Below are 144,179 nucleotides of genomic sequence, written 5' to 3' on the forward strand. Positions count from 1 at the left end.
TCTCAATTTATCCTGTGCGCAGGAAGCTTATACAAAAGGTCTTATGATAGGATTCACTTGTCGTGTGTTGATGAAGATCAAGCTGAACAGATAATAATTGAACTACATTCAGGAGAATGTGGCCCTCACATGAGTGGGAAAATGTTAGCTAAGAAAATTATGAGACAATGATACTACTGGCCCACGATGGAAACAGATTGTCATCATATGGTCAAAACCTGTCATAAGTGCCAAATACATGCGAACCTTATACATGTGCCACCATCTCAATTAGTGGGTCTGACTTCACCATGGCCATTCTCAGTCTGGGGAATTGACAATATTGGTAAAATATCGTCTAAGGCGTCAAACGGGCACGAATACATTCTAGTTGCCATCGATTATTTTACCAAATGGGTCGAAGCTGCCTCTTATGCTGTCCTCACTACGTCTCGAGTTGCAAAGTTTATTCAAACGAACATCATCAGTCGATACGGAGTACCTTCGAAGTTGATCTCTGATAACGGGTCGCACTTCAAAGCTGAGGTTATCAAATTGTGTTCAAAGTTCAAAATCTCACACCATAAATCATCTCCTTACCGACCTCAGACTAACGGAGCAGTCGAAGCAGCTAATAAGAACATTAAGACTATCCTCTGAAAAATGTGTCAATCACATCAAGATTGGTCAGAAAAATTTCCATTTGCATTATAGGCATATCGAACCTCAATTCGATCCTCTACTGGAGCTACTCCCTACTCCTTAGTGTATGGCATGGAAGCAGTCTTGCCAGTTGAAATGGAGATTCCATCTCTCAGGGTTTTGTTAGAAAGTCAGTTGTCAGAAGCAGATTGGGTTCGCTAACGGTATGAAGAATTGAATTTGATCGAAGAAAAACGACTAAGAGCATTGTACCACGTGCAAGCTTATCAAAGAAGAGTCGCCCGTGCGTTTGACAAGAAAATCAAGGCCCATCACTTACAAGTCGGGGATTTAGTACTTAAAGAGAACAGGGCACCTATTTTTGATCCCAGGGGGAAGTTCAAACCAAATTGGGAAGGTCCGTTCATCGTCAAAGAAATATTACCAGGAAAAGCTATCAGACTTCAAGATCATGATGGAATCGAATTACCAGAACCAACCAACCTTGACCAAATCAAACGGGTACTACATTTAAGGAGGCCATCTTTGGCCGAATCAATTTCCCTGCTACCCAGTTCATTATCTCCTTTCTCAGCCCTTTGCAGCCTTTTCAAAAAAAAAATATTGTGCCTTTTATTTCTTAGCCTGATCACCTAACCTAGGGGAGGGAAGTTCGAACTACGTTTTGGTCTGATCCCAAAATTCTGGGGAACGTAGGCAACCTGAGAAGTTACTTCAGGCCCGACCACATCAAAATAAAAAAATATATATATAGATTCCCCGACAAAGAAAAAATCTAAAAAGAAATAATTCAAAAGAAAAAAAATTGTCAAAGTGGGAAAGAAAATTCAAGAAAAAAGAAAATAATTTAAAAGGAAATGTCACAGAAGGGGCATTTGGGTTTTTGAGCCTCAAAATTCCTTTCTTTTTATACCCAGTCCTAAGCTTACCTATGAAAGTCCTCCTAAGTACCGTGCGAGAAGTCAAGGAAGATAGCAAAGCATGATCAGACAGCAACTCCAGAAGTTCAGAGGAGAAGAAAAAGATAAAAAATGATGAAGCCTGCTAAGTTGAAAACCTGAAAAGGGCGACTTAGGCAAAAATTAAGGCAAGCTCGCAAGGTTGAAAAATCTGAAAGGACAACTTTGACAACAATCAGAGCAAAAAAAAAAAGAGAAGAGCTCGCTAGATCGAAAACCTGAAAAGGCGATCTAGGCAAAAGCTAGAGCAAGCTCGCTAGATTGAAAATCTGAAAAGGCGATCTAGGCAAAAGTTAGAGCAACAAAGAAAAACAAAAGAAAATCCCAAGCTGAGAGCGGTCTGAGCTGAAACATCAGAAGTCCGAATAATCAAGTTCAATACTTAGTTTAAACCAGGCATAGACTCAGAAGCCACAAGTATCTTGTCTACGATCGATTTGAAAATGTTTACTTCCCCGAGTGAACCAATGGAGAAAAGGGTGAATTCTATGATGAGTCCCAAAAGGAAATATTTTGTTCTATTGAGCCTGACTCAAAATCTTTAATAAAATTAATCAAAATTAAAAGTTGAATCTTTATTGCGCTTGTGGTAATCAATTATTTCAAACCTTCATACAAGGGGCATTTTCTTTCTTTTTTTTCTCTTGTAACTTTTCCCCCTTATAATAGGGGCATTTTTTTTAATTTTTGCATGATGTGTTCAATTATCTTCAATGCCACGTACATTGTCAAACTAGGGGCATTTTGTCTTCGAGCAATGTTAATCCTAAAAAATAATAGGAACCCCAAACTTAAGGTTACCCTCTTGATAACAGTTTTTTCGAAAAACTTTTGAAGTTCAAAAGAAATAAAAACTCAGGTTTTAAATTCATAAAACTTTTTGATAAATCCTTGAGGGTCAAACAAAAGCATTTTGGATCTCACATAGGAAATATGGCAATCTTTCGTTCTCCAGATTCTTTTCCAGATCCAATCATTCTTGGAATCGATCATTTCTCTTCCAGATTCATTATCTTCCAGATTTATTCGTTCTAATCAGTTTTCTCCAAATTCGTTCATTCTTTCCCAAAATTCATTCATTCCTCTGCCAGTTTTGCTCAGTTACCGCCGAGGGTTTTCTCGGAACTATGCTCAGATGCCGCCGAGGGTTTTTTCGGAACTATGCTCAGTTACCGCCGAGGGTTTTTTCGAAACTATGCTCAGATGCCGTCGAGGGTTTTCTCGGAACTATGCTCAGATGCCGCCGAGGGTTTTCTCGGAACTATGCTCAGTTACCGCCGAGGGTTTTCTCGGAACTATGCTTAGATGTCGCCGAGGGTTTTCTCGGAACTATGCTCAGTTACCACCGAGGGTTTTCTCGGAACTATGCTCAGTTACCGCCGAGGGTTTTCTCGGAAATATGCTCAGATGCCGTCGAGGGTTTTCTCGGAATTATGCTCAGATGCCGCCGAGGGTTTTCTCGAAATTATGCTCAGTTACCGCCGAGGGTTTTCTCGGTTTTCTCGGAACTATGCTCAGATGCCGCTGAGGGTTTTCTCGGAACTATGCTCAGTTACCGTCGAGGGTTTTCTCGGAACTATGCTCAGATGTTGCCGAGGGTTTTCTCGGAATTATGCTCAGATGTCGTCGAGGGTTTTCTCGGAACTATGCTCAGTTACCGCCGAGGATTTTCTCAGAACTATGCTCAGGTGCCGCCAAGGGTTTTCTTGGAATTATGCTCAGATGCCGCCGAGGGCTTTCTCGGAACTATGCTCAGATGCCGCTAAGGGTGTTCTTGGAATTATGCTCAGATGCCGCCGAAGGTTTTCTCGGAACTATGCTCAGATGCCGCCGAGGGTTTTCTCGGAACTATGCTCAGTTACCGCCGAGGGTTTTTTTCGGAACTATGGTCAGATGCCGCCGAGGGTTTTCTCGGAACTAATGCTCAAATGCCGCCGAGGGTTTTCTCGGAATTATGCTCAGATGCCGCCGAGGGTTTTCTCGGAACTATGCTCAGTTACCGCCGAGGGTTTTCTTGGAATTATACTCAGGTGCCGCCGAGGGTTTTCTTGGAATTATGCTCAGATGCCGCCGAGGGCTTTCTCGGAACTATGCTCAGATGCCGCCAAGGGTGTTCTTGGAATTATTCTCAGATGCCGCCGAGGGTTTTCTCGGAACTATGCCTAGATGCCGCCAAGGGTTTTCTTGGAACTATGCTCAGTTACCACCGAGGGTATTCTCGGAATTATGCTCAGTTACCGCCGAGTGTTTTCTTGGAATTTTACTCAGTTTATGCTCAGTTTATATTCAAATCATGCTCAGTTTATACTCAGATTATGCTCAAATTATGCTAAGATTTTAAATCACACACTTGCACAGTTGTCACATTAGTCAAGGAGAATTTTCTAAAATTCAAGGATCTGACACCGTCAGTGAGAGTTTGCACTCAAGGACCTGACATTTTTCTAATTCGGGGAGAGTTTTACCCTCAAGGATCCGAAAACCTCGACGAATTGCTAAATCAGGCTGCAAAATGAACTGTCACTAACTTTGGCATTCAGATATCGCACTATCTACCAAAATAAATTTGCTATCTAGTTTGCTTCAACCCTCTGCCAAAGAGGGGCATCTGTAGACACCCCATTTTTGCACTCGCCTGATTAATCAACTCGTCAACCCGATCGCAATGATTCCCAAGGATGGATGTGTATTCCATTGCTTTATTTTATTACCAGATATGCTTCAAAAATTCGGATGAGGTATCTTGAATTGACAAAACCTTAGAAACCACGCTACGCTAGGAAAATACGACCCCAGAAACATAGAAATCATCATCTTGCAAATCAAAAGGAAGCTTCACGATAAAAATCACTAAAACTTGACCAAATTACCAAAATACCCCTAACCTCAAAACAACCCTAGAGCCTACGTTACGCTTAGGAAAACTCTCTCAAACACATAAAATAACAAATTGAAACCAAATAAATCATTTCACCAATTTTAACAAAATTCGACAAAATTACGAAAATGCCCCTCATAAAGTTCATGATCATTTCACACAAAAAATTTCATAAATGACACAAACTAATATTTCCATTGAATTTCTTACGAAAAATCGATTCTAAAACATCCTAGAACATTAAAAACCGACTTAAAACGTGAAAAGTCCTCTCCGGGGGCAAAACGGTAATTTCACAATTTTCATAATTAAAATTTTCGAAATTAATAAATAAAACATTAAATAATTAAAGTGAAACATTGATGAAATTAATTTAAAATTTTGAATTAAAAAAATTGATCAATCGGGCTTTCAAGTAAAATTGTTGAGGGTTCGTGGGATATTTATTTAAGGACCCCTCCATTTGGGGGTCCAAAGAATTAAAGAAATAATGGAGGGGGGTTCTCCAAAAATTAAAAGTAAATCAAGCAAGACTGAAGTCAAGGTATTAAAGTCAATCAAGTGAAACTGAACTCAAAATTAAAGTCAATTAAGACTAAAGTCAAAACATTAAAAGTCAATCAAATAAGACTAAAATTCATAATAGAGTTCTAATTAAATAATAACTCAATCTAATAGAGTTCTAACTAAAAAATAATTCTACATAAAACAATTCTAATTAAAACACAATTCTACCTAAAACAAGTCTAACTAAAACACAACTCTAATTAAAAGAACTCTAATTAAATACTAACTCTATCAAAATCAACCCCTAAAAAAATCTATAAATAGAGGTGCTCACACCCTATTTTCGTATCAAATCATAAACCCTAAGAGAAGTAGGTCTAAAAGCCCCCCTAACATCCCTCCTTCGATTTTAGCCTAAAGAACACCCAAAAGCCTTTCAAAAACATCCCAAAACCCACAACAAACTTGAAGAATTCAGATCCAAAAATAAAGAGATACCTTGATCTCGGAGATCCGAAATCAAATCCAGAGACAGAACGAAGCAAGGGAGTATGGTACAAGGAGCTATTTTTGTCAGATCTGAGGGAGCAAAATCCTTACTATCGGAAAGGTATAAAATTTTTTATTTTTATTTTTATCTAGGTTTTTAGCAATGTGATTTATTTGGGAAGTTAGTAGAGACCGGCTTTAACCGGGCGGGGTTGGTGCCTGACACCGTCCAACCCCGTAACGTGATCCCCGGACTTTTTTTCTCTTTCGTAGATTAGTTTGCCTTTTTTAGAGTCAGTTTGGTTCCTAGACCTTAACAACTAGGTGGCGACTCCAAAACCTCAAGGGTCAAAAGCGGATCCGCGCACCCCGCGGATCGAGGGCACTTTCAATACCCAAGGTCCTTAATCTCAAATTAATGGCCTAAGTAAATTTTTACAATGGTAATGCCATCATCATCATCTTCAGTAAGAACGATATCATCCACATAAACAATCAGAGCAACACTCTTACCCTAGGAGTGACGCAAAAAAAAAATGTGATCAGTAAAACTTTGATGGAATCCAAACTGATGCATGGCCATAGTAAAGCACTCAGACCATCCATGAGAAGATTGCTTTAGTCCCTAAAAAGAACGACGAAGACGACAGACATGGGTAAGAGAAGCAAATGTAAGAAACCCAAGAAATTTGACCATATAAACTTCTTCCTGAAGATCACCATTGAGAAATGCATTCTTGACATATAACTGATAGAGAGGCTAGCCTCTAATAGCGGCAATAGAAAGGAGAACATGAATGGTGGTCATCTTGACAACTAGAGCAAATGTCTCATAATAATCAATCCCATAAGTCTGAACATAACCATTGACCACCAAACGGGCCTTATAACGAGCAATAAAACCATCTGTATTATGCTTAAGGGTGAAAATCTAGCAACATCCTACAACTTTCCTTCCAGCTGAGAGGAACAAGTTCCCAAGTCTGAGTCTTTTCAAGAGCATTCAACTCATCAATCATAGTTGCTCGTCACTCAGGATAGATAATAACATCTGCAACAGTAGTAAGAAGAGAAATAGCGGAAATAGAAGCAAAAAAATTCCGATAGGAGGGTGAGAGTGTAGAATCAGATACATAATTAGAAATGAAATAAGTACAAATGCGCTTACCCTAACGAGTGGTAAGAGGACGATCATCATAAGAAACAGAAAGAGGCGAAACTGGAGGTGAAGAAGCGAGCTAGTCTAGCATAAGAGTGAAGGTAATATCACATGGACGTCGAGAGAAAACCTACAGGAGAAGAGGTGACAAACTAACAGGGGGTGGAGAGGGAGGAATAGGTAAGGAAAGAAGAAAAGGGACAGAGAGGGGATCATCAGGGGAGTCTAGGGGAAATTACTCAGATTGAATGCCAACAGACCCATTGTAATATGGGGAATGCTCAAAAAATGAAACATCCCAAGAAATGAAACGCCGTCGAGAAGGAGGATGGTAACAACGATAACCTTTATGGGTAGAGGAATAACCCAAAAAAATACATTTTACAGCCTTATGGTCCAGTTTAGTACGAGTTTGGTCAAGAATTTGAATAAAACAGATGCACTCAAACACACGCAGAGACAGGAGAAACACAGGATGATTCAGATAGAGCTAAGAGAGGGGCATGACAAACTGAAGAACTCGGAAGGGGGTTCGATTAATAAGTTATACAATAGTAAGAACTGCATCGGTCCAATAAGATTGTGGCACGTTCATAACAATAGAGATGGCACGAGCTAACTTTAGAATATGACGATTTTTTCGTTCTGAACGACCATTCTGTTGAGGGGTCTTAACTTTAGATATTTGATGCTCAATGCCAGATTTTAAACAAAGTTTTAAAAGCTCACTATAGGTGTACTCAGAACTATGATCAGAACGAAAGGTCTTGACTGTACGACCAAACTGAATATGAACTATAGCAACAAATTGCTTGAAGATCGCATTCGTGTTTTATAAGAAAGACCCAAATAGTACGACTGTGGTCATCGATGAATAAGACAAAATAACAAAAATCAAGAGTGGATGTGACGAGGGAAGGACCCCACACATCAGAATGAATTAGGCCAAATATAGTAAGTGTAGTAGTATTCATACTAACATGATAAGAAGAACGCACATGTTTAGCTAATTGGCAAGTTTCACAAGAAAAATCAAGCAACTTATTATTAAATAAAGCAGAGAACATGTTTTTCAAATAACCAAAGGAAATAGGGTCTAAGCGTAAGTGCCAACGCATTACAAGAGCTTTATTAAACTGACTAGTACTACTAAGTTGAAAAATAGAATGAGTGTTAGGTGAATCGGGTACGTCCAAGAAATATAATCCATTCACTTCACGTCTAGTGCCAATCGTCCTCTTTGACTCCAGATCTTGAAAGACAGAATGAGAGGGATAAAAAGTTACACTACAGTTCAAATTTTTGGTAAGACTACTAACATATATAAGGTTAGTAGTAAGTTGAGGAACATGTAGTGTGTTAGTTAGGGATAAAAAAGATGTAACAGGAAAAATGACAGTGACCAAATATAAAAGACAAAGAACCATCGGCCAGGCGAACCTTGTGATGACCAGAATAAACATTATAAGCTTTAAAAAGGGATGACGTATCGATCATGTTAACTGATGCACCAGAATCAATGATCCATGGTGAGGAAGTGGTGAAAACACTGTGTGCAAATGCAAAGGTACCTGAGTGAGTGAATGTAGAAATCGACTAAGATAAGGTCTCCATCTGATTGAAGAATTTCCTAAACATGTTAAGCTCGACTTGGGATAAAGATATCGAATCCGATAAGGAGTTAATAACTGGAGAAGGTGCTAAATTAGTCGTTTGCTGAGAGATTACATGAGTTGAAGATCACTGAGACTGTTGACGGTGTTGATTAGGACGACCATGAAGTGCATAATAACGAGCTTTTACATGATCCAACTTTCTACAATGATCACACTTATGTCGCTGACGAGTAGGCAGAGACCCACTGGGGGGCTGTGGAGAAGGTAGGCGAGCAAGCATAATAGAGTGATCTCTGAAGAAAGAGGTAGGATAGTTGTGCGACGACTCTCATAAGCCAAGACATAAGACTACGCAGTCTGTAGGGACGGAAAAAGATCTATACCCAATAAATGAACTCTCGCATACTCAAACTCATCTCGGAGATCAGCTAGAAAGTGAAATACCCGAATCTTATCCATAATTGACGCATACAATGTCTTATCAAGAGGGTCCTTCCAGGCGTAGGACGAGAAATAGAATGTCAACTCTTCCCACTGAGCAAGTAGCTGTGATATATAAGTAGTAATAGAAAAGTCCCCTTGCGAAAGTCGAGAAATCTTACACTCTAAGTAAAAATCCGGACTTTGTTTTGACGTTGCGAGTAAACGCTCTTTGCGAAATCCCATATATGTTTTGCTGTCGAAAAAAACATAAAACCGACCGCAATGTGTGGTTGCATAGATGTAACCAACAAAGAATAGACCATAAAATCATTAGCAAACCAATGAAAGTAAAAACTGTTGGTCTGTGCAGGTTGTTTGTCTGCCCTTGTGAGATAACCGATCTTTCCTTTTCCATCAATGAACATTTCAATCGATTGTACCCAAAAGAGATAATTAGGACCATCTAATTTCACAGTAGTGATTTGAATGCTTGGAAAGTCGGTTGAATGAGAAGAAAGACCACTCGATCCATTACTAGTACTAGTGATCGAGGAAGAGGATGACTTAGAGGCCATCAAAGAATCCGAGTACTTTAGTTTGAAGAGAGTTCAAGTAAGATGACGATACGACTCCCCGGGATAAAATTATTGCAGCACCCTAAAGGTGATAATGCAAGATCGTAAGTGTCGTAAAGGCTGATTAAACACTGTTGTGGGTGACCCAAGTAATCATTACCACAAGTGCAGGGAATCAAGGAGCAAGACTAATGTGAGAATAGCCCCAAACAGCACCCTGTTGTGATCGAAAAATTCTGTAGGTGTTCAAAACCACTATTGGCACCCTCATATAATCACTACGGTGATCGAAAAATAAAAAAAACAGTCACCTGCTGTGTCGCACAAGGCAAAGCAGCCACCTACTGGTGTTGTCTGCTCAAAAACAATAAAAAAAAAATAGCCACCTGCTGTGTTGCACAAGGCAGAGCAGCCACCTACTGGTGTCGCCTACTCAAAATTCAACCACCTGTTGTTATTGTAGGGCTCAGACAGCCACCTGCTGTGTCAAAAAATTTAAAAACAAATCACCTGCTGTGATCGCAGATGTTGAGACTGCTACCTTGGGTGTCACAAGGCTCAACTACAGTCACCTTGAATGTCGCAAGGCTGAGATACAACCATCTTTGGTGTCGCAGGCCCTAAACAACATCGTTGCTACGAGTATAGCCTGATTGCAGGCTTTGAACAGATTTTAACTCCTTATCACATGATGTGATTAGGGTGTGCAGCGACAGAGAACACTCGTAGGGGTGATATGAGCTGAAGACGAGAGGTGTAGTGTTGTTTTAAGGAAGAATGGGTCAATGGAGTTTGTAGCAGAAGAAGAAGTAGGAGTTTGATGGAGGTAGAGAGAGATGCTCTGATACTAAGTTAAAATTAAGAGAAGAAATTAGTATTTGATTAATTAGCCCTAATTGGGTTTTAAAGCTATTACATAATCTAAGTAGAGGAAAAGATTAAAAAGGACATATAGACTTATTTAACAGATATATCTAACAAGTATTTTTTAGAAAATCACAACAATGTAAAAGACATCAGTTTTTCATTTCTCATACATGTTCATGATAGTTCTATTGTGATGCCTACACATCTACATCTTCAATTTACCATAACTAAAGCTGCTCCATCTTTCTTTCTTGCTATGAAGTCTCTCACATATAATGGCTAGAATTCATCCAAACATAATGAACTTTAGTTTGTGGCCATTCCAAGGGAGTGTATCACATCTTAATACAGTAGGAATAATAAACTTAGACTGGACTGTCTTTGGTGTATCCAGGGCTCTAATTAAATTACTGTAATAACGAAAAAGAAAAAAAAAAAAAAAACAGAAGAAAGAAACAAATTTTTTACAACAAATATATATCTCTCTATTTCTATATATCTCACGGATAAGAGATAATAAAGGACGATGCAGTATTACATTATCTTGCATGGATCATATCGAGATGGTGAGGCATTATTCTATAAATAATTATTATGCAAACAGAACAATTGATGCCAAGACTGTAATTTATCTGGCTGGAACCATGGACATAGATTATTCCATATTAAATTAGAGTTTTAATGAGTAAGAATGACTATACATTTGCCAAATTGGAGCTTTCATTCTTCATTTTCCTTTGATGGAGGAGACTCGTGAGGGTGAATCCTTGATCCTATCTCATTAGGTTATAAAAACTTGGCAACAAGGCTGCATCTCTAACTCTGTAGAAATTATATCCATGCAATGCTACGAACCATCAGAAAATGTGGTAGAAAATAGAGTCAACAGTCAAAAATCAAGCCATACTAGATTCACTGTGTTGAGCTTGAGCTTTTCGTGTCTCAAGTACTTTCTGCATAGCATAGTGACATCTGGAAATATCAATGTGGCCAAAAGAACTGAGTAAGTAGTTTGAATTCACTTTCGATCCATGTTCCTAACTTCCTACACAGTCGACATAAGTAATCTGATATTGACCATAAAACAAATGAAAAACAGGATTTTGTTTTTCTGGGGGAAGGCTTTTGAGGAATTCGAGGGGACCTTTTTTGAGGATTTTGTTGTAAGGTGGGTCTTTATCTGTAATTTGGAGGCGGGGAAAGGGTTTTTTTTTCCCTTTTTGATAAGTGTCTTGTACACTTAGGAATCACCTCGACCCCATTTTTATTTCAATAAAATTTCAACTTATCACAAAAGAAAAAAAAGAAAAAACAAAAATGGGACCAAGTGAGGTTCAGTTACCTCCAAGGTAGATGATCGAGGAACATGTAGGGTGATACAATGATGTCCTTAAAGCTTTCCCTATTTGCAATATAAGCTCTATAACTATGCTCCCTCTCCTGAATCCCCCACACTTTCCACAAAGGCAGAAGGCTTCTATGCTGCAGTACCAAGTGAATGACAAGGCCAGGAAGGAACATCTCAGGTGGATCTCGTATCGATGCTTCATTGGATGATGGAACTCCATCCATAAACTCAGACACAGGATCTTCAGAAGGAAGTACATTGATAGAAGTCTCGAAATATTGATGAGAAGTATTTGGTGGATCACAAGAGGTAATTTCATCAAAACTATCTTCTAGAATTGCGGCATCTGGATTCTCAGTCAAGTCTGTCACTTCATGAGAAGGAAACTCTTGATTCGGTTCACTATTGCCTGCGGTGAATTCATAACCCTTTTTATCAGAAACACCTTGCATTTCTAAAGTTACATCAGATGACGAAAGATTGCAACCCTTAACCCTTATGAGACAGCAACGTTGATGTTCAGGCATTTTAAGGATGCAAGAAATCGCATGAGTACATAGGAAAACCCCACCTTTGATAACATATTTATAGTGTCTCCTCCTGTATGTATGTTGGTTACCCTCCTCAATTGTTAAGGCTCCAGACTGAATTGATGGAGCAGATACCGCTTCTTCCCCCTTGTTGTTCCAGTATGGGTTGCTGATCTGCAAAACACGTCGGGCAAGTTTGCAAATCATGGCTGAATCAGCAGAGGAATCTTGTGATAAGGCAGTGATGGCCGCTGCACGAAGCCTCAGGATCGAATTAACTGAAAGGCGTGCAGAAAATTCGTCATTGTATACAATGCTGCAAAAATCATAGGGCTCACTATGTCAGGTGTTCCGAATAACAAAGAAAGGATAAAAGTTAGTAACCTGAGAATAACTTGCCTCACTGAGAGTGAATGTCATTCATAATCACCTTGTAACGAAGTCGGAACATGCTTCCGCAATCGTTGAATCCACACATGGAAGGGTTCCATATGCATACACATGTAAGTTCGGGACTCGGTGATATAACTGAAATAAACAAAGCAATATGATGTGATTGGTTGATTCATTCCATTTGAAACTAACCAGCACAAAGAAGCAACATAATAAGATTCAAAGTTATAATTTTTCACTGTTTCATGAAAGAAAAGGAAAAAATATGAAGCAACTTGTTGATTCAACCCAAAAAAAAGGTGAAAAATTATAATGAAATAAAACAGGAATTGTTTCAAATAGAGTCGTGCTGGAGTAACATTAAAATTGACATTGATTCTCACATTGCTGATGTGAAGGTGCATACATAACCATAGATGCTTTTCACTTGTGTCCCAATGAAAAGCATCTATGGTTCCGTACATACATCCACGTCAGCAATGTGAGAATCGATGTCAATTTTACTGTTACTTCAGCCTTTTCCTTTGAAATATCACACTGTTTTTTATTCATTTTCGAACTACTACAGCATCTCAAGCTCCAGGAAAAAATACAAACTTTTAGATGCAGATTGAATATGTCCAACACAACTTATGGTATATCTTATGTCCTTCTCCAGTTCAGAAACATAGAGCAGAACTACAGATACAAATTGCTTAGAGATATCTCACTAAGGGCTTCTCTAAACCAATTAACCGATCAAAATTAATTGGTTCTGAATTGCAAGTGACGTGAGATATTATTTTGCAATTGAATTTTTAGAGCTAAACAATTAACCAAAACGGTCCTTTTTTTTTTGGATCAGAAAAAGCAAGTTGTAATAAAAGTGGTCGAGGTTACCAGCAAATAGTACAAGAGAAAGACACTTTAACCAAAAACGTAAAACCCAGCCCTTACTATTATAATTTACAAACCCAGTCCCATCTCCCCATAAAATCATCAAAGAAAACTCCTTTGAACTCCTCAAAGAATTGACACCAAAAAAACAAAATACCTTTAATAGACACAATGATGTTCTCAAGTGATGCCGACTATCCTTTGAAAACCTGATGATTCTTTTCTTTCCAAAGATCCCAACACACAGCAAAGGAAAGAAGAGACCAAAGAATCCTCTTTACCAACATGAAGGACGAACCCAAACATATCCAAGAGCCAAAGAGATCTTTGACCATCCTAAGAATGCAAGCAACAATGCCGAAGTATATGACTTATTTTGGTCATGAAACCCGGTTCTTTCCACAAATGAGTGATCAAATAATTCCTTCCAAAGCACAATATCCCATGTACAGGTCCTCAGAGTAAAATTCTACTATCTAATTCATAGCCTATATGTATGTTATGGGGCCCTAGGATAATCTGTTAATTTGAGAAACCCATTCTCATGATAAAATGTTTTACAAACATACATATTACATACTAAAAAAAAATCAATATATAGTATAATCTTTTGAAAATCATTTCTTGTGAACCCAGCTACATAATTTGGATATTTAAACCCCAGTCTAAGATATTCTCCCATTTGCATAGATATGGATTCCATGTTGGAAACTTTCCGTTAATCAAATAATTTATCACCCAATATACATTGTTTCATGGACCAACCTTCCGAGACCCAAATAGCTACTTAGCAACTGGCAAGTTCCTTAGGTCTAAGGATCTACTAATTTGTGTTTGTTGGCAAGAAACTCTTTAACTGATAGTAGGTTTCATCAAAAGGCTTCTCAATCGCAATAGGTCAATGTACACTTACGCTGCACACACGTGTTTTATGTGTAGTCCCTACTACATTACCTGAGAATCAATGATTTCTCTAATGAAAAGATATTTACACTATGGAAATCGTCTAAATGAACCACCCAACTTCATTGATAGCTGTGACCATTTCAAGTACGAGGAATTGGTCAACTAAATCTCTGATGTCAGTCCAAAGCAATTCACTTAGCCAAACTATAATATGACCTGGGGATCTTAGTGTTATCTCATATGTCATTAACCATCTCATGATTAATGGAATTAGGTCATGTACCTGCATGATATGAAAAAGGTATAAATCACATAATAATAAAGAATCTTATACTGATTTTCCCTAAAAATAATTTAGGCAAAGATTTGACACATATAGCACCTAAATGCAAAAGGGTCAACTTTTCTGACAAACTCTTAAGCAGAGGGTTAGCCAGATTCTTTTAAGACCTAACTTTAGTGACTTCTATTTCTCCTTGACCCTTTATATAAAAAATGAAATGATACATCTGTTTCACATGCTTCATCTTGCAATGATTTTTTTTGTTATTCTTAGCTACTACACCACTATTATCACAAAGGAGAGAATGGGGCTTTTGTGCTGAGGGAACACTTCCTAGTTCTAGTAAGAAGCCCCTTATCTAGACAGTCTCTTTTGCAACTATTGAAACTAGACATATTCCACCTCAATGGTGGAATCACAACACTTTCTACTTCGCATTGCGCCAACTCACTATTGTACCTCCTAAAGTGAAAACATAGCTTGACATTGATGCTCAATTGTCTAGACCAGCTTGAAAATCAAAGTTAGTATATCCTAAAGCAACAAGATCTTCACTATGAAAAGAAAACATAGTTTTTAGTTCTTTTTCAGGAATTTCATAATATGCTTCGTTGCAGTCCAATGTGCAACTAGTTTCAAGTCCTTTTCCACCAAATTTCATAATATGCTTCACCACAGTCCAATGTGCAACTCCTTGAGAACTCTAAAATCGGCTCACTAATCTCATAGCACGATAGATGTAATAGGTGATTTCTACAAGATGGTCAATGCAAGCTCAACCAAGGTTACTAGGGCTTAAATCCTACTAGCTAAAACCATATTTGAATCATTTTGCTTTCACTAAACCCATATCTAAATCCGACCCGACTGAATTAATTGATTCGGGTCGGTTGGGTAAAATAATTTCAAACCATTCAAGGTAATTTCAAGGAAAATTGCTAGATGTGACCAAAAGGTGACTTGAACTCTTGCTTTTGGAGGGAGGCCTTAGCCACTATGCCCAACACTTGTTAGTTGAAGAAAAATACCTTGAAAAATATAAAAATGTAACTTATAAAGTAATATATCATTCGGATCTAGGTGGATATAGGGATGGATCCGTATCCGACCCATATCCGACTCGGGTCAAATGACATCAACCCATATCCGATCTATTTTTTAATTCAGATATAGTGAAAGGAACCAAACCCGCTAAATTCGGATTCAGATCACTCGAATTTCGGATAAAATCCGACCCATTGTAAGCCCTAAAGGTTACCCAATTTGTTATTGACGTAGCGAATTACAAACTGGTTGGAATCGAACCAATTCGAGGCACAATTCGTTTTGGAATCCTAAAACACAACAAACCCAACAAATTGCTTCAATTTACTGTAACTTTTTATATACCCTCCCCATGTTGACAATATTTAAGATAGCCCCTTAAACTTCCAAACAGATGAAATGCCCCTTTGACCTTTGTCTTTATTAAGAGATTAATGGAAAATGACCAAGTGCCCTCGTCTTCAACTAACCCCATCACCTTTCTCTTAAAAAGCTACCCACATCTCAACCTACACCCATGTCGTAACCTACCCTCATCATTCTCTCCAAATCCCTCATCACAAACCACCCCCACACCCCTTCTCCCTAATCAACTCACCTAACGCACACAGCCCCACACATCTTTGACACATGTCACCATCTCCTCCACCCTCCTAAAAAAATCAACAACCACTCTCTTATACCACTGTTCTTCACCAAAACCCACTCCATTCAATTCACCTAACACTCAACCCAAATGGGTTGAAAGATCCAATTCATTTGGATCAAAAGAGATCCACTTACACCCACTTCCGCATATACTCACCCCCTAACCTCAAATTTCATATGCCCCACTTATAAATCCCATGCCATTCTACATCTTCCCACACTTCCACCCCATTTTACCCCTAAAAGTCCCCTACGAAGTCCTGTAAAACCCCCTACTCTCAACACAATCTCCCCCCAAGACTTGACCTCTCTAACAAGCCAAACTCTTTCTCAATTCACTCTCAACTCTTAACCCCCTCTCTCATAACATCTACACCCCCAACTCTCAACCATCAAAAGTCTTACACCTCCTTATACCAAGATTAAGTCAAGTAAGCAAATCACTTGAAGATCAAGAGGAAAACAAACAGGAAGAAGAACCAGGTAGGAAGGACTAAAATAAAAAGTAAAAATAAAGTTATTCCCCCATCTCTCTCCCCTCTGATATTCCCTTCTTCTACTTCTCCCCTTCCACTTTTTTTATTTTTTATTTTCCTTTTTCTAGAACAACCCTAAGATGTGATACAAACCGTCTTCTACTTCTGGTAGATTGGGCTCCAACTCATTCGAAAGGGTAGGGGTTGAAAAACCCTTTCCAAAAAAATGTCTTCTAAAAATCCCTACACTAATGCACCCACCACAAAACATTTTTCAGGACTAAGGCATCGGGCCCCTTTCTTATGAAAGTGGGTCCTTGATCGAAGAGTCCAAATTTTCAAATGTATTCAAAGATATGGATCATGATAAGGCCACTTTCTCAATAAGAAAGCCCTCTTTGGTTCAAATTGAAATTAAAGTTCCTCACATTCGAGGACACAAACCGGTCTTTCTCGACTTTTACTTTCCAAAACGAGCGAATCCGAGGTCACCACTAATGGTGGAGGGAGTACGGTGCCTAACACCTTCCCTATTCCCTAATATGGACCACCTTACTTAGATCTTAGGTGGACCAATGGCCCTTATTCGTACGAGAGTCACTACAAACAAAACGATTTTTCAAAACTACTTTCCTGGTACCGATTCACACCTTTTACTAAAAAAAAAGGTGGCGACTCCAAATCCAAGTAGTAGAGATCTTCGGACTCGAAAATCTCATTTCTACAGCTTGGCAACTCTATTGGGGAGAGAGTAGGTCCAACCCTTTTTCAAATCGGTCCTTTTTCAAAACAAAAAAATGCGTGTTTTCATTTCTTTATTTTTTCTCATCTTCTAATGTTCTTTTGTTTCTTGTTCACCTTACTTTACTTTGTGGGAATGGTTGTAATATTTATTTTCTTTTTTGCTTTCTTCTTTTGGACAACGCAATGTATAAGGATGGATATGCTTTTCAAAATATACATGCACATGCGTTTCACAACCCACTACACAACCACCCCTCCCTTGTTCAAAAGTTAACCTCGGATGCTGGTACTCTCAAGCCCCCTAGATCGTTATTTTGGGTGGCGGGGAGGAAAACATCCACTGCATTCACCAACCTAAGACGTGGACACTTCGGTGTACATTAAGGTTTGAAGAATGGATATCCGGAAATCACCTATGAACCCGCATGCATCGAAACACGATTAATAGACCCAGGACACTAAGGTCTTCAAAATCAAATGCGTATCCATCCCATGTTCATGTTGTTGTAATTTCGAGCCCACAAAGGCAATTTGCATAACCCTAAATGCAGTTTTCCTTTACTTGTCCCTTAGGTAAAAGGGGAAATATGTTTTTCTTTAATTGTGCATATCATCAAAAAGAAAAATAAAAAAAAATGTGTTTTTTTTCTTGGCGCAAGCCAAAAACCAAAGGCAATGTGCCTTAAATTTGGACCAACAAACTTGGCCAAAAATGAACCTACTGGTCCGTATTTCAAGTACGGACCAGTATAAAATACTCAGGTCCCTCCTTACAATATAGACTTCAAAAAAAACAAAAAAATTGCTTTTTTCTCTTGTTGTTTTAACCTATGCTCACAGTTATTGTTTTTTTTCTCGTTTATCTATCGGATTTAAGCTTAATAAGTCAAAATGTGTCAAATGTCCAATCCTGAAGCCCATCAATTTGTGATGCTCCGATTAAATGATGAAACCCTTGTTTTCATTCGATGTTTCAAAATGAACTTCAAAATAGAGAGAAGTTTCAAAATTTTCAAGTACGTACGTCTTATGGAACCCAAACTCGAAAAGTTATCAACAATTTTTCACTAATGAGCCTCAATCAGACTCGTTCATCATTCTCCGCCGATTCGGATCCACCACCTCTCTTTAAGGGCGGGACACATTTTTTCCTACTATCAATGATGATTCTTCAAATAGGATTTTATCAATCAATGCTAACATGAAAGAATAACCAATTTGACCTCGACATTGTATATCATCGATTACTCGATCTTAATCGGGCTTATTCACTCTTTATTTGTCATTCACTTTGGATCCGCATTAGGTTCACATTTTCAACAAGTGTATACTAATCTAATGTCTACTTGTTATCTCTAACTCATTGTGAGGCCTAGGTTGGCCCATCCTCACGCTCAACTCTAATCGGGTCCAATATCATCCAATCAATCTTCATCAATCAAAGTCACCACCCTTCAATTAGACCCCAACAAGATCTACTACCCATACACAATCATAATTGGGTCCATTATCCACAATTGACCCAAATCAAGTCCACAATCCAAACTCGACCAAATCGGGTCCACAACCCGAATCAGATCCATAATCCAAATCTGACCCGAACAGGGTCCATGATCCAAACGCAACCCAAACTGGGTCCATGATCCATATTCGATCCAAATCAAGTCAACGATCCAAACTCGACCCAAACGGGGTCCACGATCCATATTCGACCCAAATTGGGTCTACGATCCAAATTCAACCCAAACTGGATCCACGATCCAAATTCAACCCAAACTGGATCCACGATCCAAACTCAACCGAAACGAGTCCACTATCCACAATTGACCCAATTGGGTCCACAATTATCCAATCGATTCTAATCAAGTCCACTATCCACGATCTATACTCGACCTGAACTGGGTCCACGATCCAAATTCGACCTGAACCAGGTCCACGGTCCAAATTCGATTCAAACCAGGTCCACGATTCACAATCGATCCAAATCGGGTCTACCATCAATGATTGACCCCAATCATCAGCCTATCAACCCAATTGAGGCTCTATCAACGATTGACCCAATTGGGTCCACAATCCAATCGACTCTAATTGAGTCTACTATCCACGATCGACTCCAATCGGGTCCACAACCATCCAATCGAGTCCACCATCCGCAATCAACCCAAACGGGTCCACAACCATCTAATCAACTCTAATCAATTCCACTATCCACGATTGACTCCAATCGGGTTCACTATCATTTGATCAACCATAATCGGGTTCAACATTATGCGATCAACCATAACGAATTCAACTATTTTCCAATGGACACTAATGAGGTCGACTATCTTTAATCGAGTGAACTAATCACAATGAGTCCGTCAACATCCGATCAATCTTAATCAAGTCCAGTATCATTCATTAACCCAATTAGTTCCATCATTCTTAATAACATTTTTCTTTTAAAAAAAATCTGAAGTTTGAAAATTCAAGGAACTACTTATAAGGGTCACAAGAACCAAAACACCTCATCTTTTCTCGCCCTGCGCTTATTAACTTTTTTACAAAAACTTTTTTCTTTTAAAAAGTTTTTCCCAGCTCTGTGTTGATGAAGTCTCTTACCATACCTCTAAGAGAACGTTTTCGGCTCAGTGCCGATGCCAGCTTCGTACTGATTAAATATTTCAAACTTAAAACAAAATTATAAATAAATAAAAAAACACCTTAGTCTCGTGCTGATGTTGGTCTCATGTCGATGAAACATCTCGTAGGACAATATCTAACTCCGTGTTGATGAACTTATCTCTTTTTCAAACATTCCAGCTCCGTGTTGATGCCAGTTCTATGATGATGAACCTCTTACAAAACTATCTCTTCAAAAAAAATCCAACTCCATGTTGATGAATACTCTTACCAAAAGAACTTTTCCAACCCTACATGGATCCTATCTCGCAAGCCAATCAAGAAATGCCCAGCCCCGTGTTGATGTCAGCTCCATTGCTAATGTAACCCCATTTCAGAAAACACGCAATCCAGTTTCGTGCTGATGTAAACCCATTTCAAAAAACACGCAACCCAACTCGGCGCTAACAAACCACACTTTCATTTAATTCATCTATAAAAATAAAAATTGGGTGCCAACCCTAAATAATTGAATCAAACCTAATAAAACATCATGCAATATACCAACACTTGGCTTTTATACCTACAGATGGCCAAACAAAAGAAATATAAACATCCTGAGAAACCTCCGTATTTCAACTATGAGCACCTCAGAAGACCCACAATCCATGGCAATAGAGCTGGCAAAGGCAAATGCAAGAATAACAATGCTATTAAAAACAAAGAGACGAGAAAATATTGTCTGCCATGTTGGCAAGCACCACGTTTATATAAGCCCAAGTTGTTCAACACCAAGCATCCAGATCAAGCCCTGAACTCCCCGAGCAGCAACAGTCGGGATAACAAACTACCCTGCCTCCTATAGTGCTCGGATACCAAGGACCTCCACTCTACATTCCACAGAACCGCCAACCTCCTCTAATCATCCCTGATGATGAATGGGACTTTAGGGCAGTCGAAGCCAAAAGTACAATGGATGAAAAAGTCACTCAACAGATCGAGTCGCTACAAGATGAGATATGGAGGTTTAAGGAAACAAAAACACTACAAGGAATGAGGTTCCAAGATCTGTGCTTTTATTCTACTGTGCAACTACCGACCAAGTTTAAGTGTCCAGAATTCGAGAAATACAACGATGGGGGATGCCCTTTATCCCATCTGAAATTGTATTACAGGTCGATTGGTGCAATTATTTCAAGGGATGGCAGGTTATTGGTGCAATTATTTCAAGGAGTCTGACGGGGCTAGCTTTCAAGAAGTTCTTGGGATTGGACCATTCGCTTATCAAAGGATGGCAGGATTTAGCCGAAGTGTTTTGGCACAACTATAGGTTCAACATGCATGTCGTATTGGACAGAAGTGATGTGGCAAGGATGACACGCAAGCCTAGAAAGACAATAAAGGAATATGCCCAGAGGTGGCAAGAGTCGGCTTCCCAAGTAAAACCGTCCATGATCGAGGAAGAGATGAACACCATGTTTATCTTAACACTAAGGCACTCATTCTATACCTATCTTGTGGGTCACACAACTACCAATTTCTCAACCTTAGTTCAAGTGGCAGACCGAGTAAAAGACGGGATCCGAACCGGTTTGATCTTTGATTTTGCAAACTTTCAAACATGAAGATGATGGTCTACTAAGACAAAGTCGAAAGGGAAAAAAACAAAAATATATGCATTCCCTTCCTTGGAATATTTATCAGACATTTGTCCTCAGGAAGGGTATTAATTTAGAATGTCCATCTATAAAAAAAATAATAACAAATTTCAAAAGAAAAAAAACTATATGCATCTTTTCTGGGGAATATTTATCGGACCTTCGTCCTCAGGAAGGGCATTAATTTGGAAAGTCCATTTAAAAAAAAACAAAATAATTATTACTCTTCATCTCAAAAAACAAAAAAAAATAAAACAAAAATTTAAACAAAAAAAACTAAATTATTTCAAAAACATCTTTCAATTATGAGCTTCATAATTACAAAGAATTTGGAATTAAAGAACGACATGAGTGTCCTATCAAAATTTGAAAAGTTAGTCTCGGTTCAATAAAAGGAATGAAGATGACTCAAGAAACCTAAAGATTATCGTCATACTCTCTTCAACCCCTTTTAATTACTCCTAGCCTGCATAAGTATAAATTGCGAATGGCAAAACAATATAAAAAAAAAATTGTCTAAACTGGGGCATTTCCCCTATTACTTAGTCCCAAGACAATCATAAATCTCATTCATCCACCAAAAGCCTTCATTTTCAACCAACCACTTCTACTTCAATGACCAATTCTCAAATGGAACTCCCAACTTAGAAAGAAGTTCATGTTAACGATATACTGATTTGTTCTTCCTTGAAGTTTTTCCTCACAAGACTTGTCGAAAAAGAGAATGAAAAATATATGTACCGATTCAGAGGCAAGCCTAAATGAACAATCCTATGGATTCTTAAAAAGCATATCGAAAAGAATAAACAATGAAGAAGAGCGTCGAAAGAATATAAAAAAGAAGAGCAGATCAACGAAAGTTCGACAAAATGTTTTGACCCTTGTGCAAGGAGATCTTATGAGAAGATTCTAGGACCAGTCACCGACAAAGATCCAAAACTACAAAAGTTCTATCTCTTGAGCTGACAAGCATTAAATGACATCAAAAGATGTTCTTGAGAAATCAAATCTTGAACGGAAGAGAGGCCTTCCTTCTACTACTCTAATATATCTACCGCTAGTCAACCCATTCAAGCCTTCATCATCCTTCAATTACCTAGAACCGGGGTATGCCACCCCACACTAAGACGATTTCGAAAAAAATGAAAGAAAAAAAAAAGAATATCATTTCAAAAAAAAAAAGATCCCATTCAAAGTGACTCGGATAAAAAATATAATGGTTAAAAGCATCAATCATCCCAAATCCAAGATTTCAAACAAGTTCTCTACCACGAAATCGAGGAACTAATAAGGCAAACTTTGTCAGACCCCGTGCTTGGGTAGTCATTTTCCATCAATCCCCCAATTTCATCAACTCCATGATTTCAAACGAGCTCCATGACACGAAATCAAGGAATTCAAGGAGGCTAACCCTATCAGACCCCGTGCTTGGGCAGTCGTCTTCTAAATCCACCATCCCACTTGATGTTCTCAAACATGCATAAACGAGTTCTTTCTGACTCATGCAAAATGAGATGTAGTTTCTTCCTCACAAAAAATTAAATTAAATAAAAAGCAAACCCCCGGTTCAACCTACCAATTATATCAAATTCCTTGTTCGAGATTATACCATTTCTTTGCAAACCTCAATCCTATCCACGTTATGTCCTAAAATTAAGTCCTCTCTAATCGAGAAATGATTTGAAAAGAATACTTCTACCATGAATGTTTGTTGGCGATGAAGGAATAGCTATCTGTGAGAAGTTTACAAGAAGTGTATTATGATTTGAAATAGCACAGTGAAAACCTTTAAAGGCGTTATGAGTAAAAGAATCAAATCATGACAAGATCAAATACCATAGGCACGACGAAAACCTGAAAGGAATCAATGCTCAAAAACTTAAGAAGCTGGACTTGATGAAAACTGTAATTGGCACCAGGGGCATGAATGGCAAAAAAAAAAAAAAAAAAAAGGAGAAGAAATATCATCTCTATCCACTAATCACTTTCTATCTTGGCAAGGTTTGAAGTCTGAATAATCATCGATCTATCAATATCTCAGATCGATTCTAAAGTCTACCACTAATCACCAACCATCACACAACCCTTTATTTTATCATCAGACACCATCCAATCTTCTCCTATCATTTCGTCGATATCCGATGGTGGGGATAACTCTAAAGGACCTTAAAGAGAATTAAGAAAGACTACTCTCTATTTGACAAGCACACCTTACTCAGTATTCAACAATGTCAATTTTTAATCTAATCATTTTGCTCATACTAAAAGGATGATTTAAAAACAATAAAAAAACAAAGAATTTTTCGCATGCATCATGCAAACTAGCATTTTGGGCCTATGACGAAATGTTCAATTCCTTAAAAACAAATATCGAATTAGCCCAGGCCAATAATTATCAAAATTATTTTGCATAAGTACTTTCTTAGCATTGTCGCTCCTCAGTAAGAGCTTAAACTACATATTGTTATTCAACAAGAGCCTAAACTGTATGACGCGCCTCAGTAAGAGCCTAAAATTGTATGTTGCTCCACATTGAGAACCTAAAATTACTTGTTGCTCCACAGTAAGAGCCTAAACTACATCTTGCTCCTCAGTACGAGCCTAAACTACATCTTATTTCATGGTAAAAGTCTAAACTACATGTTGTTCCTTGTCGCATTAGTATAAACTGCATGATATTCTTAGCTTATAAAAATAAAAAATAAAAGGAAACTTTTTTTTGATCTCCTTTAGATTTCACAGGTTCACCGTTTAAAGCAAAAGAAGTCAAATCATTCTCGTCGAAACGCACTTAGTTTGAAAATCTCATCTCCATTTTTCACAATCAGTTCAATCCCTATAAGAATCCTAGCCTGAGAGGCCGTCTGATTTATAATAGATTCCATCCCTGTCAGATTCAAAGCTTCGGAGGATCACGTTTTATTTTATTTTTCCAACAATTGCAATCAAAAAGTGTTACGATGAGTTTGAAAGACTCTTCCGTGTAGACCTATTAAAGAATCGTCACAAACCCTTAGTTCCTCCAAAAAGTTTTTATTAGTTGAATGTATCTCGTTTAAAAAAATTTCAAAAATAAAAAATTTCAAAAAATCTTTTTTGAGTTACATTCAATCCCAATTTGTCGAAACATGACCAAAATCACCAGAATTTCAAAATTCATCAAATCCGAGATCTCAAACAAGTTAAGTGCCAAGGGATTAAGAAATTCAAAGGCCAACCCTGCTAGACCTCGTGCTTAGGTAGCCATTTTTAAAAAAATCATCAATTCATTCAGTGTTTTAAAATCGTGTTTTCAACAAAATTTTCAGGCCTATACAAACAAGGGTTTAATCTATTCTTTGTAGTTCTTTGCACGCAACTTTTGCAAATGGGAAACTGTAGACACCCCAATTTGAATGAGCCAAACTCGAAAAGGGCCCAAAAATACGTATTTTTGTAATAAAAACCATCAACAGGCTTAGGGGCCCAAATCTTTAAAAAGCTGCTTATTTTATTTCAAATAATGGCCTAGGGCCTCTTTGCTTGGCCAATGGGCTAAAAATGAACCACCTCCCATCATAAACCTACACTCTCACCACCACATTTCTCATCCCAACCCAACTTAGTCCTCCTATACATACCCTAACCCAATCAATCTCAACCCAACACGTAAGCCCATTAGATCTAAAGCCCAACCTAAAACCATTATCCTAAGTCTCAACCCCAGCCCAATAATCACTACCAATCACTACAATGATCCAATGATCATCACAATGGGAACAAATGTCATCACCTCAACTCACCTCCCTAATTCATCTACCAATCCTATCACCTTTCTCTAAAAAATCAACCTACCCACATCACAACCCACACCCATGTCATAACCTACCCCCATCATTCTCTCCAAATCCCTCATCACAAGCCACCACCACTCCCCTTTTTCCTAATTAACTCACCTAACACTCACAATCCCCACACCTCTTTGACACATGTCACCATCTCCTCCACCCTCCCAAAAAAATCAACCACTCTCTTACACCACTATTTTTCTAACCAAAACCCACTCCATTCAACTCACCTAACACTCAACCCAAATGTGTTGAAAGATCCAACTCATTTGGATCAAAAGAAATCCACTTACACCCACTTCCGCATATACCCGCCCCCTAACCTCAAATTTCATATGCCCCACCCATAAACCCCATGCCATTTTACACCCTCCCACACTTTCACCCCATTTTACACCTAAAAGTCCCCTCCAAAGTCCTATAAAACCCCCCTACTCCCAACACAATCTCCCCCCAAGACTTGAACTCTGTATCAACCCTCACTCTCTCTCAACTCTCTCTTTCTTAACTCTCAATTCACTCTCAACTATAAACCCCCTCTCTCATAACATCTACACCCACTACTCTCAACCATCAAAAATCCTACACCTCCTCATACCAAGATTAAGTCTAGGAAGCACATCACTTGAAGGTCAAGAGGAAAGCAAAGAGCAAGAAGAATAAGGTAGGAAAGACTAAAATAAAAAATAAAAATAAAGTTATCCTCCCCTCTCTCTCCCCTCTGACATTCCCCTCTGTTAATTCTCCCCTTCCACTTTTCTTTTTTAATTTTTTTTCCCTTTTATAGAACAACCCTAAGATATGATGCAAACCCTCCTCTACTTTTAGTAGATTGGGCTCCGGCTCGGTTGGAAGGATAGGAGTTGAAAAACCCTTTCCAAAAAAATGTCCTCTAAAAATCCTTACACTAATGCACCCACAACAAAACATTTTCAAAACTAAGCATTGGGCCCGTTTCTTATGAAAGTGGGCCTTTGATTGAAGAGTCTACATTTTTCAAATGTATTTAAAGATATGGATCATGACAGGGCCCCTTTCTCAATAAGAAAGCCCTCTTTGGTTCAAATCGAAATTAAGGTCCCTCACATTCGAGGGCACAAACTGGTCTTTCTCGACTTTTACTTTCTAAAACAACCAAATCCGAGGTCACCACTAATGTTGAAGGGAGTAGGGTGCCTAACACATTCCCTATTCTCTAATATGAATCCCCATACCTAGATCTTAGGTGGACCAATGGTTGTTATCCGCACGAGAGTCACTACAAACAAAATGATTTTTCAAAACTACTTTCCAGGAGCCCATTCACACCCTTTTCTAAAAAAGAATGATGACGACTCCAAATAAAAAATCTCATGTCTACACCTAGCATCCTCAATTGGCACAGCCACCTCATTTGGAAGATTTGCTATGGTGTTCTATCAATATGTCACATAACATCACCTCCTAAATTAACATGTACATACTTGCGTGCACATAAATGCGTGTTAACAAAGTTACAATGCATACTTGACTTTGTGATAAAAAGCAAGCATAGTTAATTGAAACAAATGCCAAACAATTAATCCAACAAGTTGAGAGACTCATACAGTGCATGTAATAGCATTAATTGCATTAAGCAAAGCGTTACCCTTAATCCTAGTAATGCACCAATAGCACCTCCAAGAGAATGGCCCACAATGCGAACACTGTACCCATGACACTCGCATCCAGCTCCCAGCAATGAGGAAAGAAACCCAGTGGTGTCGTATAGGTTATCTATTAGTCAATTTATGCAAATAGTCGTCAAAGGAGAAAATAAAAACCCCAAAATAAAAACAGAAACATTAACTTAAACATAGCAAGAGAACAAATGCAATTTAAGGTAGTGATCCCAGACATGTTGCAATCAGAGAATGGAGTCTACATTGTAGATATCTGTCTCTATATGTCTTTGGTACATTCATATCAGGTTTGGATTAGGTATTTCTCCTTATAAATGTTCAATTTTGTTCTTACTTTACTTGCATGAATCAGGACCATAAGAAAGAGGAGGGATGCTACTGTTGCAAAAAAAAAAATTGACTTGCTTCATTTTAGGAAACATGAAAAGTATACAGTTTAACACTGAAAAAGGAACCTAGGGAAGAAGGGTTTCACAACTAAATTGTGTTTATGTTCTTATCATAAACTTGGCTATAATCATCATTACTAGGATCCTATTAGTGAGAGAGTTCATTGGGAAAAGGGGAGAACATGTTTTTAAAAAAAAGAAACCAGAAACATATTACAAGGTAGAAGACGGAATAATATGGTTGTTTCAAACTCCTAACCTTCATCTCCAGGTTGTCCATCAATTTGCATGTACAGCTCCCGTGCAGCTTCAACAATCCCTGAATGTCCATAGTGGGGAAAAGATGAGATAATGCTTTGCTTCACATTAGGGTCGATATGATTGCTACTGTAAACAAGAAAAGAAAGTAACAATCAGAGAGAGAAAAGGACAAGTTCTTAACAGAGTGCAAATTGATTCAGAAGAGAGTGGATAGAAACTACTCAAGATGTGAAAAGGAATATGCATATTAGTTGCATAATTAACCCTCTTGGATGATGAATTCCATTTTTACAACTTAAATAGTAAATGCATGTGTGTTCTTCAGCTCATTGTATCTTTATCTTCAATAACTCGACAGGAGTACTTTGTAACTAGGGCATCCAAGACTAGTATTTCTATAACCTATGTAGTCTTCAACATTAGGACATCTTTCGTCTCCTATTCCCACTGTCTAATGTTTCTCTCTCAGTAAATCTATAAGCCATCACCACCACCCACAAAATCACAGTATGTACATCAGCTCAATCACATTTATTCCTTTCTAAGCTTCCTGCTCATGTCTATTACATACCATATATCCCACAAAATCCACAATGTTAAAGAGTACACATCGAGAAACTTCATCGCCCCACAGCTCTGTTCATTTCATGTTGAAAATTTTCCTCTCATCTTCACCAACTTCCTAGATTCACTATTATTCTAATTTCCATGTAGAATATAATAATTATTTTTTTTTTTTGCTTTTCAGCTCTCAAGAATTGTTCCGAGATGTAGTGAAACATTATTGATCTTCATTTCCACACTCAATATGGCTGTAGTAGTTTGATTATTTATGCATATGTTTTCATGATTATTTCATTATTTTCCTACAGTTTCAATGAAATTTTTCACAATATTTCTATCATTTCAACAACATTTCCAATAAAATTATATTAATTTCCACATAGACCGAAATATTTTTAAGAACAAGATTGACCAAAATAGATACGGAAACCAAAATTTAATGCCTTGCACCCTAGAAAGAAACATTTAGATATAGGGAAAACCAATAATTGTACCTTAGATTCACTTATCAAAACAGATTACTATATCTTAGTTCCAAATAGACCAGAAGCATCATACTAAGAATTAAAACTCAAAAAGCCAGAATAACTAAATTAGTTTTTGCAATAAGCCTTCAAACATGATGCAAGTTTAACAATAGATTTGTGTTTCTTTTGGAAAACACGACTTTCGAGATAACTATTTAATAAAAAATATATAAAAACACACACACACACACACACACTAGAGAGTGAGTGAAAGAGAGAAAGAGACTTTAACAGCCCATCCAAATCTTCTATTTCAAGGGTGCATTCCCGGCATAAACCATCAGTTATCAGGTCTTCAGGAGTCTCAGTTCCACGTACAGCAATGACAATAGATCTTAGATGATGTAGAACCACAATAAAGTATGCAGCTTCACACTTGGCCTGAAATAAAAAGAAAGAAATGACAAACTAAACCTTGGGAAACTAATTAATCAATGATTCATATGCTAATGAACTGCAGAAGGGGAAGAGCCTCTCAATTTTTTAACTTGAGACCAAGTTATCACCTTCCACAAGTGTATAAAGATTGACGGGGAGCGATAAAAGGGGTTGATTCCCATGGAGGAGTTGGAAATGAGAGTTCTTAAATAGGTCGGAAGCCTTAAGTGAAACAGCGTTAAAGAATTAAAAATACAAGGGCTAATGAAATATAGTGAAATAAATATTGAGTTGGGCAGAGTTCCATTTTCCTTTCTTTTTTTTTTCTTTTAACAGTAGGGAAATAGTTGGGCAGAATTCTAGGACAAAGAATATAGAATACATTGATATCCTGTACAGTATAGAGAAGATTAGTAGCATTTCCACCTTATTATCATACTCCAGTTTTCAAAAGATGGATTGAGAAAACAAAGGAAGGCATTGCAACATTTAATACTAACCTTGATCAACCATGACAGTTCAGTTACATGTGGCAGCAAGAGGTCTCAAAGTCATTAATTTGTTGAACAGTGCAAGATTTTGATGTGGATCAGAAATCTTGAATAGCAGATTTTTCTCTAACATCTCTATGACTTCTGCGAAGCTAGTTTTCTTAGTAACTAACGTGATACTCATTTTTATCTCAGTGAGTATAACATGAATGAGAACTAACCAAGGTATATCTAGGACTACTTTCTCAATTAACCTTGTAATTTTTTGTTTCTGAAAGATTTACTCAAAGATTAAAAACAAAAAAGAAGGATAAAAGGAGGTCGAGGAGACGATCTAGCTTTAATCAGTTCCTCTTCTCAGCTTTTATTGCACCAACTCACTGTTGCACCTCCTACAGTAAAGAAATAGCCTGATTTCAATGCTCCATTGTTTGGATCAGTTTGAAATTAGAAGATAATATACCTTTATGAAACAAGGTCTTCATTGGGGAAGTAAGTGCATAATCCATAGTCTTTTCAGGTAGTTCATAATGTATTTCACTGCAATCTAATGTACTAATTTGATAGTCAGATATTGTTTCGTAGGCACCATGCCAGTGTCTCATACAGAAAAGATAAAGAGCAGACAAAAACAACTAGAAAAATGAACGAAAAAAGTCAAATATTTATCAGAGTTAGTTGAAGATTGACCGGAGAATAAGTGGATATTATCATTACTTGATAACAGGCATCTCGAGGGGTGTCTAATTGAAATATCACTCGAATGTACAGATTGAAGTATAGGGATTAAAGCTTAGAAGAGGACTATAAGATTTGAAATGGGGTGGTGAAGTTTATGCCAAGTTATATACGGAATGGACTTTGGATGGTGTCTTGTATTGATAAACTTAAGCCTAAGAGTAAGTGTTGGTTAGAAAGATCGATGGATGAGGATTCTGGAATTCAATCAAAGAGTTGCAGGAAGATAAGGCGGTGACTTCATTTCAAAGCTCTCATAGTACTTTCAAATCAACTAATAATCCTAAAACAATTGGCAATAGGATAGATAAATTTTGGATGGAATCTATATCGCTAACAAATGAATCGACTCTAGAACCAAACAGTGCATCCCTAGCATTGTGTGCAAAAGCGATATGGCAAAGTTGACCACATTGATAGGGATTTCTTTAGATTATGTTTAAGGCAAGATGGGCTTTGATGAAACAGATGAAGTGGATCCATAAAGGAATCTCTTCTACCTAATTTTTCTTGATGGTGTACAAGTCTCCCTCTAAGTTCTTTTAAGAGCAACTGAAGGTAGAGACAAGAGGATATGCTATCTACTTTCCCATTTGATATTTTTACTGAGTCTTTGGGTAGGAAGGTATCTAGATGGTGGCCATGTGGAAAGCTTCTCGATAGAGAGTGATGGGTCGATTCTTTTTCATCTTACGGTTTGCATACATTAACATTTTATTTGTTGGTCGCATACCCTTGACTAGATAAGATTTTTGAAGGTGCTTTGAGGAGGTTTAAGGGATTTGTAATCTTAAAAGAGAAAGATTCATAGGCTAGGGAATATGGGTGTATCTGCCTAAAACAAAAAATTTAGGGTGTCGCATCAATTTTCCCCTCCAATTATCTTGGTCCTCCACTCGGAGCTACCTACAAGTCAAAAAATCCTTATGGGATCCTGTGATCCATGGGTCAAAGTGGAAGTTGGCTTCTTTGAAATCAAAGCATGGTTTTTAGTCTCTCCATTTATTGTGTGTTCTTTTATTGATCCTTATGAATTTTACCAAGAGATTGGAGAAGATCATTATGGATTTCTTATTGTATGACCAGAATAATGCCTTTAGATATCATTTAGTGAATTGGATAAGTAAATTTCTACTTAGGATTAAAAATCATACAATTATGACTTCCGCTCTTTTTGCAAAATGACTAGAGAGATTTGGAGGTGGATTAGTTCATCGAATATAAGAATTTTGGAATTCAAACCTTCTTTTATCCTATAAGGGTGTAGCGTGTGAAAAGGTATTTTTGAGTTCCAGGGTTAATTTTCTAAAAGGATCGAAATTCAGATTTTGAGGGTGATAAGGTTTACTTGTGGGAAGACAATTGAGAAGGCAAGGATCCTCTCAAAGATCATTTTTTTCCAACACTGTATTATGATTCCTAGTTTCAATGTTAAGGAGTGCCATGCACAAGATTTTGCAATCTAAGAGCGTGAAAATCACTCTTGGAATCTCAGATTTAGGAGAAACTTGAATGATTAGGAGATGATTTTGTTGCTGCTTTATTGACCATAACATCTTTGGATCCATCATTTAATCCTCATTCATAGATAAAAGAGTGTGGATATGGTGTCAAGATGGTACTTTTTCGGTAAAGTTATTTCTATATGGCCTTGATTGTCCTGTTTCATCTTATCTTTAATCCATGATATTAATTTGACAGATTTTCTAAAAATAAATTGAAATACTTCCATTTCCACAAGGTTCCACAAAATTTAACCGACAGTTTCATTTTCTATTGCAGTGGAAATCACCATACACTTGGTGAATAGTAATTTTGATTTAAATAATCAAATTTCATAAATAAAAGTGGAAGTTTCTGGTGCAAAAATTTTGATAAACAGTAAAATTCGATCAAAATATTCTTTAAAAAAAGATTACAAATTTATTGATAATATTTATAAACATAACAAAAGGATATATAAATTACTTGTATTAAGGACTAATAAATTATTCAAAATATTTATTTATTGGAAGAAGCACATTATAAATAATTAGTTATCTACATATCATCTTATTTTTAATTATTTTAAGCATATAAAAACATTCATAATCGTATATACATACAATTTTCCATCGTATAATTATTTATTTATTTAACTGATAATTTGTTCATAAATATTTAAGAAAACAAAATATAATAATGTGCTAATTGATAAGTTTGGGAGTCCAACTCAAAACCAATAGACAATAGAAGAAATAGAGCAGACCTACCTAGGGGCAAAGAAGAGAAAACAACCATGAAAAAACTGCTAAGGGGAACCCAAAGTGCAACTCGATCAGGCTGGTTATAGACAAGCTCCCACCGACACAAATGGTGCAATCAGATGTGGAAATTTAGACTAATATGTGTGAAATCTTCAAAAGAAGTCGAAAAGTTATGTTGGAAGAGAAAACTCTCTCTAGAATCTATTTCATTCCACTAAAACTTGTTTACAACTACATTTGATGGTCTATTTATAGGCAAAACAGAAACATAATAGCCCAAGTGAAATGACAACATTACATTGAGGGGAGATAAGAAAAATGAAATTTGATTTAGGCAAAATAAGGGATTTAGGGAAATCTGGTTGGGGATTGGGTTAAGAATTTGGACCAAATCTGATGCAAGACGGTGAGAGGAGATGAGAAATTGATTTAGGCAAAATAAGAGATTTAGGGATATTTGGTTGGGGATTGGATTAAGGATTTAGGCAACAATAAGAGAGATAAGAAAATGGAATTTGATTTTGGAAAAATAGGGTATCTAGGGTATTTGGGTATAGGGTAGATTTGGTTTAGGAGATAAATAAAGCAAAGGTTAAAGAAAGTGGGAAAAGATTAAGGGTAAAATAAAATGGGGTTTGTAGGTTTCAAGAATTAAGAATCAAGAAAGGGATTTCAAGAATCAAGACTTCAAGAAATCAAGAATTCAAGATTTCTTGAAAAAAAAATCAAGAAAACAAGATGTAGGGGTTGGGTTCTTGAAAGGATTAAAAGGTTCTCGATAGTTTCTTGATTTCTCACAAATAAAAAAAGAAGATAGATGATAAGAAGAAGATTAAAGAAAAGAAAAAAAAATGATATTTACCTTGGAATCACCCCAATAATTTCCATGGCATCAACCATGTTGAATGCACCAACATTCAAAAGAAAACATAAACTTCATGTTTATTCCATTCATTCTCTATGAATAAACCCTAATATAATCTATAACTAAAGAAAATCAACCAAGAGTCCTAATAAAATTAAAATATCCTAAAGAAAATCAACCAAGAGTCCTAATAAAATTAAAATATTCTCACTCCTAATTTTCAAACCCTAATAAACTTAAATAAAAAACAAAATAAAGTCAATAAACTGCCCCTAAATATTATACTAAGACCATGGGCCAATAAAACATGAAAATAAGCCTCAAAAACATAAAATTAAAGCTTTAAAACAAAAATATAAATAAAAACTAAAATCTACTCTTCAAGATTTGATGTCTCCATCAGTTCTTTTTGATTGGGAAGATTTTACCACTAGTAAAATAAAATTGTAGTAATTCTCATCATCGGTTGCGTTCCGCATTAATTACCCTTACATGGACACTTAAAGTTACAAAATAAAACTAAAGAGAAACTAACAACTAACTATTTCAAATTGTTAGTAACCTAAACAACAAACAATTAACTAACTTGGACTGCATCATTCTCCCATCCATGGTTTAAAATCTCGTTCGATGGAATGTTTTTGTTTGTCAAAAATCGAAATGATATCGAAACTTTCAAAAGATTTCTTTTGAATTTTAAAATAAGCCTTTTACAAAAGACTGTGGTCAAAGGGCATGTAATCAATTTAAAAAAATATTGGGTGTTTGAAATAGTTATTAAAATGAAAGGGTTTTATTCAAGTAACCCACTCTAGAGGGTTGTTTTATTTAAATAGCCTAATCTTCAAGAAAAGACCAAGGTCAAGGGCAGAAGTTAGATAAAAAACCCTAGCTTTTTCAAAAAATGATGGGGAAAAAGGTGAAGATGCAGCAAACCGCCATTGCCTCCTCCGACTCAAACTTCAATACAAACCGGCGTAGATCTAGAGATCTCACCGATAAGTTTCTCTCTCTTTCTCTCTCTTCCTTCTTCCTTCCTTTTTCTTCCCTCTCCCTTCTACTTCTTTGTTTTTTTCTGAAAAAACACCGAAACAATCTATATTTCGTATTTCAATGTGTTCCGTCTCAGATTGCTGAAATATCGAAACTTTTGTATGAAACATTACAAAATTTTGAACCATGCTCCCATCCTTAAAAGAACTCAACCACAAGTTAGGCAACATAATAGGACAACAAATGTTGTACATTAAATGCATTAGATGTATTTAAATGTGGAAGAAGTTTCACCCTTTAACATTATCATTGATGCACTCCAATATCATGTAAGGTCACACTTTGCAAGTTTTAAGTTTGGTGTATAAGCCACCCAGCTGCTTATCTTTGGTTAAAACCACCCAAATCAAGTTGCCTACATTGTACACAACTCTCCTCTTATGAAGATCAACAGCTTCCTTATATTTGTTGTTCGAACTCTCAATTTGGAATTTGATTTGTACACGAAGATCCTTCATAAATGTTGCTATATCTTCAGTAGGTAAAGGAAGCAAATTAACAACACTAGAGGACTTCAAATCATACACCACTTCAAAAGGAGAAGTATTAGTAATTCAATTCCTTGAAGAGTTGTAAGAAAGTTCAACCAAAGGAAGAACATTATCCCATCTCTTGCTATATGCTCCCCAACTAGACAAGGGAAAAATTCCCTAGGCTTTAATTGATAACTTCCATTTGCCCATTGGTTTGAGGGTGAAAGGAAGTGTTAAAATTCAATTCGGTTCCCATGAACTTCCATAAAGTACACCAAAATAACTTAGGAACTTGGCATCTCTATCGGAAACAGTAAAAGTAGGCACACCATGCAACTTGTAAACCTCTTTGAAGAAGAGTTGGGCAACATGCGAAGCATCCATAGTTTTCCAGCATGGAACCAAATGCGCCATTTTTGAGAACCGATTCACAATCACCTTGATAGTCATTCTTTATTTGAATGCGTGAAAGACCCAACACAAAGTCCATACTGATGCACAACCAAAGTTTGTTAGGTACCGGAAGTGATAAATATGTAGAATTCTTATAAGGGTTTCTGGGTTATTTACAATCTTCCAAGGGTTCTTTTGTTATTAGTAACACTCTTATGATATTAATATATATGTTAATGAGAGAAAATAATATGAACTCTCTCTTTATCTCTTTTTCTTCTTTTCCACAAAAACCCTAACCCTAAAACTCTCAAATCTACTTGGTATCTAAGCTCAAGATCAAAAAGGACCTTAGAGACAAATTTAAAGAAAAATGAGAGATACAAGAAGACTCACTTACTTGCTGCGTCTGATGACATCAGCAACTGACGTGCTGACATCATTTGATGTTGTTTTCATCTAATATTTTGATATTTTCTGATTGTTTCTAAGAGAAGGTGATTTTTGAGAATTTTTTAAACAAGTTTCATGCGAGTTGGAGTTGTTTTGAGCAAGTTATGATGTTCTTAGAGAAAAATCAACAAAAATGACGAAAATTCAGGATCTGTCATTTTTTTCAATCTTTGTTTTACAAGTATTATATGACACATTGGAATCTGGAAATAAGGTGTATTTTGATACAACAAACGATGTTTTAAGAATTTTGATAATATGATTTTTTTTTTTGGCACACGCCCAAATCTGATCTCTTGTGCTATTTTCTGATCTTAATTGGCTTGTTCTCTATATTCTAATCCTTGCCATGTGTTATTAAAGAGGATAATAAGTGTGTTTCTCCATCGGGTGAAGTGTACATCAATTTCGGGTATCCAGTAGAGTGTATTTCGTACTCACAAAGTGTTTGTTATTTTTGTTCAAAAGGTTTTTTTATAATGTCTGAGGTCAATCAATTTTCAAATGTGCCTGTGAACGGTGAAGGGAATATGAGTATGGCTCAAAGTATTGCTCCTAATCTTAAGATCACAACAGTGAAGCTAGAGGGCCATAATTTCCTTGCTTGGTCTAAATCGGCCATACTATACATTAAAGGAAAAGACAAAATGGGATATTACCAGTAATTTACCAATTCCTAATTCTAAAGATCCAACCTTTGACAAATAGGATGTAGAGAATGCTATTGTTATGTCTTGGCTTCTCCATTCTATGCAACTCTACATTAGCAGTAATTACATATTTTTGCAAACCGCCAAGGAGATATGGGATGCAATTACAGAGACATATTCAGAAGTAGGCAACACAGCTCGTGTGTATGAGTTGCACCATAGTATTTGGCAGATGAGGCAAGGTGATTAGCCCTTGTCTACATATTACTCCACTCTCCGACGTCTATGGAAAGAGTTAGATCATTATCAGACATTTCAGACCCATTGTTCTATCAATGCTATTGCATATAAGAAGTTGGTTGCTGAAAATTGTGTATTTGAGTTACTTACCGATTTAAACTCTGAATACGAACAAGTCAAGGTTCAAATTCTAGGAAATGAGCCTCTTCCATCATTAACTGTAGTATATTCCTACTTGCATCGTGAGGAGCATCGTCATAATGCTATGCTCCAACTTACCATTCATGAGAGATCAGCCTTAGCCTAGATGTCCCAAAAAGTAGGTCACAATGGTGGTCGTGTTCAAGAAGGTGGTCATTCAAGGACAACTGTTGATGATAAAGATAAGTTGAAATGTGACAATTGTGGTCATACTCGCCATACTAGGGATACTTGTTGGGATCTTCATGGCCATCCATCACATAAAGGTTCATTCGTCGTTGGTCGAGGAGGTAGTCATTACAATAGTGGAAGGCGTTCAAACGCTCTTTGTATTTCTTCCATAGAGACATTAGAGCCTACTCTAACTTTAACACCTGCATCTGATAGTACTAACCTCTCTCAAGGTGAGATTGAGGCTTTTCGACGTTTTGTGGCTAAATTAGAGCCTCCTAATACGGCTTCTACATCTGCAGTCACTTACTCAGGTACTTCGGCTTCAGCCTTCAGTGCATTTGTTTCTACTCCTAATAGCTCTCGGGTTGTTAATTCAGGGGCATCAGATCATATCACTGGTATGTCTTCATTTTTTTCATCTTATCATATTTGTTCTGGTGGGGACGAAGTAAAAGTTGCCAATGGTTCTTATTCTTCTATACCTGGCAAGGGTAGTGTTATCACTCATCCATCTATGACCTTATCATCTGTTCTTCATGTCCCTAATTTTGCTTTAAACCTCATTTTTGTGAGTCATCACGAAATCATTAAATTTTAGTGCCACTTTTTTTCCTTCTCATTGTGTTTTCCAGAACTTGAATAGGAGGAGGATGATTGGTACAGGGCATGAGTAAGGACTTTATTTTTTGGAACCCCCATCACGGGTTGCTACATCAGTCCAAAAGCTTCCATCTACTGTGCAGAGTGGCCATTGTTTTGAGGAGTTATTACAGTGGCATAGGCACCTTGGCCATCCCTCTTTTTTGTTGCTTAAATGTTTGTTTCCTCAATTATTCTATTATACTTCTGTGTCAAATCTTCAGTGTGAAACATTGTCGGACCTCTTATTCTGCCAGTGATAACAAAAGTAGTTCACATTTTTCTCTTGTTCATTTTGATGTGTGAGGACCTTCCCTAATTACCTCATTACGTGGTTTTCATTATTTCGTTACATTTGTGGATGATTTTTCTCACGTTACTTGGGTTCACTTACTCAAAGCTAAAAGTGATGTTTATTATGTGTTTAAACTCTTTCACAAAATGATTGAAGCACAATTTTGTGTAAATATTAAAGTCCTTAGATCTGATAATGGTAGAGAATACATGTCAGATGGTCTTGCTTCATTTTTTAGTGGGCATGGTATAATTCTCCAAACCACTTGTGTAAGTACTTCTCAACAAAATGGTGTGGCTGAGAGAAAAAAATCGTCATTTATTGGAAGTTACTAGAGTTTTCTTATTTATTATGAACTTACCGAAAGTGGTTTGGTCGGATGCTCTCTTAACTGCTACGTTTTTTATTAATCGCATACCTTCGCGTGTCTCGGGATTTAAAATTCCCATTGAGATTTTGTCTTCTCCTGATAAGGTGTTTCTCATTCCTCCCAAAGTCTTTGGGTGTGTGTTTTGTTCATGTCTCTCAAGCCAACCACACCAAACTTGACCCTAAAGCCATCAAATGTGTCTTTCTTGGGTATCCTTCTAATCAAAATGGTTATAAATGTTATCATCTCCCTTCTCGTAAATATTTTGTATCTATGGATTTAACATTTTTTGACTCTTACCTCATTTTATTCCTCTTGGAACACATCTCTCCAAAGGTAGACAAATAAAAGTAGAGACATGTTTTCTCCCCAAGAGTTGTTGTCTTGTCCTCTTCCCCTTCCCTCTGACAATGTTGATAGTGGTCATAACCACGGTGATGATGGCCAGGGGGAGGTTCTTATTATACAAGAAACAATTACAAGTGAACAATAATAATAGCCAGGGTGAAATTCCTATTATGCAAGAAGAGAAAGAATTACTTGTGTATTCTAGACGTGACAAAGGCACTAAAGAGAGTCCTTATGAGCCCAACTCCAAATCCATTTGTCAAAGGTAATATCCCTACTCCTAAAATTGATAATTCTAATCTTCCCATTGCAATTAGAAAATGAGTCCGGTCAACATCCTATCTCCAATTTTATTTCATATGATGTTTTGTCTTCTCCTATCGCGTTTTTGCTATTGCTTTGTCCTCAGTATCTGTTCCTCATAGTGTTGTTGATGCCTTGTCTCAACCGAGTTGCAAAGGCAATGGAGGAGGAAATGCAGGCCCTTGAAAAGAATAATATTTGGGATATGGTTGTTCTTTCTAGAAGAAAGAAACCAATGGGATGTAAATGGATCTTTACTGTGAAGCATCGCCCAGATGGATCAGTAGACAGGTATAAAGCTAGACCTGTCGCCAAGGGTTACACTCAAACTTATGGCATTGACTACTGTGAAACATTTGCTCCGGTAGCAAAAATGAACTCTATTAGAGTCTTGTTATCCCCTACAACCAATCAAGATTGGCCATTGCTACAATTTGATGTGAAGAATATTTTTTTGCATGGTGACTTGGAAGAAGTGTATATGATACCTCCCCCTGGTTTTAGATGTCCAGCTGTTGAAGGAAAAGTATGCAGACTGAAAAAGGCAATATATGGATTGAAACAGTCTCCTAGAGCATGGTTTGAAAAATTTCACTCTGTCATAGTGGGATATGGTTACAAGTAGAGTCAAGCTGACCACACATTATTCATTAAACATTCCAATGAGAAAATTAGTGTTCTCATAGTCTATGTTGACGACATTGTAGTCACTGGTAATAATCATGAGGAAATGAAAAAATTAAAATGCCAATTAGCAAAGGAGTTTGAGATTAAGGACTTAGGTCAATTGAAGTACTTTCTTGGGATTGAAGTTGCTAGATCAAAGAAGGGTATTTTCATCTCGCAACGGAAGTATGTTATGGATCTCCTTCATGAGACAGGTATGATGGGTTGCAAGCCTTGTGATAATTCCATTCAGTCAAACCCTAAGCTTCATGAGTCCAATGGTGAGCCTTGCATTGGTGCTGAGAGATATCAGAGACTTGTGGGTCGACTTATCTACCTTACCTTAACCCGTCCAGATATTGCTTATGCAGTTAGTATAGTAAGCCAGTTTATGCATACACCAAATGCAACTCATTTAGATTCTGCTTATAGAATCTTAACGTACTTAAAATCCATTTCCAGACAAGGTTTAATATATGCTTGTCATGGTAATTTGCGTGTTGAAGCCTACGCAGATGCTGATTGGGTAGGATTAATGTCAGATCATCGTTCCACCTCTGGGTATTGCGCATTTGTTGGGGGTAATCTTATTTCTTGGAGAAGTAAGAAACAAACAATGGTTGCAAGATCTAATGCAGAAGCCAAGTTTAGGTCTATGGCTCATGGGGTGTGCGAGCTTTTATGGCTTGAAATCCTCTTAATCGAATTGAACCTTCCTATTCATGGGCTAATGAGTTTGTATTGTGACAATAAGGCAGCCATTAGTATTGCTCATAACCCAATTCAACAAGATAGAACCAAACACAGAGATAAATAGGCACTTCATCAAAGAAAAGTTACAATCTGGACACATTTGTACTCCATTCGTGCAAACTGAAGATCAGTTGGCTGACATCCTTACTAAATGGCTGGGTAGTTTACCTTTTCATAGCATTGTTAACAAGTTGTGAAAAATATATATGCACCAACTTGAGGGGGAGTGTAGAAATTCTTATAAGGGTTTCTTGGTTATTTATAATCTTCCAAGGGTTCTTTTGTTATTAGTAACACTCTTATGATATTAATATATATGAGTGAGAGAGAGAATAATATGAACTTTATCTTCATCTCTTTTTCTTCTTCTCCACAAACACCCTAACCCTAAAACTCTCAAATCTATTAAGTACAGCCCCACATTAGTAGCTACACCCTTACCCTTTTGGCACACATGGCACCTTTGAGCATTCCTTGTAACATCCCTTGTCATTCTCAACCAAGGGAACAATTTGACACACAACCTCATCCCTTGAAAAGAAAGTCATTTTTTAGTAAAAAATCAGCATTTTTACCTTGCTGAATTGTAATGTAGAATGGGAGAGAAATAATGATCCTTGAAACTATCAAAACCAACCACTACATTCCTCATCTCTATCAATAAAGTAACTCTTTGACTTAACTCATCAGCTACCTTATTAAGAATACCCGACTTGTGCTTCAAAGCGAAAGTGAATTGTTGTATGAAATTCACCCACTTCATGTCGTTTGTTTAGATGAGATTGGCTATTGATGTACTTAAGAGCTTCATGGTCGATACAAAGAGCCAAATGGCACCCCCAATGCTTGATAGTTTGTACCATGGCATAGAACTCCAAATCATAAATTGAATACTTAAGCTTGGCACCATTCAACTTTTCACTAAAGAAGGCAATTGGCTGTCCTTGTTGACTAAGAATACCTCCAATTCCAACACTCAATGCATCACAATCTAGTTCAAAAGTCTTATCAAAGTCGGGTAAAGTTAGAATGGGAGCCTCGATAAGTACCTTTAAGAGCACAAAACTATCTTGGGCTTCTTGTGTCCACTCAAATACCTTCTTGTTAAGGCAATTCGTGAGAGGGGCTGCTAAGGTGCTGAAATTCTATAATAAAAAGTGGCAAGACCGTGAAAACTTCTCACTTCTAGAATGCTAGAAGGTGTAGGCCAATCCACAATCGCTTTGACCTTGTTTTCATCCATGAGTACTCCATTGGAGGACACCACATATCCCAAGAAAACTATGCTAGTAACAACAAAGCTACATTTCTTCAAATTATCATAAAACTTCTCTTTCCTCAATAAATCAAACACTTGTTGAGGATGGAATAGAAACTCCTTCAATCCATGACTATAAATCGATATATCATCAAAGTAGACCACCACACACACTCCCAAAAAAGGTTGCAACATTTGAGTCATCACTCTCATGAGAGTGCTAAGAGCATTAGTGAGTCCAAATGGCATAACAAGCCATTCAAAGAGCCCACTGTGTGTCTTGAAAGCGATTTTTCATTCATCCCCTGGCTGGATTCTAATTTGAGATACCCACTTCAGAGATCAATCTTGTAAAATACTTACACCCGTTATGCAATCCAACATATCCAACCTAAGAATCAGAAAACGATACTTGATAGTTATCTTGTTTATAACCCGACTATCCACACACATTCTCCAAGAACCATCCTTTTTGGGAGTTCATAGTGTTGGGACTGCACATGGGGTAAGACTAAGCTGTATGTACCCTCACTTCAAGAGCTCTCCCACTTGCTTTTGAAGCTCTTCCTTCTCTTGAGGTGTCATTCTATAGGCTGCCTTGTTTGGAAGGGTTGAATCGGGTACTAGATCAATGCAATGTTGGATATCTCGCATAGGAGGCAATTCAAGAGGAAAAACATCAGTATAGTGTTCTACAAGTTCTTCCACAACTACTGGTTTATGAAAATCAGCAACTTTTTTCTTTTGGAATTAAAGCAACAATGTAACCAGAAGTAAAACTTTCCTAAATAAAACTTTTGGCAACAAGTAAAGTAGGTGTAGAAGGTTTAGAACATACATTTTTTTTTTTTTTTTTGATAAGTTTTAGAACATACATTTTTCTTCATCGGAAGTAGAGTATATTGTTGATTTCCTTTGTGAAGTGTTTAGGTAATCTTCTTGCCATCCTGAATTGTTTGCCAGTCATATTGCCATGGTCTTCCAAGTAAGAGATGGCGTTCATCCATAGGAACCTCATTAAAATACGTCTTTCGGATGGAAAAAGTAATCAAGCACCTTTTGGTAACTCTAACTCCCCCCCCCCCCCCCCCTGCGGCCTTCTTAAACCATGATAGTTTGTATGGATGGGAATGTTCTTCGGTCTTGAGGTTCAATTTATCAATCACCCCTTATGACAGCACATTTTCACAACTCCCTATATCAATGATCAAGTATCAAGTAACACACTCTTCCACCAATATTGCAAGTGGTTGAAAAGATATTGGTTCTCAACCAATTTTCTTCATTTTCATGCTTAGGAATAAGAAGAGTCTTCTTCATCACGAGTGTTAGTCCCTCTTCTTCATCAAGATCTCCACCAATGTCCTCATTGGCAGGTTGATCATAAATGAGTCTTCTTCATCGCGAGTGATAGTCCCTCTTCTTATAAAAATGCCTTATTGCAATGACCATTTGCCTTCCTACAGTCCAAAGACTTGTGCCTGGGCTCACCACATTTGCAGCACTTGAAGTTGCCATCTTGGAACTGCTTTCCAGTCCCAAATCAATTTGTATGGGACTGATTAGGTACATTAGAAATAGACTTTGCTTGCTGTCCAACCCCGGCAGCATCACTCTTACTCATACTTGACGATTTGCCAACCTTGGTATCAACTCGAAATGGTTGTCCAGCCCTAGAGTTACCTCGGGACTGTTGTCCATACCTTGGTATACTCCTACTTTGTTATTTTTCCACCAACAAAGCTCGATTATAGGCCTCCGAAACAGTCCACAAATTTTGTAGATTAAGGATATCTTGAGTAGACGGCTTCAAGCCATTATGATACCTCGAAACCATTTGTTCTTCGATTTCGTTAAAATCAACTCTTGCTACGAATTGATAAAATGCCTCAGTGTATTCAATCACACACACATGTTGCCGAAGATTGTGCAAGGTTTTGTACATGGTTGGCATGTAATTGAAAGGAAGAAATTGCTCCTTGAGCTTCTTCTTCATCTTCCACCAATCTTTGATCATCCATTTACCTCTTCGAACTCAACTCACCAATTATTCCCACCATGCGGAGGCTCTTCCCCTGATGGCAATTAATTTCACCTTCCACTCCTCGGAAACCTCATAATACCCAAAAACTCATTCAACAAAATTAAGCCAATCAACAAATTCTTATGGATTGAGGCTACCTTGAAATTCCGATAAATCTACCTTGATACTATTTTCCAATCGAAAATTACTATTCTGATTCATCCATAAAAGATTTTCGAAGCCGGAAGTGCTCAAGTTAGAAGTATCATCGTCTCCAGACATTGAATGAGGAGTTTGAGGCCTTCAAGGTTGCTCCATTGGAGGTTGAAGGCATTAAACTATTTCAGTTAAAGTCACAACTTGACTTCGAAGGTATTTTATCTCCTCTTGCGGATTAGGACTTTGTGTTGCCTCATTTCCTTATGGAATAATAGCGGCATTGGCGCGTCCCCTAACACGTTGATTTCGTCCTCGTGGTTGCCGATTCATTTCAAATACTTGATGGCACAACTTCAATAGTTGAACACCAAAAAATTTAGGTCTTAAATTGGAAAACATATCTAAAAATCTGCAACTTCAATAGATTTGAAATTTAAAACAGATCTAAAATCATATTAACTTCTCTCCAAATTAGATCACATTTATTTATTTTGCTTTGATACCAAATGATGCAATCAGATCTAGAAATTTAGACTAATTTGTGTGAAAACTTCAAAAGAAGTTGAGAAGTTGAGAAGTTAAGTTGGAAGAGAAAACCCACTCTTTAGAATCTATTTCTTTCCACTAACACTTGTTTACAATTACATTTGATGTCCTATTATAGTCAAAATAGAAACATAACTCAAGTGAAATGACAACATTACCCTTACTTGAACACTTAAAGTAACAAAATAAAACTAAAGAAAAACTAACAACTAACTAACGAACTCTAACAAATAATTATTTTAGGTTGTTACTAACCGAAATAACAAACAATTAATTAACTAACAAACTCCAACCACTAACTAACTTAGACTGCATCAACAAAATTCATCAAGAAGACCCTCGAACTCTTTAAAATCTTAACAACAACAAAAAAATATTCAAACCCGAAACATAAATGATAACTTCTAGAACAAAGGCTCCTTTCCCTAAAAAACTTAGCTAATTTATTTCTTCCAGATTCTCCAACACTCGACAAAAGGAGTCAAGCTCCAAAACATTATTTATCTAAATCTACAAGCCATGGTCTGCTAGCCATAAAGCAATGTGGCCAACAAACCAGGGAAGCATCATCAGTGGCTAAAGAGGAGAATAAAATGAACCATATAATAGGAGCAAAGGAGCAATAGATTAAAAAATTGTTAATTGATTCACAGCTGCCATTAGACATACACCAAAAGTCCACAAAGATAATTTTGTCCATTCGAGGTCCAGATTTGTCTATTTTATATTTTGTTATTTATTGAATATACTAATATGAATTACAAAATTAAAACACAAATGTACTTAATAACATGCTAAGATTCTAGGCATATCGATTTTTCTTTCCTTAATTTTTATTATTTTCAAATATTTTTTATTACAATGATCAGAATGGATTAAGGTATTTCAATTAGAAGTTTGCAATTTTATAAATAGATTGCAATACTTATATTTTTTATAAAAAAAAATCTACTTATGCCAAATTATCAAAATATATAACTTATTTTTGGCTAGTCAATCGGTTAGTGGTCGCCAGAGGTGAAGGCAGGTTCAACAGGTTTTGAAGCTAGGCTGTGGTATCAATACCCCACTAACCTTACCAACCTAGCTAAGTTGGTACCTTCTCAAAATATATTAAAATGAATATGCCAAAATTTGTAAAATGGACAGCCCCCATTTTCCTGTTGGTAAAAATTGATACTGGCATATTTCTGTCATTTTGTCTGAAACAAATAGAAATTTCTCCTATGTTAACCAAGAAATCAATTAATATTTCAAAGTAATAATTTTAGTATTATAAAAGGTTCATGCAAACAAAAGTTTCCGATAAGTAGTTCATTTCACTCTGGTTCTCACTATTTCAAAAAAATCATAGCATTGTATATATAAACTTGTCAACATAATCAATAGAAAAATGAGTTGATCTTAAATAGTCTGACCTGACTAACACGCCCTCGCCGAAGTGCTTCAGGGGATAGATTAACGTATTTCAGAAAGGCTGCTGCATGGCCTCGCCACCAGTTATCACCATCAAGAATTGGCCGCCTAGAATAATAGAACACCTAACTTATCAAGTGCAGAGAAAGAAAAGATGGAAGAGTTTACTCTGACAACATCACATAATAACAATCATCATAAAATCAAAACCAAATCAATGTTTCTTTCTCAAGAATAAGGTCACAAGTGCAAACATCAAACTTAGATTTTCTAAGCAATCATGAATTGCAGAATAATTTTATTATATTTATATATTGAGTTTCCTTGACATATAACCTAAAGTATACTATCCAGTGAAATAAAAAACCTGTTACGTGTCCAGGGAGTCAAAAACCCTTGTCTATACAGCCAGGCACAAGGAAATAAAATAGGATTTCTTCCAAAATCAAGCAATGGACCCTGCACCAGAAAATTTTCATGTAAGACACTGTTATGGAAACAAGACAGAATGGCTAACTAAGAAATGATTGATGGCAGAACCGTGTAGGCAGCCTCAGCAAATTGATGGAGAGCAACGGCCTCTCGAATTTGTTCTTCGGGTGCCTCCATAAATTCTTCATATGAATTTTTCGATTGGCGACGTCTCTGCAACAATGCAAGTCCTGAAACGAAAACATAAATAAATAAATCCTACAATGTTGAACGCAAATTAATGCATCCAGAATGCAGTGCAGAATGTGTAATTTGATGAGCTATATATCATTACTAGAGTTCTCCCCTTCTGTAAAAACAGAATGGAGTAAAAGTTGAAAAACAATAAAGTGGGTTAAAGGGGTAAATGAGAAAATATAATAATTAGAGGGGAAAAGATTAAAGGCAATAAAATGGCATTGTAGCTGGATGGGATATTTGTCTCACACAAAACTATAGGGGATGGGATGCTTGTACACCACACAACTGTAGCAAGGTGGACCTTACAGTTATGTTTTATTATATAGATTGATTCAAGGCACGTAAGATTCGAGGATTAGCTATGCAATTGGTTGGAGTACGAATGAGGGAAATTGTTCAAAATTGTCTTAGTTTTTCATGAGGGGTGTTAGATTTGGTCTTTGATTGAGATGTAGGTATCAGCATCCCAATAAAGCATGGTAAGCACCTCAATTTCTTGCAGAAAATTTGATGATGACCTTCCTTCAAAATGGAACCTAATTGAGAAATCTACAAAAATTAGGTTATAAATGAAAAGCAATACAACACCACAAATTTCTAACCTCCCTTGGAATGTTCACTTCATGGTATGTCCCATTTCGATTTGTAATATCACCATGGTTCAAATAAACGTCTCAGATTTTTTATGTTCCGAGATGAAACAAGAGGGAAACTGAAACAGTGGAAGTTTTCAGTGGTTGTGCCATAGATCCAGAGCAGAAAAAAGAGAAGGAGAGAGAAAGAGATTGGTGGTTCTCAATCGCCGGAGTCATGTCAAAAGCTTCAGCTTAGTCTTCTTTTTCTTTTTCTTTTTCTTTTTCTTTTTATTTTTTCTTCTCCTCCTCCTTTCTTTCTTTGTTTCCTTCTTATTCTTTGTTTCTATGTCTGCAAACTCAATCAATGCCCTTAACCTTGGTCTTTTATGGAAGACTAGGTCTTTTAGATAAGGCCTTGACGTTTTCCTAAATATTTTAGGAACTACCCCTTGACCATGGTCTTCCATGAAAGACTCATGTAAATGTAAATTGAATGTATCGAGTGTTTCGGAAATTTTTTCAAAATGTTTTGGGAATGCTTCAGTATCATTTCAATTTTTCGAAATAACCGAAACATCGAATTGAAATGAGATTTCAAATCTCATCTGTAACCCAGGTTTAAAATCTCGCATTGTCTATTGTTTAGGGTTTTTTTCGTTAAGTTAAAATTTTATTAAAAAAGGGGGACAAGATGGCCCCGAAAAAACAGACTTATTAAAAAGACATGAGGGCAGTTAGGCCTCCTCTAAATTACAAACCATATCCCACCTAGCAACGAAATCCTCAAAGAAGATTCCTTTGAAAACTCTATATAATATACCGCAAAAGAACAAAAGACCCAAAATTAGGGCTGCAACTTGGGTAGGCTAACCCAAACTCAACCCAGTTGATGGGCGAGCTTGGGTTGGTTTATATGGAAAATGAGTTGAGCCTAGGTTATGAAATCTCAACCAGAAATGAATTCAGATTGAGCTCAGGTTAAGGCTCAAGGCAACCAGACTCAACCCGAACCCGATACTATATATTTAGTCATTGATGGATTTGATTTAATATGGGTTGTCTAAATATTATTTAAATGATGGATTTGAAGGTTGTGTGCAAATTTATTTACTAGTGATTTTTTTTATATTGTATTTCTTTTTTAAGATCTGAAATAAAATTTATGTGTTGATAAAAATGAAATTAAGCTTTCTAAATGAGTCCAACCCACCCAAAATTACTTAACTTGGGTTAACCCGAGCTCAACCCGATTTTTGAAGCTCGATCTCGGGTTGAGCTTGGGTTAATGAGCTCTAACCCGATGGTCAGGTTGAAGGTTCTACAACTTTGGTTGAGCTTGGGTTGACCCTCCAACCCGCCCAAGGGTCAACCCAAGCTCAACCCGCCTAGGTTGCATCCCTACCCAAAATGGACTATAAAAGGTCATGAATTGCGAGCTCTTTCGCCTCAAAAATGCATAAATTTCTCTCCTTCCAAATTCCCTAACAAATGGCGAACGGGGTGAGACTCCAAAAGATCCGTTTCAAACCTCTGAAAGAGCTACCCCACGATCCCCAACTCTCAAAAAGCTCATTGAACGACCTCGGAAAACAGCCCTTCAAACCGAAGAGGCCAAGAAAATGAACTCAAACCTCGTGAGTAAAATCACAGTGGATGAGCAAATGATTCGCCATCTCCCCCTCCCTTACGCATAAGAAGCAACCATTCGAAGTTTGAAGACCTCTCTTGATTAACTAACCCAATGTGTTGACTCTCTCCAACAAGGCTTGCCACACAAAAATTGAAACCTTAGAGGGAACTTTTACACCCCAAACAAAAGAGGTTGGGAATGTGAAGTTGGAAGAGGGACGCTCCATAACGTACATATACCTCACTAAGTACAAGAGAACGGAATCAAAATTTCACAATATATAGTTTACACTACTAAATTTTAGCTTTTATTCATCAATAAATATAGAAAACTACTTTAACTACTTAAATTGGAAGTTAGAACTGAAGCCAGACTTTTTCTTCCTAGTGATGCTTTTTAAAAAGGTTTCGATTCTGAAAGAAACATAGGCACCTCGAAACATTACATGTGATGCATATATAATGTTGTTAAAACTGATTTTATTTAATTAAATGAATCTAAGAAGCTACCAAAAAAAATTTAATGGTTAATTTAGTGTCATAACCTTGCATTTGATATGTTCCACAAACTTTCCGAAACTATCTAAAAAACAAATTGAATTTCAATAAAAGATTATTTTTATACGTACTGGTATGTTTCAGTATGTTCATTAAACATACCAAAGCATATCAAAACATTGCAAAACATTCGAATATTTGATCCTCAAATTCACCATACAATGCCCCTGAAGAACTTACTAAAGCCCATTATCTTTCCACAATCCATTCATAAACATGTCCAGTCTCTCATTTGCACCAATTTAACCAATTGAAACTACAACATCGTTCACCTTTTTCTGCTCCAATTTTCTCACGTTATCTATATTCTACTCATATCCGAGTAACTAGAGCTTGGGATCTTTCTTTAATTTTTGTGATAATTAAATGTATTAGTAAAGGAATGAATCACAATAGATACAACCTAAATGTACAAGAAGTCCCACAAAAGGTCATGCTCCTTTGCAACAAAAAACCAACAAAAGGGCAATGATTTATTCTAAGTCATAACGAATTCCTCCCCTTTTCCCAACAAAGATCATGTTATTCATCTCTTTCCAAATAACCTAACAAATAACAAAAGGATGAACAGAAGAAATAATCCAACACAAAAGAGAAAAGGCAGATGTCTTCAACTTAAGAAGGCTTTTGTCAGACTTTTCTAAATATGAACTTCTACTCACATCCCATTACTCCTACAACACATCCTTGTACAATGCCCAAGACTCTACGTTAGGTAGCATGGCAACTTGGAATTTCATTTTTTGAACAATTACATCAGCGAAAAAGGTTAAAGTGCCAAAAAATGTAAACTCTATTACTCCTGATCATACGCTTTGTATCTCGTTCATAGAGAACACGTGCATAATGACAATGGCATAGAGAGAGGAACTAAAAAGAAACCGCGAAAGCCAAAAAATGTGGGTGATTTGGAATGCAAAGCCTTTAATTGCACTCACATTAGAAGATGAGTCACTTCATTCATCTCCATCTCTCTGGTGGCATTAATTTATGAGATTAACTTTTACAATGCACACAAATCAACATTACGCTGTTCTATCATTCACATCATTGAATCGACAGAATACTCTGAATATATTGAAAATGCTTTATGTTATAAACTTTGAACGTGTGGCTCACCCTTGTGCATGTAGATTCATATATAATGGAATTAGATTGGGAACGTATTAAATGAATTGCTTTCAAACCCTTTAAATTTCTCCCTACTTTTTCCCCCGATGATGATGGTAATGCTTTTCTTATGATCTAATCGAATATCAACTATCCAACCTCTCTACTTGAAACCATTCCCTTGTATTTAGAATCGACTCCTATTTCTACATGTATACCGAATGCAGCTTTTTCTCTCTGTATTTCGCTCCAAAGCTTGAGAACTCTTGTCATGCTGTGCGAATCCTAGCCTTCCAAAATGGGTCCACAATCCCCACTCCCCAAAAGAATATGTGAATAAACTCCAAATCATTCTCTCTTGAGGCTATGTTTATTATTGGTCGGTTATATTCACCATTTCATTATTTAGTGCGCCTTTTAATCACACTGCTGGAAACTCTCATTACCACAATCTTTATACCATAAATATACTAGAACTATTGGGTTATCTATCACCACAAGCTATCATAGACAAAACATCTCATCAATATAATTAGTCTTCTGTTAAATTGATAAAAGAACCTCCACACCTCTATCAGAATAAAGAAATACTTGCCACTACTCCTTATCCTGAAATGGGAACGCCAAATTCATATATGCACCCCAAAGAGAATAATGACAAGAGGCAACCCATTAGCCAATGGAAGTGGAAACAGGAGAGAGAACATGTAGAATGTAGCCTAGGAAGGTAGGTAGGTAGGCAAGCAAATAAGAAAACCTGTCATTTTCACGAACTTAGTTGCACTTTATCTAAAAATTTATAGAGAACTTCACTTTTTCTTATTATGACTGTTTATATAAGTTAATAGTTGCCTCAACCTACCATTTATCAAGGCAAATAAATGGATTTCTCATAATTCTACAAATCAACAAACATGAACCGATTTCATCAAAAAAGTTTGATTCGTAATCAGTCTACTTATCAAATAAAAAATGTTATAAGCAGTATGGATGATTTGGAAGGATAAAAAAAGATCAACACATTAACCTTTACAGTCAAATAAGAGCATGAATGACATAGATAACATAAACAAAGAAACATTTCATGGATGAGAATTAACCTGCCAAAAGTTCCAAATGCCCAGTGCCTGATGCACGATATGCAACAAGATCGCCCAATAGTCGTGCCACTGAATAAACCTCATCTTCCTCCAAGACACTCCTAGAAATTTTAAAATAATAATAATAATCCGAAGGTAACAAAAGTTGGAAGACATCATGATGAGGACATCGTGAAGCCATACAAAGTTCACCAAAGGAGACCATTAGAACTTTGGATGGTTAATTTTTTGTTGCATTGGTGTCCAGTCTAGTTAGTTTGGTGTTTAGTTTTGTTAGTATTGGGATTTTTTATATTTGGTGGGCCTTATTGATCTTTTTTATATTATTAGTGGGTGGACCATCACTTCAATTAAATGAGTCACTTCTTTTTATTATTTAAACACGTTTTACGCCCAATAGGGTATTTTGGTCCTTTTATGTTATTCTAATTAGAATATGATTTGAGTTATTATAAGATTAAGCTTTTAATTAGTTTCTCTATCTACCTCTTGCTACATAGGTAAGGGTGTTTCCTTTTATTTTCTTATTTTCTGTTTTCATTGATTTAAACCCATCAAATCTACCCCTATATCCTTAGTTGATCCTTTTTTTGGGTCCCACAAAACAATTTAACTTTGTGAAACCGAAATTCTAACCCTGGATCAGCCCTAATCGTACTTTTTTTTACCATGTTCAAAGTGATTTCAGGAATAAAAATCATTACCAAAGCCCTTGTCTAACCCTCCTAAACAAGAGCGGATTTACAGTGGGGGCTGTGGAGCACTTGCCCTCACAAGAATTTTCTAAGTCTATGGACTAGTGAGCTATTGCGACAGATTTTAGCGGCGGATAAAACAATCTGCCAATATTTCCCCCAAAAAAAGAAAAAATTCCATTCTTAACTGCCCCCACAAATAAAAAATATATATTCACTCTTAGTTGCCCCACAAAAAAATTTCTACTCTTGGTTGCCCCCATATGGGCAAAATCCTAGCTCCGCCCCTGCTCCTAAACCTTTCAAAACCTACCCCAACATCATCCCATAAACCTAAACCCGTCGTACATCAATCCTATGTCTTGTTCCTTTTATTTTAATTGCAAATATTGCTAGAATTTTTTTTTAAAAACATCAAAATGACGTTTTGCTCTTGTGCAAAAGAAACATTGACGGCACCAGTAGAGAGACATTTGGTGCTCAATGTCTCTAAAAATATAGTAGTTAACAGAAGATATGGCCTTGAATAAATTGGAATGGTAAAATGCTAAGTCACGGATTGAGCCTCTTTCACACTACCTATTATTCGTGACCAACCTAAACTTGAACCTTTCTCGACTTTCAGCCAGGTCCTCCAGCTTCTTCGGATGGCCGGACTCAGCCTATTGTTCAAAAAATTGGTGGTCGTGGGTGTGCCTGGCTGTGAAGAGATCCATTTTTCAGCATAGAGTGGTGAGAATAGGCTCTAAGGAATTCGAACTTAGACAGAAGGTGTTTTTCAATATTGTTGGGCTCATTTTCGAGCATTCGCTATCTTGGACAGGTACAATGGACTTTTTCCTAGAAGGGAGTAGATAGCTCTTAAAGATGTTGTCAGAGGTTATTAACGCTCTTGCGGGAAAAACACTAAAGACTAAATTTACCTATTGAAACCATATCAAGGTAGTTAAGCTTGGGACAAACAAAACGGGTGTTTTCCTGAAAATCCTTGACTATGCGGAAAGGAATCAGAGTAGCCCTATTATTTTCTCGGAAGAAGCCAAAAGGTCAAGGTAGAAATCCCTTTTGAAAGGCCTGGAAGATGTCCTAGGTTAGGCGCCAAAGATTCCTTTGTGCAAACCAGTACCCCCTCTAGTTGCTTAGGTTGTTGACCCTCCAATCAAGGATCCCCCTTTAGAGGTTGCACCTGAAGTTAGTGCAAGTTTTGTTGTGTCTATCCCTTTAAGAGATTTTGGTACCTGACCAAATAGTATCCTTTGTGAAGGGACAACTTTTTTCAATTGGCTTTCTTTACAACAAGAAATTTTTGAGAAAATCAAGCTTAGGTTCGATCTAGTTCCTTTGGGGGACGGACATAGGATGTTGTCAGCAAAATCAAAATAAAACTTCAATCGGTTTTTGTCCACTTGTTCGGTCAAGCTAGGAGAGAGCAAGGTAAGCTTTTATTTGTGGTGCACCCTCTCAAATAGCTTATCGGGTCAATGGGAAAGAGGAAACACTTGGATCCAGTGTTGTCAAATGCAATCACATATGCATGGCATATGCGATTTTGGATTTTTGGTTCATTATGCCATGGCACACAAAAGTATGCGGTGGCATATGCGATGGCAAATTGTAATATGCAATGGCATATGCGATCATATATTGTAATATGCGAACGCGTGTTATACTATGCAGTGGCATATACAATATGCGATGGCATGTTACTCCATTAAGCAATGATCTGACTATTGGAACATTAAATCAAGTTCTTTTTAATCTATCTTCTCCTACAACTATCCTTTTTTCACCCCTTATTCATGCATTATTCTAAGCTATTTCTTTTATTCTTTCACTAGCATATATTCTCTTTAAATCTTATTAATTTATTATTTTTAAATATTGAGTTTATGCATTCAAACATAAGATCATAGTATCCAATGATTAAACTATTAAAGCAGAATCCACTTTAATTATCTAGAGCTAGAACTTGATAATTAAAGTAGGTCACCTTCGTATCATGAATAGTTTATACATTATAGACAATTTAGCTTCTTGAATTCTTTTATTCTTGTTACTAAATGACAAAATGTAATCAATTTTATTCAATTAGAAAAATGAGTGTTATCCAAAAACCAAATATATCGTTATAGGTTTGGTTTTATTTTCTTATATTTTTCTGATTTTTTAAACATTTTTCTTTTTTTTTTTTCTTTTTTTTACTATTTTATTATTTATTTTTAAAAAAAAAAAAATTTGTGCAATATGCAAACGCATATGCCATATGCGATTTCACATATGCTATTTGATAACATTGCTTGGATCGACATCTTTGGACTCCCACTACATATTTGGACCTTGGGACATCTTAAGATTTTGTGTAAGCCTCAAGGAGGTTGGCAACAAGAGTGTTCAACGACAATCCAAGGGCAAAAATTGCCAGCTGGGCGAAAGTAGCCTACGGCCACCTTAGCTATTTTGTCACCTTCATCATGGTGGCCTTGGGCTTTGAGCCGAGCTACAAACGGTTGGATAAAGGGAAGGAGGCGGCGCCAGATTTGGGAGTTGTAAATGTGGAGAAGCTTGGGGGGTCAAGAAGGGTTTCAATGCTGGTTTGAAGGGGAGTCTTCGGAGAAGATGGTTGAGCCGATGAAGTTGGCGGAGCAAGTTCCATAACCACTCATCTTTTTTGACCCACAAAATTAAAAAGCCCATGAATCAACGTTTAAGGATAATCTAGCCAATCTCTTAGAAGAGAATCCGACCCAGCTCTAGATTGTCGGTTGTTTGATGTTGCAGATCTTCAAGTAAAAAACTTAGAGCCTTTTTCTCATTCTTGTCAACTCGAGGAGGCCATGTTGTACGACTCTTGTCAAGAAAAGGGTTAGTGTGAAAGGGCTCTTGAGCCTGTGAAAAGGTTTGATGATCAAGATTCGATCTCCTCTAATTTCAAAGAAGATCAGCGTTGGATTCGAATGAGTCCTTTGTGGAAGATTCTCTTGGAGGTCACTCTCTTAGGTTGGCGGTAGAGATCTCTGTTGGTGATAACGTGTTGATCGAAAAGTTTGGAAAAAGTTATGTTAGAAAGGATAGCTTTATGACACGTGTTGGGCATAACAAGAGAGTTAAAAAAGGATGAGTTGGCTCAGTCAAGAAGGGTTGCTCATTGGTTTTCTTTACGCAAGCTCTGAGCAACAAACACATGTCAAAAAATTTTGGAGTTGGGCCAAGCAAGGATTCTTAAGAAGCAGATCAGTTTCAACAAATGTGGGTCGTCTGTTGTCATGGGCCCTGTTAATAATATAGATCTGGACCTATGCCCGTCAAATTGGTCCCTAAGTCACACAACAACCTAGTTGAAGCCCATGAGCCCTTTGTCAAAGGTCTGATATGTTCACCTGGGCTAGGAGATTTGCAAGTTGGGTAGTCCAATTCTTCGCCCATTCAATTAGAGACCTGTGAGGCCTTTTATGAAGGGTTGGACTTGACGAACGGACTGGGAGGGCTGCTTGTTGGAAGACTCTCTTCCATGCCAACTTGCAATCCAATTGAGACTTCAAATTCTTTTGTTGAGCTTGCTGGTGAGGGGTCAAGAGGTTCTAGTAGCTTACTTTCGTTGGTCGATCAGTCAAAAGGGGAAAGGTGGATCATAGAAAATTCAGTGGTCGTTAGTCCTAGTTTTTGGGCAGTTGGAAGCCGAGGACCAATCTTCGAGCAAGGAGGTTGCAACCTTTGTCTCAAGTCATAGGGTGTCGGATTCGTTGTAGTTAGAGGAAGAACCTATTCCAACGGAACTTGGGTCATTTAGTTTTCGAAGCAACTTCAAGGGGACTCTTCTGTGAGCTCTTTCTACAAGCTCTAATTCTCATAAGGGTTTGATCTTTCTCTTGAATCCTCTTTTGGGTGCTAAAAAAAGTTGGTGGTCTTCCTCTTTCGAATTCTCTTCGATTATTACTAAATTTCTTTATATCCCTCTATTTTGGTCCTTTGAAAGTCTTTGTTCTTCCTTAGATTTTATTCATAAGTTTGTAGGGGTAAGGGTCAATGGCCTTCGTGTGTTCTTGCTACTTTTATTTTGCTTTCCAAATCAAAAAGCAATAATCAAGGAACTCCTTGGAAAGTCAAAAGGTATTCAAGAGAGGGTACTAAGTTGGGAGAGCGGCTGGGTTCCTCGAGGCTTCTGTCAACAGTTAATTCTGGGCTCAGTCTTTGGCCCCTAATTGTTTCTAACCCGAAAGGCAGAGTTAAGGAGGGCAGTTTCGATGAAACTAAGGGATTTGCATTAGTCTGGTTCAGATCAGGGATACAAAAGGATGTGGGGGAATCGTCAAAAGGGGGGAGTTTATTTTAGATGAGGTAATAAATGCAAGGAAAAAAGTGTTGGTAATGGAGATGGCCAATTGGCTTTTGAACTATTTGCTGCATATTAAGGTGGTAGTGGGAGTTTCTAGATCTGACAAATTCAGTAAAGAAAAAATTTTGGTGAATTCCGTGTTATGACGGGAGTTCGGTATGTTTTTGCGAAGAGAGGATAAGGTTAGGATCAGTGGTGCCTATAAGGCAAATAGAATTTGCGTGGGTGGTATCCAACAGGATGTGTCGGTTGAACATGACAGCACTCTTAAGTTTGTTTAAGTATCGAAGAGTGTTAGAAAATTCGAATTTTAATCAGTTGAAAAAGGGGGGAGCTAAGGAAGATTTAAAGCGGAAAAAGGGGAAAGGTAAGCACTCTAAGGAAGTGGAAATTTTGGAAAAAGGTGTGAATTGAGTTTCCCTTGAAGACAAGAAGAAGTAGGAGAACTAGGGGCCAATCAGTTTACAATGTTAGTTAAGCTTCTTTCATGGAATGTTATGGGGTTGGATAATCATCATAAGAAGGCCTCAATGAAACAAATTGTAAGGTACCAAAATCCCATATCGTGATCCTTCAAGAGTCAAAGTTAGAGACAGTTTGTGATGCGGTCATCTCCGATGTGGGGGGAGCACGATAAGTTGGCTTGTTCCTCCAACAATTAGTTTTTCTGGAGGAATTATCTTGTTGGGGGATACTAGATTCGTGTCAATGAGAGAGCACTTGATTGGGGCCTTTTCAGTTTCCATCTTATCTAATTGTGAGGGGTCTGATGAGATTCAGGTTTTAATAGGCCTTTATGGCCCAACTAAATCGTGGGAGCATGACCATTTTTGGGAAGAATTAGAGGATGTGACAGCCTATTGGGATAGTCCTTGGTGTGTGGGAGGAGATTTCAATGCCATTAGGTTTGCTTTTGAAAACAAGGAGGGCGTACTTGTGTCTCAAGTTTAAGAAAGTTTGTTGAATTTGTGAATAGGAAAATTTTGATTGACTTACCTATGCAATGCGACCATTTTACTTGGTCTAACAACCACGCTATTCCAACTTTGTCCAGATTAGATAGGGTTCTTGTGAGCCCCAACTAGGAGGATTTTTTTGCTCCATCATTCAATCGGCTATCCCAAGGCCAGTTTCAGATCATTCTCTTATCTTATTGGAAGTAGGAGTTGACTTGAGGCGTCAAATCCCTTTCACTTCGAAAATGTGCTAAAGCATTAAGGTTTTATCAAGTTGGCAAGTTCTTGGTGGAATTGTTTAGAAGTTACAGGAAGACCTGGGACAATTTTTAGGAAAAAGTTGAAGGAGTTAAAGGAAAAGTTGAAAGTGTAGAATGTGGATTGTTTCGAGAAAATTGAGGTTAAGAAAAAAACTTTGTTCGAGGAAATCGATGCATTCGATAAAGGAGGAGAGGAGGTGGGAGAGATCTCTTAGGACAAAAGAACAAATCATCTTAATTTGAAAATTTAAAATTCAAAATGTAGTTCTACTGGAAGAAATTTGCTAGAAACAAAGGGCAAAAATGAGATGGCTGAAGGAAGGGGATAATAACACTAAGTTTTTTCATCGTGTGGCTACCTCCCATAATAGGGGAAATTTCATTGGGAAAATTAAGGTCGGGAACAAATTGTTAGAGGATGAAGAAAGAGTAAGGGACACTATCTTGGAATTTTATCAGAATCTGTATTTGGAGAATTGTGAGGAGAGACCCCTTTTGAATAATTTGGGTTTCAATTCAATCTTGTTGAGCAATAAAGAGTGGTTGAAAATACCCTTTTGTGAAGATGGGGTCATCAAAGCAATTGGTAGCATGTGCAGTGACAAGGCTCCTGGCCCAGATGGTTTTTCAATGGCGTTCGACAAGTTTTGTTGGGACGTGGTAAAAGGGATTTGATGTTGGCCATTAAAGACTTTTATGAGTGTGTTTTGGATCACGAGTCTAATACAACTTTCATAACTTTGATCCCGAAAAAAGAGGGCGGAGGAGTAGGGGGACTTTAGGCCGATTAGCTTGGTAACTTATGTTTATAAGATCCTTGCTTTGAGGTTAAATTGGTGATTCACAAGATAATCGATAAGGACCAAGGGGCTTTCACCAAAGGGAGAAAAATCTTAGATGGTGTTTTGATTGCAAATGAATGCATTGACTTTATGAAGAGATCAGGAAGGCTAGGCCTAGTTTGCACAGTGCACATTAAAAAAACTTTTGACCACGTCAATTGGAACTTTCTTTGCTACCTTTTACAATGTATAGGATTTGATGGGAAATGGATCTCTTGGATGAGCAAATGTGTGTCTATGGCATCCTTTTCTATTTTGGTTAATGGGGAGTCTGGCTGGCTTTTTCAGGAGCTTTAGAGGTTTGAGACAAGGTGATCCGTTTTTCCTTTTTGTCTTCAATATTGTGATAGAAACGCTAGGTAGGATGTTTATTCATGCTTCTTTGGTGGGGGCATTGTCTGGGTTCGGAGTCTCCATGGATGAGCCGAAAGTAACTCATCTCCAATCCATAGATGATACTCTAGTCTTCCTTGACGACGACCCGAGCCGAATGTGTTTTCTTAAGGGGCTTTTATGCTGGTTTGAGGTGGTGTCAAGTCTTTCCATCAACTTGATGAAGACCAAGATTTATCCCATTGGAAAGGTACCTAATATTTAGGCGTTGGCAGAATTTTTGGGGTGCCAAGTCAGTTCTCTGCACAGCTCTTACATAGGTCTTCTCCTAGTAACGTCGTATAGATCTGCCTTAGTGTGGGAGTTCTTGGTGGAGAAAGTGGGGATGAGGTTTGGCTTGTAGAAAAAAAAATACCTTTCAAAGGGTGGGAAGTTGACCTTGATTAGGAGTACTTTGTCCAACATGCCGACACACTTTTTATCGCTGCTCTCAATGCCTAAAAAGATTGAATCTCAATTTAAAAAGCTGATCAGAGACTTTCTTTGGAATGATAAAGTTGGCAATCGTGGTATTCGGAGGCTAAGGTCCGTGAACAGAGCGTTGTTGGGAAAGTGGTGTTGACATTTCAAAGTTGGAAAAGAGGAGCTTTGGAGGAAGATTGTCGCCACAAAGTTTGGAGAGGATCCGTTGGGTTGGGAGTGTAAGCCAAGTAGTCTTCCCTATGGTTGTGGAGTTACAGAAGTATTTCTAGCCTAGGTGTAGCATTGGGGGAGCACATCCATTACAAGCTAGGGAGGGGAGACTGCACTCGCTTTTGGGAGGATTGTTGATGTAATAAGATTCCCTTACAAGTTTTGTTCCCTGGTTTGTATTCGTTGTCCATGAGGAAATGAATGCATGTCTTTGCCTTCTTGGTTCCTAACAAGAGGGGCGAGTCTTGGGACCTTGGTCTTAGAAGAAGACTGAACGATTAGGAGATCGGGGACGTAGTCTTTATCTTGGATTTACTAGCCTCCTTGGATCCTTCATTGGACATGCCAAATCGCAAGATTTGGAGAAGAAGTGGGGATGGCCGTTTTTCTGTTAATTACTTGGTTCTCGAAGGATATCAAGATTTTTGTTTCCCCTCCTCTATGTGGGGATCCAAAGTGCCTACAAAAGTGTCCTTCATGTGATCACCGGCTTTGAATAAACTTCCAACTGTCGATCTTCTTAAGCATAAGGTTCTTGTCTTGGTTAATTATTGTTGCATGTGTAAAATGAGTGGGGAGTTAGTGGAGCATATTCTTATCCATTGTGCGGTGACCTTTAGTGTTTGGGCCTATTTCTTCTCGTTGTTTAAGGTGTCTTGGTGTTACCATTGCTTGGTCATTTCGCTCCTTTTCGGTTGGAAGTCCCCTTCTTTTTCTGGCAGATTGAAGATCCTGTGGAAGTGAACTCCCTTCACAATTTGTTGGGGCTTGTGGAAAGAGGAAACATGAGTACATTTGATGGGAATGAAAGCACTTCACAAGAGTTAGTTTTCAGCATTTTTGGCTTGTTGGTTTGTTGTTCTAAGCAGTTTAAGGAGTTTAAGGGTTTGTTATTTGAAGATTACTGTTTAAATGGGAAAATGTACTTAGGGAGTGATCGCTTTCTTCGTTTTCTTTGAGGACTCCTTGTCCTCTTATCAATAAAATTTTCACTTATGAAATAAAAACACCAAAATGTACATTGTTGTCCAATATAATCAAAATTGATACGTATTGATTACATCTTTGGACCTTGACAATCCTTGAATCCCTTGATTTTTTTTTTTCTTTATTTTTTCTGTTTTGGTAACACTAAACTGAGCAGATTCATCTTCTCCCCTTGTTCTTATTTTTTTTTTATCAATCCCTATTAAACAACCACTTGATCAAACCCTAATCCCTTGTTATTACCTCATCTACAACCCTTAACATCATACCAAACCTCTACACCACCTTTAGTACCCAGTTGAACCTCACCTGCAGGCCTTCTACTATTGTTGAATCAAATTTTAAAACAACTTTATTAGCAGTCGAGCCCTGACCAGTCATCTAAACATCAACTGAATCTACCCCGGCACTTCTTCCCAGTCAACCTAACATATTTCAGCCTAGTATTTACCCATATTCAGCCCTAATCACTCCAGTCAAACCCCATTCTGCCCAAAATCTCTGAACAGCACCCTCTTTACCACTAAACCTGTGCACTACATCTTCCCCCAGCCCCTAATCATCAGTCTAAACAACCTTAAACCCAAATCTCCAAACCACATCCCTCCATAGTTCCTATATCCTTAAACTAAATCTGACCTTTAGCCCATGCACCTGCCTGAAACCCTTTTTAGACCCAATTTCATTCTTTCTATTAACTAACCAATTGAAAATAATAGTTACTGGAAATTGTATGCAGTTTTGAGATACATTCAAATTATTTTATTGCATTTACAACTTCTCAACAAAACCTTTGAGCCTAACCTTCCCTCAAATCCTCAATTAGACTAAGAGAGTTCCAAATTGAGTGATGGTTGGAACTTGAGCAAGCAGAAGGCCAATATTCCATTAGTATTCCTCCCTTTAAACACATTAAAGGCTTATTATATTGCGGGATTATGATTGCCTTTGAATTTGATTTAATTGCTTACTAGGTTTTCTAAAATTTGTGGTTAAATGAGTATTAGTTAATGCTCTTAATTACTTCCAATAATTTATCCTTGATCTCAGACCCATCATTCTAGGTTAGGCATCACCGTCGTGCATCAAAAGAATAATCGAGTTTTTGAAGGGAATGAGAATTCAATCAATGATGTCATCATTAACGTTATGGTTTACTTATTCCTTTGGTGTAAAGCATTTGAAGAATTCAGAGGAGTCTTTTTTGAGGACTTGTTTAGGTGGGATCAGGGAGTTTCCATAAGTTTATAGGTTCTGATTCTTTTGGTTTTCTATATTGTGTGTATTGCTTGTGTTTTTCCTGATAGTTTTCTCTTTGAATTTTGTAGCTTGTATTGTAGGTAGGTAGATTGACCTCTTGTTTCAATAAATTGTCAACTTAACAACCAAAAAAAGAAAAAAGAAAAAAAAAAAGGACTGCTAAGGTTAAAAGAGAGAATGTAGATCAAACAAATGACGGTAGAAACTTACAAGTATTTTACGCGTCCAAGGCAACATAAGGCTTCCCGAATTCCATGATCAAATACCTCTCGGTAATGAGCCTTCCACGCACTGTCATGAGTTGCATAAAAAGACCTCCACCTTAACACATCAGATCCGGTAATGCATTGCATGACAACCAGAAACCAAACCATGACGATAAAAAGGATCAGTAAACGTTGCTCCCATCCATTACCATTTGGGTCCAGCCCTGAATCAGAGAACATGGTTAGAGAAATTTTTAAGTTCATAGAACTGGCAATAGAAAAAGAGAGCTTCTAGTGCCATACCAACTTTTACTAACGACACCACAAGATGTGTGCTAATTCTTGGTGATTTACATATGAATTGGGGTGGCATTAGCAAAAGTTAGTGTGGCAATAGAATCTCTATAGAAAAAACAAGATCGATCAACTGTGAACAGTAAAGAGAACATTTTCTCATGCTAATGCACAGAAATGCCAACACCAACCAGAAAAAGATAATTTTCAAGGGTAAGACCTTGGGGTCTGTGATGGGAACAGAAGTTTCACATCTTGCATCAAATACCACATCTTGACCAACCAGCAAATCAATCAGGACCAATCAAGTAGTGGACCAACTCTTTTATGGGTAATAAGCCTGTAGCCCAAAAGAATATCAAGTTGGATAATCTTGACTATCCTATAAAAAGTTAGAATTTGGACGACAAAAACATGGCTATGGTCTGTAGAAAATCCCATCCTCGAGATGGTTAAGTCTTCTGATTGTCTGATTTTTGGGCGAGGCCAGAGGTTGACAGCCATAAAAGAGGTGGTCCACCAACTGAGTAATCTGAACAGATAATCCAGGTCACTCAATAAGTTTTGTCTGTCACAAACAATGTCTCAACTCATGTGTCTGCAACTTTTGTTGTCCCATTTTATTTCTTTTGATCGATAAAGATGATTTTATTAAGAGAAAGAAAACAAGGAGATCGAGAAGACCCACCCAATACAAAGAAAGAAAGAGAAACTATCAAAATTTTAGGAAGTAGTTAGGATGTTTATTTTTTGAAATTAGTATTTCAAATTTTAAATCTTAGTTAAGCAGTTTGCTCATTTTTTACATAATTAGTTGTTCCTTTTTTATAGCAAAATTAGTTCCAGAACTGGTACTACTGATTTGCTATAAATCTATGTATTAGTTCATTATTTTTTTAAGTAGAATAATTATTTCTTCTTCGTAAAAGTTACATGGTATCAAAGCCTTGTGCTCTAAATCTGATTTTCCATGGCGAAGACGGTGATGACCGGCGCAGCGAAAAACCCTACTGCCTCGACAGATTCCTCCGTAATCACCCAATCGACGACATCAACATCATTTGGCGAATCTCTCTCCTAGATTTCTAACCTGCAACTCATATTTCACAAACTCGATGGGAAAAATTATCTCAAATGGGTGCAATCTATGAAATTGGCGATCGATGGAAGGGGTAAATTGGGACATCTAACAGGCGAAGTAACACAACCTGCAGCGACTAACCCATACCTAAAAAAATGGTGATCTGAAAATTCTCTTGTCATTGCATGTCTCATCTATTCGATGGAGCCAGCAATTGGGAGGTCCTACTTGTTCTTACCGACAGCCAAAGAAGTTTGGGAGGCCGTGCGAGATTGTTATTCTGATTTGGAGAATTCATCACAGATTTTCGATTTGAAGACACAACTCTTGCAATCAAAGCAAGGTGATCGTGAAGTTACCATTTATTACAACAAAATGATCACTTTATGGTAGGAATTGGATCGATGTTACGATGATGATTGGGAAAAACCCAATGATTGTGCTCGTTACAAAAAGAGGGAAGAAAATGATCGTGTGTATATGTTACTTTCTGGTCTAAATCGCAGTTTGGATGAGGTTAGAGGGAGAATTCTTGGCCGGAAACCTTTGCCCTCAATCCGTGAGGTGTTTTCTAAAGTTCGCCGTGAGGAATCCCAACGAAGGCTAATGCTACAAAACCCAAAGCCAAGTCCAAACAATGAGCTAGAGGGTTCGGCTCTCGTGTCTAGAGGATTGGATTCCGAAGGTGACAAAAGGAAGAAGTCGTAGTGCGAACACTGTAGAAAGCCATGGCACACGAAGGATACCTGCTGGAAACGTCACGATAAATCACCAAACTGGAAGAAGAAGAATAGTGGAGAAGGACGTGCATTCCAGGCTACAACTAAGTATTCTCAAGAGCATCAAGTCGATTCGGAAATGGTCCCGTTCACAAATGAGCAATTAGAGCAACTACACAAACTATTTCAATCTCCAAAATCATCTGTAACTTCTTCTTGCTTTTTAGCTCAAAAAGGTAACTCTTTTATTTCAACCTTCCTTAGTATCTTCCCAAATTTTGTAAATCCTTAGATCATCAATTCTGGAGCTACTGATCGTAAGACCGGTTGCTCAAAACTTTTTTCCTCTTATAGTCCTTGTGTAGCCAATAGAAAGGTCAAAATTGCAGATGGTTCCCTTTCTGCTATAGCTGGAACCGGATCTGTTCAACTCTCTTCTTCCTTAATTCTTCATAATGTTCTTCATGTTCCGAACCTTTCTTGTAATTTATTGTCTATTAGTAAAATCACCCTTGATCACAAATGTCGTGTTAATTTTTTTCTATCATTTTGTGAGTTTCAGGATTTGAGTTCGGGGATGACGATTGGCAGTGCTAGGGAGTGTGCTAGACTCTACGAGCCTGTTTGGATTGACTTCTCTAAGTGCTTCTAACTCTTGTGAGAAGTCAGAAGCACTTACTCTATTGTTTGGACATCTGATGCTTTGAAAGAGCAACTTTTTAAAAGAGTTAAAATAATACTTTTATGAGAAGTATCGAAATTGATACTTCTCAATTTCGTTTTTGCGGAGAACAGTTTTTCCGTCAAAATTTTATGTACGATTCCAATTTTACCCTCTTTTTTATCATTTTTTTTTTCTTCTCAACCTAACGAAGCGTAAAACTGACGACTCCACACGAAGCGTAAATAAGATGGACTCCGCAGTCCACACTTCTTTGCGAAGCAGATTCAGAGGAGACTCCACAATCCACACTTCTTCGCGAAGCAGATTGAGAGGGGACTCGTTCGACAGAACCCTCATAGAGTTGAGTGATCTCTCTCACTCCGACTGTCTTCTCCCTTGGGCGACTACGGTGGGTATTCTCCATCAACGGAAACCTCAACAGAACCCTCAACGGTGGCGATATCTAACTGATTTTTGAAACCCTCGACTGAACCTCAATGGAGAGAGGTAACCCTCATCTGAACTTTCTTTTTCTAAGAGTTCTTTTTATGCTCTTTTTGATTTTTTTTTTCCACTTTGAAATTCTCGACTAAACCTCGACAGAGAGAGGTAACCCTCATCTGTTCTTCAATGAATTGAGTCCAAATTTCTTCTGTAACTGATTTGTCCACTGAACCTCGACAAAGGGAGGTAACCATCATTTGAACTTATTTGAAATTCTCGACTGAACCTCAACAGAGAGGGTTAACTTTCTGTTTTGTAAAAAGTTGAAACATCTTGAAATCTATCTATTCTTCAATGAATTGAGTCCAATTTTGTATCTATCAATTGGGTATTTCTTCTATAACTTATTCTCTAACCATTCTTGAACAGTTTTAAGGATTGTGTTTTGTAGTTTTTGGTTTGGGGTTTAGCTTGGAATCAGATTCATTGGTTTGGTTTCTTTGATTTCCAATCCCCTTTTGTTGATGGAAATCTTCCTATTTTTGTAATTTTGAAAACTAATCAACGAGGAATTGCAATTTTATTGTTTTTTTTTTGTCTAAAATGACCCTGATTATATTAATTTTAAATGGAAAAAAGGAGGCATTTGTGGGATCCAAAATTTGGTGTTAGACCACTTCTACTCCACCTTCTCTCATTATAATAGTAAAGATGTTCATCATGTGTGGGTACATTCTCTCAAAGTATCTATCCTAAATTGTGGATGAAATGTTGATTGGAGGGTAAAACATATTGGGCTGTGTTCCCAACTTAGTTAGAAGCCCAGGGCGAAAGTGTGTCACGTAGTCACCATTTCTATTTTATAGGAACAAGTCACCGTATTGGTCCTGATTCTTAATATATTATCTTACAACAGATGTTGCAATCTTAAGTAAACCAACACAGAAAATGTATCTTATTATCTTTCAAAGCCACCAATATGAACCCAACACCTTGGATTCGAATGTGCTTGATCACTAAGTAATGCATGGAGATACTGACACAATGAGCATTTAGGGCTTGTTTTGTTTTTTTTTTGTGAATTTTTTTTTTTTTAAATAAATGTTTTGAGTTGAAGTTGTAGTTCATTACTTGCATGTTTGAGCTGGTATGTTGTGTAACTAATTAGAGTGGTTGAATATTGTTTGCTCATAGATGAGATTGAATTTACTTATTTATTTATTTAATTTTTGGTTGAGTTGAGTCAATCTGAAACCTCCTTTGGGAATTTCAGCAAAGGTTTTGGTTTTAAAGATGAAATGCAAACATCTATTTTGAGTGATTTGAATCTTGTAATGAGACTCGTGAGATCGGAGTTGTCCTTCCAAGTCCATAACCCTTACAAATGCCCTTCAAATAAGAAATGTTGGTTATGGAGACTTCTAAATCATATAGATTTAGAAGTTTTCCAATGATTCTTGATTCAATCTAATCCTTAATTGTCCTAAATGAAGATTGCTTGATGAATTGGGTCAGGATTCAATACCAAGCAATGGCTAGAATGCACCAAATTTAACCCTTGATCTCAAGGTTGCATTGCGATATATCAACAAACCAAGGTATGGCTCTAAGCCTATATTATTTAGCCAAAGATTAGTGAAAAACAAACCAAAAATATATATAAAATGGAGAAAAACTTTTTAAACTGTAAACTACTAGCATTAATATATAATCTCAAGTACATAACTGTGACATGAGATCCTATAATGGATGCATTCACCTATATCATATATGCAAATAAAGCTAATTCAAATGCAAGTTGATAATCATTAATTGGAAGTCTTAGTGCTTAAACATATTATTGTTGAATTTCTTTAAGAGAGTTACTATTGCAACACCAACTTTTACTAACACCACACCAACTGTGTGTAGTTCTTTTGGTGTTATGTACGAATTGGTGAGGCATTAGTAAAAGTTGTTTGTTAGCATATTTGGGTGATGTAGATTATTAACTCTCTTCTTTTTTGGTTAAAGAATCTATGGGTGATGTATAAAATCTTGAAGTTTTTTTTTGTTTCTTGCAATTATAATTTCTATTGTAGTCTGTGGTGGATTAGGTTACACAGAATCCATTTTTAACTAGTTTCCTCATCCCCAGGTGTGCTTGATTTTTTTCATTGTGGCTTTTGAAGATAAAATTTCATGATTTGCTCATGTTGGAAATCATCTAATGTTTTGGGATGAATTTATGTTAAAATTAGTCTCATGTTCATTCGAGGTTGTGTTTTAGGCTTTGATGACATACTGGGGTGTTTGAATTGATAATATTTATATGAACTGTTGCGTGGATGTTAGATTGTGTATTATGCAGGTATTTTTTTATCAGAAAAATTTCATACGTCCATTTTTAAGAGGAGATGCTGCCGAAATTTCAATAGAATTATAAAATTTATAAATTTATTTAAATTGAAAATAATTATTTTTATAATTTTTTAATATAATTTTATTATATTTATATATATATTTAATGTAATTATATATTTATTAAGGTATTCTGATTATTTTTTGTGCATTCTAGGTGCATTATCAACATTAAAGGTATTCTTTCTCTCTCTCTATTATATTTCTATTTGCTAGATTTAGGATTTTTTATGAGCCTTATCCTAATTGTAAACAATCTTAAGAGTACGTAATACAAGTCTTACATCAGACATACATGATTTATTTATGTTTTTTTTCTAACACATGATTAATTTTTTTTTTTAATATTTATTTTTTTTTTTTTCACATATTTGTTTGTTTTCATTTTAAGATGCCTTGTGAAACAATAAATATGAACAAGGACAAACAAGTTGCAACACAAAATGACAAGGGTAAAGCAAATTGGAATCCGTATTTACATAAGACCTTTGTTGAACTATGTGTTGAAGCAATCGCGCAAGGTCATAGGAATGGGCCAACTTTAGATAGGTTAGGATGGAAGTTTGTTCAAAATGAATTTTTCAAGAAAACAGGATTTAAATTCGAACAAAAATAATTCAAAAATCATTGGAACAAAACAAAATTAGATTGGAAGGCTTGGTCCAATCTAATGTGTAACTGGAATCAGTTGGAACGGCTATTCTATCATCATGAGCGATGAATGGTGGATTGAACGAGAAATGATAATACATATTTTTTAATATATTTAATTTCACTTATTTATGAATATATCAATAAATATCTATTAATAATATTCATCATTTTTTTTATAACAACATTCTGGAGATAATAAATTTCGTTATAAGGCATTAGAGCACAGAGATGAGTTGGACAAGTCATTTGGTGGTACTACAGCTACCGGATCTCGTGTTCGATCTTCTGCAATGACAAACATGACGAATGAGTCAATTGCTGATGATGATGATACCCCTGCATACATTCCAGCGACACAAGAAAAAATATTTCAAACTCACCCCGATGATGATATTGATGAGTCACCAAGTTCAAGACCATCACAGAGAAGGTCGTCAATAAGTGAGGATTCTAGATCAAAACGCAAAAAGAGAGGAAAATCTGATTTATTTGAGGTTGAATTCAACCGTTTGGTAGATATTTTCCAATCAAAAATTCATAGGGATGAACTTTCAAATGAGCAAAAAAAGCTTACTCCCGGTGAATGTTTGCCACTTCTTAATGAATTAGTGGATGAGATTCCTATAGGTAGTGATCGATATTGTTATGCGGTATCCAAGTTCATGGAGAGTGTAGATTTTAGGAATACCTTCTATAACTTGTCGACAAATGATGCTCGTCTATTGTACCTTAATTTTGAATACCGTCGTTATCGTGGTGATCACTAGAGGGTAGCATAGTTTTTTTTTATGGGTCGGTCTTTTATGAACCCTTTTTTTGTGGATTATGTGGTTAGTAAAAGAAAGTTTGTTTCATGGATTATGACTTGGATTTATTCTGTATGGATTATGTTTCTATTTATTTTTGGTTTGTGGATTGTTGATTATGTCTTATGGATTATGAATTATAGATTATGGTTTGGTTGTTAAAAATGTTTGTTTTAATATTTTATGTGATTGTTTATAGATTGATATATTTATGTGATTGTTAATATGAAATATTAAATAATATTTTGTATTAATAATGCAAACAGAAACAATATGGATTATTCAGATTCAGACGATGAGATTATACGTATGATTGCACTTGCTGCAGCAAATCATTATCGAACAGCTCGTAAAAATAAATTAATTCGACAACCCAAGACTAATTGTAATTTTACTAGACAAAATTATATGAACTATGTTTTGTCTGGGAATAATGCAATATGTCATGAACAATTTCGGATGGAGAAATATGTATTTGAGAAATTATGCAATACTTTACACGAAGAGGTGGGTCTCGAAAGAACAAGGAACGTTTCTTTGGAAGTATCCTTAGGAATGTTCTTAAAGATATTGGGACAAAATGAGGGCATACGAAGTGTTGGTGATCGATTTCAACGTTCTGAAGAAACCGAGTAGAAACTTTCATAGAATCTTAAAAGCTGTCCTTGAATTGTGCAAAACTCTCATTGTGTCTCGTTCTTTGGATGAGATCCCTCCTCAAATTCGCACAAATCGAAGATTCTGGTCTTTCTTTAAGGTAATTTTAAAGTTAAATTCAAAAAAATTATAATGTTTAATCTTTAATATAAAATTTCTTTCTATATAAAGGATTGTGTGGGAGCGATTGACGGTACTCATATTGGGGCATGAGTTCCAATAGCGGATCAACTTCAATATTTAGGTCGAAAGGGTATAATGCAAAATGTAATGGCTGTATGCTCTTTCGATATGTTCTTCACATATGTAGTTGCTGTTTGGGAGGGACAAGCAAATGACGCGAACGTGTTCTTAAAAACCATAAATAATCCCAATTCAGGATTTCCTCACCCTCCGTTAGGTTGGTATTTAAAATTTTACTTACAAGTACATTCAATTATACGTTATATATATAAAATAATGAAATTTGTAGGCAAATATTACTTGATTGACTCTGACTATCCATTGATGGATGGGTATATAACACCATATAAGGGTGTCTATTACCATTTACAAGACTTTCGACGAGGTGCATGGCAGAAAGAAAAGAAAGAGTTATTTAACCATCTTCATTCCTCATTGCGCAATGTTATAGAGAGGTGTTTTGGGGTATTAAAGGCAAGATGGACAATTCTTAGGGACATGCACACATACTCCATTGATACTCAAAGGGACATCGTCATTGTTTGCATGGGACTACACAATTTCATTCGAAATGAAGCTTTGGCAGATGTTGAGTTTGCTATATACGAAGAATTAGATTATATAGATGAAGCCGTCCCTAGGAGTGTAGATGAGCCTGGACCCTCGAGACGTTCACAACAGGAAGGACATAGAAAAATGGAACGTAGAAGAAAAGTCATAACTGAAGCTATAAAAGAAGCTTATGATCGACATGATATAATTATATAATTTTATGATTTAAAAGTTACTATTAACTGAATAAATTATATTTTTAGGTAAATTTAATATGTTTCTACTATATGAACATCTTTGTTTATTGGTATAACGTTCACATATAAATTTTGTTTATGAATGTTTTCTTTTCATTTTACATATGTTGGTGTGATTATCACATATGGTTTTATATATGATGATACAAGTTTTATTATATGATAGTTGTCATCTTTTTATACAGGTTTTATTTTTCATATGTCCAATATTTAGGGAAGGTTCTGTCGAATTTTTAAAAAAATAATAATAAGTATATTTTGAGTATAAAATGATGTTATAATGTTTTTATTTAATAAAAATAGTGACTGGTACTTTTTTGAGCATATGTTGTTGAGTTATAACGTTAAAAACAGTAATTATTACATATAAGGACATTCTAGTCATTTTAACAGAATCCAAAATAATTTCCTAACACAAAACTCTGTAAGAAGTACTTCTGGCAGTACTTCTCAAATCCTGCATCCAAACGTACAACACGTATCCAGCTACTTCAGACAGTACTTCAGAAAATACTTCTGAAAGTACTTATGTTTTAAGTACTTCTGGCTCCTGTATCCACACGAGCCCTACTTTTTTGAAGATGGGCCCAACTCGAGTAGACTAAACATTAGTATTTATTTTAATCCTGTTTCTGATTCCTAAGATAATGAAATAATGTTATGGCATTATAGATTAAGCCATCCAAGTTTTTAATATTTAAAGTATTTGTTTCCGACTCTTTTCAAAAATAAAAGTCCATCTTTTTTTGAATGTGAGATTTGTCAACTTGCTAAACACCATCGTAATTCTTTTTCTCCCCAATCTCACAAAGCGTCAAGTCATTTACAATTATCCATAGTGATGTTTGGGGACCTTATCGGGTGTCTACAAATTTTGGAAAAAGATGGTTTGTCACATTTATTGAAGATCATACATGGTTAACTTGGATTTATTTAATCAGGGAAAAATCTAATGTAGAAGCGGTTTTTAAAATTTTTTACGCCATGGTGCAATATCAATTTCGTGAAACAATTCAAATATTTAGTTGTGATAATGGCAAAGAGTACTTTAACAAAGTTTTGGGGAATTTTTTCTTAGAAAAAGGAATTGTTCATCAAAGCTCTTGTAATGATACTCCTCAACAAAATGGACTCGCTGAAAGGAAAAACAAACACCTATTAGAAGTAGCTCGGGCATTGCTTTTCACAACTAAGGTACCTAAATATCTTTGGGGCAAGGCTATTCTCACTGCAACCTATCTTATAAACCGAATGCCTAGTAAGGTTTTAAACTTTGAAACTCCGTTGGATTTTTTCCATAAGTTTTATCCTAATAATAGGCTCTAATCAAATTTGCCTCTAAAGATATTTGGATGCACTGCTTTAGTTCACATTCATGATCATAACCGAGGAAAACTTGAACCTCAAGCTCGAAAATTTGTTTTTGTTGGATAGGCCTCTAATCAAAAGGGATACAATTGTTTTGACCCGGTTACTAAAAAATTGTGTCACCATGGATATAACTTTTTTTGAACAAAATTCGTTTTTTAATACTCATCTTCAGGAGAGGAGAAAAAATGAAGATTTGGATGTATATTTCCAACTCGAAGATGTGTCGATTGATCATTCCCTTGCACCCATAGCCAAGTTGACCAGTCTCCTGCACCCTTTGCCGAAGTTGAGAACCCAAACATTATTGTACCAGATTTTTGTAAATTAAGTTCTTTAAATAATGAAAATACAGGCCCATCCTTAATGCCATCACATGAAAGTCATGAATCCAATGAATCAAATATGGAGAAAACAAGCACCAAGAACACAGGGATAATACCTTTTGATATTGTTTACTCGCGAAGGAATACAACTCAAGGAGAAGAGTCGGTTGATCTGAGTCCACAAATCCTCCAGGTAATGCTTTCTCTAAACCTGCACAATCAGTTCCATCTACTTTAGGTACTTATCTTAGGTTTGAGTCTAGTGAGTCCATTGATTCCAATATTCCTATTACTGTTCGAAAAGGTGTAAGATCATGTACCAAACATCCATTGTCCAACTATGTGTTATATGAAAATCTCTCACCCAATTTTCGTGTTTTTACCTCACAAGTGTCTTGTATGGAGATTCCTAAAAAATGTGCAGGATGCTCTAAAGGTTCCCGAGTGGAAAGAAGCTGTTTTTTAGGAAATCAAGGCTCTTGAGAAAAATCAGACATAGGAGATGGTGGACTAGCCTAGAAGAAAGACAATTGTGGGGTGTAAATGGGTGTTCACAGTTAAATACAAGTCAAATGGATCACTTGGAAGGTATAAAACTAGGTTGGTTGCTAAGGGATTTACTCAGACCTATGGCATTGACTACCTAGAAACATTTGCACCTGTAGCAAAGTTAAATATTGTGAGAGTTCTCCTGTCACTTACAGCAAATCTTGATTGGCCCCTGCAGTAATTAGATGTGAAAAATGTCTTCCTTAATGGAGACTTGGAGGAAGAGGTATATATGGATGCACCCCCGGGCTTCGATGGGAAATTTGATTCGAAGGTGTGCAAACTAAAGAAATCCTTGTATGGGTTGAAACAGTCACCAAGGGCCTGGTTTGAGAGGTTTTCTCAGTTTGTTAAAAGCCAAGGGTACACTCATGGACAGACTGATCACACCATGTTTGTAAGACACTCACAGGATGGAAAGATAGCTGTGTTAATTGGTTATGTAGATGACATAATCCTCACTGGGGATGATTTGCTTGAGATGAACCGATTAAAGAAGTCTCTTGCATCAGAGTTCGAGATCAAGGATTTTGGGTCTCTAAGATACTTTCTCGAGATAGAGATAGCTCGGTCAAGGAAGGGAATTGTTGTTTCACAACGGAAGTATGTTCTTGATCTACTTAAAGAGACCGGAATGAGTGGTTGTAGACCAGCAGACACCCCAATTGATCCCAATCAGAAACTTGGAGATAATAAAGAAGGTGATCCTTTAGATACATCTTAATTTCAGAAATTGGTAGGGAAACTGGTTTACTTATCACATACATGGTCAAATATTGCATTTTCCGTGAGTCTATTAAGTCGGTTTATGCACTCACCCTATGAGAAACATCTTAAAGCAGCTTATCGAATCCTAAGATATTTAAAAGGTACACCAGGTAAAGGCTTACTTTTTCAGAAGACTACACAGCAAAGCATTGACGCCTACACTGATGCAGATTGGACAAGTTCAATTACTAACAAGAGATCTACGTCAGGGTACTGCACATATGTATGGGGTAATTTAGTCATGTGGAGGAGTAAAAAACAAAACGTGATTGCTAGAAGCAGTGCTGAAGCAGAATTTCGTGCTATAGCTCATGGGGTTTGTAAGATGTTATGGCTAAAGAGGGTACTAGAAGAGTTGAAATTACCAGTGAACATGCCAGTGAAACTATACTGCGACAACAAGGCCGCCATCAGCATTGCACAGAATCCAATGCAACATGATCGTACAAAGCATGTGGAGATTGATAGGTACTTTATAAAGGAGAAGATTGACAATGGAGCTATTTGTATGCCGTTTATTCCAACAACGCAACAAATAGCCGATATCCTTACCAAAAGATTGTTCAGACCTAACTTTGAACTTCTTGTTAGCAAGTTGGGTATGATTGATATCTATGTACCAACTTGAGAGGGGGTGTCGGAATTTTAGGAAGTAGTTAGGATGTTTATTTTTTGAAATTAGTATTTCAAATTTTAAATCTTAGTTAGGCAATTTCCTCCTTTTTTGCTATAATTAGTTGTTCCTTTTTTATAGTAAAATTAGTTCCAGAACTGGTACTACTGTTTTGCTATAAATCTATATATTAGTTCGTTATTTTTTTAAGTAGAATAATTATTTCTTCTTCTCAAAAGTTACAGAAACAAAGAGAGCAAAGCACGGAAAAAAAAAACAGCAACAACTACACACGACCAACAATTACTCTTGCGACAAGGAACACACCCTATCCCATCTCACAACAAAGTCTTCAAAGAAGATCCTCTTGAATTCCTTATAAAGTTTTCTCCAAGAGAATATAAACTTCAAAATAGAAAGAACTAGTCCTTCCAACGTGGAAACTTTCCCTTAAAAAATACACCGGTTTCATTCTTTCCAAATACCCCAACAGATCACAAATGGGGTCAAGAACCAAAGAATCCGCTTAGATAACAAGAAAAAACCTCCCCACGACAACCAAGCTTCCAAGGTTGACTTGACGGAACAAGGAAAACAGCCCACTGTACCGAATAAAGACATGAAATGCGACCAAACGTGATGAGCTACCCGGCATTTTATGTCCAGTTAAGAAATTAGACTCCTTGATGAAAAATATTCCCTTGGCACGTACACAAGCAATAGTCTTCGAGAATGAACTATAAAGGTGCATTCTTGTAATCTAATATGAACTCCCGATGTATCAAGTAATGCCAAAATCATAATTTGAATAATTCCTCCTTCAATTATTGAAATTTTCTCTATTGAATGCCACTGGTTTGTCTTCTTACTGAGAATAATCCCTATTCCTACATAGCTCAAAAACTTTAAGAAAGTCATAGATGACTTTAATCTTCTCTTTAATGCTTGGAAAGCTTTACTGACATGTTGAATCTATGCAACTTTGCACTGTCTCTCTCAAAGCTTCGAAAGATTCTTCGTTGATGGTTTAGCTTGCTCGTCATGCTATTAAATTAAAATGACAAATAATAGCCAGATTACCTCAGGTCATAATCCATGTGATATTACTAGAGGAATTTAAAAGCCTAAACAGCATGATGACAAGTCACTCATATAGTTTGGTCTACGTCTCAAAGACTGCTTCCCACATGTCCCAAGGTAAAATGTCGAATTTGGTGGTAGCAAAATTTGACATGTAGCTTCTAAAAGATTCCCACAGACAACACTCTTTAGACTTATTAACCCCCAAACACTCCTCAAGTAGCATGAGAAACAGTTTCCTAATTCTAGTGAAGAACTAACGAGAAAATTTAAACTTAACTACTTTAATAAAATTTGGAAAGAAATAGACACTAAAAAATTTCCAAATCTGACCTCCGAATTGAAAAACAGTCACTTTCTACCAACTAACTCTTTCCTTAAATAAACCTGACCCAATTAAGTAACTAAAACAAAGATCCAAAGACTAGAATAGTGGCAATGATTTTGTGGTTATGGGGCCCACTGATTATCTCCAATGGAAGGGAATACATGCCGTAGCACTGGGATACCACTGATTGTTGCACCCTGAATCACTAGTAATAAAACAAAGACTCAGGATCATTCACTCCAATAATAGTCAAATTTTTCACTAAACTTTACAATAGCATTTAAACATCAAAAGAAATTGGTTTGCATTCTACGTTTCCAAATGCCCAAGGAGAGTGAATGCCAGTGATGTCCATGATGATACTTAGATGTCATGAAGCATTTCTAGTGATATTTGATTGAAGTGGTTGTAGACAAGGTTTAAAATTTCTTGAGGTAAAGTCTATACCAAGACATGCCAAAACAATCCCCTCGGTCAATGTTTCATTCCGGTCTCAGTTGAGACAATATGACAATTTAAACAATTTGTATACATAGGTTCAAAGCTTATTAGGGGAAATCAAAAGTTGCCACAATGCTCAAAATAAAACGTCAGCATGAAAAATGGTAAGAAGAAAATTCCAATTACCTAAAAAGCAGCCACTTGATTTTCCATTATGAGAAATATATTTCAATATGATGAACATCAAATAAGTTGCCCCCACAAATTGCAATACAGTTATTACCGTTCCAAACCGGGTCCACCACAGCCATCTTTTGTACCTCATCTATTCATCAAGCAATGTGAAATGAGTAAACTTTAGATACAGACATAGTAATTTAGCAAAATGCTTTTAACAAAATAGTTCAGCATATATATCGCATTATAAAGTGTGTGTGTGGAATAAAAACTAGACTCAAGCAGAAAATAGTATAAAATGAATTCGGATGAGTAAGCTGCAAATGGACTATGGGCATTTCACGATTTAGAATCCAATGCATATCACCAATAAAAAACATTATTTTATGAAATTGTTTTTAGTTGCAGTTTAGTTTTACAAACAAAATATTACCAGGAAATTATAGCCTGGCTTCTCTCTTAGGATAAAATTCTGCATGTGGTACCAACAAAAGTGTGTGGTTTCATGTTGAGAGAAGTCTAAGACATTGAAGTTAAACTTTTGAATAGAGAAGTGAATATAAATACTACCAGACAAAGAAAAGAATGTATAGCTATGGAAATTCAGGTAATTCAAATCAATGAAACAAAAAAGAAAACTAAAATTCCTTTGGTGTTTATGGAGGGTACCAGCATTGCATTCGCATCACCATATTGATGAGGAAATCCTCTTCATGGGCCTTTTCCATTAGCCATTAGTTAGATTTTATGTTATATTTAGTTTTTTGTTTAGGAGAGACTGTTTTATTGATAAGGATTGGTATTTGGGCCTATTTTTATGTGATATTAGTCCATGGTCTTAAAAAAGGTGTTTGGGGGTAGTTTGGAAACTTTATCATGCCTTTTTAAGGCTGAGAATTCAAAGAAAATAAAATTACAAGATTGGGACATAGATGGTATTTTTTATTTTGTTATAATTAAGTTATTTTAAGTTGTATTGACAGTTATTAGATCTTGTTATATTAGTTTCATGGCTGGGATTAGATTTAGGTATGAGAGAACTCTGTAAATAGATGTTTAAGGCTGTAATTTTAGAAGATATGAATAAGAATTACAGGATTTTGAGTTCCAAAGATTGGAAGGTGTGAAATCTAAGGTTTGGAGTGAGTCCAAACCAATTTCTGGTTTGTTCTTTGTATGAATCAATTTCCTCTTACTTTTTCATCCTCTATCATTTATAACATTAATTTTTCTGTTTTCTACCGAACCCCACCCCAAAAAAACTTGCAGTCGAACCTTGATTTCTCCCTAAAAACTTACTATTTTGGCTCTAATCTCACCTACAAAATACTATCAGCACCAGGCAGTTTCTCCATTATTGATTGAAACCACCTAAAACCCCATCTAAATACTTTCTAATCCTTACCTACCCCTGGCCAGCCCAACCCAACACTGTAGCAACTTCACTACTGTTGTGACCCCTCTCAAAACAGTCCCAAACTGCTGTCCAGCCAGTCCAAACCATGGTTGTACCCTCCTAAAATCCCTATACTTTGGTTCAGCCACTAAACCTTGGTACTAAACTCATCTAAACCTCCAATCGAACAAGATTCTCACCGCAACTCAACCCTAAAACTAAATCCATTTAACCCAACTTGCCTAAACCTTCTTCCTCAATTTGGCCCCACAGATTTAGTGTCTGAACTTTATTTTAGGCTGCTGGATTTCTAGTAATCGACATTAAACTTAGTTTAATGCAATCGACATTAAACTTGACACAATTTCAGCACTTTAACTTCCTTTAGGATATAAATAGCTGGACCTTACACTTTCTCAAAATTCTTGAAGGATTAAAATCATCCACTTGGACTAAAGCTGAAACCCTAAGCTAGTGGAAGTCCAATCTTCCATTAGCATCCCTCCTCTTCATATTTGAGGGATCCAGCTTTGTGGGATTGTGATTGTCTTGGAAGTTTACATAATTATTCATTTGATATTCTCGTGTTATGGATGAATGAGTGTTAATTTATGTTCGCTTTTAGTAATCTATTCTTGATCTCAAACATTCCATTTAGTTCAGCATCATAGTCCTGCATCACATATTAAATTTGATAATTTGACCCCAAAAAATCTCTCTCCAAGTACCGATGTCAAAAGCCACATACATTTCTTTTCAAAATCTTTAGGGAATAATGTATTCCACTGAAAATTTAAAATTGTAGTACATAAATTGAATTATTTCATCAAAACTTTTATAAATAGGAAACCAAACTACTCATCACTTAGAAGCCCATCCAAACCCCATTATTTCTAAATAAAGTAATTTCTACATGCATTTAAAGAAGTGTTGTTAAAATACAACAATTCAAGATTTGATAGGGTTATCAACAATGGCACGGTTATCGAATGAAGTCCTAAAATTTAAGCATTTGTTAGGTATAAAATCCAATCCATATTTTTCCTGTCCCTAATGAAAGCTCCTACCTCAACAAAAGTAACAAAGGTAATAACCTACCAACGCTAGAGACCATGGTTTTGGAAATGATTATATGCAATACCCCACCAACCTATCGAGCAAGTTACTTTTGGAAAAATGGCTTTGGAAATATAGAGAGAAGGGTGATTAGTAGCAAGAAATGTAGAACTTTGGATGGGATAGCGGTGATGCTCATGCGTCATTTAGTTGAAATGTTTGGAGAGGTATCTTGAATGGCTCAACTAATTTCTCTAAAAGGGATTCACTTTAACATTGCTAAGGGAAACAAGACTCATTTCATGCACGACAAATGGTGTAATTGTATCATATGGAGCCACGGTGATGGCAAGATATTCAGGGACAAGGAAAATGCTATTTCAGACCTCATTTTAAACATCAAGCTTATACATACATGTGGTCCACGTTGCTCAAAAAGTGTAGAGACCTTTTCTTCAGGGTTACATAACTAAATGGAACCTACTTGTTGGAGGTATGTGGAATAATATTTTTTGTTATGTCGGAGGGGAGACCCTTTATATTGTCATTTGTGTAGATCCCCTTGAAATCAAGCATTTGCCTTTTCTTGTATTCTCTGGTTGCTTTCTTCCAGTAAAATATCCTAACCAATAAAAAAAATATGAATTTATAGCTGATTTTGGAGGTGAATGATCTCTATGATTAGGAGATCATTCTCGCCAAAGATCAGCCTATTTTGAAAGTACATTAGCAAGCGGTCGAGATAACCAATGAAAGACTTCAAGACCGAGACCCTGGGCTTACACAAGAGCAATACTACAACCCACTCCCATCTTCTTAGGAAATCTTAAAAAAGAACCCAGTTAAACTCTGTAAATATTTTACATCAAAAAAAACAAAATCAAAAATAGAAATAATTACATCCTGAATGGGCAGCTCTTTTCCTCGAAAATGCAAAGATTTCTCTCTTTCCATATACCCCACCAAATAGTAATATGAGTGATAGACCATAAGACCTTCCTTGTCATCCTGAAACCAACTCCCACAGAGGACTCTCACCAAAACTGGATGACAAGTCAAGATGCCAAATAAAGCCAAGGAGTAAGCCTTCCACATTAAATAAAAAGGTGATTCACCAATTCCCCATCACCCCTATAAAGACAACAATTCGATGTGCTGAAGCCCTGGATAAGTTGGTCCAGAATCAACGACCTACCCAACACTGTTGTCCAAATAAAGAAAGAAACCTTAGAAGGGACTTTCAGCTCCCATACTACCATTGTCAAAAACACTGAAGCTTCTAAAACCTGAATTGCATGATAGAGGGATTAGAAAACAAGTCATCCCCAGAGTCCTCCCACACCTTTCTATCAATAGAGTCTAGAGACAACAAAACACCCACCAAGCACTCAATCAACCTCCCAAATTCCCCCACTTCCCAATCATTGAAGGCTCTTCTAACTCACAATCCCACGCCAACGTATCTCCCATTCCCACAAGAAAGTTGGACATAGGTTGTCCCTTCTTCGAAGACAATCCAAAAAGGAACGAAAATTGTTAATAAGATGATACTCCCCTTTCTACCTATTCTCCCAAAACATCACTATGTTTCATTTACTAAGCTTATACCAAATTCTAGCACAGACTAAAGGAGAAGTCTTGAGAATCCCTCTCCAAACGCTTCACTCCACACTTCATCCCACTCTCTCACTCAAGTCAACTCGTCCCAATCTAATCCGCAACAACCTTTCTCCACATAATATTCTCCTCCATACCCACTTACCCATAAGCGTTGAATTCATCAACCCCAACCCCCTTGAGATTTTTTAGAGCAAACCCGAATTTACTTAACCAAATGGAACTTCCTCTTCTCCTTTCCATGCCACAGAAATCATGAAAAAACTTCTATAATTTCAGCTCAACACTTCTCGGAATCTTGAACAGGGAGAGAAAGTAAATCAGGATGCGAGACAAAATTCTCTTAATTAAGGTCAATTTTCCTTCCTTAAACATAATTTGCTTGCCAACAACTAAGGCTCCTCCCAACCATTTCAACAAATGGATCCCAAAAGGCTTTGCAAACGACAAGCCAAGGTACAAAGATGGAACCTATCCAACCTGGCACTCAAGAGAAGCAGCAAGCCAATCAATATCTTGAACCACATCCACGACAAACACATTACTCTTCTATAACCAGGAACCCAAGCCTCAACTCATATCAACATAGTACCACCAAAAAATCTTGAACTGATAAAATAATCTAGTAACACAAGCGTATTCTCCACAAACTACAAGTGCGATACAACCGGCCCAAAAGCTTCTGCCAAAATGCCACGAAGATCCCCAATTTTTGTTGGTCTTCACGAAAGTAACACAAACTCCATAATAAAGAGTTGTAAAACAAATCTCTGAATAATAAAGGAAGGAAAAAAGATAGGAAAAAGTAGGGAGAAAAAAATATTTGATTAGGATTTAATCAACCCCTTTCATTATTTATATATAATCCTTCCATAATTATCATATCCTCCCTCACACAACTAAATATTATTTTAAACCACCTTTAAATAACATATTACAAGTCTTAACTATTTCTACACTCCCCCCTCAAGTGGGGCATAGATATCAATCATACCCAACTTGCCAAGAGCTTCATCTAGTTTCTTCTTTGGAACTCCTTTAGTAAACACATATGCCAATTGATCCTTTGACTTCACATATGAGACATGCATAACTTTAGAGTCCACTTTCTCTCAAATAAAGTGTCTGTCAATCTCAATATGCTTTGTACAATCATGTTGGATTGAATTAAAGGCCATATCGACTGCTTTGTTATTGCAATAAAGTCTTACAAGTTCTACCGCTTTAACACCAAGTTCACCAAACAAAATTTCCAACATCTATTAATAGTTCACCCTCTATGTTATCAAACTTCTGATTGGAATCCATTGGAATATCTGCAAGTCTGGCACCAAGTTTCCCAATATCACGTAGTAAGTCCAAAATATACTTGCGTTGGAAAATAAATATGACTTTCTTGGATCGAGCTACCTCATTTCCAAGGAAATATTTTAGATCTCCTAGATCCTTAATTTCAAATTCTGAAACTAAGAACTTCTTCAACCTCTATATTTCTTGAGGGTAGTTTCCTGTCACCACAATATCATTAACATATACGATAAGGACTATGATGAAATCATTCTCTCTTTTCACAAAGAAAATGTGATATGCATAACTCTGAGTGTAACATACTTGTTCACTACGTTACTGAACCTGTTAAACCATGCTCGAGGAGACTATTCAACCCATAAATTGATTTTTATCAATCTACATACCCTTTCTTCACTTTTTGGAGTCTGAAACCCTAAAAGAGGATGCATGTACATTTCTTCTAGTTCTCCATTTAAGAAAGTGATTTTCACATCTAACTGATGTAAAGGCCAAGATAAATTTGCAACTAGGGATAATAACACCCTAATAGTGTTCATCTTGGCTACTGGGGCAAATGTTTCGATATAATCGATCCCTTAGGTTTGGGTATACCCTTTAACAAGAAGTCTCACTTATTACCTTTCCACTCAATTCTATACTTTACAGTAAACACCCACTGATTCTTTTCATTCTGACAAAGCTACCATCTCCCATGTATTATTCTTCAATAGAGCATCCATTTCTTCATGGATTGCATTCTTCCATTAAGGAGTTTTATAGTTTTCTACAATACTGTTAAGAATGGGAACAGAAGAAATAGATGAAGCAAAGGCCCGATATATAGGAGATAGGGATGAATAAGAAATGTGGTTAGAAATAGGATGCACATTGCAAGATCGTGTTCCCTTACGCAATGTAATGGGTACATCAGGATTAGAAGTATTAATAGGAGTGACAGAAGAATTATTACCTAGCATCGGAGAGTCCAATTGATTGGTGTGATTAGTGAGAGTCTCTTTTTGAGTTGTCTTATGACGACGAGAATAAACCCGCAACTCTTTCCCTTTATCTAATGACTCGCCTGATAGTCACAGACGATAGATTACATATATCAGTCGGTAGAGAAGTCACAACTGGCAAAGACAGCAATGGATTTTGATTTTGATGTTGTCACTCTTCAATACTCATCTCCCCCTGAAGAGCGGCAATCGAATGAAAGTACGGAGCAGACTCAAAGAATGAGACATCCTTCGTGACATATCATTTTCCAATGGATGGATCCAAGCACCTATAACCCTTTTAAGTCAACGGGTATCCCAAGAAAACACCTAGAATAGCTTTAGCATCTAACTTTGAACGGTTAGGACCAAGGATATGAATGAAACATAAAAAACCAAAGACACGTATAGAGGCAAATGGAATGTAGAGCGACTAGCAACTAACAACTGAAGAGGAGACAAAAATTGATGACTCGTGATGACATATGATTGATGAGTTATGAAGCCGTAAACAATGCATCATCCAAAAAAAAATGTATAATAGACATAAATATCTGTAGTCCTCGAACAACTTCTAGATGATAACGATTATTTCTTTCAACTACACCATTTTGTAGTGGGGTGTATACACAAGAACTCTGGTGAACAATCCCTTGGTCTTCAAGGTATTGTTTCAATTCTCCTTTAAAGTATTTGTGAGCATTGTCTGATCTAAATATTTTTATAGATTTTTCAAACTGAGTTTGAATCATCTTGTGAAATAATTTTATCTGCCTAGGAACTTCTTTTCTGATTCGGATCAGGTAAGTCCAAGTGTATCTATTATAGTTATCAACAAAGGAAATGAAGTATCTTTATCCCCATCAGCACTAGTAGGAGTTGGTCGTCCCAAAACATCAATGTGCATAATTGTAAAAGTGTAAATAGATCTTTTATTACTTGGATAAAATGAAGTTTTACAATGCTTGACCAACTGACAAACTTCACATTAAAAACTAGAAACAGACACAAACTTGAACAATGAAGGAAACAAAAACTTTAAAGACTAAAAAGACAAATGACCTAGGCAAGCATGCCACAAGAAAATTATTTGATAAGACTAACTGAAACAACTATTCTGATTAACTGACTAAATGGATACTGAAGGTGTTGAATCCAAAACATAGAGACCATTCGCTTCTCAACCCCTACCAATCGTCCTCCCTAAAGCCAAGTCCTGAAATACACAATGATCAGGTAAGAATGTAACAGAACAATGTAAGGATTTAGTGAGATTACTCACAGAAAGAAGATTAATGGACATATTCAGAACATTAAGCACAGATGATAAAGACAAGGAGTTATCAATTTTGATGCCCTCGTTACCAAAAACAGTAAAAAGAGAACCATCTACTATTTTTACCTTGTCTTTACCTGACAATAATTGATAAGAAGAAAAAAAGGGAAAGCGTACCAGTCATGTGATCAGAGGCTCCTAAGTCAATGATCCAAAAGGGACAGGAGGAAAGGAAACTAATATTATTTCAGAGGCATGCATAACAAACTGAACAATGGAGGATGAATTAATTGATCCTTCAAGCTTTGTAAGAAGCTTGCTCAGACGGCTCTATTTCTTCTCAAGCTGTAAATAACTCAATAGAAGGATTGGAAGCAGTGGAACTGGGTTGTGGTTGTTCTTGGACAGCAACATGAGCATTAGGCTTCTAAAGTTGTGATTTTCCCCTATTAAACTTTGTCAGTCTACCAATCAAATCCCAACATGTCTCCTTATTGTGTCGGGTTCTACCCCCATGATCACAGCGGAGATTATCCTTATCATCACCCTCTTTTCCACTCCGCTTGGTCCCTCCTTTATTATCTTTCCTAGATACAGAGGAGAGAAAAGTTGTGGGAGGTGGTTCAAATAGAGGTTTCATCACAAACCTACGACTTTCCTCACTTTGTACAAGAAAATATAGATCCTCAATGTGTGGAATGGTGTCAGATCCAATATTTGAACCCAAAAAAACTCATACGTTGGATGCAAGCTAACCAAAAACTGGAAAATTCAATTATGGTTATCAATTTATAAAACTCCTCATCATTCATCCCTTTGATCACTTGATAATGATCCAATTCTTCCCATAAAACTAGAAGGGTGGAGTAATATGTGACCAGGCTTTTCTCTTCCTGACAAAAATTGATCACCTCCTAGTGAAGTTGATAGACACGAGCGACATTTTTCTTCTGAGAATATATTATATTTACATTTTCCCAAACTTGATTTGTTGTATCCAAAAACAAATAATTCCTGCTGAATTGAGGCTGCATGGAATTCAACCACGACATCACTGTCAACGATCATACATTGGATCGACCTCTTTGGGCTTCGAAACCTAACGTAGTGGAAGCGTGTGAATCAATAGATTCGATAGGTTGTGTTCAATAGAACACTTAAAAATCAATTTGAATCAATAGATTCAATTGATAAACAAGCAATAGCTTGAAAGAAAATAAAGCATAAAGTTAAAAAGTAATCAAAAGAGAAAAGATAATTGAATTAATTATTGATTGATTATTATTAATTTTTGGATTTAGAGCTCCTCATATAGATAACTCCATTATAACAATTTAGAATCCTATTAAAATACTTAAAATTAACGTTCCTAACATATCTATAAGATAATACTAACTTTCTAATCCTATTAGTACTCAAATTGGACACTTCTAAACACTTCTAATTATAACCTAAATGATATAAACGAATTTAAAACAAATTAGAAACTAACAAGGAATTATACTCCTAACATAACTATGAAATAGAAATCCTACTAGAACAAGAAGTAGACATAAAACCTAATAGAATTAGAAAACTACTTAGAGTTGTAGATGTCCTACATCACAACCCGACCAGTAAGATATCCTAATTTCCCTCATTCTCCAATATACATATTGGCAGACTGAGAACATTCTAGGAAATTGGTTTTGACCATTGTAATCTGAGCTCCAGGGTTATCTCCAGAACCCGTTGATGGAGGAATAAGTGTCGGAGCCCCAAAATTGGGCCCACTCACATTAAAACCACTTGTAGCTGACATATTTACCCCAAATAGCAACCGCACAAGTGTTGAATCGAAGTTAGGGCAACAAAGTATGGCAAAAAATCAGAAAAATAGTGTTGGACGGCAAAAATTGGGCAGTATTTTCTTCATTGACACTTCAAAAATGCTCCAAATCAAATGAAATCACTTCCACTGTGTAAAAAATTTTGACAATGACTAGATCCATCCAACTAAACAGATCGAAAAGCCCTCAACACATCAGATAAACTCGAAACATCAAATCTGATTTTTTTCTAATTTTTTCTGAAAATCTGTTAAAACACCTTCAAAGACTCATCCAAAAATCGCACAAAAATTACTAAAAAAACTTAATCAGTGCGATTCAAACCATGTAACCTTCGACCCTAATCTACTAACGCCAACCGCCCACGGATGATGTCAGCCCTCAAGGTCTGTGATAAATGGAAGCCAGAAAAACTTGAAAAATCTTGCCAAGATTGATGCTCTGATACCAAATTGTAGAACAAATCTATGAATAATAGAGGAAGGAAAAAAGGGAAATAGAAGAAAAAGAAAAGAAAAATTAGGGAGAAAAAATATATGATTAAGTTTTAATCAACCCCTCACTATTTATATATAATATTTCCATAATTATAATATCCTCCCCCATACAACTAAATATTATTTTAGACCTCCATTAAATAACACACGTCTTAACTATTTCTACATAAAAAAGTCTTAGCCGCAATTCTCACATACCTCATGTAACATAGACCTATACTTTGCATCAACACTCGATCGAGTAAAAACAAGTTGCTTTTTACTTCTCCATGTAAATAAGTTGCCAACAACAAAAATATAGCAGCCTAAAATAGATATAAGATTTGCAGTTGACAATCCAATCTGCGTTAATGAAAACCTATGTCTTCATATGTCCTTGCTTAGCAAATAATATCCTTATAGCCGACGCTAACTTAAGGTACTTGTGAATCATGTGTGCACCTTCCAGATGAGTAGTAGTTGGCGCATGCATAAATTGACTAACAATGCTTACAACATAGGTTATATCAAGTTGAGTAAGGAACATATATTTTATCTCGAACTCCTTCCCTAATTATTCCTTGGGGAATTAAATCTCTTCAGGAAAGTTCTTAGTAATCACAATATCATCAATTGCGGAGTTCTAATGGGATCCGGTGCATTAGTGTTGGTATGATCACACCCATACTCATTTGATATTTTGAAAACATTAGACGAGTCAACCGAGTTTTTTGTATTTTTTATTAAAATAATTAACTTTATATAATCTAAATATTAAATATCTGAATAAAAATATGATCTTGTGACTAAGTGAGTGTTTGGTAACACCTCTGAAGTCTGAATGGAGGTGGTCCACCTTTAAAATTCAGACTTTAGAAGCTTTATTTCCATTTGTTTTGGTTCAGATTTTAGACTTCAAAACCAAAATTCAGAAGTTTTGAACCAGGGATGAAGGAATGCTGGACAAAACTTCTGAAATCTTAATTTTTTTTCCTCCTAAAATACCCTCCTCAAAACTTTGATTTCTATCACTTATCCTTTCTTTATACGAACCCTTATTTTTAACTTTTCTACCTTTCATTTCTTTTCTACCTCTCCTTTCTCTACAACTGTGTTGTCAAAGTCTCCTCCTTTCTCTCGTTTCATGTACAAAAACCCTATATTTTTATACGAACACTAAAACCCTATATTTTTCGACTAGAAAATGAATGATTCTTTATTATTTGAGTATTGCCTTGTTGGAATATAATTTATCAAGCATAAATTCAAATTGAAAATAATACTTTTGGGGTGTTTAATGTGTTAAAAATTGAAATTAAATGTGTGGATGGTTTCATTATGCATAACATGTTATATTTTTCGGTTAAAAATTTATTAGAATTACAAAAGGGTATTGTTGTCAAAATGGCCATTATGTTTTAAAATTCTATTTGTAACCAAAAGCTTTTAAAAATGACAAACGAACAACTTTTCCAAAATAAGATTTCAGATTTCAGATTTCAGATAACAGACTTCAGACTTCAAACTCCAGACTTCAGAAGTGTTACCAAACATACCCTAAGCATCTTATAATCCACCTTATTTCATAAAAGAAATTATAATTATTTGTATATAAGTACATATTAATAAATAATTCCTTCCAAATCCAGTTAAAAGGATCATCTTGTCTGATGAAATGACTGAACGAGTCAACTTGCCAAGTTTTAATTATTAAAACCATGAATCTATCCTAAATTCCCAATTCAATTATACATTCAAACAATTAAATAATCGAGAAAAAGCAGATGAAACTAAGAAATTACCCGTCTTTCATGGCGGATAACTAAGTCGGCAGCAAAGGACTCGTTTGGGGAGCTAAGAATCGTCGTTGCGGTCGCTTCCTGAGCAATCCCAGTACCAATCATCGACATTAACTTTACAGCAGAGGTGACCAATACAACCCCAAAAGGAAGAACCTCTCTGTGGGCACAACCCTGAGAAGCCGAAATCGCGAGAATCGTACCAAGAACGATGACGAACAAGTTCGATACCCCCAAAACCAGAGTAGCCCATCGAAGGCTCTTCAGCTTTGATACCCATATTGCCTTGCTCGAGATGACATTATCCACAATGCTTCCCAAAATGCCCATTATTTGGCGGGAATTGGAGGACGAAGACGGCCTCTTTCCCGGGGCAAATTGGTAATGGTGATGATTTCTGTCTCGATTGGGAAGAAAGGGTAAGAGAAAAGAGATTGATGAAGCACGCGATGCGTAGTTTTCAGGCATTTTGAAGGATTTTCGCCATTTTTTCTGAGATTTCTCAGAGATTTGCGTTTATAAAAATAGACTTTCTTTTTTGGATGGTGCGTTCGGCCCTAGGAATATTAGTCTCACCAAAGCGTGGGGATACTCCCCGGGCTAAAAAAACAAAGCCTTTCTTCTGGTGCACAAAAAGTCTCTGATGTTACGAGAGATAAAATGATGGGTAATTATATAGTCACCCCCACGAACTTACAAGGGTACCCAAATGATTAAAATGTGACGAATTTTGCTTACACCCTACCGTTTTTACTATTTTTTTTAATCTTCCCCATTCTCCACATCAGGTTTTTAATCAAGTGGATCGATTTTTCCCGTTCAAAAATTTCCAACAACCTTAAACCCTATTCCTTTCAACGATTCTCTCCTCTCCCTCATCATTCCTCATTTTCTCTGTTTCTTACTATTTATTTGTTCAAATCTTTAATTTAAGACACAAAATGGAAGATGGAGTTTGAACTTCAAATCTTTCATCCCAAATTATGGAGAATTTCAACCAATCACATTTTTCAATGGCCCAGGTATTTATTCAATTTTTTATGTGAATTTTTTCAAAAAACTTAAGCTTTCTTATTCTATTATAAAGATGCATTATGTAAGCCACCCTTTATATTCAAAAGTATACCACAAAATTACATTTATGTTAAAAAATTCTACAAAAGTTTTCTTATTTTATTACAAAGGTGCATTGTAGACCACTATTTATACTCATTGTAATTGATTATTTGATTCTAATCATTGTAATTGACTATGTTTTATGTAGAGTTCTAATGTTATATCTTCATCACAATAATAACATGCCAACCACGACGTCAGTATTTTCATTTACGATTGATATGGTATGTCTCAAATTTTATTTTTAATTATAATCTTATTTTCATTTAAATAAATTATATTCATTTAACTAATAATTTTTTTTAATGTACGTTTTCAAAATCCGTGATTCTCTCATCAGTTGGTGTCTTAAAACTAGAAGAGTTTTAGTGACTAATGTCGTTATTAAAAAATCCGACAATATAGGTAGGACCTAGGATCTTTTTTTGTTGTAAGAGGAGTGAGAAGTTTAGAATACATAAGAAAAAGTCTAATGTGAAGAAGCGCAATATTAAACATGTTGGAACAAAAAAATGTGAGTGTCCATTTCATTTAAAGACGATAAAGATTTCAAAAGAAAATCATTGAAAGGTTATTGTAGTATGTGGATACCATAACCACACATTGATAGAGCATTTCGAAGGTCACTCATATGTTAGGAGGCTTAATATTGAAGAAGAAAATACATTGAAAGAAATGATACAATACAGGGTTAAACCGAGACAAGTGCTCAACATAATCAAGTGTAAAGACAATACAAATGTATTTATGATGAGGAATGTAGACATGAAATTTTCAAGTCTGAAGATCACTACTAGTTGGATTTGGAGTTGCCATCATTCTTTTTTAGAAAATGGTTTGAATGAGCATTTGAAAAATCATTTTAAAATCATTTTTTTATTCATAGTGACTCTTATACGGATAAAGGACATTGATCTACCTAAAATCTAAGTACATTAGTCCATTTTAGAAAATAGAAAAAGTGTTAGGCAGCCTATTCCCTCCACCATAGGTGGTAACCTAAGATTTGGTCATTTTTCATAAATAAAAAGATAAGTTAACAAAATCCAATTTTATGCCATCGAGTGCGAGTGACTTCAATTTTGACTTAAACCAATGAGTGCTTCCTTATTAAGGAAGGAGCCATACTATGATCTATGCCTTTGAAACATTTATGAAAATATGAGCTTGTTGGTCAAGGGCCCATTTCATGAGAAAGGGGAGCCTAATGCCTTAGCCTCGAAAATGATTTTGGGGTGAGTGTAAAAGTGTAAGAATTTTTAAGAAAGGTTTTTGAAAATGATTTTCAACCCCTACCATTTCAACTGAGCTGAAACTTAATCTACCGAGAATGGAGGAGGGTGTTCACTATATCTTAAGGTCGATCTAGATCGAAAATAACCGGAAAAAAAAAAGATGAAGAAGTAGAATAAGAAAAATGGAAGGAGGTAATGTATTATTTCATTTTTGTTCTCACCCTACCTTGTTTATATTTAATCTTCTTCTTTGTGTTCTTTTTTTTTATCATCAAAATGTTAGCTTATTGACTTTGAACTTTTGAATTTTGAAAGGAAGTGGGGAGGTATTTTAGTGTATGGAGTAGGGTGGTAGGGGAGGTTATTTTATGACGTTGAGTAGGAAATTTAGAAGGATTTTAGGAAGATTAAGAGAGAGTTCCTAGAGTTGTGAGAGATGAGAATGTTGAGGCTTGAGATAAGGTTCAAGTCTTGGAGATTTGTGAAAGTTTGATGGGAACCTTGAAGTGACTTTTGGGGGTAAGATAGGGTAAAAATATAAAATGATGGAAAATGACATAAGCTTGTGGTTGAGGTGTAGGAAATTTGATATTAGTGGACGAGTAGATATGGGAAATAGTGTTAGATTGTTTTTAACCCAAGTAGGTTGGATCTTTTGGGATGGATGTGGGTATTGGTTAGAAGAATGATTATTTAATAAGGGTAAGTATTAATATTTTAGGAGGGTGGAGGAGATGATGACACATGACAAAAGGGGGAGTATGAGGTGTTGGGTAGATGAATTGATTAAGGAGAATGGGTGCAGGTATTGCTTGTGATAAGATTATAATATGGGGGGTGGGTTGAGGTGTGGGAATAGTGATGGAGATGATGAAAATGATTTCTTTCGGGAAGTTGGTTGTGGGAGTGACTTATGTCCCTATTAATGATCATTGACTTTTTGTGGTGATTGGTTAAGATTCTGGATATGGGTATGACTTGGATAAAGTTTTGACTTAGGATGGGCTTTTTTGTTTCCTAGGCTTAGGATTGGTTAGTGGTTTAGGTTAGGTTTGGCTTAGGTTTGGGTTTGGGTTAGGGTTAGTTTGGAAATTGAATGGAACCTTGGGATTGGATTGGGTTAAGTTTAGGTTAGAGTGAGGTTGGAAATTGATTAGATTTGGATTTAGTAGACTTTTAGGAGGTTGGTGGGCTCTAAGAGAAATGGCTTTGGGACTCTAGAAATGAGGCTAAGGATTAGACTTAATGGGTTTTATAGTGGACCTTTAGGTCAATTGGGCCTTAGAGATCCTTTATTTTGAATAAAAACGATTTTGGAGGGTTTGGGTTTTAAGCCCATTTTGATTTAAACATAATTTTTTGGAGCCTTTTTTGCACAGGGCCCATTCAAATTAGGGTATTTACAGTTGCCCCTCTTTGCAGGAGTTGAATGTAAAAAATATATATAACCCCCATTTATATGGGCTCGAGAATTTTGTTCAAACACATTTTTAAAACACCAAGTAGATTGATGGATTTTGCGAAAAAAGGCTACTCAAGCACAAGGTTTGACAGGGTTGGCCTTTTGAATTTCTTGACCTCATGGCACGAAGCTCGTTTGAGGTCTCGAATTTGATGAAAGTGGTGAATTTTGAAATTGGAGCTTTTAAACGTGTTTTGATAATTTGATATTGAATTTGCAAAAAATGCATTTTTATTTTTTATTTTTTTATTCTATTAGATTTTTTAAATGGTTAAAAACCACTGTCTCAATGTCGAATGAGACGAGACGTATCGTCCGAGTCAACTTGGTGTCAGAGTTGAACGAGACGAGATGAGATATCGAGTTTAAAAACCATGCAAAAGGTTGTGTCACATTTCCAGTCAAAGTGAGGTCATCTTGTACCCGTTTCTTTGATTCTCCTGAACAATTGGAAGAGATGAGAGTGTCTCATAAGAGGATTGAGACACTTTGGCTCCGATCCAGGAATGAACTGAAGACTCATACGAAATTAAAGCGGCACCTTAATAATTCGCAATCTAATTTCACATGCAATTGGGAAGTAGTATACAACTTGATATTAGGTTAGATGACGGAAATAAGAGACTCTTTCAAAAAAAGTTTGACACATGTCAAGCACGAGCATAGATCAAAGCCTCTTTTGTCAAGTTTGTTTGGATCCATTTCTTAAAAGGCACTCAGCCTAATATATGAAGAAATGGATCATTCTGATCAAATTAAGTAAATGCTAATACTTGTCAATGTGTACTTTAAAGTACGCATGGGTTACCATGCGCCTATAAGATCGTCTTATTTGAGTGTGAAGGACTTTCTTTCATCCCTTTGAGCATAATACATAAGTTTTGGAAATATATGTATGATGTTCCCAAATGTACCCCAAGTAGTAGTTTGATTGATCGAATTGAATTCCAAAAGTTATGAAGTAGTTTGATGAAAGAAATGAAGACGAACAGACTCACCTATTGAAAAATATCAATGAAATGGAAAATTTGTGAACAAGTTTATTACTTGATTCGATTTGAAAGATTAGTACAAAATGTAGGCGCAAAGATAGAAAGTATTTGAAGGTCGATCAAGTACGAAATGCGAACCATCTGCTTTTGAATATGCATATTATTATTAAAGACAAACTATCTCAATGTAAGTCAAAACATTTCATCCCATCAAGATCGAAACTCAACCTCATGTGAACAAGATCAATGCCAACGGATAAGTATAAGAAAGTATTTCGTGGTGGAATTCAATCATACATAAAAAGAGTTAAGGATGTTAGTGTCGATGGTAATTGTGGATTCAAAGTGATTGCTAAGTTGCTTGGCATGAATGATGTTGATGGTTGAAAGAAAGTCTGATCGGACTTGATATTGGAATTGAAATGCACATTGAACAATATGGTACACTGTTGGGTAGGAAATAAACGATTTATGAAATCTTTTATGCACTTGAAAATTTTGAAAGCTCTATAGAAAAAAGAGTTTTGGATGATGATGCCTAAGATGGGCTATCTCATTTCATCATTTTATAGCATTGTCTTAATACATCTTTCCATTGAGATATGCCCTACTTTTGTCACATTGTTCACGTCACCAGTCTTAGGAGCATCACATAGGATAATAGATATGGGTTTTGTAAATAAAAACCATTTCATTCAATTGTTCTCAAAATCATAAGCTCTAACTCTTCCAATCGATCACTTATGTCGAAAACATGGTAGTCCTTTATTAAGAGAGTGGTGTAAGCGCCCTCAACCTGTGTCCAAATGCAGATCCCAGTATTTTTGAAATCACCACCTAGTTTAAGTCTAACAATCATAAAATGACTCTGAATAGAATTTGGGTTGATATATGATAAGGACAATAGGTAAGGAATCAGATCACGGGTATCAAAAGGTTTTAGACACCAAACCCACCCAATTAAGATTATCAGTCTCTATTGCGATTTAAGACTATCCTATGGTTAACTAGTGAAGACTAAAGTCAAACTAGGGGGCAAAGTCAAGGTCAAGTTCTACGATCATCATAAAATTATTTTAAAAAAATCACTGAATCAACTTGCAATAAATTAAAAAAATTAATTAAGTAATGAGAAAGAAAAGCAAAGATTTTATTTTGTTGTGGATGGGCCTGAAGTGACTTCTCAGATTGTCTACGAATCTTGGATTTCTTTTGGGATCATACCAAACATAGTTCGAAAAATATGGGTGAAATCTCGAAAATGTCAAAATCAACGAGTTTACTTGGTAAGTTTAAAATTTTGATAAAAACGAGTTTAGTCCATAAATTTGTTTTTTTAAAACCTCAAAACACGAATTTTCAAAAAAGTGAGTTGACTCAATCGGGTAAAAAAAAGAAATCTTTTATGCATCGAGTTGACTCGATGGAAATCTTTTATTTTATATAAAAAATCACACATAAAATAACAAGAAATAAACTTGAAAAGCTTAGCTATATCAAAATTTTGATCGTGAGAGGCCGAGAATATGAGGACTGAGATGAAACTGAGGGTAAACTAAAAAGATCCTCTATTCTTTTTCTCTTATTCTTACTTTATTTCTTTTTTATTTTTCTCACCCTTATTACCTCTCCTCAGTTCGATTTATTGTTGATGTGAGAGAGTGAAGTTTGACTAAAACGTGAGATAAAGATGATGGATAAGTGAAGGGGTTGTCAGTTGATGTGATGAATAAAAGAAGTCGTATGATTATAAATTGAATGTGAGGAAGGTGCTAAAAACAAAAGGATGGAAACATTATGGGGTTGTATTTGGGTTGCCAAAACGAAAGGAATATAGAGTCTTTAGTTAATTGTTGTTAACTATTAAACGAAAGTGGAAAAGGGTGTTGTTGTGTTGCTTTAATGAAGAACGAAGAGGGTAAGTGGGGTTATTTTAATGGAAGAAATGGAGATGGCAGTTTGATGAAGAAGGAATAAAGATGAAGGACAGTAGGAAGTGTGGTTGTGCTGAAACGTGAATATGGGAGATGGCATCAAGTGACAGTTGGATTATGTGGGCTAGAAGAAGAAGACAATAGACAACATTGGTGGGTTGTTGTGGGTGAGGAAGACAAGGGTGATGATGGTGTTGGAGTAAATAGGGGCTGTGACGAAGGAGATGAATGGAGAAGAGAAAAGTGAGGACATAAGGTAGGTAAGGGAGTAAAACCCGAAGTGATGGAGGAAGGAGATGAAGAAGAAGAGAGTTGGGAAAGAGATCACAAGAGGCCGAGAGCAAGGGTAGTGCGAAGAGGTGAGTCTTAGTTATTTTTTCTTTTCTCTTTCTCTTCTATATTTTTAGAACTTTTTTTTGGTCGACCTCTCCTCTTGTTGTCTTTTTTTTTTTTCTTTTTTTCTTTTTTAGGTTTTCCTCCTCTTTGTTGTGTGAGTCCTTAAAAAACCTTTTCAAACATGTATGGGGGTGTTGTTTTTATAAAATGAAAAGATGATAGAGTCCTCTTATAACTCTTTCTCTCTCTCTTGAGTATGAAATCCAACTAACCCATGGGGAAGAAGAGGTTGAGTCCTTATAAGACTCCCTCTCCCTTTCTCGATTTTTATTTTCAATTTTAGAATTCCTCGCGTGGTGGGTTATTTGGTTGAACTTATGAAGATATCAAATTTTGGTTGGGCTATTGGAGGAGTGATTCAACGCATCTCACCTATGTTCTAATCACTTTTTTGCACACATCTTGTCCATTGAATCGCCATCGTCAATTAATTTTAGGTGTAATTTATGATTAGTTGATAATTAAAATTCCAATTTTAATCTAAACATTAAATCAGGTGGCTCATTACCTTTTTTATCAAGGGTTACCGATTTTAAAACTTATGCATAGATTTAATATGTCAATTGGTTCGATCTCATTTTCTTTTTTATTTCTTGGCTTGATGGGTTTAAATTTTAGTTCGATAATTAATAAAGAATTATTGTAATGGATTAGTTTTAATTTACACTCGATTTGTTAAAATTCATGATCAATTATGATTTTGATGGTCGACTTTATTTTTAAAATTGATTGGTTAGATACTTGAATTTGATGGATTTTTAATGTGTCGAATGTTTCAAACTTTAGGTATAAATTTCATGTTAATTTTTGAATTTTTTTTTTTTTTACTTAAGGTTTCGATCTTCAGATTGTGGCTTTAAATTCTATTATTCCATGTATCAATTGATGTTATTCTATGGGATGGAATTCGTCATTTCAGGTAAAAATTCATTATTTCATATGACGAAAATCATCATTTTATGTGATGAAAAACATCATTTTATGTGAGAAAATTCATCATTTCATGAGAAAATTTGTGGTTTCCCTAAACGAGGTATCTATTAATGTTTTTTGATTTACATGAATATTATCAAAAGATTTATTTTCAGTCTCAAAGTCATTTTTACAATTCTTCATAAATTTATCTGTTTTCACCAATTTTAATCTTCTTAGATTCGAAATCTCATTTCAAGAATAATAAAAGTACTTTTGATACATTTCGGAGATATGGACCAACGAGGGGTATTTTTCATTATTTTGTAAATTCTTTTGAGCTTTGGCGAGAAGCTTCATTTGGTCGAGGTATAATTCTTTCTACGTATTAAGATCTCATTTTGTAGTGTTACGAGATCTCTAGGTTATCGAAATGTATGTCAATCTTGAGCATACGTACTTACTTGGTTGGTTATAAAATATGTGACATTCCTAAGAATGCGTAATTTCTAAGTTGCACATGCAAAAGACATAAATAAAATAGAAGACGATGAGAACTTTAAAAAATTGAGAAAAAAATAGAAAATGACCTCTCACAAGCATTTGGATCATGTATGTACTATGTGTTCATCATTAGGGATCCACAACAACTACGTGACGAGTTGTCAAATCAGGCAGTCGTAAAATGAGGTGTCTACAAGTGGGAAGCTCCATATTTGACAAGGATGGACACATTTCAACAAATTGTTCGTCTTTAGGATAGTTTTTCTGATAGCATTGTACTCGACTAAGACAATGATTTATTATTTTTTTAGACTGAAACTATGACTTGTAATTTTTTGTTAATCAACACTTTTGTAACTAATGTAAAATTATTTTAACTAATGAACTGACTTATAAATGTTGAAATTTGTAACGAAATAAAATAAAATGACATATTTTTTTATCAAATTGTTTGTAATGTGTTACATTTTTTTAAATGTCGACATTTTAATGTTAACATTTTTTTGAGAATGTCGACATTTTTCTAAATAGGTCAATAATTATAAATGTTGACATTACTAAAAGGTATGAGTTGTCCCCCCTATAAATTGGAGACTATTTTTTGTACTAAACTTCTGACTTGGGCGCCGGAGACGTTTTGTTGTAAGCATACCCAGGGGAACAAGGAGAGAAGATCGTGAGGCATTGTCGCAAATCTCTAGGTAGTACAAGTTTTTACATCTACAATTTAGCGTCATTAGTGGGAATCAGAATAAGGGACACGACTTACACATGGTTAGGAAATTGGTAAGAACTAATCTAAGAACGAAACTACGAAAAAGAATAATCGGGTTCCAAATCAAGAGTTGGGGGCTACCCATAAGATGAACCCTTCTGGGCGTAATGTTTTTGGACTGACTTTACCTAGGTCAGATAACAATAGATTATTAAATCGCAAAGGCGAAGCCATGATCGGGGCTTTCTTAATCGAAAGATGTAGAGCAAAAGAAGAAAGAATAAAAAAGGGAAGGGGGTATGGTTGAAAGAGAAGATATATCAGAAAAAGGAGGAGCCATGGTGCCTAAGGTTTGGTTCCTGTAAAGGAGGTGAAGTAGAAAAGCTTCGAACATGGTCAAGTTCTTGAAGCCAAACCAGACCATAATCATCTTGTAGGGATGATTTGCTAGATCTAAGGCCGGGATCATTTGTTCCTTCGACGAAGGGACACATGACGAACTACTTGGTGACTTGGCATCGCAAATTACCCAAAGAAGATGATTCACAAGGATTTTTCTAAGAAGATTGCTTAGAGTGGAAGTTTTCATCAAGTTTGTGAACTACAAACACATCATACCCACTCATTACACCTTCAATGTGGATCTCAAGGATGTGGTGACTGTCGATGCACTCCAATTTTGAGATAAGAAGGTTATGACTACTAAAGAAATGAAGGTACACTTTGAGGAGAGGTTCAAGATTTGGTAGAGCAAATGATTTTTCTCCAAGCTTAGGTTCTAAAAGAGAGATGACCATGAGATGGAGCAGGTAGAATCATATATAAAAAGATTTCAATTGAGAAAAAATAAATGTGCAAGGCAGCCATTAATGGTAGATCTGGTTATGTTGGAAAAAAATGAGTAGAGGGTTGGGTGTTGTGTAGTTGCATGAATCTTGCGCATATGACATTACTGCCAGAATTTATTTGGAAAAGATATCACAAGGGTAGGATATTACTAGATTTAATGTGTTTCTGAAAGCGCCCTCGATCCGCGGGGTGCGCGGATCCGCTTTTGACCCTTGAGGTTTGGGAGTCGCCACCTAGTTATTACGGTCTAGGAACCGATCAATGACTCTAAACGGATAAAAACTAATCTAAAACAAAAAAAAAAAACTGAATTCGGGGATCATGTTACGGGATTGGAAGGTGTTAGTCACCAACCCCGCCCGGCCAAAGCCGGTCTCTACTAAATTCCCAAGTAAATTACATTGCTAAAACCTAGATAAAAATAAATAAAAATAAAAATTTACCTTTCCGATAGCAAGGACTTTGTTCCCTCAGATCTGACAAAAAGAGCTCCTTGTACCGTGCTCACTTGCTTCGTCTTGTCTCCGGATTTGACTTCGGATCTCCGAGGCAAGGTATCTCCTTGTTTTTGAATCTGAAATCTTCAAGTTCGTTGCGGATTTGGGGGTGTTTTTAGAAGGCTTTTGGATGTTTTCTAAGCTAAAATTGAAGGAGGGATGTTAGTTAAGGAGTTGGGGCTCCAAAACTAGGGTTTATGGGGGGCTAGGGGAGCTTCTAGACCTACTTCTCTTAGGGTTTTTGATTTGATACGAAAATAGGGTGTGAGCACCTCTATTTATAGATGTTTTTAGGGGTTGATTTGGATAGAGTTAGTGTTTAATTAGAGATCTTTTAATTAGAGTTGTGTTTTAATTTGACTTGTTTTAGGTAGAATTGTATTTTAATTAGAATTGTTTTAAGTAGAATTGTGTTTTAATTCAAATTGTTTTAGGTAGAATTATTTTTAAGTTAGAACTCTATTAGATAGAGTTATTATTTAATTAGAATTCTATTATGACTTTTGGTCTTATTTGATTGACTTTTAATGTTTTGACTTCAGTCTTAATTGATTGACTTGACTTCAGTCTTGCTTAATTGACTTTAATTTTGACTTCAGTCTCACTTGATTGACTTTAATACCTTGACTTTAGTCTTGCTTGATTTACTTTTAATTTTTGGAGAAGGCCCCTTTCATTATTTCTTTAATTCTTTGGACCCCCAAATGGAGGGGTCCTTAAAGAAATATCCCACGAACCCTCAACAATTTTGCTTGAGAGTCCGATTAATCGATTTTTTAGGTTCAAAATTTTAAATTAATTTCATTAATGTTTAAATTTAATTATTTAATATTTTATTTATTAATTTCGAATTTTTTAATTATGAAAATTGTGAAATTACCGTTTTGCCCCCGGAGAGGACTTTTCACGTTTTAAGTCAGTTTTTAATGTTCTAGGATGTTTTAGAATCGGTTTTTCGTAAGGAATTCAATGGAAATATTAGTTTTTGTTATTTATGAAATTTTTTGTGTGAAATGGTTGTGAACTTTATGAGGGGCATTTTCGTAATTTTGTCAAATTCTGTTAAAATTGGTGAAATGATTTATTTGGTTCCAATTTGTCATTTTATGTGTTCGAATGGGTTTTCCTAAGCGTAACGTAGGCTCTAAGGTTGTTTTGAGGTTAGGGGTATTTCAGTAATTTGGTAATTTTTAGTGATTTTTATCGTGAAGCTTCTTTTTGATCTGCAAGATGATGATTTCTATGTTTCTGGGGTCGTGCTTTCCTAGCGTAGCGTGGTTTCTAAGGTTTTGTCAATTCGAGATACCTCATCTGGATTTCTGAAACAAATCTGGTAACAAAGTAAAGCAATGGAATACACATCCATCATTGGGAATCCTTGCGATCGGGTTGACGAGTTGATTAATCAGGCGGATGCAAAAATGGGGTGTCTACAGTTTCATCCAGGTTAATGTGGAGGATGGTTACACTAGATAGTTTTATGGATGGGTTGCTTAAAGGGATGATACCACCAGGGCTTGAGAGTGTTATGTCTAGGTTAATATGGAGGATGGTTTTTAAGGGAAAAGTATAAAATTCAACTAGCAATGGAATGGGGGTAGGTTTACTCCACTTTAAAGGTTGGAGGGTGCATCACAAGCATGCGATACACCACAAAAGGCTCAGTAAGGTGAAGTCTACACCTTACAAAGAATTGCATAAGGAAGGGTCCATTACAACAAGAATACTGATGTCCCCAAGTATCTCTAAATTTAAAAGGTTTAATTTGGTAATTTGTTTATGCATCATTCTTGATGTATATGACATCTTATTTAATTTGAGAAGCTATAAAGGTAATAGGAATTTGAGATAAATTAGGTACTTTGCACCACACCAATTTTGTTGCTTACAAAATCAAACTATTCTTTATTGAAGTCTATCATAAAAAGGGAAAAAATGTGTACTCGTTGAAAGCGCCCTCGATCTGTGGGGTGTGCGGATCCGTTTTTTATTTTTAAGGTTTGGGAGTCGCCACCTAGTTATTACGATCTAGGAACTGAATATTGACTCTAAATAGATGAAAGCAACTAATCTATGAATAAAAAGAGACTATGGTCCGAGGATCACGTTATAGGGTTGGAAGGTGTTAGGCACCAACCCCGCCCGGCAAACGTCGGTCTCTACCAATTCTCCAAAAAAATGATTACATTGCTAAAAGACCTTAAATAAATAAAATAAATAATAAAATAAAATAAATAATAAAAAATAAAAAAGTATACCTAGATAATCGCAACGATTTGTTCCCTCAGAGCTGGCGGAGAGACTCCTCGTATGAGATTCCTTGCTTCGTTTCCGTCACTGGATCCGCTTCTGATCTCCAAGATGAAGTATTTTTTTCTTATATCTGAGTGTTTTCTGATATTTTTTTAATGGATTTCTTGGTGTTTTTAAAGGATTTCTGAATATTTTTGAGTAAAACCTAGGGTTTGGATGATATGTAGGGAGTTAGGACTTTAAAATTAGTGTTTGGAGAAAGCTATGGAGACTTTTTGACCTACTTTTTCTAGGATTTATTTTGACCTACGAAATTAGGTTGTGGAGGCTCCTATTTATAGGTTTTTTGGAAGAATTAGGATTTGACTAGGTCTCCTTTTAGATTAGGATTTCGACTTAAGTCTTATTTGATTGACTAAGTTTATTTAGATTAGGGTTTTGACTTAAGTCTTATGAAATTGACTTGGTCTTTTAAATTAAGTTTTTTAATCTTGCGTCCAATGAATGAATATATTTTTGATTTTTGGAGAACCCCCTAATTATATCTTTAATTATTTGGACCCCCAGATGGAATGGTTTTTAAATAAATATCAAGGGGCTCCACTTAAATAAGTGGGCAACCATCAACAATTTTGCCTGAGGGCTTGATTGATTAATTTTCTTGGTTTAGATTTTTAAATTAATTTTGTTAAGGTTTCACTTTACGTTATTAATATTTTATTTCTTAATTTTGAAATTTTAAATTATTAAAATTGAAAAATTATCGTTCTGCCCATGAAGAGAACTTTTGCGTTTTAAGTCGTTTTTCGATGTTCCGGGATGTTTTGGAATCAATTTTTTCATAAGGAATTTAATAAGATTATGGGTTTGTGTCATTTATGAATTTTTTGCATAAAACGATTGTGAACCTTATGAGGGGCATTTTCATAATTTTGTTGAATTTGGTGAAAATTGGTGAAATAGTTTATTTGATTTTAATTTGTTGTTTTATGTGTTCGAAAGGGTTTTCCTAAGCGTAAGGAGGCTCTAAGGATGTTTTGATGTTAAGGGTATTTTGGTATTTTGATTATTTTTTAGTGATTTTTATCATAAAGCTTCTTTTTGTCTGCAAAATGATGATTTCTATATTTTTGGAGTTATATTTTTCTAACATAGCGTGGTTTCTAAAATTTGTTAGCTTGAGATACCTCATCTGAATTTTTGAAAATGTCTAGTAACAAAATATAGCATTGAAATATTCATCCATCATTGGGAATCGTCGCAATCGGGTTGACAAGTTGATTAATCAGGCAAGTGTGAAAATGGGGTGTCTACACCCGTATACGTCAAAATTTGATGTATATTGAAACTCATATTATTGTATAAGGAAACACAAGGTAAAAAGGGCATAGGTCCAATTTTGTTAATTGAGGGATCCCCAATTTTCATCAAATTACATTGAACCGATTAAATGCTCGAGGGCTTAATCACATCGATCTAATTTGTTATTTGGGTCGACTTTACAAAATATGATTAGGAGACTAACTCTAGTGTCAAGCGATTATATTTCCAGAAGGCTTAGGTCACGCCCATAATAAGGTGTCACGTGACGCAATATATTACTTGAGTTAACTCGACATAAAAGTGACACGGGGACTAAGTGCAAGCTCGTCTCAAGAATCAAATTTCTTTTTTAGGACTTTGACAGAGTAAAACGATATAATTTGAGGGCTTAGTCTGAGTCCAACTTACCAAGTCATATGGTAGAAGCAGGGGTCCAATTTGGAGGACTAATTTGCTAATGGGCAACCGATCCTGACTCACTGGCCTCAACTTAATGAGTCTAATGGATTTGACTTAAGAAGTTGATTTATAAGTTGGACTCGATCAATTTACATTGTTTTAGGCAATGACACGGATCAACAACACTGGATTGAGAACTAATTGCCTTATTGTTTTATGCAATTATTATTGTTTTGTGTCCATGTTATTTTAAAAATATAGGATGCAGAGGAACTTGACACATATCTGACTTGTTTGGGAGTTTGGTCCACATCCTAAATCGGTCGTACTTGACCACTTAGGGCAACTCAACTCATATGAGGAGTCTGGTCCACATCCTAAGTCGGTTATGTAAAAGCGCCCTCGATTCGCGGGGTGCGTGGATCCGCTTTTGACCTTTGAGATTTGGGAGTCGCCACCTAGTTATTACGGTCTAGGAACCGAATACTGACTCTTAAAAGGCAAATACTACTAATCTATGAAAGAAAAAATAGGTCCGGGGATCACGTTACGAGGTTGGAAGGTGTTAGGCACTAACCCCGCCCGGCAAACGCCGATCTCTAATAATTCCCAAATAAACTACATTGCTAAAAGACTTAAGTAAAAAAATATATATATATACCTTTCTGAAGACAACGGTCTTATTCCCTCAGATCTGATAGAGTAACTCCTTGTACAGTACTCCTCGCTTCGTTCTGTCTCCGGATCTGATTTTTGATCTTCGAGGTAAGGTATCTCTTTTTTAGATCTGGATTCTTCGGATTTGTTTATGAATTTCTAGGTGTTTTTGAAAGACTTTTAGGTATTTTTCGAGCTAAAGTTGAGGTATGAGTGTTAGGTAAGGAGTGGAGGCTTCAAAATTAGGGTTTATGAGATGCTAAGGAAGCTTTTTGACCTACTTCTCTTAGGGTTTTCTATTTGATACGAAAATAGGTTGTAGGGACCCCTATTTATAGATTTTTTTAAGTGATTGTTTTGATAGAGTTAGTATTTAATTATAATTATTTTAGATAGAGTTAGTATTTAATTATAATTGTTTTAGGTAGACTTATATTTTAATTAGAATTATTTTAAATAGAGTTATTATTTAATTATGATTGTTTTAAATAGAGTTATTATTTAATTAGAATTCTATTAAGATTTTGACTTTTAGTCTTACTTGATTGACTTTAAGATTTTTACTTTTCGTCTTACTTGATTGACTTTAAGATTTTGACTTTAGTCTTACTTGATTGATTTTAATATCTTGACTTTGGTCTTACTTGATTGACTTTAAGATCTTGATTTTAGTCTTACTTGATTGACTTTAGTCTTTCTTGATTGACTTTAATTTCTTGACTTTTGTCTTACTTGATTGACTTTAAGATTAACTTTAGTCTTACTTGATTGACTTTAATTTTAATTAGGATCTCATTTTACATTAATTAATGTTTTAATTATTAATTTTGAAATTTTTAATTATTAAAATTGTAAAATTATCATTTTGCCCTCGAAGAGGACTTTTTGCATTTTAAGTTGGTTTTCAATGTTCTATGATGTTTTGGAATCAGTTTTTCGTAAGGAATTCAATGGGAATGTTGGTTTTTATCATTTATGAAATTTTTTATGCTAAATGGTCGTGTACTTTATAAGGGGCATTTTCGTAATTTTGTCAAATTTTGTGAAAATTGACGAAATGATTTATTTGGTTTCGATTTGTTGTTTTATGTCTTTGAAAGGATTTTTCTAAGCATAACGTAGGTTCTAGGGATTTTTTGATGTTAGGGGTATTTTAATAATTTGATCATTTTTTAGTGATTTTTATCGTGAAGCTTTTTTTTGTCTGAAAAATGATGATTTCTATATTTTGGGAGTTATATTTTCCTAGCGTAACGTGGTTTCTACTGTTTTGTTAGTTTGAGATACCTTATCTGAATTTCTGAAACATATCTAGTAACAAAATAAAGTATTAGAATATCATCCATCATTGGGAACCGTTGCAATCGGGTTGACGAGTTGATTAATTAGGCGAATGTAAAAATGGGGTGTCTACAGATGCCCCTTTTTGGTAGAAGGTTGAAGCAAACTAGATAGCAAATCTAGTTTGGTAGATAGTGTGATATCTGAATGCCAAAGCTAGTGACAGTTCATTTTACAGCCTGATTTAGCAATTCGTCAGGGTGTTCGGATCCTTGAGGGTAAAACTCTCTCCGAACTAAAAAGTGGTCAGGTCCTTAAGCGTGAATTCTCACTGACAGTGTTAGATCCTTGAATTTTAGAAAATTCACCTTGACTAAAAAACAAATGTGCAAGTGTGAGTATTTGAAATCTGATATCAATCTCAATCCGAGTAAAACTGAGTAAAATCTGAACAAAACATAAAATCTGGGAAAACCTGAGAAAAAATTTGACTTTAAACAAAACTTGAGAAAAATTTGCGGTTTGAGAAAAATCTGAGCAAAAAGTTAAGACAAAGTTTAATGTTCTACTCTACCTATCCTGGGTGAAAGAGTAATGAACTAATTTTGTTGGGAAGTTCTACTCTACCTACTCGGAGTGAAAGAGTAATAAATTAATTTTTTGGGAGTCCTACTTTACCTGCCCAGGGTGAAAGAGTAATGAACTAATTTTTTTGGAAAGTTCTACTCTACCTACTCGAAGTGAAAGAGTAATAAACTAAGCCTTGTAGAAGTCCTACTCTACCTGCCTAGGGTGAAAGAGTAATGAACTAATTTTTTTGGGAAGTTCTACTCTACCTACTCGGAGTGAAAGAGTAATGAACTAATTTTTTTGGGAGTCCTACTCTACCTGCCCAAGGTGAAAAAGTAATGAACTAATTTTTTGGGGAAGTTCTACTCTACCTACTCGGAGTGGAAAAGTAATGAACTAAGCTTTTTGGGAGTCCCACTCTACCTGCCAAGGGTGAATGAGTAATGACCTAATTTTTTAGGAAGTTCTACTCTACCTACTCGGAGTAAAAGAGTAATGAACTAATTTTTTTGGGAGTCCTACTCTACCTACTTAGGGTGAAAGAGTAATGAACTAATTTTTTTGGGAAGTTCTACTCTACCTACTCGGAGTGAAAGAGTAATGAACTAATTTTTTTTGGTAAGTTCTACTCTACTGCTCGGGGTGAAAGAGTAATTAACTAATTTTTTTTTTGGGAAGTTCTACTCTATCTACTCGGAGTGAAAGAGTAATGAACTAATTTTTTTGGGAGTCCTACTCTACCTGCCTAGGGTGAAAGAGTAATGAACTAATTTTTTTGGAAAGTTCTACTCTACCTACTCGGAGTGAAAGAGTAATGAACTAAGCTTTTTGGGAGTCCTACTCTACCTGCCCAGGGTGAAAGAGTAATGAACTAATTTTTTGGAAAGTTCTACTCTACCTACTCGGAGTGAAAGAGTAATGAACTAAGCTTTTTGGGAATAAATGGGGGATTTACACCGCATTTAATTTTTTTTTAAATAAAAAGTTAGATTTTATGAAGGTCCGATAAACATTTTAACTCTCTTTGATCTTATAAGTTTTCAAAATTACTATCAAGAGGGTAACCTTTAGATTCAAAGTTAACCTTATCCTTTGAGGTTGAAATTGACCAGGCTTCAGAATTAAAATGCCCATAGTTTGACAGGGAACATTGCACTGGAGATAGTTTAACATAATTTGAAAACGAATGCCCCTAGTGTAAGGGGGGAAACTGTACTCTTTATAAAAAAGGAAGTGCCCTTATTATGAAAGTTTGAAATCCTTGATTACCGCAAGCGCAATAAAGGTTTAAGTTTTAATTTTGACTTTTTATATTGAAGATTTTGAGTCAGGCTCAAAGAAATTGGAACAAAATATTTCTTTCTGAAATTCATCATAAAATTTGTTCTTTCTCCCCGTCGGTTCGCTTAGGGACATGAAACTCTTCAGATCAATCAAAGACGAGATACTTGAATCCACTGAGTCTATATTTGATTTAAACTGGATATTGAAACTTGTTCATTCGGACTTCTGATGTTTAGGCTCGAACCACCTTTTCAGCTTCTTAACTCAATAGAGATTTTCTTTTATTTTTTTGTTGCTCTAAGTTTTACCTAGCTTGCTTTTTCAGGTTTTTAATCTAGCGAGCATGCTCTAGCTTTTACCTAGATCGCCTTTTTTAGGTTTTTGATCTAGCAAGCTTACAATTTTTCTCTTTTCTTTGCTCTAATTGTTGCCAAGGTCATCCTTTCAGATTTTCAACCTTGCGAGCTTATCCTAATTTTTGCCTAAGTTGTCCTTTTGGGTTTTCAACCTAGCAAGCTTCATTTTTCTTTTTTCTTTCATTTTGAACTTCTAGAGTTACTGTCTGATCATGCTTTGCTATCTTCTTCGACTTTTTCGCATAGTACTTATGAGAACTTTTATGGGTAGGCTTAGGACTGGGTATAAAAAGAAAGGAATTTTGAGGTTCAAAAACCCAAATGCCCCTTGTGTGGCATTTCTTTTAAATTGTTTTCCTTTTTCCTTGAATTTCGTCCCCATTTTGAATGATATTTCTTTTGAATTTTTTCTTTTTAAATTTTTTCTTTTTCGGAGAATCTATTTATATATTTTTTATGTGATCAGGCCTGAAGTAACTTCTCAGGTTGCCTACATATCCCAGAATTTTGGGATTAGACCAAAATGTAATTCAAATTTTTCCCTCCCCTAGATTAGGTGATCGGGCTAAGAAAAATAAGCTTTTTTTTTTTTTTTTGAAAATTGCTGCAAAGGGCTAAGAAAGGAAATGTTGAACTGGGTAGCAAGAAAAATTGATTCGGCTAAAGATGACCTCCGTAAATGTAGTACTGCTTGATCTGATCAAGGTTGGTTGACTCTGATAGTTCGATTTCATCATGATCTTGAAGTCTGATAGCTTTACTAGGTAATATTTTTTGATGATGAACGGACCTCCCCAATTTGGTTTGAACTTCCCTTTAGGGTCAAATATAGGTGCCCGATTCTCTTTGAAATCTGATAGTTTTTCAAAGCAATGTTTCCTTGCTTATAGATGAATCTTTCCAATTAAGTTCAGACTTCCTCCTATGGTTGATGAAAGGTAGTCAATTTTTTTTGAAGTCTGATGGTTAAATCCTTGACTTGTAAGTGGTGAATTTTGACTTTCTTGTAAGTGACTTTTCTCTGATAAGTTTACACGTGGTATAGAACTTCTAAGTTATTTTCTTCAGTCAGGTTCAGTTCTTTGTACTGATGTCGGACTTAGTTTGTTTCTAACAACTGTCTTTCCATCAAGTCCTGGATGTACGAGATCTCCATTTCAACTGGTGAGACTGCTTCCATATCATACACTAGAGAGTAGAGAATAGTTTCAGTGGAAGACTGTATTTGAAGTACGACACCCCCATAGTGTAACTGGTAACTTCTCTAAGCAGTCCCGGTTGATTGATACATTTTCCTGATGATCATTTTGAGATTCTTATTAGCTATTTCGACTGCTCCATTGGTCTAAGGACGATAAGGAGATGATTCGTGGTGTGAGATTTTGAACTTTGAACATAGTGTAATAACCTCAGCTTTGAAGTGTGATTCGTTATCAGAAATCAGTTTCGCTTCAACTATTTCATTAGTCTGAGAATGCAATATATTCTGAGAGCTCTACCATGTTAAGAAGTCCAGCATTGATACATTTTGTAACATCTTCATTGATCTCATTTTCTCAAGTCGGTATCTATTCCGTGTCAAACAACACCCAAGCTTACACCTAACATATCCTCATAGGCCCACGCGAACAAGTCTTTTGAAATTTCCTAGAAAATTCATTATCTCTTTGTATTCCTCTGGGGATAGGATAGTTTCTATCTGAATTTCTTGAAAATTATTTTTTGTTCTGAGGTTCAATGACATTTGCTTTCTGATTGAAAGTTGTTGAGCCTGACCCTTATCTTCTTGTTCAGGGGAAAAATATATCCTTGAAGCCAGATTATTAATTAATTCGTTAATGCGCTCGAGGAATTCAAAAATTTCTTTATCCAATCAAATTCAGAAAGGGCGACAGACACCTCTATGACTCAACAAACTAACTCGACTCAACAGAAAAGAGTAGACTCGATCTAAAGAAAACATGATATTGATAAATTGAAAAAAAAACTTGATTCAAAACACATGAAAGACAATTACCCACACATAACAGACTTGACTATAGGCTGAGGACTCTGGATATTGCTTACAACCAGCAGGATTGAGGCAATGTGATCTTCAGGAACAACTAGGAAATGTTGAGATATTTTAAAGGATTGATTTGGCGTTGATGTTCATTCCAACTAATCGGACTAGTAACCCTAACAAAACGGTGACCGATTGATCTTAGGTGCAATGATAACCTTGAGACCCCATCAATGTGAATTTGATCAATTCCACTGTTACCCCCTTGATAACATTTTAAATGAACCCTAAGATTTTATTGAATTCTGTACACCAAGCCATTAAACAATTCATTTATGCAATGATCATTTCAAAAGAAAAAATAATCTTACTAAATTATCAAATATCTGATTTAAACAATTTTTCCTTTAGAAAAGCATATTTCAGTAATTTTTCAAATTCCATGCAAAAAAAATTGATCTTTTGTAAAAATCCTTTTCTTTCTTTTGGGAAAAATATTTTTTTTAAATAAGTTGAAACTCGAATTTAGAAAAAATTTTGATTTCCCTTTCGATTTAAATGGCCCGACCCATCATGATCGTTGGATTGAGATGGACTGAGTCATTAAGAATTATTACTACATTTTGAATGGATTCTTTATTGGTTCGGTGCACCCAGTAATATAGTAGTTTTAAATCAGGTTTAAATAAAAAGATTTGACCCTTGAGGATAAAATTGTACATTTCTGATCTCATCATTCACATACATTTTGATCTCATCAGTTACATCATTCACAAGGCCCCATTCAATAAACAACCTGGGAACACCCACGATAAATTTGAGTCGTGACCTACAGAGGAGGTTTCTAGACTCTAAGCTTACTATGTGCAATGCATTTTTATCTGGCCACCCTTGCCCAAGTATACCTATATACCTCTCGAGCGCACTCAATCAGATGGTACGTGGTGACTTGGTTTGATATACCGTATAGGTGATAATCTAAAACTCCAACTCACTTCTTTGAAGTAAAAAACAGTCAGTTTAATCCTCAGATCATAGGTGGCGCGCGATGCTAGAGCAAAGGCACTCTTAAATCACCTCTTTTCTAAAAAAGATATAGTCTATCCTCCTAGTACCGTAGTACATCGGAGTAGGATCTCGCTTAGGCACTGATTTTGACCAAGAAGTGCAATTGATGTACTTATATTATCCTCGATATACCTATGGGTACAAGTCAAGAGTTGTAGCTTTCATAAATGGTTTGGCATCCCACGAGGGGACCGACCACTTACTAGTACTATGTTGACAAACGGGACATGTGACTGTGTGGCTTACAATAGGTCAAAGGGTCAGGTTGCTCCAGCCTGGGTGTATCGATATACCTTTTAGAATCATCTGATCAGACGGTACTGATGCCCCAGTTTGATATACCCTAAGGTATGTGACTAGAGTTGTGATTTTCATGAATGGCGTCGCATCTCCGAAGAGACCGGGCCACTCACTAGTGCCACGTTGGCTATATTGGGACATGCAAGCATGCAAAATAGTAAACATACTAGTGGTGTGTGCAAAACAAGGTGGGGTGTGCCCCGGGTCTTTTTCAAATAAATGGGCCCGTGGGCCAGATCAGATCATCAACATGGGTATCATAGAAATATTAATCAAGATAATACACAAACCCATCATATCAAGATTAACATAAGCACATCAAACGTATATTCAAATCGAGATTATAGCATATCAATCAATGAATAAAACATAGAATAATCGATCAAGTCTAATATTGAAACAAACACAAAATCAAAATGATTTTTTTATGGTCCAATCAAGGATCGCTTTGGTTGACCCAAAATGATTTGGAACTTCAAAGAATATTAAATTGAGAACGGAATGATAATTATTGAGATAGGGAATTATGAATATTAAAAAAACCACATTTTGTTCCCTATAAGCTTATGATATTGAATCGTGATTTCCAGTGGTACATAATGAGTTCAACAACTCTTAACAATTTTTTTTTTTTTTACTAAGTTGGTAAGGCCAATCCCACTCTCTAGATTTTTTTTTTTTAAGGCAAGAATGGAAAATTGATTTTCTAAGGAAAATTAGGTGGGACCATTCATGATTTGCAAAACAAAAAACTTTATAAAATATTTTTCTTTTATTGTATTTGCTACCATCACTACACAAGATCAATTTTTTTATATAAAAAAAAAGCTGGCAGCACGCACAAAACTCAAATCCATATATATATATATATATATATATATATATATATATATGTATACTTTTTAATATGATGTTGTCACCACAATCATTTTTTCTCTTTTTATGTTGCTGCTGCACCCACAAAACACTCAGGCCTTCGTTTATTTTATTTTTGATGTTTGTATGATGCTGCCAGCACACACTAGTCACACCCTCTTTTTTTTTTTTTTACCAAGAGAAAAATAAAAAAAAAATTCTAGACGCTCTCTTAATACAAAATCTAAACTAATAAGAAATAATATCCTGATAGGTAGAAGAAGTCACGTTTTAAACATTTTTCTTCATGTATATAAAGAGGAAAGGACGACTGAAAGAACCAACTTGAATAAAAGAAAAAAAAACATTTTTTTTTTCCAACAGAAGTAAGAAGAGAGTAACTTCTCAACAATAACAGTAGTACCAACTTGGCGCGTTGTTTTCTTTTTACGTGTTAGTAAACCTGAATGGTCAAAAGTAAAGTGTGTGCCAACTGGTTCATTTTTTTGTTCTTGTTTCAAGAGTCAAATCCCTTGATGCACGGAGGGAACTCAGAGCCTCCCCTCTAAATCAAGAAATCGTCAATGGTTGGAGATCGGGAAAATCTGTTATTTTAGAAGTATGATGTTTCAGCGCAAGAACCTTGAAATTATTAAGTGAAATACCATACCCATTTAAGAAAAACGTGTTTATTTTTTTTATTGAACCTTAATAACAGAACATTCTTTCTTCAGCTAAAAATCAATTTGGCTGTCCACAAAATCGAAGACTCACTTCGAGACCTTCGATTATAGAAACCCAGATGAACCTCACCTCTACAACTCGTCATTTTCTCACGCTCGTGTTTTAAAAGGCAATACAGATTTTTCTTTCTTTCTTCTGTGAGAGAACGAAAGCTTATCTCAACTCAAGTGGAAACATGATTATGGGAAAAAACGAGGTTGTAACTCAGTTGTTTTTGAGTTTCAAGATAAGTCATGGGAGGTGAGGCCGATAGTGGGCGATAATGGTGAGATGGAGCTGCTATTGACGATAATTCCAAGATCACACAGCAAAGAAAAATTGCCTTTCTTCTCCTGCCCTGGATTTTCTTGATTAAGAAAAGTCGAAATAGAGAGAGAGAGAGAGAGAGAGAGAGAGAGAGAGAGAGAGAGAGAGAGGGGAGGGAGGCGTTTCCTCTTGTTGTCATCTTCTTTATAATTGAAGAAGAAGATAGAAAAAAGAAAGACTTAAAAAACTCTAACGCCACCCCACATTAAAAGTTTAAGCATTAAAAATAATTTTTTTTAATAACACACCACCCATCTTAACTGTACGTTAAAAACTTATATTTTTTCGCTTTTGCTTGCTGTCAAGGACAGATTAACACGCTAAAAAAAACCTTTCTTTTTTTTTTTTTTTTTTTTTTAAATATTGTCCAAGGACAGATCAAGCACGCTAATAAAAGGAATACTGTCGAAGGATAGATTGATACCTAAAAATAAATAAAAACAAAGTAAAAAGGATTTTTTTTTTTATAAAAAATCTACATGGTCCAATTACCATCACTCCGTCCTCAATGAATCATTCTCTTGCAATCTTGAATTATTTATGGTCACCCTAAGTGACTCTCAATTGAGCCATAAAAAATAATATGCCAAATCGAGGTACTCAAAATCGAACCAAATGATGTCCAATAAAGGATAATACAGACCCAACAATAATCCAAATAATAAACATGGGTCATTCCCCATGTCATTAACCTTCGATATCCTGCATTATTTAGGGTCATTATGAATGACCCCCAAATTGAACCATACAAAGATGTGCCAAACAAAAATATTCAACATCCCAATCAATGATCAACAATACAACCAACAAAATGATAAAAAAAAGAACAAATAAATAAAATAAAATAAAACTAGGTCCTATTGGCAATGCTTCCCATACTTGGGGTTTTTCAAGTCTGATCCTCAAAGTCCCTAATGGAGTTGGTTATGTGAAAGCACCTCAATCCGCAGGGTGCGCGGATCCGCTTTTAACCTTTGAGGTTTGGGAGTCGCCACCTAGTTATTACGATCTATGAACCGCATACTGACTCTTAAAAAGGTAAATACTACTAATCTACGAAAGAAAAAATGGGCCCGGGGATCACGTTACGAGGTTGGAAGGTGTTAGGCACCAATCCCGCCCGACAAACGTCGGTCTCTGATAATTCCCAAATAAACTACATTGCTAAAAAACCTAAGTAAAAAAAATAGATACTTTTCTAAAGACAACGGTCTTTTTCCCTTAGATCTGATAGAGTAATTTCTTGTACAATACTCCTCACTTTGTTCTGTCTCTAGATGTGATTTTTGATCTCCGAGGTAAGGTATATCTTTTTTAGATCTGGATTCTTCAAATTTTTTTATGGATTTCTAGGTGTTTTTGAAGGGCTTGTAGGTATTTTTCGAGGTAAAGTTGAAGTATGGGTGTTAGGTAAGGAGTTGGGACTTCAAAATTAGGGTTTATGAGAGGCGAGGGAAGCTTTTTAACCTACTTCTCTTAGGGTTTTCTATTTGATACGAAAATAGGTTGTAGGGACCCCTATTTATGGATTTTTTTAAGTGCTTGCTTTGATAGAGTTAGTGTTTAATTATAATTATTTTATATAGAGTTAGTATTTAATTAGAATTATTTTAGGTAGACTTTTATTTTAAATAGAGTTATTATTTAATTAGGATTGTTTTAAATATGATTATTATTTAATTAGAATTCTATTAAGGTTTTGACTTTTAGTTTCACTTGATTGACTTTTAAGATTTTGACTTTTAGTCTTACTTGATTGACTTTAATATCTTGACTTTGGTCTTACTTGATTGACTTTAAGATCTTGACTTTAGTCTTACTTGATTGACTTTAAGATTGACTTTAGTCTTACTTGATTGACTTTAATTTCTTGACTTTTGCCTTACTTGATTGACTTTAAGATTGACTTTAGTCTTACTTAATTGACTTTAAGATTTTAACTTTAGTCTTACTTGATTGACTTTAATTTTAATTAAGATTTCACTTTACATTAATTAATGTTTTAATTATTAATTTCAGAATTTTTAATTATTAAAATTATAAAATTACCATTTTACCCTCGGAGAGGACTTTTTGCGTTTTAGGTCGATTTTCAATGTTCTAAGATGTTTTGGAATCAGTTTTTCGTAAGGAATTCAATGTGAATGTTGGTTTTTATCATTTATGAAATTTTTTGTGCGAAACTATCCTTTATGAGGAGCATTTTCGTAATTTTGTCGAATTTTGTGAAAATTAGCGAAATGATTTATTTGGTTTCAATTTGTTGTTTTATGTGTTTGAAAGGATTTTCCTAAGCATAACGTAGGCTCTAGGGATGTTTTGAGGTTAGGGGTATTTTGGTAATTTGATCATTTTTTAGTGATTTTTATCGTGAAACTTCTTTTTGTTTAAAAATGATGATTTCTATATTTTTGGGGTTACATTTTCCTAGCGTAGTGTGGTTTCTATAGTTTTGTTAGTTAGAAATACCTTATCTGAATTTTTGAAATATATCTAGTAACAAAATAAAGTATTGGAATATCATCCATCATTGGGAACCGTTGTAATCGGGTTGACGAGTTGATTAATCAGGCGAATATAAAAATGGGGTATCTACATTATGCTAAACCACTTAGCGCCATACCTGACTCATATAGGGAGTTTGATCCACATACTAAATAGGTCATGCATGACCACTTAGCGCAAAGCCCGACCGTTGGGGGTTGACTTACAACAAAAGCCTTGGTCCGTTATAGGAGCCGAGCCTAATCGTGTGAGATTGGTTTTGTGAGGTTCGTTTAACGAAAACTTGGGCTCGTCATGGAAGTCAAGCCCGACAGTGTAGGGTTGGTTTAACGAAAACCTTGGACCGTTACGAAAGTCAAGCCTGATCATGTGGGATTAGTTTAACAAATGCCTTGGCCTATCATGGGAACCAAGTCCGACTGTATGGGGTTGGTTTAGGGAAAGCCTTGGCTCGTCAAGAGAGTCGAGCATAACCGTATGGGGTCGATTTAGCGAAAGCCTTGGACCGTCATGGGAGTTGAGTTCGACCATGTAAGGTTGGTACTTCTATTATTTATCTAAGTCTTGGATCGTTATAGGATCCAAACCTGATCTGGGACTTTGTTCGATTATTTATTTACCTCTTGAGTGTATTCAATCAGACGATACATGGTGATTTGGTTTGATATACCGTATAGGTGATAATTTAAGACTCCAATTCAAATCTCTAAAATCAAAAGTAGCCAGTTTAATCCTCAATTGAGAGGTGGCGCACGATATTGAGGAAGGGCACTCTTAAGTCACCTCTCGTCTAGAATAGACGTAGTTTATTTTTCTTGTACCGTAATACATCGAGGTAGGTAAAAGTGCCCTCGATCCCGGGGTGCGCAGATCCGCTTTTGACCTTTGAGGTTTGGGAGTCGCCACCTAGTTATTGCGGTCTAGGAACCGAACATCGACTCTAAACGGATAAAAACAACTAATCTACTTAAAAAATAATCGAGTTCGAGGATCACATTACGGGGTTGGAAAGTATAGGCACCAACCCCGCCCGACAAACGTCGGTCTCTACTAATTTCCAAATAAAACTACATTGTTAAAAAGACATAATCAATAAAAACATTTAAATCTTTACCTTTATGAAGACAACGGTTTTGTTCCATTAGATCTGGTAGAATAGTTCTTCGTACAGCACTCCTCGCTTCGTTCTGTCATCGGATTCGTTTCGGATCTCCAAAATAAAGTATCTCTTTCTGAATTTTTCTAATTTTTTTAAATGGATTTTTAGGGTGTTTTGGAAGGGTTTCTAGGTGTTTTCTGAGCTAAAGTTGAGGTATGGATATTAGGTAAGGAGTTGGGACTTCAAAATCAAGGTTTATGGGAGGCTAGAGAAGCTTTTTCACTTACTTTTTCTAGGGTTTCTTTATTCATACGAAAATAGATTGTAAGGACCCCTATTTATAGATTTTTTTAAGTGCTTGTTTAGATAGAGTTAGTATTTAATTAGAATTGTTTTAGGCAGAGTTAGTGTTTAATTATAATTGTTTTAAGTAGATTTATATTTTAATTAGGATTGTTTTAAATAGAGTTATTATTTAATTAGGATTGTTTTAAGATTTTGACTTTAGTCTCATTTGATAGACTTTAACATTTTGACTTTAGTCTTATTTGATTGACTTTAATTTTTTGACTTTAGTCTTACTTGATTGACTTTAAGATCTTGACTTTAATCTTACTTGATTGACTTCAATTTTAACTTTAGTCTTACTTGATTGATTTTAATCTTACTTGATTGACTTTAATTTCTCGACTTTAGTTTTACTTGATTGACTTTAATTTTGACTTTAGTCTTACTTGATTGACTTTAAGATCTTGACTTTAGTCTCACTTGATTGACTTTAATTTTGACTTTATTCTTACTTGATTGACTTTAAGATCTTGACTTTAGTCTTACTTGATTGACTTTAGTCTTACTTTACATTAATTAATGTTTTAATTATTAATTTTGAACTTTTTAATTATTAAAATTATAAAATTACCGTTTTGCTCTCGGAGAAGACTTTTTGCGTTTTAAGTTAGTTTTTGATCTTCTAGGATGTTTTGGAATCGATTTTTCGTAAGAAATTTAATGGGAATATTGATTTGTGTTATTTATGAATTTTTTTTGTGCGAAATGGTCGTGAACCTTATGAAGGGCATTTTCATAATTTTATCAAATTTTATGAAAATTAGTGAAATAATTTATTTGCTATCGATTTGTTATTTTATGTATTCGAATGGATTTTCCTAAGCGTAATGTAAGATCTAGGGATGTTTTGAGGTTAGGGGTATTTTGATAATTTAGTCATTTTTTAGTGATTTTTATCGTAAAACTTCTTTTTGTCTGAAAAATGATGATTTCTATGTTTTTAGGATTATATTTTCCTAGCGTGGCGTGATTTCTATAGTTTTGTCAGTTCGAGATACCTCATCCGGATTTCTGAAACATATCTGGTAACAAAATAAAGCATTGGAATTAACATCTATCATTGGGAACCGCTGCAATCAGATTGACGAGTTGATTAATCAGGCGAATGCAAAAATGGGGTGTCTACAGCAGGATCTCGCTTAAACACTGATTTTAACCAAGAAATGCAGTTGGTGAACTTAGATTAACTTTAATATACTGTATAGGTACAAATCTAGGGTTGGCAATCGGGGACGTGTGACTTTGCGGCTTACAATAGAACAAAGGCTCAGGTCACTCCAGCCTGGGTGCATCGATATACCTTTCAGAATCACCTGATCAAACGGTACCGATGCCCCAGTTTTATATACCCTAAGGTACGTGACTGGAGTTGTGGTTTTTATGAATGACGTTGCATCTCCGAGGAGACTGGACTACACACTAATGCCACGTTGGCTAGAAGGGACATGCAAGCGTACAATGCAACAATATAAATGTACTAATGGTGTGTGGCAAAAAGGGTAGGATGTGCCCGGGGCATTTTTTCAGATAAATGGGCCTATGGGCCAGATCAAACCATTAACATATAAACATCAAATAAGTATTGATCAAGAAGTATAAAAATATCCATAACATCCAGTTCGAGGTCAAAGTATGCACATCATAGAAATATATCAATCAGATCATGGCATATTAGATAGATAATCAATCAGAATAATGCAAAATAGGACGAAAGTGATCAATCAAGATGGCACACAAACATTGAGATAGGCATAAGATTTTTTTTTTTTTTAAATATGAATTAAAACAAAAGAATTTTTTTATGGTCCAATCAAATATCGTTTTGAGAAACCCAAAACAAATTGAGATTTCAACAAATATTGAATTGATTATAGAATGATAATTGTGGAGGAGTGATGACTCTTTTGTTTTTATAGAATTTTTGCATTTTTAAATTTATGACTCAACAAGTTTCTCAATGAGAACTTAGGTTATCTCGACTAACCCATTAAGATTTCAAAATTACTAAGGGTAATTAGGCCATGTGGTTTATCATGTCAGCAATCCAATGCAATACCTTATAGATTTTGATGGAAAAATTTAGATCTAAAAATAAAATTCACATTAATTTTTTTTTAGCTTTGATCCAAGGTTTTTGAAAATGATGGATTATGAAATCCCGAATCTAAAATTAAAATTCAAAATAAAAATTAATTATTTTTCTTGAAAATTTTCTTTTGAAAGTTCTTTAAGTTTCAACTTCCACCAGCCTATGACATTGGATGGTGATTTTAAGTAGCACATGATGAACTCAACTACCCTTAATAAGTAAGAAATCTTACTAGGTTAGTGAGGTTAGCTTTGCTTGAGAGCCATCACATTTGAAGTCAAACAACTTTTCTTAGTAATTGAGGAAAGTGGTTTTGTCATTTAGCCAAATTTGGAGTGAGACCCACATTGAAAAAAATAAGAAATAATGAAAAGAATTGATGTGCCGAGAAACATAGGTTTTTTTTTTTTTTTTTTAATAAAGGCAAGTCTAGCAAAAATGTGGGTCCCTTCCAAAGTGTGTTTGGGTACAACAACTTTAAAATCATTTTCTATCCAATTTACAACACAAACCCAACTCAACGTAACCAATAAAACAAAAACAATATTAAAACAATAACCAAACACCCCTTCTGATCCCTTTTTCCTCAATCTCATTCCACATACTAATCCTAGCATACAAATTTGACAGCAAGATATAAATTCCTACATTCTGAGGATCCAATTCAAGAGCCCTTTGAGCGGCCAATTTACCCAACTTGTTGCCAGCAACACATGCACACTCAACACTTTTTTGTTGTTGCTGAAATTGAATTCGAAACCAAAGATGAATCAAGCAGTAAATCATAAAAAACGTGGAGCGAACTTGGCTCGAAGTTTCTTTCTTTTTAGGGAGGAATACGATAATCTCCACACCTTATGATCAGATTTAATGGATTGAAACAAGAGAGATCAAGAAAGATCGTTAAAGATATTTACAGAGATTCGAAACTCAAACTGAGATTAAAGGCCGAATGTAAATCTAATCTAGAAAACTCAAAGAAAAGTTATAGATCAAAAGATAGATCAGAACAAGAAGAATAATATATAATAAAAACGATGGATCAAAACCGCAAATCTCCTCCACAGATCAAAACGCGAAAGGTACCTGAAAATTCGTCCCAAAAGAACCAGAAAATTCGCCCCAAAAGAACAAACAGAAACCTAATACCAAAAGACGAATATGAAAGCTAGGATTTTGATCTCTTCGTTTCTAATCTATAACTCTCAAAAGAGAAAAAAAAAACTTTAAAAGAGAGAAGCAGGTCTGTGAGAGAGAGAGAGAGAGAATCAAAGAAGAGAGAGGCGTCTCTCTTTCTTATTTTTGCTGTCTCTTCTTTCTCATATGTGGAGAAGAAGATGAAAATAATAAAAATCGCTTTCTTCTAACAACACACCACCCCCTTAAAAAAATTGTTGCTGTTGTTAACAGCACGCCCTTTATGTAAAGATTTTTTTTTTAATAAAAAAAAACACACCAACAACCCTAAAAAAAAATTTACTTATTGATGTTGTTAATAGCATGTCTCTTAAGCAAAATTAAAAAAAAAAAAAAGACGATGAAAAACACAAGCACAGCTTCAAAATAAAAAAAATAAAAAAACAATTCTTTACTAGCCACACACCACTCTATCATGCACAGATTCGAACTAATAATAATAAATAAAAAACTCTTTATTAACCACACACAACTCTATCATACACATATTAAAAAAAAAAAAAAAAAACCCTCTTTATTAGCCACGTACAGATTCAAAAAAAAAAAAAAAAACCCTTTGCTGGCCACACACAGATTCAAAATAAAATAAAAAAACCTTTATTAGCCACGCTCCACTTTATCACGCACAGATTCAAAATAAAAAATCTATTTGCTAGTCGCATACCACGTATAAAAATTCTTATTTGTTGCTAAGAACAAGCTAAATTTTTTTTTATTTTTTGTTTGCCAAAAATCAGATGTACGTACCTCAAAAATAATTAAAAAATAATAATAAATAAAATTTTTTTTATTTTTTTATTTTTTTAAATCTTTATGGTTCAACAACCATCATTCCATCTTCAATGAAACTAACCTCTTGAGTTATTTAGGGTCGTCCCAAGTGACCCTCGATTGAGCCATAGAAAATAATATTAAAGAATATCATACTCAAAATCCAATCAAATAATGCCACAAAAACAAAATAACAAAATATAAAAAAACTAAATAAATAAATAAACAAAAAAATAAAATAAAATAAAATAACTAGGTCTATTTGAAAATATTTTAATTATTAAATTTGAAAATTTGAATTTTTAGGGTTGGAAAATTATCGTTTTACCCCCTAAGAGGACTTTTGCGTTTCAAGGTCATTTTTTGATGTTTTAAGATGTTTTGGAATCGATTTTTCATAGGAATTCAATGAGAGTATTGATTTGTGTCACTTATGAATTTTTGGTGTAAAATGATTGTGGACCCTATGAAGGGTATTTTCGTAATTTTGTTAAATTTTGTGAAAATTGACAAAATAATTTATTTGATTTTAGTTTATTATTTTATGTGTTCGAAAGGATTTTCCTAAGCGTAATGTAGGCTCTATGGATGTTTTAATGTTAAGTGTATTTTTGTAATTATAAAATTTTTTAGTGATTTTTCTCGTAAAGCTTCTTTTTGTCTGAAGAATGATAATTTCTATATTTTGGATCATATTTTCCTAGCGTAGCGTGATTTCTAAAGTTTTGCTTGTTTGAGATACCTCATCCGAATTTCTGAAACATATCTTGTAATAAACAAAAAATATTAGAATATTCATCCATCATCGGGAACCTTGGGGATTAAGGCGAGTGCAAAAATGGGATATCTACAACATGTACCTTGGGGATTAAGGCGAGATATGGTGCTCTAAGAGGCTAGTTATTGTGTCGGACTTAACATTAATTTCAACAAATGTAAATGATCAATCTCAACGATTGGGTCAAATGTTCATCTCAATTATTTGATTTGTCAATCTTGATAATTGAAATGAATTTTTTTTTTACTAATAGGATTATCAAGGTATCGCTAAAAAGTTAGGAAGTATTTAGAAAGAATCCCTTAGTAGGGTTCACTAAATAAATTTTCATATTAAAATTGTTTCAAAATAGATACTTTTAAATTATAATATCAAATTTTAGTATATTTAATCATGAACATATAGGTAGATGAATTATAAAGAGATGATAAATAAAGCTAAAAGTCTGATAATATGACTTGTCAGGTGGCATACTAAATCGACTTCTTAACGTGGACAAGTTCAGGAATCGTAGATCTGAACATCTCAGGATATATATTTTTTATTTATGAGAAAATGCAATCATGTATCTTAAGACATACAAATCTACGATTCTCGAGCTTGTCATGTCAGGAAATCAATTATGTATGACACCTGGTGAGTCATATTATCATGACTCATAAAGCTAATCTAGTTTTAGATAGCATTAGTGAGGCTGATATTTTGTGGTAGGTCTGCCAAGCATTACGATCTAATAACATTCGTCGGTCAATAAAGTAGGAAGAGTGAAGATTTAGATTGAGGACGCGGTTTGTTTTGGTTGATATAGGGGCAATTATCTTTTTGATGGGTCAAAGTCAAAGGTTTATAATTGGATGGTCTGAAATATTTAAATCTTGGGATGCGTATTAAATATATTTTACAATTCAGGAAAATAACGAAAATTCCTCATTATCGAGGGAGGCATATTATTCTATTATTAACGAGTTTTGTTTTTTTACAAATACGCATCTCTAGAACATACGATCCGACGGTGCTGACACAATAAATCAGAGTTGGTGGCACACCGCACACTCGTAATAATTATTATTATATTAAAAGAGAAGGTCACTTGATCTTCCCTTATGAAGCCTATATATAAGCTTGTGAATTGTGACTACTGCTGCAAGAGAACGAAAATGGCGATCTCCTCTCATCTTCTCATACTTGTCTTTCTTTTGCTTTCTCTCTTCTCACACCAGTGTTTAGGAAAATGCCACGTGGACGATGAAACCGGTTTATTAGCTTTTAAATCAGGCATTACGGAGGATTTATCGGGTATGCTAGGCTCTTGGAAACCCGGTACAGACTGCTGCACATGGAGTGGTGTAACGTGCCGGGTCGAACAACGAGTCACAAGTCTCTCCCTGTTTGGACAAGCAGACGATCCGAAAAGTTTCTTGTCCGGCACAATCTCACCATCTCTCGCGAAAATCCAAAACTTGGACGGAATTTACCTTCAAAACCTCCGAAACATTTCCGGAATGTTTCCGAAACTTCTTTTCCAACTCCCGAAACTCGACTTCGTCTACATTGAGAACAACAAGCTATCTGGGCCACTTCCTACCAATATTGGAAGGCTTTCTCGATTCGGTGCTTTGAGTCTCGCTGGGAATCGTTTCTCAGGTTCAATACCGACTTCTATTTCCCAACTCACCCAGTTGACTCAGCTTAATCTTGGTGGGAACCTTCTATCAGGCCAGATTCCTGATGGAATCCGAGGTCTCAAGAATTTAACTCTTCTGGCTCTCGATCGAAACCAACTTTCAGGAAAAATCCCTAATTTCTTCTCATCTTTCTCCAACCTCCGAATTCTAAGACTCTCATACAACAAATTCTCTGGAGAGATCCCATCAACAATTTCAGATCTCGCACCAAAACTGAGTTACCTCGAACTGAGTCACAACGTTCTTACTGGAAAAATCCCAAATTTTCTCGGAAATTTCGTAAATCTCGATACGCTTGATCTTTCATCAAATCGTTTATCGAGTTTTGTCCCCAAAAGCTTCAAAAACCTAACAAAGATTTTCAATCTCAATCTCTCACGTAACAATCTTATTGACCCATTTCCCGAAATGAACGTAAAAGGGATTGAATCTCTCGATCTCTCTTACAATCGATTCAAATTAGGCGAAATCCCGAGATGGGTAGCTTCGTCTCCCATCATTTACTCGCTTAAGCTCGCTGGTTGTGGAATCAAGATCAGATTAGAAGATTGGAAGCCGTTGGAGACGTATTTCTATGACTATATCGATTTGTCTGACAATGAGATCTCAGGAAGTCCAATCGGGTTGTTGAACCGGACCAATTATTTAGTGGGATTTTGGGTTTCGGGTAACGGGTTACGGTTTAATATGTCGGATCTTGTATTTCCCAAGACTCTTAAATACTTGGATTTGTCTCGAAATCTGATGTTTGGGAAGGTCCCCGGGGCAATTTCAGGGATGGAGAAGGTCAACGTAAGTTATAATCATCTGTGTGGTCAGCTTCCGGCCACGAAGTTTCCGGTTACAGCGTTTTTGGGAAACGATTGTCTATGTGGTTCTCCTCTTCCTGTGTGTAAGAGATAGGTTTGGACGGAGAATCTGATATGAACTTTACATTTTGTTGAAATAAAGTGGATTAGGCATACTTCCATTAACTTCATTTTTTTGTGGGATGGATTGAAAAACACTTTTTGCGTACTCGATTAGATGTAAGTGGTTGAGCTCAAATGGTAATCATGATTTTTTAACTCGTCCGAGACCGAGATATATCACCATAGTTAACTCGGTATCAGAGTTGAACGAGATCAACTCATAAAGTATTTTGAGACGATCGCGTATCGTGGGATAAGCGAGTCATCTCGGACGATTTTTTTCAATATCCCGGATGATACAAACAAGAAAAAAATGATTAATTCACGAGTTAAACGGAACGTATCAGACGAGATTTTCAAAATCTCGTCTGAATTTACTGAGACAAATGAGTTAAAGCCTCAACCCTCTATTCTTTTACCTCAAAATCAATTTTTTTTTTAATTATATATTTTTTTGGGTTTATTTTTTAATAGGACTTTTTAAATTTTTACAGAATTTTTCAGATTTTTTAAATGGTTAAAAACCATTGTTTCAATGTTGCATGAGACAACTCAAATGAGACGAGATGTATCGTCCGAGTTAACTCGGTGTTGGAACTGAACGAGACGAGACGTGATACCGAGTTTAAAAATCATGATGGTAATCTAACACCAAAGCCCTCAAGATTTCATGGAGCAACTTGAGATTCAAATATTTATTTATTTTTTTTTTTTGGGTTTGACCCAAGTATTTGAAGATGGATATGACTATTGAACTTCCACCAAACTCTTACGGTGTGTTTGGATTGAGAGAAATGGAGAGGAGAAGAGAAGAGAAAATGAACGAGTTTCTCTCCACTTTTCTCGTATCTGGATTGTCAAGCATAGTAACAAGAATCGCCAACTTTTTTTAAAAAGTCGCGTTTAAAACGCGTATAAGAGGGCCATCGTTTAAAACATAAAAAAAGAGTGACTATTTTCAAAAATGACATATTGAAAAAACACAATTTTTATGATTAAATTGCGAAAATTTGGTCATTTTGAAAAAAAGTATTTTCAATTTCATAGAAGTAGTAGTCATGGTGTTGAAGGTTTTGGGATTTTAGAGAAGGAAGACACATTGACTAATGGGTCTTCCGAGTTTCTTCCAGATTTTACGTGGTAGACTGCAATCTACTCTGAATTGATTGGTTGGTATTCGTTTTGCCTTCAGACTTCTGTTTTTTCCTATTTAACTTTTTTTATCTCAACTTAGGTTTTCGGTTCTTGTTTTCTTTTTTATTTGATTACTCAAATAAATACTTCAAATGGGTCAAGAGAATACTTCAAGTTAATGTTTGATTCTGTTGTGTGTGTGTTTTCTCAAATTCAAATGCTACAATTTTATAAATCTGAAGATTCTCCAAAGTATCATTATATTCCCTTATTAATATTGATTGAAACACAATAATGAACTCTCATTCTAAGACCTAATATTATAAATGGTTGGGAACTTGGGAACATAGCAAATTAAGATGAGTCTAGGCCAAAAATTAAGCCCAATAGTTTGTTCAACTATTTTGTTCATCTATTTAATTGTTATTATGATTTGTTCTTTTTTGCTAAATTTGGTTCAATAATTAAGTTATCAATTTACTTTCTTAAATTATGTCTATTTTTTATAGATTGATGGGCTCATTGGTGTTTACTTGTTTTTTTTTTATATTTATCTTGTTCATAAATGGAGTTAATTGTGGGATTTAATAAATCCTATATGATTTTGATGCTTTATGATGAATGTAGTTTAATGTGGGATGATAATGGCTTGATGTCATGCTCAAAAATATATTAGAAATGTAAAATGTATGATACATATTGATAATATTTAATATATTTTTATTTTTATATGTTTTCATTTTTTTCCCACTTTTTTTTTTTTTTTTTGTGATTTTATCGTTTGTTTTGAAGTGTTCCCTTACCGTTTTAAACCAGTACTCCAACTTTGTGACTATGTTGTTAAGTGTGGGAGAGAAGAGAAAAAAATGTGAGTTTTCTTTCTTTCCAAAAGTGTAGATATTTTAATAATTTCAACTCTGCCCCTAAATATCTTTTAAGTCATTTTAAAATTCCAAAGCTATCCCAATTTCTCTTCTTTCAATCCAAAATGGTGGAAAGAAAGAAACTGAGTTTCTCTTCTCTCCACTTCTTTCAATTCAAACATAGTGTTAAATTTAAAATTAAAATTTAATCGTGAAAAATAACCATTTTTAAGTATTTATTATTATTATTATAAAATGCATAGAATTTTATCTTCGAAAAATTATATCTACACGCCACCAATCTACAAGGGCCCTCCAAATTTTTTGAGCACCTTAAATATTTAATTATTTTATTAAGAGTACTCCATTTTTAAGGGCCCTCCAACATAAACAACAATAGCTCAACATAAACAATAGCAAATCTCTTGTTCTACACACTTGCAATTTGGGACTCCAATTCCATTGATTTTCGTGACCTTTGACTCTAACTCCATTGATTTTGACGTATTTATCCTCATATATCCTTGACGTTTCGACTCAAAGGTTCTTCATTTGAGTGTGAAGATTGTCGAGTTTTATTTACAACGAAAGCAACTATCAAATTCTCTGTGTAGTAAGCAATGTCTTTCAAAGTGATCTTAGTTGAAAATTTTCCCCTTTAGATGTATGTGTTGTTCTTGATTTGTCCTAGTTTAAATGTTTTGCATATGAAGTATATGATAAAATGTCTAAACGACTAATTTACAAGATACACTTAGTGAAGAGAAATTTGAGCCCTTGAAGCATACCCTCATCACTAGCCAACCTTTCATGAGACCCTCCATAACATCAATAGTCCTTGAAATTAATTTCTCATGGATATTTCTATCAATACCTTAAAGAGCCAAGCAACATGATTACCCTAAATAAAGACAATAAAGGTATAAAGAAAAACTTCTTGATGGGCCTGCAAATATTTCCTTAATAAAGATGACAATACCTTGAAGAGTCAAGCAACATGATTACCTTGAATTATTGGAAACCATGATTTCAACAAGAGTTACAAATCCATTGTCCCTCAACCTATCTCCTGTCCAACGTACCTTAGTGATTTTTTGTTTTCAATGGGCTAAAAGTATTGACTTTTTAGCTTATAAGGGAATGCCCAATTTCAATGGTTAAAGAAGAGATGTAGTAGCTAGAATGGCAAAGAAGCGCATGGTTCTTAATTGTATTTTCTTATTTGATTGTATCTTTTTATATTTCTTTGCATGTGGGAAATGAAGCAAATGGTTCTTAATTGTATATTCTTTATTATTATTATTTTTTTGGTATGCAGAAATGTGTCGATTTTCTCAACGTATCAAAGATGCAATCTTTGGTAATTCGCCTTCATCTACACCATCCCACCAGAAGTCTCCCATAACTTCTGAACGGATATGTTGTGTTGGTAAAAAAGAATATGTCTCTCAAGTGGAGGAAGAAGAATAACAAGAACATGAACAACCAAAAAAAGAAGAAAAAGAAGAAGAAGAAGAAGAAGAAGATGATGATGATGATGAAGAAGAAGAAATTGGTTTCCTTGGTGACCCTTCAATACTAAAGAGTTTTAATACGCATGTTGCATTATCTATTGAAAGCGCCTCGATCCGCGGGATGAACGGATCCGCTTTTGACCCTTGAGGTTTGGGAGTTGCAACCTAGTTATTACGGTTTAGGAACCTAACTTTGACTCTAAAAGGCAAATAAACTAATCTACGAAAGAAAAATACGGGTCCGGGGATCACGTTACGGGTTGGAAGGTGTTAGGCACCAACCCCGCCCGGTCAATGTCGGTTTTTACTTATCTCAAATAAGACTACATTGCTAACAACAAAACCTAGATAAGAAAAATAACAAAAATTTTACCTTCGATACGCAAAGATCTTATTCCCTCAGATCTGACAAAAACTGCTTCTTGTACCGTACTCCTTGCTTTATTCTGTTTTCGGATCTAATTTCTGATCTCCGAGGTAAGGTATCTTTTTTTTCGATCCGAATTCTTCGAATTTGTTATGGATTTTGAGGTGTTTTTGAAGGACTTCTAAGTGTTTTTCAAGCTAAAATTGAGGTATGGGTGTTAGGTAAGGAGTTGGGGCTTCAAAATTAGGGTTTGTGGGAGGCTAGGGAGACTTTTTGACCTACTTCTCTTAAGGTTTATGATTTGATACGAAAATAGGGTGTGCGGACTCCTATTTATAGATTTTTTTAAGGGTTTGTTTAGATAGAATTAGTGTTTAATTATAATTCTTTTAGTTAGAGTTGTATTTTTGTTAAAATTCTATTAGGTAGAGTTGTATTTTAATTAGAATTATTTTAGGTAGAGTTATATTTTAATTAGAATTCTATTAAATAGAGTTATTATTTAATTAGAAATCTATTAGGGTTTTGACTTTTGGTTTTATTTGATTGACTTTAAGATTTTGACTTTAGTCTTAATTGATTGACTTTAATATCTTGACTTTAGTCTTGCTTAATTGATTTTAATTTTGACTTTAGTCTTACTTGATTAACTTTAATACCTTGAATTTAGTCTTGCTTGATTGATTTTAATTTTTTGGAGAACCCCCCTCTATTATATCTTTAATTCCTTGGACCCCCAAATGGAGGGGTCCTTGAAGAAAAATCTTGGCAACCCTCAACAATTTTGCTTGAGAGCCTGATTGATCGATTTTTTTAGTTTAAAATTTTAAATTAATTTTATTAATGTTTCACTTTAATTATTTACTATTTTATTTATTAATTTCAAAAATTTTAATTATAAAAATTGTGAAATTATCGTTTTGCCCTCGGAGAGGACTTTTTGTGTTTCAAGTCAGTTTTTGATGTTCTAGTATGTTTTAGAATCAATTTTTCGTAAGGAATTCAATAGAAATATTTGTTTGTGTCATTTATGAAAATTTTTGTGTGGAATGATCGTGAACTTTATGAGGGGCATTTTCGTAATTTTGTTAAATTTTGTGAAAATTGGCGAAATGATTTATTTGATTTTGATTTGTTATTTTATGTGTTTGAATGAGTTTCCTAATCATAACGTAGGCTCTAGGGTTGTTTTGATGTTAGGGGTATTTTGGTAATTTTGTCATTTTTAGTGATTTTTATCATGAAGCTTCTTTTTAGTCTGCAAGATGATAATTTCTATGTTTCTGGGATTATATTTTCCTAGCGTAGCGTGATTTCTATAGTTTTGTCAGTTCGAGATATCTCATCCGGATTTCTGAAACATATCTGGTAACAAAATAAAGCGTTGGAATAATCATCCATCATTGGGAACCGTTGCAATCAGGTTGACGAGTTGATTAATCAGGCGAATGCAAAAATGGGGTGTCTACATCTATGTAACAAAATGAGGTAAACTTTGAAAATTTTCTTTTATTTATTTTTGTGTATTTTTTCTATAATGTATAGAATTGTTCAAATAATACATCTCTAACTATTGTTTTTTTCCATTTTAGGACCATAGCCCTTTAAGATGTTACAATCATATTGTTATACTTGAAAAATGGAAATTGGAAAATGAATTTCCTATCTTCAAAAAGAAGGTCAAGCGATCATGATTGTACAAATTGGTTAAGTATAACTATAAAATTGTCAACCATGTACTATTGTTAACTTTCATTGAGAGATGACACCTTGAGACAAATACTTTCCATCTACCTTTAGGAGAGATGGCGATTACGCTAGACAATGTGAACCATATTTTGGATATCTCTATTATAGGTAAAACTATTAGCGCACCTAAAATTACTGCTGATGAGGCAATCTAGTTAATTGTTGCCAGCTTGGACATTGCATTGGAAGATGCCCTCAAGGAGTTGAAAGCTACCAGGGCTTTACAATAAGAATGGAGTGGTTACAAGAACAATTGAGTGGTCTCCAAGCAGATGCGACTGAGAAAAAAATTGTTTGTACTCGAGAGAATACTTGCTTTTTGTGGTAGGATGCACTCTTTTTTGGACCAGACTGGATCAAAGGTACATTTAATGTATCTTATGATGTTACTAGATATTAAAAAAAAAAATTAAGAAATATGCTCGGGGAGCGGTTGCTCTGACATTTCTATATCGATAGTTGGGGTATTCATCGAGATCAAATGTGAAGCAAATATCAGGGTATGTACTCTTATTAGAGGTATACATTTAAGATCAATTATCTAATTTAATATTTATTATTAAATTTAACATAAGTTATCTAATAAATTTCTCATATCTAGGCATGGGTTTACAAGTATTTTTTTATTCTTAAGCCCTATTCAAAATGTTGATTTCGAATCAAGGCGTTCGCAAATCTATCGTTGGAATTCAAATGCACTAGCTCATGGGGGACCAATTAACAACTAAAAATTTGTTGGCTATAAACGAGGTTAATTACATTATATTTTTTATATAATTTTATTTGATGTGATTTTCTAATATTTATTATATTATTTGTGAATAATAATGATATTTACTTTTTCAAGTGGTGTGGGATCAATATAAGGATACGAGAGAAAATTATCCACTAAATGAGATCTCATTTTTCGATGGATGTTTGAGGGTCTTTGATATTGTAGAACTTTATCATCTTGCACGATATCTTCGTCAACTTAGATATGTTTAGAGCATCCTTCCCCAACCTATACCTCCTCGTCGAGTGAAAAAAATGAACAATACAATGTACAAAGTATTCTACAATATATAGGACCATTTGTGAGATGATTGGGATAGCCACGTATTGTCCATTAGATTAAGGGGAGAGAGTTGTTAATCCAGGGGATTTTCCTGAATGTCTTGCTTGGTTCCATACTACCACGCATAAATATGTAACAAATCCTGCACATAGATTTGGAGTAGATCGACACCACCAAAAGAGGTCTACATTTGTAAACGATTCTAATTTGGTAATGTTTAATATGGAATATTTATTTAATTTTAATTTTAATATTTAATGATTGAACATTTATTTATGACTTGATACAACCCTTGAATAGAGATAAAGCATTGGAATTTCTAAAAGAATCATTTCATAGTAGAGAGACGAATTCTATGATAATTGTAGACACCTGACTTTAAACGGGCCCTCACTTGAAAAGACCTCAAAAATATCATATATTCAATAAAATTTGTCAACGGGCTTAAAAAGCCTAATTCGTCAATCAATCCGAGGATTCCTAAGACCCCTAAATGGATTAATGAACTTAGGATGAGACTTGGCGTGTCACCTACCTTCCTCACCTTTCACCGTTCTACTCTTGAAATCGAAAATACCCTAAACCCGTTTAGGGCCCACAAACCCCCAACCCACCAAAAATCATTTTTCACCTTATCCAACTTAACTTATACTTAATCCCACATCACCTAAACCCTAAAACACACCTACCCCCAAAATGCCATCCTAAAATAAACCCTAACATAGTCTAATAACTTAAAATCTTCACAAAGCCCCAAGCCCAACATCTTAAAGCCCACAACAATTCAAACCCACATCCATAATCTACAAACCATTACCCACAATCCATAATCCACATCAACCAATCAATTTTTGATCATCAAATGGACACATGGTATCACCCCACTCACTCATCAAATCCATCACTTTTCTCTAACATACTACTAACCCACACCCCCATGTTATAAACCTAATCTCACATTTTTCTAAAACAATCAACCACCCATATCACAACCCACATATTCCTTCATCATTCACCCTCGATTCGTTCTCACAAGCCATCTTTACACCTCTTCCCTCCAATCAACACATTTAATCACCTCACCTCATCATCCCTTTTTGACATATGTCATCATCCCCTTAACCTTTCCAAAATCCAATCAATTAATCTCTTATACAACTCACTCTCTTAACCTAAACACCACTCCACTTCAACTTATCTAACACTCAATCAACAAATCACTCCCTTACACATCCATTCTCTTAAACCAAACACCCATCATCTCACCTCACCAAACACTCCACCCAAATGGGTTAGGGAGGATCCAAACCATTTGGATTAAAAATTATCCATTTACCTTCATTACATAGCTACCCTCATCCCAACTCTAAATTTCACATCTCCACCTTCATATCTGAAAGCGCCTTCGATCCATGGGGTGCGCGGATCCGCTTTTGATTTTTGAGGTTTGGGAGTCGCCACCTAATTATTTCGGTCTAGGAACTGAACAATGACTCTAAAAGAATAAAATAAATAATCTACCAGAAAAAACTAAGTTCGGGGATCAAGTTATGGGGTTGGAAGGTGTTAGGCACTAACGCTGCCCGACAAACGTCAGTCTCTACTAATTCCCAAACAAAACTACATTGCTAACAAGACCTAAATAATAATAAAAAAAATAAAAATAGTTACCTTTTTTGATCGCAACGATTTTGTTTCATCAGATCTGATAGAACAACTCCTTGTACAGTATTCCTTGCTTCATTCTATGCCGGATCTGATTTCTGATCTCCCAGTTGAGGTATTTTCTTCTTGGATCTGTGAGTTTTTCAATTTTTTTTATGGATTCTAAGGTATTTTAGAAGGATTTTTGAGTATTTTTTGAGTTAAAGTTGGGGTATGAATGTTAGGTAAGGAGTTGGGACTTCAAAATTAGGATTTATGGGAGGCTAAGAAAACTTTTTGACCTACTTTTTCTAGGATTTATTTTTTGATATGAAAATAGGTTGTAGGGACCCCTTTTTATAAATTTTTTAGATGCTTTTTAGATAGAGTTAGTGTTTAATTATAATTCTTTTAGAGAGAGTTATTGTTTATTTAAAATTATTTTAGGTAGAGTTATTATTTAATTAGGATTATTTTAAATAGAGTAATTATTTAATTAGGATTGTTTTAAATAGAGTTATTGTTTAATTAGAATTCTATTGACTTTAAGATTTTGACTTAGTCTTACTTGATTGACTTTAGTCGTACCTGATTGATTTTAAGATTTTGACTTTAGTCTTACTTGATTCACTTTAATTTTTTGGAGAACCCCCCTTTATTATACATTTAATTCTTTGGGCCCCCAGATGGAGGGGTCCTTTAATAAATATCTGAGCAACCGTCAACAATTTTGCCTAAGAGCCTGATTGATCAATTTTTTTGGTTCAAAATTTTAAATTAATTTTATTAATATTTTACTTTACATTATTTAATATTTTATTTATTAATTTCAGAATTTAAAATTTTTTTTAATTGAAAAATACCGTTTTACCCCTGAAGAGAACTTTTGAGTTTCAAGTCGATTTTTGATGTTCCAGGATGTTTTAGAATTGATTTTTCGTAAGGAATTCAATGAAAATATTGATTTGTGTCATTTATGAAATTTTTTGTGCGAAATGATCGTGAACTTTATGAGGGGCATTTTCGTAATTTTATCAAATTTTGTGAAAATTAGGGAAAATTATTTATTTGGTTTTGATTTATTGTTTTATGTATTTGAATGGATTTTCTTAAGCGTAATGTAGGCTCTAGGAATGTTTTGAGGTTAGGGTTATTTTGGTAATTTGATCATTTTTTAGTGATTTTTATCGTAAAGTTTATTTTAGGGGTTATATTTTCCTAGCGTAGCGTGGTTTCTATAGTTTTGTCAGTTCGAGATATCTCATCCAGATTTTTGAAACATATCTAGTAACAAAATATAGTAATGGAATAATCATCCATCATTGGAAATCGTTGCAATCGAGTTGACGACTTGATTAATCAGGCGAATGCAAAAATGGGGTGTCTACAGATGCCCCTGTTTGGCAGAGGGTTGAAACAAACAAGATAGCAAATCTATTTCAGTAGATAGTGCGATATCCGAATGCCAAAGTTAGTGACAATTCATTTTGTAGCCTGATTTAGCAATTCGTCGGGACATTCGGATCCTTGAGGGTAAAACTCTCCCCGAACAAGTTTGTCAGGTTCTCGAGCTTGAACTCTCATTGACAATGTTAGATCTTCGAATTTTAAAAAATTATTCTTGACTAATGCAAAAGTGCACGTGTGTACAATGGTGTGATGCTTATTGAGTAAAAATGTGTCAGGTCCTAGAGTTCTTCTCTCGCTGACAATAATGATTCAAAATTGAGATGTGCTTATGCAGCAGAAGCAATCATGGCAAGGTTAAATAATGAGGTAATTGAAGTCATAACATTGTAAGAACTTCGTTAAATCCTATTTGAAATTCTTTTTTAGAGTTCGAAAAAGTTTGAGTCTCGTTTATCAAACTCGAACCTATTGTAGCCACGCTTCTCGGGCTAAAGAACTTAAACAATCCTGTTAATTCAATATGATTCAAGTAAAGTTGGAGTCTCGTTTCTCGGGTTCTGGTTAAGGTTTACAGGAACTTAAACAATCCTATTAAAATTGGAGTCTCGTTTCTCGGACTCGAACTAAGGTTTATAGGCACTTCAAAAAACTTATTCATTCTATGATTCAAAAAGTTGGAGTTTCACTTCTCGGACTCGAACCTAGGTTTGTAGGAACTTCAAAAAACCTATTCATTCTATGATTCAAAAAATTGGAGTCTCGTTTCTCGGACTCGTACTTAGGTTTGTAGGCACTTCAAAAAGCCTACTCATTATATGATTCAAAAGTTGGAGTCTTGTTTCTCGGACTCGAACTTAGGTTTATAGGCACTTCAAAAAGCCTACTCATTTCTATAATTCAAAAAGTTGGAATCTCGTTTCTCAGACTCGGACTTAGGTTTGTAGGCATTTCAAAAAGCTTACTTATTCTATGATTCAAAAAGTTGGAGTTTCGTTACTCGGACTCGAACTTAGGTTTGTAGACACTTCAAAAAGCATACTCATTTTATGATTCAAAAAGTTGGAGTCTCGTTTCTCGGACTCGAACTTAGGTTTGTAGGCACTTCAAAAAGCTTACTCATTCTATGATTTAAAAAGTTGGAGTCTCGTTTCTCAGACTCGAACTTACTAAGCCACGTTTCTCGGGCTTAGATTTATAAGAATTTAAACAATCATATTAATTCATTCTATGATTCAAAATCGAGCTCAAATTTTGAAAGATCAGGCCTTTATTGGTTTATAATGCATCTGAATTCATAATTATCACTGGAATTCATCGGACTTTTAAGTAAGATTTTCATTTTTATCATGTGATTAAGAACAAAACTTTGAAATTAAATGACTTTCAAAAATATCTATAGTTTCCAGGTTGGCTTTAACTGGAACTTGACTATGAGACTGATGAAGTGGATTACGCTTGAAAATATGAACTCTGATGTATGACAGATAGAAGAACTGACATTCCCTTAAATTTAAGACTCTTAAGATTATCATATGTGCAATAAGGGATTGATCATTTTCTTTCGAATTTCTTTTGAAAAATACTTGAGCTGGACTTAAAAAATCTTGATAAATATTAGAATAGAAGATCTTCTTCTTCAAAGTGGTTGATGATTCTACATTTTCCTTTGACGAATACTTGAACAAGTAAACATACTCCTAAATATTCTACAATGTTCAAAATAGCTTTTGAGTTTCTTCGACTTCAACATTATTTTCATCGAATGTTGTGGCTTGAATGGTTCTGTATTTTCCAATTTCTGCACAAACTTTCTTCTGAATTTTTCTTCTTGATGGGACCTTTCCTCCCATTTGATGATGCCCTAATTTTTACTTAGGTTGCCTTTCCAGATTTTTAACCTAGCGGTTTTTCTTTTCTTTTTCTAAAAATGCCTTGATTTTTGCCTAGGTCGCCTTTTCAGGTTTTCAACCTAGAAGGCTTTCTTTTTTATGGTTATGCCCTAACTTTTACCTAAATCGTCTTTTCGGGTTATCGACTTAGCGGGCTTCTCTTTTTTCTCTATGATCTTGAATATTCAACTCGACAACTTCTTGGTTTCCTACACCTTAACCGAGTCAATTAGCATTCAAGATGACTTAATAGGTGGGCTTAGGACATGGTTTAGAAAGAAAGGGTAAAATGCTCGACTTTCCAAAATGCCCCTAGTCTAATATTCTCTTTTTTTGTCATTCTTTTCTGTAAATTCTTTTAACTCTTTTTTCTAATGCCCCTAGTTTGACATTCTTTTCTTTTTTGTCAATTTTTTCTAATACCCCCAGTTTGACATTATCTTCTTTTGAACCTTTTAATAGGGGATTTTCCTTTTGGATGATACTTTTCTTAAGAGAATACATTTTTTTTGCGGGACCGGACCTGAAGTAACTTCTCAGGTTGCCTACACACACCAAATATTTCTTTTTCTTTTGGGATTAGGTCAAAACGTAGTTCATACTTAGACTTCCTCCCGAGGTTGGTTGGTATGGTTTAGAAAAAAGAGGTTATTGATTTTTTAAAGGCTACAAAGAGCTAGAAAGGTTATCTTTTTCTTGGTAAAAAATGAAAATAATTCGGCTAAAGAAGGCCTCCTTTGGTGAAATACTAATTAATTTGGTCAAGATTTTAGGAACTCGGTATCTTAATTGCTCTTTCGAGGTAGGTCTTCTTTTGAGAAAAAGTAATCTTCAGTCTTCTTCTGAGAATGGGTAATCTTCAGTCTTTTTATGAGAAAGAGCAATCTTCAGTCTTCTTTTGAAAATGAGTAATCGTTAGTCTTCTTTTACAAAGTTGAGTGTGGTTGAATTCTTTGTATTTGACATTGACTCATTCAACTATTTTTAAACTTTGAAGAAAATCTCATGTTCTTTTGTGAATCATAACTCTTTTCTCTGAGTGAAAAACATGATTGATCCCTTCTTGTGGGTTTTGACACATTTGTGATGGTTTCAACTACATCATTCTTGATCGATAATCTTTGATCTTGAAGTTCACCCTCGACTTTATGCCTTGATCTATTTTGGTACAATCTATCCTCATGAGTCCATGTAGGAACGTTGTTGAATTTATCAAGTTTTTCTTATTCTCTTATATTCCCCTGAGGATAATGTAGTACCATTTACACCTTTTTTAGTGTACTCTTTAATTCCAATATTTATCAAATTTGATTGGTGAACTTTTAAGCATTTCTCATGTCAAATTTTATGTTCACATAATTATTGCACGCATGATAATCAAAAGCTTCTTTATTTATTGGAATAAAAAAATATCGACTGACAAATTTGACTAAATCCCAGAATTAAAGATGACTAACTTAACTCAAAGACTGACGCAACTGAAGCTAGAAAAAACTAAGAAGACTTAAAAAAGACGACATTATTCTGAATGGAGGGACATAATTCTAAGGTCTATGCCACTCGGTTATCTTCGATAGATGACTTGAACTTGCCTGCTTTTACTATCTCTTCATATTCCGATTCAAACCTGTCATATGTTGGACAATCCGTTGCTTCAATAATCTCTCTGTTCTTTAGTTCTAGTACTGTCTTGGGGTAGATATGCTCATCTCGACATGGTGGGGATACATTGTTAGAATCGACTGAATAAATAAAGAAAATTGGGTCAACCGACTCGGATTTGAATAGGGATATCAGGTTCAAAGTAGGGGGAAGTTGATTTTGAAAGGTAGGTAAAAAATTAGTTTTAACATTGGGTGCGGTAGGAGCGAGTATGGTGACCTTTCCTTGTTCAATCAAGTCTTGAATAACATGACGGAGAGTAATACACCTGTCAAGAATATGACCAGGCATCTGATGGAATTCACAGAATTGCCCATTATCCATGTTTGGAGGAAGAGGATTAGGCAAAGGCATAGGTTGTAAAGGTGTCAATAATCCCCTTTTCATCAATTTTTGATAAGTAACACTAAAGGACATTTCAAGATTGGCAAATTGTCTCCTAGACTTGGCTTGTGAGGGCTGAGTAGGTTGACGAGATAGTGTGAAAGAGGTGTTGGCCACTTGTAAGGAATTGACATTAGGTTTGAAATATTTGGGTTTTGACTCAGATGAGTACTAAAAAGTCCCGAAGAGTAGGCATTCTCAACTTGATTTCGAACCTTAAGGAGGGATTGAAAAGTGGGAAGGTACTGAGGCATCAAGTACTTGGCATAATTTGGAGTAAGATTCCTGAGGATGATCTTGACTTGTTCCTTCTCTTGAGGTCGATCCCACAATTGAGCGACTTTAGCCCTTCATCGAGCAATGAACTCAGTGAAAGTTTTCCCGGGCTTCTGTTTAATAGTTTCTAGGTCTCTTCTTGTGAGTTCAATATCAGTGTTGAATGAATACCGACCAATAAACTCCTTCATCAATTCATGCCATGTTCTTACTTGAGATGAATCCAATGACATGAGTCTGCGTAGGGTAGGATCTGTAAGGGTTCTTTGAAAAAGTTGTGCCATCTGTTCTTCACTCAAACCTTGAAATTGCATGATGCCTACATATATTTTTAAGTGAATCCTAGGGCATCCAATCCCATCAAACTTCTCAATGTCTGGCATCGTGAACTTCTCTGGCAGATGGACCATGGGAAATAACGTTATTGTCCCTAATCCAAGAGTAAGATCATCAGGGTCTTTGATGTTCTTTAAAGCAGTTTCAACCTGAGTTATTCGATGAACTAAGACAAGGTTGACAAGTAATTCATTATCTTCTTGATTTTCGACGAGGTCAAACACATCCTGAGGTTCTTTATCTTTTTCCTTTTCAGTTTTCAGGGCTTCAATTTGTGTCTGGACAGAATTGATAATTTTTGATTGAAAAGTTTTCAAAATTTGACGGAGTGCTACTTCATCTATGGTACTTATTTTTTTTTGTGGAAAAGATTGACTACTTGGCAAAGGTACTCTGGAAAGATGACTTTTTTCACGAACCCAAAGTGGTACAGTTGGTGGTTTAGAACATTTATGAGCAATTATTACCTGATCGAAAGTAAACCAAGGTTAACCATTGACTCTAAAAGTTTGACTCTTAACCACATGATTAAAGTTTCAATATAGAATAGCCCAAGTTCGATGGGAAATATCGAATCCAAATGCACTATAAGTCTATGATGACAAAGAAAGTGAGAAAGGTTAGACGCGGGTCTACCCCTGATTAGGATTGAACCTTTGATCAGACAAATTAATTTGATCTTAAGATTGAATCTTTCTATATAAAGTGGTCTGGATCTTTAAAAGTGAAACCAATTAGTCCAACTGATTTGGTATTGATCAGTTTGATCTATTTGTCAATTGGGCCAACTGGTTTAATTGGTTCAAATTGATCGATACATTTCACCGATTGGGTCGGACCGATATAGTGAGTTTAGTTTGAACGGTTTGGATCAGTTCACCCACTTACCTGTTGGTTGGATTAAATAGAGCAACCCGAGAACACCCATAGTCAGTTCAGGTCGTGACCTATAGGAAGGCTTTTAGACTCTAGGTTTACTACGTGCAATGCAATTTATCTGGTCACCCTTGCCCAGGTACACCTATATACTTCTCAAGCCTACTCAATCAGACGGTACGTGGTGACTTGGTTTGATATACTGTATAGGTGATAATCTAAAACTTCAACTCATTTCTCTGAAGTAAAAAACAACTAGTTTAGTCCCCAGATCAGATGTGGCGCACAATGCTTGAGCAAAAGCACTCTTAAATCACATTTTTTCTATAATAGACATAGTCTATCCTCTTAGTACCATAGTACATCGGAGCAAGATCTCGCTTAGGCACTGGTTTTAACCAAGAAGTGCAATTGATGTACTTATATTATCTTTGATATACCTATGGGTACGGGTCAAGAGTTGTAGCTTTCATAAATGGTTTGGCATCCTACGAGGGGACCGACCACGTACTAGTACTACGTTGGCAAACGGTACATGTGACTGTGTGGCTTACAATAGGTTAAAGGCTTAGATCGCTCCAGCCTGGGTGTATCGATATACCTTTCAGAGTCACCTGTCACCTGATCAAACGATACTGATGCACCAGTTTTATATACACTAAGGTACGTGACTGGAGTTGTGGTTTTCATGAATGACGTCGCATCTCCAAAGAGATCGGGCACTCATTAGTGCCACGTTGGCTAAAAAGGACATGCAAGCGTGCAATGCAACAAAATAAACGTGCTAGTAGTGTGTGCAAAGTAGGGTGGGGTGTGCCCGGGGCATTTTCAGATGAATGGGCCTATGGGCTTGATCAAAGCACAACATATATTCAAGCATTAATGACATCAAGTATCCAAAAATCAATAGATCATACCAATCAAATTATCAAAGATTGAATAAATGCATATGACAAGAGCAAGCATAACACATTAAATCAATAGCATCACATGACAAAGGAAGAACTGATGATGATCAAATATGTATATATCATGGTAAATGATGCATTAAGAAAATGTGCCATGTCAAATGAGAGTAAAATAGTTCAATTGAGTTGAACAGCATGACCCAACTTCCAAATATCGACAAAAATGTGATATGGCAAAATTTTACTTGAAAAATTATCACATGAAAATATGGAGAAATTTTATCAATAACACATCACGTGATGCACTAAGGATTCAATTGAGTCAATGTTTTGCTTTAATAATTTCACACAATTTGTTGACTTTTTTTTATATTTTTATTTTTTATATCTATGGTCCCACCAAGGATTGCTTTGGGCGATCCAACATGATTTGAAATTTCAAAGAATATCAAATTAAGGATAGCACGATAATTGTTGAGATAAGGAGTCATGACTTTTTTTTTTTTTTTTTAGAAGAAAAGAAAAAAAAAACTAAAGAAACCTATTATCAACTATTACTAAACAAATTAAACAAATTTTATTTTTTTTAAAAGAAAAAAGAAAAAACTACTACTAACTATTAAAGAAACCTAAGGAAAAAAAAACTGGCCAAAACAAAATTCTGTTGCCACACCAACTTGGAAGTTTGCTGTGAAAAGTAGAACCTCAATGCAATGCAATGGGTAAAAATTGGTGTGCCAATAAAATTTTTTTTATTAACATTACAAAAAGCATGTTCATTTTTCTTGTAATTTCTCCTTTAGCTCAGCAAGAGCATCGCCTTGCTCTTTGATCTAGGCATCAATATTGCTCTGTATTTCTACTATTTCTGATCTAGCTATAATCTGAGCTCTAAATTCAACGTCCATCTGTTTCAACTCCTCTTTTGGCCCAGATACACTGCGCAGCCACTGCTGCAACAAGTCATCATCCACACTTTGATCGACTGTAATCAAACAAAAGTCAATCATCGAAAGGCCCAGATTCTTGTTGCACCCCATATATCTTTCTTTCATTTGACTGTTGTAGACACCCCATTTTTACACTTGCCTGATTAATCAACTCGTCAACCCGATTGCAACGGTTCCCAATGATGGAAGATCATTCCAATGCTTTATTTGTTACTAGATATGTTTCAGAAATTCGGATTAGGTATCTCAAACTAACAAAATCTTAGAAACCACGCTAGACTAGAAAAATATAACTCCAAAAACATATAAATTATCATTTTGCGGACAAAAAGAAGCTTTACAGTAAAAATCACTAAAAAATGACCAAATTACCAAAATACCCCTAACCTCAAAATAATCCTAGAGCCTACATTACGCTTAAGAAAACCCTTTCAAACACATAAAATAATAAATCGAAATCAAATAAATCATTTCGCCAATTTTCACAAAATTTGACAAAATTACGAAAATGCCCCTCATAAAGTTCACGATCATTTCGCACAAAAACCGTCAGAAATGATACAAACCAATATTTCCATTGAATTCCTTATGAAAAATCGATTCTAAAACATCCTAGAACATCAAAAATCAACTTGAAACGCAAAAGTTATTTTTAGGGGCAAAACGATAATTTTCTAATTAAAAAATTTTAAAATTTCAAAATTAATAAATAAAACATTAAATAATATAAATCGAAACATTAATAAAATTAATTTAAAAATTTGAACTAAAAAAATCGATCAATCTGGCTTTCAGGCAAAATTGTTGGTGGTTGCGTGGATATTTATTAAAGGACCCTTCCATGTGGGGGCCCAAATAATTAAATATATAAGAAAATGGGGTTCTCCAACAAATTAAAGTCAATCAAGTAAGACTAAAGCCAATCTTAAAGTCAATCAAGTAAGATTAAAGTCAAGATCTTAAAGTTACTCAAGTAAGACTAAAGTCAAGATATTAAACTCAACCAAGTAAGACTAAAGTCAAAATCTTAAAGTCAATCAAATGAGACTAAAAGTCAAAACCCTAATAGAGTTCTAATTAAATAATAATTCTATTTAAAACAATCCTAATTAAATAATAACTCTATTTAATAGAATTCTAACTAAATAATAATTTTATTTAATAGAATTTTAACTAAATAATAACTCTCTCTAAAAGAATTATAATTAAACCTTAATTCTATCTAAAAGGCACTTAAAAAAGTTTATAAATAGGAGTCTCCACACCCTATTTTTGTATGAAAAAATAAATCCTAAAAAAAGTAGGTCAGAAAGCTTCCCTAACCTCCCATAAACCACAATTTTAAAGTCTTAACTCCTTACCTAACATCTATACCTCAAATTTAGCTCAAAAAATACCTAGAAACCTTTCAAAAATACCCAGAAATCCATAAACAAATCGGAAAAATTCACATCTAAGAATGAGGTACTTCGCCTTGGAGGTCTGAAGCGAATCCAGTGACAGAACGAAGCGAGAAATACTATACATGGAGCTGTTCTATCAGATCTGAGGGAATAAAATCGTTGCATTCGAAAAAGGTATATATATATATATATATATATATATTTATTATTATTTATTATTTAGGTCTTTTTAGCAATGTAGTTTTATTTGGGAATTAGTAGAGACCGGCGTTTGCCGGACGGGGTTGGTGCCTAACACCTTCCAACCCCGTAATGTGATCCTCGGACTCAGTATTTCTAGTAGATTAGTTATTTTTTTTATCCATTTTGAGTCAATGTTCGGTTCCTAGACCGTAATAACTAGGTGGCGACTCCCAAACCTCAAAGGTCAAAACCGGATCCGTGCACCCCGCGGATCGAGGGCACTTTCAATTGCACCAACTTCGATCGCTCCAACTCCTTATTAAGTTTATTTCGAACTGATTGTTCTACAATTGCTCGCTATTCCGTCCTTACAAGTTGAGAAGAAGACGAATATGAAGAAGGTAGAGGCAGCAATTTGCCGCGACTAGCCTCACGAGATCTTACTTTAGATTTCTTAGATGAATCTCGAATTTAATATCAATATAGAATCAATGTTGAGTTTCTTCCTTTTTCGACAAATACGAAACATTTTCTTATAAAAGATTGGCGGTCGTATGGCCTACCAATCAATTTCACAAGTTTTGCAAAAAATCAAATATTTCTGAGTTCACTTAACAATTTTTATCCTCTTTAGGAAACATGATGCTATATTTCCAATCATGAGCTCAGAGTGTCGATCGGAGTAGAACAAAACCCATTAAAAAATATGGATAAAACCGATTATTTTTTTTTCCAGGATTAGTTGAAAACAATTGCAAACAATGATTACCAACTACAGCACCACACAGTCCATACCAGATTTCACCAACCAGTCGCCATTAAATGAATAATTTGTTGACGATTCATTTTTTTTCAATTAAATTTCTTGAGAAATTTCACCAACGTTCGATCTTCATCGAGTCGTCGTAAAGAGAGAGAGAGTGATCAGAAGTGAGAGAGAGAGAGAGAGAGAGAGAGAGAGCAACGCCACTCTGCTTGCTGTACTCTTCTTTCTCCTTTGAGAAGAAGATAGAAAATATAAAAAAGATGTTTCTACTAACAGCACACCACCTCTTTCTTTAAATTCATTAAGGGTTTAACATTTAAAGGTGAGTTTCTACTAGGGCCACATCATCCTAAAACTGATTTTAAATCAACAAAGGGGTGCTGTTTGCTAACAGTATATAAAAAAAATACCTTTTTTTTTTTATATATTTGTGCTGTCAATGGACGACACGACTTTTTTATTGTTTGTGTTTGCTGTCAATGGACAACATAACTTGCCTATTATAAAAATAAACAAAAAAAATTATTATTTTATTATTATTATTATTATTATTTTTTTATAAAAATATTTTCAAACAACATATCAAACATACCTAAAAAAAAACATTTACATACGTAATAAAAAAAACATGGTCCAATAATCATTATCCCTTCTTCAATAAAACCATCTTGAAATCTCGTATTATTTGGGGTCATTCCGAATGATCCTTGATTGAATTGTAAATAAAATAAAATAAAATAAAATAAAAAATAAAAAAAATACTAACATGCAAAAGCATAATATTCATAATCCGAACACACGATCAATAATTGAACCAAAAAGGATGATAAAACAAAAGCAAAAAACAGATAAACTAACAACAAAAAATAGTCTAGGTCATTTTAGCAATGCTCCCATACTTGGGATTTTTCAAGTTTGATCTTCAATAATCCCCAGCGGAGTTGCCACTGAAAGCGCCCTCGATTCGCGGGGTGCACAGATCCGCTTTTGATTTTTGAGATTTGGGAGTCGCCACCTAGTTATTACGATCTAGGAACTGAATATTGACTCTAAAAGGATAAAACAACTAATCTACCAAAAAAATTAAATTCGGGGATCAAGTTACGGGGTTGGAAGGTGTTAGGCA

At 35.5% G+C, this 144,179-nt stretch overlaps 2 protein-coding genes across 3 annotated transcripts; one reads left to right on the forward strand and one right to left on the reverse strand.

The window, feature by feature from the left end:
• Nucleotides 1-10,569: 10,569 nt before the first annotated feature.
• Nucleotides 10,570-88,936, reverse strand: LOC147396592 (lipase class 3 family protein). Of its 2 annotated transcripts, XM_086451508.1 has the most exons (14): nucleotides 88,293-88,936; nucleotides 76,562-76,700; nucleotides 62,196-62,415; nucleotides 51,627-51,727; nucleotides 46,523-46,644; nucleotides 46,350-46,441; nucleotides 45,985-46,090; nucleotides 29,078-29,232; nucleotides 27,759-27,886; nucleotides 27,077-27,204; nucleotides 12,424-12,521; nucleotides 12,035-12,309; nucleotides 11,458-11,872; nucleotides 10,570-11,087 (listed from the first exon to the last, which is right to left on the reverse strand). In XM_086451508.1, the coding sequence occupies exons 1-14, from the start codon at nucleotides 88,755-88,757 to the stop codon at nucleotides 11,012-11,014; spliced, it is 2,520 nt and encodes an 839-aa protein (XP_086307634.1). In that variant the 5' UTR covers nucleotides 88,758-88,936; the 3' UTR covers nucleotides 10,570-11,011. The 2 variants fall into 2 exon arrangements, with proteins under 2 accessions (XP_086307634.1, XP_086307635.1); XM_086451509.1 differs by lacking the exons at nucleotides 76,562-76,700; nucleotides 88,293-88,936 and adding an exon at nucleotides 72,713-72,790.
• Nucleotides 88,937-122,052: 33,116 nt separating this feature from the next.
• LOC147396593 (uncharacterized) lies at nucleotides 122,053-123,739 on the forward strand. The gene has a single exon (XM_086451683.1). It carries the CDS (start codon nucleotides 122,190-122,192, stop codon nucleotides 123,672-123,674), a length of 1,485 nt encoding a protein of 494 aa, XP_086307809.1. The 5' UTR covers nucleotides 122,053-122,189; the 3' UTR covers nucleotides 123,675-123,739.
• The last annotated feature ends 20,440 nt before the right edge of the window (nucleotides 123,740-144,179 follow it).

Source organism: Akebia trifoliata, chromosome 8 (genome assembly GCF_017979445.1).
Source record: "Akebia trifoliata isolate Shusen 1 chromosome 8, ASM1797944v1, whole genome shotgun sequence".
Lineage (NCBI taxonomy): Eukaryota > Viridiplantae > Streptophyta > Magnoliopsida > Ranunculales > Lardizabalaceae > Akebia > Akebia trifoliata.

Coding starts and splice junctions, on each gene's coding strand:
- LOC147396592 (XM_086451508.1), bottom strand. CDS start 88,757: ATGCCTGAAAACTACGCATCGCGTGCTTCATCAATCTCTTTTCTCTTA. Junction 46,091..46,349: donor ACTCCCTGGACACGTAACAG/GTTTTTTATTTC, acceptor CTATTATTCTAG/GCGGCCAATTCTTGATGGTG. Junction 12,522..27,076: donor GTGCATTACTAGGATTAAGG/GTAACGCTTTGC, acceptor TGTTTATTTCAG/TTATATCACCGAGTCCCGAA.
- LOC147396593 (XM_086451683.1), top strand. CDS start 122,190: ATGAAGCCTATATATAAGCTTGTGAATTGTGACTACTGCTGCAAGAGA.